General features: G+C 40.0%; 1 protein-coding gene and 1 non-coding gene across 2 annotated transcripts; one reads left to right on the top strand and one right to left on the bottom strand.

The window, feature by feature from the left end:
• Window positions 1–6,730: 6,730 nt before the first annotated feature.
• On the bottom strand, window positions 6,731–6,802 carry TRNAQ-CUG (transfer RNA glutamine (anticodon CUG)). Its single transcript has one exon. It is a non-coding gene; the product is annotated as a tRNA-Gln (tRNA).
• Window positions 6,803–34,785: 27,983 nt separating this feature from the next.
• On the top strand, window positions 34,786–107,783 carry MTPN (myotrophin). The gene is made up of 4 exons (XM_065939084.1): window positions 34,786–35,146; window positions 82,777–82,890; window positions 83,715–83,798; window positions 104,570–107,783. The coding sequence occupies exons 1-4, from the start codon at window positions 35,075–35,077 to the stop codon at window positions 104,654–104,656; spliced, it is 357 nt and encodes a 118-aa protein (XP_065795156.1). The 5' UTR covers window positions 34,786–35,074; the 3' UTR covers window positions 104,657–107,783.
• The last annotated feature ends 36,396 nt before the right edge of the window (window positions 107,784–144,179 follow it).

Below are 144,179 nucleotides of genomic sequence, written 5' to 3'. Positions count from 1 at the left end.
GCCAGTTAAATCAGACTCTGAACGTGGGGAACACCAGGAGTCTTCAATGGTCCTCAGGTGATTCCATTTGGCAGCCGAGTTTGAAAACCCCTGGTCTAGGTTCTTGGTGCTTAGTGAAAGCCTCTTCCTGTATGTTTTTATTAAAGACTTGTCCTAACTGGTTAAGGGACCTGGAGCTCTCCCAGTTGGCTGCCGCCTACTTCCAGTTACGTTCAGCCCTGACTGCGTGCTCCGTTCTGGGGTGAAAAGTGTCCCATTCCAGTTACTTTCTCCAAGGGCTTCTGTCTCCTCCTTCGAATCCGACCCTCTGAGCTGCCAGGGTCCAGTCACCATCTCACTGTGCTCTCCACCTATCTCACAATAGAAACTGCTGCCTGAATCCCTTCTACCCCATCCTAACTTCCTCCTAAAGTATGGTGACATCGCTTTGCTCTCTGGAAAGGTCCTTCCCACTTCCTTGGCCCCGTCTCTCTTTTAGGCCTCCAGCAGAGCAGCCTCTGAAACACCCAGAAGGTAGAAGCGAGGACATGGAAAGAAACACGGGAAAAACACAGTTGCCTAAGAACCTAAGCATTGAGAGGTTAGTTCCAGACAGGGTGTGTGTGTGTGTGCGTGTGTGTGTGTTTTAAACTGCATGTGTAAAAGGCACAAGTGATTATCATTTTGAAGAACTCCTGGGAAGAAAAACTGTAACATCTCATCTTGATTCCATAGAAAGTAATACCAAGTTATTTTCATGAATTATTACTTGTATAATCATTGTGTAGCATGAATATTATATATAATTCTGTGCTACATAAATATGTGTATGTATGTATCAGATAAACTTCATTTGACAATGACCCTTATAGCTCCTTGTTTTATGCATGCTACAGGTTTTGGTTTGTAACATCATATCAGAAATTTTGGTACATGAGATTCAGTTTTGAAGTCCATTGTTTGATCAACAACATACTCAATTAATGCCAAATGAGTCCTGCTCTATCCAGTGATTCTTCACAGAGCTTTTTACAATATTCTGTCTGATAAGATGCCACCTTTTCCTATGACCTGGTGTAGAAACAAGACTGATTAACTGAAATATTTTCAGTACACTGTGCATAGATACAGATAGTGCATAGAATATCCATTCTTCCAGCAGGGGGCTGTCTCACCATTAGAAGTGTAGATGGAAAAAATTATTTAAAATTATCCACTCCATTGTACATTCACTTACCCATTCACCAAAATATCATTGAGTACCTACTAACTGTCAAATTCTATTACTTTCCAGGAATACAGTAGGAAGGCCTTGGTCTCAGGGAACTTAGAATCTGATTTCTAAATTTTAGCTACCTCTAATAAAAGTAATCATTGTTTCTTAAGTAAAAACTTATTACTAGGACATTCATTTGGGGATTGGGTGATTCTGGTTGCTGAGAAAGTACTTTGAAAAGTTTTGGAGTAGTACACATTAAATTTGATTTTGTTCTCCTCTGTGCTCTGAGAGATATATATTTCCTGTGGCAACTAGAAAGAGAAACTGCCTCTGTTCCTTTGATATACTCTTCTGAGATCCAGTCAATGCTCGATTCCGAGAGGAAATGACTGACCTACAGGTAGAGGCTTCCTATGCCAACAATTTCAAATTGCTTGTTTTAGAATCGATTATTCTAAGAGCTGGTGGTTTCCCTGGCGGTTCAGTGGTAAAGAATCTGCCCGCACAGCAGGGGACACAGGTTCTATCCCTGGGAGGGGAGGATTCCCTGGAGAAGGAAATGGCAACCCACTCCAGTGTTCTTGCCTGGAAAGTTCCCTGGACAGAGGAGCCTGGTGGGTTATAGTCCGTGGGGTTTCAATAGTTGGACACAACTTAGAAACTAAACCACCAACCACCACCGTTCTAACAGCAATGAGAGAATGAGGAACAATATTCAAGCTGCAGAGACCATAAACATCATCTAGTACAATGCTTGTCAAGCAATTTTATATAGGGACTAGTCAAGAAAACTCAAGATTTTTCAGGTTACATTTCTGTCTTCCTTCCCAATGAAAATGACATCATTGCTTCTTATGGGAGAAAACCATTCCTACAACTTGGATTTTCCACTTTAATGAGTTTTTTAGATGCAAATGAGAAGATTGGTACTGTTTTAACAACCAGTAAAACATTAACATGAGAACATATTTGAGAGTTAAAACATAGTGGTGGCTTCTAGTCTTCCTTCTTAACATTTCAGGCAGGACGCAGCTTCAGGGCCACAGAATGTACCTTGATCCCATATCCAAACATCTCATCTTGCAGATTAAGGCTGTAGAGCCCAGTGACAACTCAGGATTTGTTCACGTTGCACAGTGAGTACTCAGCACATCATTTTTTATTTTTTTCCAGAATTAGTTCTTAGAGATTGTGAAACCAGAGATTCTGTGAGTTAAAAAGCATCTTAGGAAGTCAACCAATTCAACCAGCCCAAAGTGAAAGCCAGTTCAGTAACCCCTCTGAAAAGGCATCACTTAAGAAATGACAGATTGCTAACTGCCTTCACCCCCTCACAGGAGCCCACTCCATCCTGAGAACTCTCATCTTATAAAATCACACTTTGGGCTCAAAGACAACTTCTCATTGGTTCTAGTTTTGTTCTCTGCATCTATATAAAGGGTTGCACTATAATTATTTAAGAACAACCATCATAACTTCAGTTCTCTTTTCCACGCTAAACATCCTCAATTTTTCAGGCATTTTCCATTTCCAAAGTTTTTCTTCAAATCCCACCCAGATCCTAACATGTGATGTCTAATGTAAAGTTATTTCAGAAGAATCTGACAAGCAGTGAGTTCAAAGCAGTGAGTGGGATATTCAGAGAAACAAAATATGTCCATTTCCCAGAAAACGTTTTATCTACAGATGAGAGAAAAAAAGAATAATCACTCTGAACAACTAAAGGAAAAAATTCTTGCTTTTCATGCCATTTCAATCAATGGAAGGGCTTTTTCAGTTTAGTCAACCTAAAGAATGAGTTTATTTGGGGGGAAAAAAATCAAGACATTTCATCCATATGATAGCAATTTACAAATCAACCCAGAAACTCCAGACACCTCTCCTTCCACCTGAAAATCCCAGACGGGTCCAAATGGATCAGTGTGTACCTGGAGGTTCAATGCTCTTCCGGGGATATTACATTGTTCTGAAACATATATTCTCCACTGTCTGCCATATAAGAGGTCTTTGGATTAAAATGATAAGCATGCCAGAAAACCACCAAGGTGTCATCTTCTATTGATAAGTAATTCTGGATGTGTTTATGCAAATCAATGAGTAAAAGATACCCTTTGCAACAATTTCCAAATACAATTCCTAAAACTAGTTTTAGCTGATTAAATACAGTAAAAATGAATCCATTGTCCTTAGGCTCTTTATGATTGAGCGAATCCGTAGTTACTCAGAATAGTCCAGCTTAAGGCCAGCAAATCAGTATTGACAGGTGTTCAAATTTCACACTAGCCCCTAACACCTTACATGTTTTGTCCTTTGAAATTTTTTAGTCAGAAACCAGCCATGTGTTCACCTTGTTACCTGTGTGTCAAGGCAGAGTTTCTTTTCAGAGGCTTACAGTGATCATATTCACTGGGTCAAAACAAAACAATTGACTTATGAGACAAAGTATTGACAATTGACAATGAGACAAAGTATTTAAATTAGTATCCTGAGAAAATGTAGAAATCCCATGACTAACGCTCATTCCCATTTGGACTTGGACCATGTTCACTTTGCTGGGATCATGTCTTAATGGTTAAATTATCAAAATATCATATGCACTCAACTTACATTCTTTGAGAGCATTTTAGCCCCCAAATATGGGGCATTAAAGTAGTCATTAATAATATGCTTAATATGACTTGTTGGGTACCTTCCATAAACTATTTCATTTTGCCTTCATAAAAATATTTTCATATAGATATTTTATTCATTCACATCCTACAGGTGAGAATATGGAGTTTTAGAAGCGTGAATTCACTTAAGGTCACTTAGCTAGGAGGTGACAGAACTGCAAATTGGATCCCAGGTCTGCCTCCAGAATTTATACAAAGTACCACGCTTCACAGAATATGCTTCTCATTAAGGAAGAGAGCATCTGGCTATGACTCTGTGTCTTCCACCTACAAAGAGTAAAACAAACCTGGGCTGGGAAGGACTCATTTCCACTTGTGACAGTTTTCCTATAAAGCAAACCAAATATCTACACCCACTTACCGAGCACTTAATTTTGAAAATCCTAAAATCACCTTAAACTGATTGTTGAAGTCCAAATCTGATTGCTTTTCCACACAGAGGCAGCTTCGTGTAATGAAAATTGTACTGAATTGGAAGTCAGAAAACTGCATTCTAATTCCACCCTCCCCGACTACTCCTGTGGGTAAGTTATTCCTTGGAATCTGTTGCCTAACAGAAAGCCCTAACATAAAAATAATAATGTTATCAACTTCCTAGTTCAGTTCAGTTCAGTTCAGTTGCTCAGTCGTGTCTGACTGTTTGCAACCCCAAGAACTGCAGCACACCATGCCTCCCTGTCCATCACCAACTCCCAGAGTTTACCCAGACTCATGTCCATTGAGTCAGTGATGCCATCTAACCATCTCATCTTCTGTCATCCCCTTCTCCTCCTGCCTTCAATCTTTCCCAGCCTCAGGGTCTTTTCAAATGAGTCAGCTCTTCGCATCAGGTGGCCAAAGTATTGGAGTTTCAGCTCCAGCATCAGTCCTTCCAAAGAACACCCAGGACTGATCTCCTTAAGATGGACTAGTTGGCTCTCCTTGCAGTCCAAGGGACTCTCAAGCATCTTCTCCAACACCACAGTTCAAAAGCATCAATTCTTCAGTGCTCAGCTTTCTTTATAGTCCAACTCTCACATCCATACATGACTACTGGAAAAACCATAGCCTTGACTAGACAGATCTTTGTTGGCAAAGTAGTGTCTCTGCTCTTTAATATGCTCTCTAGGTTGGTTATAACTTACCTTCCAAGGAGTAAGCGTCTTTTAACTTCATGGCTGCAGTCACCACCTGCAGTGACTTTGGAGCCCAAAAATAATAGTCAACCACTGTTTCCACTGTTTCCCCATCTATTTGTCATGAAGTGATGGGACCGGATGCCATGATCTTAGTTTTCTGAATGTTGAGCTTTAAGCCAACTTTTTCACTCTCCTCTTTCACTTTCATCAAGAGGCTCTTTAGTTCTTCTTCGCTTTCTGCCATAAGGGTAGTGTCATCTGCATATCTGAGGTTATTGATATTTCTCCCGGCAATCTTGATTCCAGCTTGTGCTTCCTCCAGCCCAGCGTTTCTCATGATGTACTCTGCACATAAATTAAAAGAGCAGGGTGACAATAAACAGCCTTGACGTACTCCTTTTATGATTTGGAAACTGTCTGTTTTTCTATGTCAAGTTCTAACTGTTGCTTCCTGACTTGCATACGGATTTCTCAAGAGGCAGGTCAGGTGATCTGGCATTCCCATCTCTTTCAGAATTTTCCACAGTTTATTGTGATCCACACAGTCAAAGGCTTAGGCAAAGTCAGTAAAGCAGGAACCAACTTCCTAGAGTTGTTATAAATATTAAGTAAGAATAATATATGTGAAAAATATTTCTCAAAATCCTATATGAGACATTGTTATTATTATGCTTTGTATTTACATGGTTTTCTCCTTTATTTATAAGATATAACCACCTGGAATATTTTCACATTTCCATCTTTATTATGGCTAAACAATAATAAAATGTCAACTCAGTGAAGTACTTTTCAGTGTTAATTTTCATAGTTTGCCAAATATACAATAACAGTGCTCTACCTTTAATGTTCCTACCATTTCATTTTGCTTTTTCTAACAAGTACAGAGAATGATGAATTTAACTAAGAATGATTTCAGATTAACTTCTCTAACATAAAGCACTCAACTTTTATAATATATGTAGAACAAGTATAATAAGCACAGAAATACGTAATTGCTTTTTAGGAAATATTTGTTTCAAATTTAGGTTTCAGAGTAATGTGGAAGACTAAATTATATCATTTTTAATGGCTGTCAGGTAAAACTCTCAGGATTAAGAAATAGAAGCACAATTGTAGAAAAAAGAAAAATAAACTTTAAAAGCACTGGACCTTAGGCTCTACCATTATCCCATAAACCACAAGAAGACCACACCATTATTGCTGAAGTAATATTATCAGTCATGCCTTATAATATGCCTGTATACAGCTGGTTGTACCCTGTTATAACGTTTGTGAGTATAGATTTTAATCCCACGTTTTTGTTTTTATAATCAACAAATAAATCCATATATGTTCATCTTAATGATAATTTCTAATTTCTTTGATCCTGTATTTTATATTCATTTTTTAAAAGTCATATTTAGGAAACGTTGTTCAGTGTACACCTGTAGGGTCTTTCTGGCACTCAGGTTTCGGTGTCCCATCCCCATTTTCTCTGACTGAACTAAATTCTCAGAATTTCCTTACTCAGTGCATGTTAGTCGCTCAGTCATGTCCAGTTCTTTACAACCCCATGGGCTGTAGCCTACCAGGCTCCTCCATCCATGGAATTCTCCAGGCAAGAATACTGGAGTGGGTTGCTATTTCCTTCTCCAGGGTATCTTCCCATCCCAGACTGAACCTGGGTCTCCCACAATGCAGGCAGATTCTTTACCATCTGAACCACCAGGGAAGCCCCAAATAATTAGAAAGTAAAAGCAACTAGGTTCCACCAAGACTTGAACTCAGATCACTGGATTCAGAGTGCAGCGTGCTAACCATTACACCATGGAACCCCACCGCTACTCAATATCTGCTGTTATTTGTAGCATGCCCCTCCGGCCACTTCCTATCCTGTTCCAGCTACATCCAGCTGTTTGGTGTGTGCATCTAGTTATCTGCAAGCCAGCTGCTCCCTTCATGGATCCAATGAAAGACCAGGTAGACAGGATGTCTTCATCCTCAAAAGAAAAATCTGAAAATAGCCTTAGCATGCTCCTTGTCTAAAAGTAGAGATGCCATGGGGTCCTTAATTGTTTCTGCATGAGTTCATTCATTCAGAGATGCTGTAACAAAGTATTGGAGCACCACCTCTAGAACAGCTTCTATTCCTAACTCTGCTACTTATTAGCTATGGTCTTGGGAGGCTTACTTAAACTCTCTGTGCCTTAATTTCCTCAACAACATGTGGGAAATAATTGTACTTACTCATAGAGTTCTTGCAAGAAGTAATTGAGTTAATATGTGTGAAATACTTAGTTCCTGATACTTAACATGTGTCCTGTTAGTATGACTATCATTTCTTTTTATTATTTACTAATTAAATATTTACTGGTCCCTACTAGTGTTGTTACTTGAGGCATTATCATATAACCCTGAGGAAAGGAAACAAAGAACCCTTGTGGAACCTAGACAAACGCAACTCAAATAATCTCACAAATACACAATAAAAAACATGCTATAAATACATAAGGGAAGACTGCCCCCCTGAAAATCATGAGTCTTATTTACCAGCTTTCTTTCTTTTTTTTAAGTTTATTTGGCTGCGTCGGGTTTAAGTTACGGCCTGCGGGACCTTCTTTGCATCATGTGGGATCTTTCGTTGCAGTATGAGGGCTCAGTTGGCACACAGGCTTAGTTGCCCTGCAGCACATGGGATCTTAGTTCCTCGACTAGGGATCGAACTCACGTCCCCTGCATTGCAAGCAGATTCTTAACCACAGGACCACCAGGGAGGTCCCTACTGAATTTAATACCTGTAGTTCTTCCATTTTTTTTCCCAGGGGACAGGAAGAAGTCTGCTCGGTTACAGACTAGTAAACTAGTAATAACTTATCCTTTGTGCCCTATTTCCAAGAAAATGCCTGGTTCCCAATCCTCTCCATCTTGTTTTAGAATACCTCTGTTTGATAGTAGAACCCATATCTCATGATTCCTCCAACACAGCCTGCCCTTTTGAAGCTCAGCCCAGGCCCTGATTCCATTTAAACCAGCAGCCCTCCTGGGCTCTGCCACTCAGATAGCTGTGGACTCTCATTGTTTGGAATGTTGCCCAGATTCCCACAACCTTCTACTGCACACACTTTAGGATACCCATATCTGGCTTCAAGGGCTTCCCAGGTGTGCTAGTGGCATAGAACCTGCCTGCCAAGGCAAGAGACGTAAGAGACGCGGGTTTGATCCCTGGGTCAGAAAGATCCTGTGGAGGATGACATAGCGACCTACTCCAGTATTCTTTCCTGGAGAATCCCATGGACACAGGAGCATGGCGGGCTACAGTCCATGGTCACACAGAGTCAGACGTGACTGAAGTGACTTAACACACAGGCACACATCTGGGCTATGGCAATCATCTCTTACATGACCTACCTATTTCCCCCACTAAGCAATTGTTTTTTGAATAATCAGTTGTTGGTTATTATTTCCAACAATCAATTCTTCACATACCAAAGTGGCCTGTTGAGAGCACGAACACAAATCCCATCATGTTACTCCTCTACTTAAGACTTCTGGGGCTTCCTGATGCACTTAAAATATAATCCAAGCTCCTGACCCTGGACATGAGCCTATACCACTTGGCCCCTTAGCCCCCCTCTCCTGCCTTACCTACCACTCCTACTCCTGCTCTCCTCCTATAACACTAAGCTCCCACCACACTGTCTTCAAACACACCACAATGGCTTCCACCCAAAGAACTGCATGCGTCTTACTTTCTCTGCCTCACATCCTGAACCTGGTCTTGGCAAGACTGACTTTCTCTTCTTCCTTCCAGTCATACTGAAATATTTCTGTCTCAGAGATGTCTTCTCTAGCTTCTCATTTAGGAAAAACAAGTCCCTCAGACTTCCCCAGTCATTCTTGGCAAAGCACTGTCTAACAGGACTTCCTGTGATGGGAATGTTGGAAATGTTCTATAATCAGTCCTAATCAATACGGGAGCCAAGAGTCAAGCCCCATGTGGCTATAGAGCACTTGAAATGTGGCTCCTGCAGCTAAGGAACCAAGTTTTTTATTTTATTTCATTTTGATTTATATTAATATGAACAGTCCCATGTACAGATCTATAGCATCACTGTATTTTCTTTTTCTCAGTGCACCAGTAACTACTTAAAGTCATGCTCATTTCTTTCATACTGTTGGGAGGAGAGTCGTGTCCCAGGACCTGAGTGCATCCTTGGGACTGGCCACCAAGTGTGGTCCTTGGTTTCATGCAGGAAAGAATTAACAGTGAGCCATAGTAAAGTGAAAGCATGTTTATTTAGAAAGCTACCTACTCCAAAAGCAGAACACAGTTTATCTCAGAAAGTGAGAGGACCCTTGGGAGGAACACACTCCACAGAGTGTGGACCATCTGAGAAGGCAAGAGGCCCCAGGGTACCTGGTTGCCAGTTTCTATGTGCTCAGATACTCAATCGTGTCTGACTCTTGCACACCATGGACGGTAGCCCACCATGCTCTTCTGTCCATGAGCTTCTCCCAGCAAGAATACTGGAGTGGGGTGCCATTTCCTCCTCCAGGGGATCTTCCTGACCCAGAGATCAACCCCACATCTCCTACATTGGCAGGTGAATTCTTTGCCACTAGCACCATCTGGGAAGCCCATCAGTTTTTATAGGGGTGGGTAATTTCATAGGCTGAGTGGGAGGATTATTCAAACTATTTTGGGAAAGGAGCAGGGATTTCCATGAATTAGGCCATCACCCACTTTTTGGCCTTTCGTGGCAGACCTTGGAATAGTCATGGTGCCTGTAGATATGTCATTTAGCCTGCTCATGTGTTACACTGAGCCTGTTCTGAGGCTCAAGGTCTAGTGTAAATTGACTCATCCACCATCTTGGACTTAGTTGGCTCTAACCAGTTTATGTCGTGTCCTCAAGGGCTGTCATTCTTTTAAACATTGTGCCTTACTTCCTTCCTGTCTCAGTAAGCTCCCTAAGGGCAGGGATCTGGTCTACCTAGAAAAAGTGCTGGGCACACTTTCTTTTACACTATCAGTTATCTATTTCTGCATAACAAATGACCACAAATTCAGCAGCTTAAAACAGCACTTATTTATATCACGGTTTCTGTGATTCAGGAATTCTGACATGACTTAACCAGGATGCTCTGCTCCAGTGTCTCTTACAGGTCTGCAATCAAAGTACTGGCCAGGGCTGCGGTCTCACCTGAAAGCTTGACTGGGGAAGGATCTGCTTCTAAGCTCATGGCTGTCGGCTGAGTTCACTTTTTTAAGGGCTCTTAGAAGAAAAGTCTGTTCCTAGCTGGCTTTTGCGTGGAAGCTGCCTTCAGTCCCTGGGTGTGTAGGCAGCTCTTCCATTCCAGTTTACTTTATCAAACATGCAAGCCAAGAAGGAAATGGAGAGATTGTGCTAGCAAGAGAGAAACTGCAATCTTAGGTAAACCGATCATGGAAGTGACATCACGTAATCTTTACTGCATTCTGTTGGTTAGAAGTAAGTCACTAGGCCAGCCTATACTCAAAGAGAGAGGATTATGCAAGTGCATGAATACCAGGATGCAGAGATCATTAGGGGCCATTTTAGGGGGTCTGCCTGCTGCAGGACGTTCTTAAACGTCCTCTGGATGAGTGAGTGAATGAATGAAGACTCTATTCTGGCTGATGGGTTGTTCCAGGTGTAGTACTTTTACTCCTCACTGTGGAGTATAAAGTCTCTGGAAATGATCAAAGAGAAGATAAGGAATCCTTCCCTGAAGAAATATGAAAATTAAAAGAGCAACGGAAAAGGAAACTTTTCACAAATTAGGTATATATCTACATAATAACTATTAAGAGGACAGGCCCTGACATCAAATAGCTCAGATTCAAAGCCCAGTACTGCATTTTTCCCAGTCATGTCCACAAGTTCTTTGCGCCTCAGCTTGCTCATAGAAAACAGTTGTCAGGAATCAGTGAGTTAATGGATGTGGTGAATTTAGAACAGTACTTGGCAGAGAATAAGCACTCCAGTTATTATTGTTATTATTACTGCTACTGCTGCTACTACTAAGTTTTGAGTTGAAAACAAATTTTCTGCTTTTACAGTTGTTAATGAGATTCTTATAAGTTAATAATTGTATCATTCAGGGTTTTTAGTTGCAGGCAACAAAACCCAACTCCAGCTGACTTAAACATGAAATGGAGTTCATTAAAGACATAAGGAGTGACTCCCACAATCACTGGACAAATTAAAGAACTGACATAGGGCTATGTAATCAATAACAACACCCCAAATCACGAGGCACAACCTGTCTGGTGTGATCCCCTCTTCCCTCTTTCCCCACTATGCCATTGTCATCTCTGAATCCCAGATTTATGGCTTGCACTGCTGGCAGCCCCAGTTCCAGATGCTGTCCTGAGGAACTCAATCTTCCTTCAGCTGTCACCACCATAGAACTCAACTCACAGCCACCATATCACTGGCTGTGGGCTCCAACTGGCATCATCTAACTGATGGAGGCTAGGTCTCAGAGAGATGTCACAAGAGCAAGGATATAGCATCTTCTTCTTCTATGGGTTGTGGCTAAGCCTATCTCCTTCCAAGATTCAGTAGAAGGGGGATTTCTGAAACCTAAGATGAGCATCTTAATGGTCAATGGCCAAAACCATTTTTAAAGGTGAAAGTCCACTAAAGTGGTCATTAATGATTTCTCCATGATGTTTGGTCACCAAGTCATGTCCGACTTTTTGCAGCCTCATGGGCTGCAGCGTGCCAGGCTTCTCTGTCCTCCACTATCTCCTGGAGTTTGCTCAGACTCATGTCCATTGAGTCGGTGATGCCATCCAACCATCTCATCCTCTGTCAACCCCTTCTCCTCCTGCCCTCAATCTTTTCCAGCATCAGAATCTTTTCCAATGAGTTGGTTCTTTGAGTAAGGTGGTCAAAGTGAATGATTTTTTAATAAACATGTAAATAATCTTCCTGCAATGCAGGAGACATAGGAAATGAAGGTCTGATCCCTGGGTCAGGATGGTCCACTGGAGGAGGAAATGGCAACCCACTCCAATATTCTTGCCTGGAGAATCCCATGGACAGAGGAGCCTGGTGGGCTACAGTCCTAAGGGTCACAAAGAGTCAAACACGACTGAGTAGTTAAACACATATTAAAATTTCAGGAAATTCCTGCAGGGAAGTTCTCTTAAGGATTTACATCCTTCTTTAGATTCTTTTCAAAGTTATAATGGTATTCTTGGAGCTGAAATGAAAGGTTGGCTCAAAATACTAATTAATATATTTGCTTTACTATTTTTTCACCAATGGATTTTCCTTCATCAGGAAATTATTAATTGCATATTATACTTCTCCAGCAATCCTTGTGTTATTTCAGCACTCAGAAGCTGTGATATTACAAGCCTCTTGCCCTTTAAAAATTAAGTGGTCTTTATTCATGACTTCCTTGAAAGAAGTTCAAAATCTTATTGCTTATGGTATTTTAATTTTATTTTTCTAGGAGATAGTCATGAGAGCATCTCTCATTAGAAACTTTGGAAGAGATGGCTCTGGGCCCTTGTGATTCAGCACTAGTGAGCTTGATATGAAGTAGAGGCTCTCCACATGTTAAAGAAGGAGTTGCTGACACCAACATGAGGACCATTTTACATGCCTACCAACAGCTTACATTTAATGTAAAAGAGGAAGATAAAATATTTCTGCTCCAGGTAATATTCTACTGCCATTATCTCAAGAATCTGGAATTTTTCTCTCATCTTTTACCTCAAGACCATAATTTCCTCTTTTATTTTTACCTGATTTTCTGTTGCTATTTAGTGGCTTAGTATCTAAACATGACTTAGTCAATAAGTCAGTCCATTTCTTTGCCATCCCATGGATTGTAGCCCACCAGGCTCCTGGGTTCGTGGGATTTCCCAGGCAAGAATCCTGGAGTGGGTTGCCATTTCCTTTTTCAGGGGATCTTTCTGACTATAGAGGTTTGCCCAAAAAGTACTTGATAAGTTGATTGCATTGCTTTAAAAAATACTTTACAATAGTTTGAAGCAATAAAAAAGAAAAAATACTAAAATACAATTCATGTGCAGGCTGGTAAACACAAAGTTTAAATCTTCATTATTTAATTCAGCTTGACTCATCTTAAATAGTGGCTCAACCAAGGCAACTTTGTCCCTTGAGGGACATTTGGTAATATATGGAGATATTTTGTCACAACTAGGAATGGGGAAGGGCAATGCTACTGACATTGGTAGAGGCCAGGGATGTTGAAAAACACCCTACAATGTTCAAGACAGCTCCCTACAACAGAAAAAAAAATCATCCCACCCAAATGCCCAGGTCAAGAAACCCTAATGAACACAGTGACTTTCCCCGGCGTTTCCAGTTTTCCTTCCTTACATCATAGTCCTTTCCTCTCCTGGTCTAGAGCTATCTTGTGGCTCTCAGGTCTTTAAAGAAGCAAGATTCTCTCCAAATGGTCGCCCCAGATCCCAGCGTCAAACTTGAATTGTAGTAGATGAAGCCTGCTCTTCGAACCTGAAAATTCTTTGGGCAAATTTGCCTCGGTAAATACACCTTCAGTTCAGTTCAGTTCAGTCACTCAGTTGTGTCAGAGCCTTGTGACCCCGTGGACTGCAGCACGCCAGGCTTCCCTGTCCATCACCAATTCCGGGAGCTTGCTCAAACGCATGTCTATCAAGTTGGTGATGCTATTCAACCATCTCACCCTCTGTTGTCCCTTCTCCTGCCTTCAATCTTTCCCAGCATCAGGGTCTTTTCCAATGAGTCAGTTCTTTGTATCAGGTGGCCAAAGTATTGAAGCTTCAGCTTCAGCATCAGTCCTTCCAGTGAATATTCAGGACTGATTTCCTTTAGGATAGACTCCTTTAGGGTTTAGGGGCAGGAAATACCACTTGGTTTTGAGCCTTGTCTGAAACACTCAGTTATGTATATTTGAACCTGAGATTTAACACACGTAACTGCTGTTCTCACCAAAGATGCACATTTGTACACCCACCCCCACCATTTCTCTGAACAGTATCATCCTAAAGCCCTGTGGGCTTCCAGCTTCTCCACCTAGCGCTCACGTGGCCTTGGAAAGTCAGACAAGCTCCCCCTGCTTCATTTCCACATCTGCAAGATAATACAATGGAACTATTAATAACTATTAACAACAGGGTAGTTTTATGGTCAGATGAAATAATACAAAAGCATTTCCTAATCAGTGAAACAGTAGAATGCTTTTGCCATTATCGTTCTTCTTGCCAGTTCTTCTTCATACCTTACTCCCCTCTGGTTAATCTGTGTAGCCACCCTGATGAGGATGTCACACAGCATGCCAGTCAAACATCTGCCTTTAGCAACAAAACCAGCATATCTGTAACATGAGCTTTTGTTACTCTTGCTTCTACCCATAGAGGCAAAGAATCTATTGATACATAATTACAGGTTTCAAAGCATAGAAAAGGGATGAGAAGGGACTTACTTCCCTGGCGGTCCAGTGGTTAAGACTCGCCTTCCAAGGCAGGGAGTATAGGTTCAATCCCTGGTTGGGAGCTAAGATCCCACATGCCTCCTGGCCAAGAAAACAAAATATAAAACAGAAGTAATATTGCAAAAGGACAGTATTGAAATTGACCCCTCCACAAACATAAAAATTATAGAAAAAAAAATTATAGAGATGGTTCAGGATTTTTACTGAAAACACCCAGGGATAGAAAATAAAATGAATCATCACAAAATACCATATTTTCTCTTAGACACAATCTTATGACCTGTGGTTAGGGAAAAAAAGAAAAGCCACCATCAAATAAATCTAAGAAAGGACAGAAAATAAACAAAATTCTATAATCTCTGAAACAGAATTTTACTCCAGCCCATAGAAAATAAACATAAATGTGTCAGACAGATCAATACATAATATTTGTGTTAGGCTTAACATTTATAAAACTTTTTTATTGATGACTCAGTTAGTTTATGTTATAAAAACACAGCTCATGGAAGTTTGCATTAGCATCTTCATTGTCCCTTAGGATGTTTCTCAAAACTTAGTATAAATAATCCATTTACCTTGGAAGGCCTTGCAATGTTGAGATAGAGTCACTGCTGTATCTAAGCATTTGAAGCTTCCCCAGAGAACTTGAGTTCCCCATTGCTCTGTCCTCCAGTATTGAATGGGAAAACAAGCCACATAAGGAAAACTATTAGAAAATGAGCAACACAAAGGACAATCCCAGTTCACTGGCTGTGAACATTGGAAGGTATTAATGAGTTGGCTGTTGATGAAAAGGTCAGGGTTCATTCCAATCCCAAAGAAAGGCAATGCCAAAGAATGCTCAACTACCACATAACTGCACTCATCTCACATGAGTGAGATGGAGAAGGAGAAGGCAGTGGCACCCACTCCAGTCCTCTTGCCTGGAAAATCCTGTGGACGGAGGAGCCTGGTAGGCTGCAGTCCATGGGGTCGCGAAGAGTCAGACACGACGGAGTGACTTCAACTTTCACTTTTCACTTTCACGCATTGAAGAAGGAAATGGCAGCCCACTCCAGTGCTCTTGCCTGGAGAATCCCAGGAACGGGGGAGCCTGGTGGGCTGCCGTCTATGGGGTCACAGGGGTCACAGGACACGACTGAAGGGACTCAGCAGCAGCAGCAGCACACGCTATAGCAAAGTAATGCTCAAAATTCCCCAGGCCAGGCTTCAGCAGTACATGAACCGAGAACTTCCAGATGTTCAAGCTGGATTTAGAAAAGGCAGAGGAACCAGAGATCAAATTGCCAACTTCCGCTGGATCATCGAAAAAGCAAGAGAGTTCCAGAAAAACATCCACTTCTGCTTCATTGACTATGCCAAAAGCTTTGACTGTGTGGATCACAACAAAATGTGGAAAATTCTTCAAGGGATGGGAATACCAGACCACCTGACCTGCCTCCTGAGAAACCTGTATGCAGGTCAGGAAGCAACAGTTAGAACTGGACATGGAACAACAGACTGGTTCCAAATCGGAAAAGGAGTACGTCAAGGCTGTATATTGTCACCCTGCTTATTTAACTTATATGCAGAGTACATCATGAGAAACACTGGGCTGGATGAAGCACAAGCTGGAATCAAGATTGCCAGGAGAAATATCAATAACCTCAGATATGCAGAAAGCGAAGAACCTCATACCAGAAAGCGAAGAACTAGAGAGCCTCTTGATGAAAGTGAAAGAGGAGAGTGAAAAAGCTAGCTGAAAACTCAACATTCAGAAAACTAAGGTCATGGCATCTGGCCCCATCCCTTCAGGGCAAATAGATGGGAAAACAGTGGAAACAATGACAGACTTCATTCTTGGGAGCTCCAAAATCTTAACAGATGGTGACTGCAGCCATGAAATTAAAAGACACTTGCTCTTGGAAGAAAAGTTATAGTCAACCTAGACAGCATATTAAAAAGCAGAGACATTACTTTGCCAACAAAGGTCCATCTAGTCAAAGCTATGGTTTTTCCAGTAGTCGTGTATGGATGTGAGAGTTGGACTATAAAGAAAGCTGAGCACAGAAGAATTGATGCTTTTGAACTGTGGTGTTGGTGAAGACTCTTGAGAGTGCCTTGAACAGCAAGGAGATCCAAGCAGTCCATCCTAAAGGCGATCAGTCCTGAATATTCACTGGAAGGACTGATGCTGAAGCTGAAACTCCAATACTTTGGCCACCTGATGCAAAGAACTGACTCATTGGAAAAGACCCTGATGCTGGGAAAGATTGAAGGTGGGAGAAGGGGATGACAGAGGATGAGATGGTTGGATGGCATCACTGACTCAATGAACATGAGTTTGAGTAAACTCCAGGAGTTGGTGATGGACAGGGAGGCCTGGTGTGCTGCAGTCCATAGGGTCACAAAGAGTTAGACATGACTGACCGACTGAACTGTTGATGACAGAGCCTTTTGAGCAGTGGGTCTTGAAGACCCATCCTCTGCTTATCATGTAGCTCCCCTGAGTTACCTCTCAGACTTTACAGCTGCATGAAACACTACCTCAGAGACTGCAGAGTGACTGAGTCTATTCACAGCAAGGTGAACCCTGGGTGTAACTATCCAGCTACCCACATTTGATATCTAGTTGTATTTCCTAGTAAACCACCTTTCAATTTTTATAAAATGTGATTCCTTCACACCATATGTATTGTATGTATAAAGAAGACATTCCAGGATTATTTAGTCAAGAATGTCATATATATGCCATATGACCCAACAATACCACTTCTGGGCATACACACTGAGGAATCCAGATCTGAAAGAGATACATGCACCCCGATGTTCATCGCAGCACTGTTTATAATAGCCAGGACATGGAAGCAACCTAGATGCCCATCAGCAGATGAATGGATAAGGAAGCTGTGGTACATATACACCATGGAATATTACTCAGCCATTAAAAAGAATTCATTTGAATCAGTTCTAATGAGATGGATGAAACTGGAGCCCATTATACAGAGTGAAGTAAGCCAGAAAGATAAAGAACATTACAGCATACTAACACATATATATGGAATTTAGAGAGATGGTAACGATAACCCTATATGCAAAACAGAAAAAGAGACACAAAAGTACAGAACAGACTTTTGAACTCTGTGGGAGAAGGTGAGGGTGGGATGTTTCGAAAGAACAGCATGTATATTATCTATGGTGAAACAGATCACCAGCCCAGGTGGGATGCATGAGTCAACTGCTCGGGCCTGGTGGGCTGGGAAGACCCAGAGGAATCGGGTGGAGAGGGAGGTGGGAGGGGGGATCGGGATGGGGAATACATGTAACTCTATGGCTGATTCATAACAATGTATGACAAAACCCACTGAAAAATTTAAAAAAAAGAATGTCTTATATACACATACTTTGATGTGTGTATCCAAAATGGAAAATCCACTCCCCTACAGCTACAAGCATGTTTTTTGAAATTATTCTTGATGTATATGAAGTGAAGTGTTAGACACTCAGTCATGTTCAATTCTTTGTGACCCCATGGACTGTAACCCACCAGGCTCCTCTGTCCATGGGATTCTCCAGGCAAGAATACTGGAGTGGGTTGCCATTTCCTTCTCCAGGGGATCTACCCCAACCCAGGGATCGAACCTGAGTCTCCCACATTGCAGGCAGATTTTCTTTACTGTCTGATCTACCAGGAAAGTCAAATACTGTTTCTCAGTATTGTTACTGGAATCAGCACTGACAATTTACTGATGCCTGCTCTTGAACACATATTGTTGTTTAATAGTCCAGTGAGATTTCAGCTCTTCAAGAGGTCATTAGTTGTATCATGGACTCAGCCAAATATATCAGACTTTGCAAGCTAAATCTCTGCTTCTTAATCCATCCTGTCGGGTCTAGTTCCCTAAGGGTCCATTTCAGCTTTTGCTATCACTTGTGGCAGCATGAACTTTGCCTTTTCTATCTTAGGTTCAGGATTGCATAATTGACACCTCAGAGACTCATCTCAAAGATTCATCTCAAGACTCAGAGATTCATCTCAAAACCAGGAATGTGCCTGAAAATTCAAGTGCTGCCAAAGCTGAGTAATGGTCCCTGGTACTAGGATCCACATGCTGCTGCTAAGTCACTTCAGTTGTGTCCGACTCTGTGCAACCCCATCAGATGGCAGCCCACCAGGCTCCCCCATCCCTGGGATTCTCCAGGCAAGAATACTGGAGTGGGTTGCCATTTCCTTCTCCAATGCATGAAAGTGAAAAGTGAAAGTGAAGTCACTCAGTTGTGTCTGACTCTTCGCGACCCCATGGACTGCAGCCCACTAGGCCCCTCCATCCCTGGGATTTTCCAGGCAAGAGTACTGGAGTGGGGTACCATTGTCTTCTCCAGGATCCACATAGGTATGAATTAATAAAAGGAAAATCAGCATATTTTCCAACTGGTTGTATTTTGCTTATAACAATATATTTGTTTCTATAAACCAAGGTAGTAACAATAAATTATCCACTAATAATTAAATATAAAGTGAAACATACTTCAGAAGAAGGAAGAAATTCACACATCTCAATAAATTCTCACAAATATCTGCAGTAAGTCAGAATCTTCCCATGTCTCTAAATATCTCTGTTTGGTCAAGTTATCTTACCATCTTCCTAAAATGGCCAAGGCTGTCTAAGCTCAAATGACTCCCATTCTAAAAGTGAATCTAGATCCTATGAAGTAGTGGTACCTAGACTTTAGCACTGTATTTGACAACTCAAGTTGTGTGCACAGCCCAGACACTGTGACCATTCAGATTCACAGCCATCCTTATTCACCCATCCACAAGTATACACAGTATGGTCTGTATGCTGCCCGCAGGCCCAGCTTTGACCTTGGACATCATCAACACTTGCTGCCTGGAGCTCAGTGCTGATACCCAAGCATTAATCTACAAGTGCTTAATCGGGACATGAAGAACAGGGTTCTTTGAAGCCTCATCTCTCTCTTTTTAAAGGTATTTAAACCAAAAGCAAATATATCCATTCATATTTTTTTAATAAAGTTTTTACTGAGTTTGTTACAAGATTGCTTTTGCTGTTTATGTTCTGGGTTTTTGGCCATGAGGCATGTGGGATCTTAGTTCCTTCACCAGGGATCGAACCCGTGCACCCCATGCATTGGAAAGCAAAGTCCCAACCACAGGACCATCAAGAAGTCCACCTTGAAACCTCATTTTGGAACTATTTACATATAAGATTCTTAATTCTTCATGACGTGGAATCTAACTGAGGCATGGACACATGCTCAGTCATTCACTTGTGTCCGACTATTTTGCGACCCCATGAACTGTAGCCTATGAGGTTCCTCTATCCTTGGGATTCTCCAAGCAAGAATACTGGAGTGGGTTGCCATGCCTTCCTCCAGGGGATCTTCCCAACTCAGGGATCTAATCTGTGCCTCCTACATTGGCAGGCGAATTCTTTGCCACTGAGCCACCAATATCATCTAAATAAAAACTTGACTGTAGCAAGAGAAATAGGAAACACAATTTCATACTCACTAGACTTTCTGTGTGATATTAGTGCCATCTTAGCACTGCATTGTTTTTACCACATTGTCAATAATATTCCATAGGTCATTCTTTCGTCTCCCTCAAGAAAACCCCCACAGCATATTTAGCAATCCACAATATTGTCAGGACTTGCCCTGGCTGTTCATGTACACCTCCCTACTAGCTGAGCCCGCCCAACTCCTGATTCTGCTAAGTCTATACCCACCTTGGCCTTTGCAATTGCTGTTCCTTCTTCCTGGAATGCTCTCCCTACAGAGGCTTCTGTGGCTCACTCTTTCTCATCCAAGTTTCAACTCAAATATTCTGCTTCAAAGAGGCTGCCTTTCATCACCCTACTCAGCAAACTTTGCCCCCATCCAACAACATTCACTATTATAACACCCTTCTCTTGTTTCTTCATAGCACTAAATACTACCTAAATTAACTTACTAATTTACTTGTTTATTATCCCCCACTAGACTATTTATCTACCTGAGAACAGAAATCTTGTCTGTTTAGTTACCACTTCCTTCTCAATTTCCCAAACAGTGTCAGGCACTGAATAAATATTTATTGAATTAACTACTTGTTGTAAATTCATATGTTTGAATATCTGATAGAACTATGTCTACCTCATCACTCTTTCTTGTCACCTGCTTTTATCATATTTTTTTATTGCAATGACTGCAACTCATTTAAGTGAATTGGACATAAGCTCTACTCTAGATATTGAACATATCTAGATATGCTCTATATATTAGATATCTGCTCTAGATATTAGATATTGTCACCCTGCTTATTTAATTTATATGCAGAGTACATCATGTGAAATACCAGGCTGAATGAAGTTCAACATGTAATCAAGATTGCTGGGAGAAATATCAATAACCTCAGATATGCAGAAGACACCATCCTTATGGCAGAAAGCAAAGAGGTATTTAAAGAGCCCCTTGATGAAGGTGAAAGAGGAGAGTGAAAAAGCTAGCATAAGACTCAGCATTCAAAAAAAGAAGATCATGGCATCTGGTCCCATCACTTCATGGCAAATAGATGGGGAAACAATGGAAACAGTTAGAGACTATTTTCTTGGGCTCCAAAATCACTGTGGGTGGTGACTGCTGCCCTGAAATTAAAAAACACTTCTCCTTGGAAGAAAAGTAATAACAAACCTAGACAGCACATTAAAAAGCAGAGATATTACTTTGCTGACAGAGGTCCAGATAATCAAAGCTTGGTTTTTCCAGTAGTCATGTACAGGTATGAGAGCTGGACAATAAAAAAGGCTGAGCACTGAAGAATTGATGTCTTCAAACTATAGTTCCAGAGAAGACTCTTGAGACTCCCTTGGACTGCAAGGAGATCAAACCAGTCAATCCTAAAGCAAATCAGTCCTGAATATTCATTGGAAGGACTGATGCTGAAGCTGAAACTCCAATACTTTGGCCACCTGATGTGAAGAGCCCACTCTTTGGAAAAGACCCTGATGCTGGGAAAGACTGAAGGCAGGGCACGGCAGAGATGGCTGGATGGCATCACCGACTCAATGGACATGAGTCTGAGCAAACTCCAGGAGATGGGGAAAGACAGAGAGGCCTGACATACTGCAGTCCATGGGTTCACAAAGACTTGGACACAACTGAACAACAACAGCAACAACTATTCAGATATATGACTTAATAAAGCTAATTTTATTTTTCTGATTCTTAAGTTAATATTTGTTGATAAAAAACTTAGAAAATATGGGAAAATATATGGAAGAAAGCAAGATATCAACCATACTCCCATAACTCAGAGAATGATATGATTAGTATTTGATTCCTTCTAGTTTTTTATATGCATACACACACACAGTTAACAGTTCTGCACCCAATTCTATTGTACATGGAGAAGAGACTGGGGGAGAGTGAGAGGGGTTTCTCCACATCAACAAGAAACTTTCAGATACCAGCTGGATGTCCTACAGTTCAACCCAATTATGACTATCTAAAATGGCAACCCACTCCAGTATTCTCGCCTGGAGACTCCCATGGACAGAGGAGCCTGGAAGGCTACAATCCATGGGATTGAGAGAGTCAGAAACAATTTAACCACTAAACCACCAAGCCACCAACCACCACTGGGGAATAGCATCAGATTCCAGAGGCTAAGGGGTCAGTCCTACAATCCTGCCCCTCCCCCCTCAGTTTCAGATGCTAGTCACAAGCCCAGGTTGTTACCTATGCCTCTGAAATTTCCATCCCTCTAATCACATGGTCGGTTCTATTGGCAACCAGCCCCCATCCTTAGATGGGATCCCAAAGTTATTTTATTAAAATAACCTGTAAAATTCACCTTTATAGCTCTCACCGCTTAGGAGATTCCAAAGGTTTTAGGAGCTTTGTTTCAGAGACAAAGAGCTAACATATATTTCTAATGATAAGTCACGATGGCACCATGATACTCTTTTTAACAATCTATTTATTTATTTATTTTTGGCTGTGCTGGGTCTTCACTGCTTCATGGGCTCTTCTCTAGTTGCAGCGAGCTGGGGCTTGTTTCTGGTTGTGGCGCTTGGGCTTCTCACTGCGGTGGCATCTCTTGTTGCAGAGCACGGGCTCTAGGGTGTGCAGGCTTCAGTAGTTGTGGCACATGGGCTCAGCAGTTGTGGCTTCCTGGTTCTAGAGCACAGGTTCAATAGTTGCGGCACATGGGCTTAGTTGCTCTGAGGCATGGACTGAACCTTTATCTCCTGCATTAGCAGGTGGATTCTTTACCACTGAGCTATGAAGGGAGCCCCCAAAATACTCTTATAAATCCATTTTGGTATGTTTTTATTATCTCAAATTTAACATGCATACCATAGTTCCCCAGTATTGCTGAACACTGTCAGTGCTTACCTATGGGAAAGTAAGTGGCATGGTTTAAGAGAGAGATCAGAGGCTGTAAGAAAGACTATTTTCACTTTTTTATTCTATGTGCAGTGATGTTTCCTTAAAAATTTAAAAACAGGCATACATTCACATAGTACTTTTGTAAATTGAAATTGAAGAACATGGCGCTACTAAGATCATGCTCTGGTAGCTCGGATGGTAAAGAGTCTGCCTGTAATTCAGGAGACCCCAGGCTCGATCCCTGGGTCAGTAAGATCCCCTGGAGAAGGGAATGCCAACCCACTTCAGTATTCTTGCCTGGGAAATCCCATGGACAGAGGAGCCTGCAAGGCTACGGTCTGTGGGGTTGCAAAGAGTTAAACATGACTGAGTGACTTTCACTTTACTTAAGATTATTCTTTTTATGTGTTATTTTGAAGCAACCTCAAAATTCCTTCTGAAAACTCTTTAGGCCTGTTTCCTGGCATTATCTTGGCTCATCACCATGCAAAATTGAGGTGACTATTCAGACACAAATCTTGGTTATCTAAGGTCTTTAATTATGCTAAAAGAATTCACCCACATATTAATTCATGAAATATTTGTTGAGCACCTACTATGAGCCTGTGAAATGAAAATATTTCCTGCCATATCACTAGACAAGAAATTTCACAACCATCAGTGATTTCTGGCTTCCAAATGTGAATGCGTGTGCTCTGTGCTAAGTCACTTCAGTCCTTCCAACTCTTCACGTTTCCTGCATTGGCAGGCGGGCTCTTTACCACTAGCACCACCTGCGAAGCCAGGCAAAATGTTAATGAGGCCTCCCCAAACTGTGATCCAGCAGATGCTGCAACCCTCTACGTTGATTGCTAAGGAGCTGGGGCAATGCAGAAGCAAAGTGAACAAAGAAACAGGATTGGCCTCAGATAGCTGAGGTATACATGAAAGGAATGAATTCAGTGAGCCCAGAGACTTGCATCTTCCCATACATAGAATGCTAAATTCCTTAACTTCATCCTTTGTCGTTCGGACTGCCTGCTCCCTCTGTTGCAAACTCATATATAGCCTGACTTCCCCTCCTGCCTCCTTGGAGCAGTTTTCTCAGAGCTACTGAGATGCTGTCTCCTGGGCTCAGAGTCCTAAACATTCCCACTAAATAAAATAGCTCTCTACTTTCATGTTGTGACTATATTTTTTAGTCAACAAGCCAGTTTAGTGATAAATATCTGGTATATACCTTACAACAAGATAGACAAGATTCTTATCCTCATTAGGCCTACTTTCTAATGCAAAAAGCAGACAATAAATAGGTATCATTCAGGATAGGCTAGATTATTCTGCAGTAATATACAACTCATTGATATTGCTTATCTACCACACACTGGCAGGGGAATCTGCTTCTCATAGATATTCAATAACTCAGGCTGAGGGTTTCTACCCTACTGGAAAAAGAACATCAGAGGAGCCCCCAATGGCAATTAAATGTTTGTGGGAATTCTCTGGCTGTCCAATGGTTAGAACTCTGTACTTTCACTGCTGAGGGCCTAGAACTGAGAGATCGCTTATGCCATGCTGCCTGACTAAAAAAAAAAAAAAAAGAAAAAAAAAAAACAACTCCTAAGGCCCAGAAGTGGCATATCACTTGTATTCCTGGCTCATTTGCCAGAACAGTCACATAGCCCTACCCAATCACTAGGGGGCCAGAAAGTGTTCCAAAAGCAGAAGACTGAGCAGGAAGACCAATGACTGCCAAAGTCACCCCCGTTCGTCAGATATTAGGTTTACTTTTCTTCCCATGTGCAAAATATACACATATTCTCTTCCAGAGAAATAACAAAAAAGTTCATCCTATCACAACATCAAGGTCAAAGTCCAGGATCTGACAGTAGTCAAGCCTAGATCTGTATCTCCTCTGGATCTGAACACACATGAAGAAAAGTCTGCGCCACACCCCTCACCTAATAGGTAATGACAGAGAAGAAACTGGATAACTGCCATAAACACTCCCACTTGAAATGGAGAAAAATGGGATAGAGATAGTAATCAGTGTCCGGCAACTGTGGAATCCTACCAGGCAGACACTGCAAGGGTGTTGCCTCCTAGTCTTTCCACTAGGGTGGGGGATGTGCTGATCCATGGTACACTCCCCTCCCCCACTGCATTGTTCTTCTCAGATCCTTAGCTTCGTCTTCTACCTTCTGGAGAAGTTCTTTTCCTTCATTACCCTGTGCCCTATAGACGTTGTTCAGTCGATCAGTTGTGCCCAACTCTTTGCGACCCCATGGACTGCAGATTGCCAGGCTTCCCTGTCCATCACCATCTCCTGGAGCTTGCTAAAACTCATGTCCATTGAGTCCAAGATGCCATTCAGCCATTTCATCCTCTGTCATCCCCTCCTCCTCCTGCCTTCAATCTTTCCCAGCATCAAGGTCTTTCCTAAGGAGTCAGCTGCTTGCATCAGGTGGCCAAAGTAATGGAGCTTCAGTTTTAGCATCAGTCCTTTCAATGAATAATCAGGACTGATTTCCTTTAGGATGGACTGGTTTGATCTCCTTGCAATCCAAGGGACTCTCAAGAGTCTTCTCCAACACCACAATTCAAAAAGCATCAATTCTTTAGCACTCAACCTTCTTTACGGTCCAACTCTCATATCTATACATAACACCAGAAAAACATAGCTTTGACTATACAGACCTTTGTTGGCAAAGTAATGTCTCTGCTTTTTAATATGCTGTCCAGGTTTGTCATAGCTTTTTCTCCAAGGAGCATGTGTCTTTTCATTTCACTGCTATCACCATCTGCCTTGATTTTGGAGCCTAAGAAAGTAAAGTCTGTCACTTGTTTCATTTCCCCATCTATTTGCCATGAAGTAATGGGACCAGATGCCATGATCTTAGTTTTCTGAATGTTGAGTTGTAAGACAACTTTTTCACTCTCCTCTTTCATCAAGAGGCTCTTTAGTTCTTCTTCACTTTCTGCCATAACGGTGGTGTCATCTGCATATCTGAGGTTATTGATATTTCTCTTGGCAATCTTAATTCCAGCTTGTGCTTCATCCAGCCCAGTGTTTCTCATGATGTACTCTGCATATAAGTTAAATAAGCAGGGTGACAATATACAGCCTTGACGTTCTCCTTTCCCAATCTGGAATCAGTCTGTTGTTCCCTGTCCATTTCTAACTGTTGCTTCTTGACCTGCATACAAGTTTCTCAGGAGGCAGGTCAGGTGGTCTGGTATTCCCATCTCTTTCAGAATTTTCCACAGTTTATTGTGATCCCACCACACAGTCGAAGGCTTTGGCGTAGTCAATAAAGCAGAAATAGATGTTTTTCTGGAACTCTCTTGCTTTTTCGATGATCCAGCAGATATTGGCAATTTGATCTCTCATTCCTCTGCCTTTTCTAAAACCAGCTTGAACATCTGGAAGTTCATGGTTCACATATTGCTGAAACCTGGCTTGGAGAATTTTGAGCATTACTTTACTAGTGTGTGAGATGAGTGCAATTGTGCGGTAGTTTGAGCATTCTTTGGCATTGCCTTTCTTAGGGATTGGAATGAAAACTGACCTTTCCCAGTCCTGTGGCCACTGCTGAGTTTTCCAAATTTGCTGGCATATTTTGTGTAGCACTTTCACACCATCATCTTTCAGGATGTGAAATAGCTCAACTGGAATTCCATCACATCCACTAGCTTTGTTTGTAGTGATGCTTTCTAAGGCCTACCTGACTTCACATTCCAGGATGTCTGTCTCTAGGTGCGTGATCACACCATTGTGATTATCTGGGTCGTGAAGATCTTTTTTGTACAGTTCTTCTGTGTGTTCTTGCCACTTCTTCTTAATATCTTCTGCTTCTGTTCGGTCCATACCATTTCTGTCATTTATCGAACCCATCTTTGCGTGAAATGTTCCCTTGATATCTCTAATTTTCTTGAAGAGATCTCTAGTCTTTCCCATTCTGTTGTTTTCCTCTATTTCTTTGCAATGATCACTGAGGAAGGCTTTCTTATCTCTCCTGGCTATTCTTTGGGACTCTGCATTCAAGTCTTTCCTTTTCTCTTTTGCTTTTCGCTTCTCTTCTTTTCACAGCTATTTGTAAGGCCTTCTCAGACAACCATTTTGCCTTTTGGCATTTCTTTTCCATGGGGATGGTCTTGATCCCTGTCTCCTGTACAATGTTACAAACCTCCGTCCATAGTTCATCAGGCTCTCTGTCTATCAGATCTAGTCCCTTAAATCTATTTCTCACTTCCACTGTATAATCATAAGGGATTTGATTTAGGTCATACCTGAATGGTATAGTGGTTTTCCCTACTTTCTTCACTTTAAGTCTGAATTTGGCAATAAGTTCATGATCTGAGCCACAGTCAGCTCCCGGTCTTGTTTCTGCTGACTGTATAGAGCTTCTCCATCTTTGGCTGCAAAGAATATAATCAATCTGATTTCAGTGTTGACCATCTGGTGATGTCCATGTGTAGAGTCTTCTCTTGTGTTGTTGGAAGAGGGTGTTTACTATGACCAGCACGTGCTCTTGGCAAAACTCTATTAGCCTTTGACCTGCTTCATTCTGTACTCCAAGGCCAAATTTGCCTGTTACTCCAGGTGTTTTTTGACTTCCTACTTTTGCATTCCAGTCTCCTATAATGAAAAGGACATCTTTTTTGGGTGTTAGTTCTAAAAAGTCTTATAGGTCTTCAAAGAATGGTTCAACTTTGGCTTCTTCAGCATTACTGGTTGGGGCATAGGCTTGGATTACCATGATATTGAATGGTTTGCCTTGGAAACAAACAGAGATCAGTCTGTCGTTTTTGAAATTGCATCCAAGTACTGCATTTTGGACTCTTTTGTTGACCATCATGGCTACTCCATTTCTTTGAAGGGATTCCTGCCCACAGTAGTAGATATAATGGTCATCTGAGTTAAATTCACCCATTCCAGTCCATTTTAGTTCACTGATTCCTAGAATGTCGACATTCACTCTTGCCATCTCCTGTTTGACCACTTCCAATTTGCCTTGATTCATGGACCTAACATTCCAGGTTCCTATGCAATATTGCTCTTTATAGCATCGGACCTCGCTTCTATCACCAGTCACATCCACAACTGGGTATTGTTTTTGCTTTGGCTCCAACCCTTCATTCTTTCTGGAGTTATTTCTCCACTGATCTCCAGTAGCATATTGGGCACCTGCCGACCTGGGGAGTTCCTCTTTCAGTATCCTATCAATTTGCCTTTTCCAACTGTTCATGGGGTTCTCAAGGCAAGAATACTGAAGTTGTTTGCCATTCCCTTCTCCAGTGGACCACATTCTGTCAGACCTCTCCACCATGACCCGACCGTCTTGGGTGGCCCCACACGGCATGGCTTAGTTTCATTGAGTTAGACACGACTGTGGCCTGTGTGATCAGATTGGCTAGTTTTCCGTGATTATGGTTTCAGTGTGTCTGCCCTCTGATGCCCTCTCGCAACACCTACCATCTTACTTGGGTTTCTCTCACCTTGGATGTGGGGTATCTCTTCACGGCTGCTCCAGTAAAGTGCAGCCGCTGCTCCTTACCTTGGACGAGGGGTATCTTCTCACAGCCGCCCCTCCTGACTTTGAATGTGGAGTAGCTCCTCTCGGCCCTCCTGCTCCACAACTTATGGGATATAGCAAAGCAGTTATAGTGGGATTGTTTATAGATATAAATTCATACATCATGTAAAAAGAGAGATCTCAAACAACCTAATCTTGGAGGGCATTGAAAAGTGAAAGTGAAGTCACTCAGTTGTGTCCAACTCTTTGCAACCCCATGGACTGGAGCCTACCAGGCTCCTCCTTCCATGGGATTTTCCAGGTAAGAGTACTGGAGTGGGTTGCCATTCCCTTTTCCAGGAGATTTCCCGATCCAGGGTTCGAACTCTGGTCTCCAGCATTGTAGGCGGACACTTTACCATCTGAGCCACCAGGGAAGTCAGTTAATTTTTGCCATACGTCAACTTGAATCAGCCATCGTTATACATGTGTTCCCCCCAAAATATGTGGAAAGTAAACAACACAATTCTGAACAACCAGTGGACCAAAGAAGAAATAAAAAGGGAAATTTAAAAATATCTTGAAACCAATGAAAATGGAAACACAACATACCACAACTTATGGGATATAGCAAAGCAGTTATATGGAGGGCATTATGCAAGGTGAAATAAGTCAGATGGAGAAAGACAAATACTGTATGGTCTGATTTAAATGTGGAATCTGAAAAATCCAAACTCACAGAAACAGTAGATGGGTGGTTACCAGAGACTGTGAGGTGGGGGAAATGGGTGAAAGCGGTCAAAGAGTACCAAACTCTAGTTACAATATGAATAAGTTCTGGAAAATCTAATGTACAGCCTGGTGACTATACTTAAAAATACTGTATTGTATACTTGAAAAATGCTGAGAGAGTATATCTTCCAAAGTCCCACCACAAGAAAAAAAGTGACGGTTGTGTTAACTATCCTTGTTGAGGTAATAATTTTGCAATATATACATATGAAATCATCATGCTGTATATCGTACACCTATTTGATGTCATGTGAATTATATCACAGTAAAGCTGGAAAGAAAATAAATAAAAACATGTCCTTCACCGCCCCAACACCCCCACCCTCACCAGGCAACACATAAAAATAGTTACCAACACATGCCACCAGCTTTCCATTTCCCATTCTCTTCCACCAGAGCCACAAGTTTCCAGCATACATTATCTGCCTTCCATGCCTCACCATTCTATCACAGAAGGTTGTTTTGCCAAATGTTTCTTTTTTGCGAATATGAATCACCATCCATATGGCTTCCAATATCATTTCCTTTGTTGTTTACCACCTAGCCCCTAAACAAATGTCACCTATTGAAGATTTTTGTTCTAGTAATAGCCCACCGCTGTCAGTCAAGATTGGCTCAGTGTTGTTGCAGTCATAAACACCACAATCTCAGTGGCTTGAAACAACCAAAGTTTAATTACTATTTTATTCATTCTGGGGTGGCAGGGGAGTTCTGCTCATTGCAGTCGCTCAGGAACACGGCTGACTGCAGTCACTGTTTCAAATGCTGCTGGTTGCTGCAGGAGAGAGAGTAGGGCCCTCTGAAGGGTCTTGCATTGGCAAGCCTGGAGGTGAGTCATGTTACTTCTGCTCATAACTAATAGGCCCAAATTAGTTACATGACATTATTCAACCACAAGGAAGCCAGGAAGAGCAATTCTCTCTTGTGCCTGGGATGCCAGATGAAAAGAAAAATTGCTGAATGCCTACCAAAACAGGTAGACAAAAAGCAATAAAAATATTTGTGATAAGTGAGCTAAATTTAAAAAAAAAAAAAAAGGTAGGTTATAGGTAGACACATAGTCTGGGAGGCCTCTCTGAAGAAGTAACATTTGCATTGAGACCTCCAAGTGAGCATAAATTAAGACAACATTCCAGACAGGAAGCAACAAGCTTAACAGTCATAGGGTGGAGTAGGCTTGATTTTTCCTGACACTGCCAGAAGATGAGATCTATGAGAAACAAAAAAAGTAAAGGGATGCAAGGGGAGTGTTATGGATGGGAGAAACCCTCAGGGTCAAATCACAGAGAACCCTGAATGCCATAGCAAATAAATAGAATTTTATCCTAAAATGCAATAGGAAGTCATCGAAAGGTCTTAAGATAAGAAATGCATGTTTGATTTATGTTTAAAAAAGTAACTGGCTCTGTGGTAAATTACTCGGAAAAGGGTGAGAGTGAAAATGGGGATGCCAGCTGGGACGTGATTGTAGCAGTGCAAGAGATGACAGGGTTAGGAAGGGCCATAGCGGGGTAGTCAGCAGGGAAGATGCCAAGAAGTGAACCACTTAAGATATATTTTGCAGAGCTTACTGATGGATGAAATAAAAGAAAGGTTGGGAGTGGCAAGAGTTACCTATGACTCGCATTGTCAAGGATGAACAAAGCAGGACATTAGTTAATGTGATAAGAACAGATTTTTATTAGTAATAACTACTGCTGTAAGGAAAAAAGAGCCCAACATGAACCAAACAAAACTTCAATCTGTACAGAGATGAATAGGTGTTTTAAAGGGAGAATCAGGAAAAGGCAGGGGAGTCAAGTCAGGGAAGTAAAAAATTACAAAAGATTAGTTAGTGTCAAGGTGTCTGAGTCTTTCAATCCCATGCACTGTAGCCCGCCAGGCTGCTCTGTCCGTGGAATTTCCCAGGCAAGAATACTGGAGTGGGTAGCCATTTGACAACCCACTCCAGTATTCATGCCTGGAGAATCCCAAGGACAGAGGAGCCTGGCGGGCTACAGTCCACGGGGTAACGAAGAGTCAGACTCAACTGAAGTGACTTAGCACACATGTATGCAGTCAGTGTCAATGCAATTAGACCAGCTGTGTCTGCTAGTGGTGATGACTGGACTTAGGATTCTACCCTCTTGCAGAAGCTGGGAGAGAGAGGTCCCAGTCTTGGGTGTTGACTGGAATAAACAGGGGCTTTGGCACCCTTGAATTTTCTCATGCAGGCAGTTTAAGAGGACTGGGATTATTTTAGGATGTGGCCTCGAGAGGACCTATGTTCCTATTTGTTCAAGTCTTTATAGACAGAGGTTAAAGCCTCTGTCTATAGGCTTCAAGTCAAGAGGGCTCATAGGAGTCTGACTATAGTTTAGTCGAGGAGAGAAAATTTGTTGCTATGTTTTTGGTTTTAGTGACAGGGTGCTTGGTGATGTCATTCACAGAGAAGGGATGGTCTAGGGGACAACTAAATTTAGAATATAGAAGAGACCAAATCCTATTTTGAACATATTAAGTCTGAAACATTCAAATGAGTAAGAAGTTAAATAGCAGAATGGATCACAAAAGAGAAGTCTGGGCTAGAGAAATAAATCAAGCGCTTTCAGCAGGATGTAACTCAGAGGTCACACAGAGATCACTCAGAGAGTTAGAAAAGACATATAGGAACTTCCGGAGTTACCCAACAAACTCATTCCTGAGATTTGTTTCCAGAAATGTATCATTGTTAGGTATGTGAACTTGTCTTTCTAATTGTCAGAAAGGAAAATTAACAGAATAACAATCAAGGTAGCTATTAAATATTTGGAGATTTTTTCTATTTTTCTTTTGGTTTGAGTCCTATCTCTATTTGCTATTGCTAAATCATAGGGCTTCCTGGGTGGTGTGAGTGGCAAAGAACCCACCTGCCAACTCAGGAGAGGTGGATTCCATCCCTTGTTTGGGAAGATCCCTTGGAGGAGGGCACAGCAACCCACTCCAGTATTCATGCCTGGAGAATCCCATGGACAGAGGAGTCTGGCAGGTCACAGGCCATGGGGTTGCAGAGTTGGACACAACTGAAGTGATTTAGCCACACACACACAAATCATAGGTGATATATATGCATGTATTGAACACTGTTCTCATACCCACTTAACATACATGGAAGACTGTACAGAGAAGGGTTAAAAAACTTGCCTGAGGTGACACAAAATTAATATAGTTTGAGTCCTTTATTAAAACTAAGCATTCTGGTTCCAGTATGTTTTCTGATCCCCTATACTATACAGCAAGCCTAGAAAAGTAGCTTGGTTTATCATTTATCCGTTTCAGTTCAGTTCACTTCAGTCGCTCAGTTATGTCTGATTCTGTGACACCATGAACCGCAGTACGCCAGGTCTCCCTCTCCATCACCAACTCCCAGAGTTTACCCAAACCCATGTCCATTGAGTAGGTGATGCCATCCAACCATCTCATCCTCTGTCAGCTCCTTCTCCTCTTGGCTTCTATCTTTCCAGGCATCAGGGTCTTTTCCAGTGAGTCAGCTCTTTGCATCAGGTGGCCAAAGTATTGGAGTTTCGGTTTCAACATCAGTCCTACTAATGAACACCCAGGACTGATCTCCTTTAGGATGGACCGGTTGGATCTCCTTGCAGTCAAGGACTCTCAAGGGTCTTCTCCAACACTGCAGTTCAAAAGCATCAATTCTTCAGTGCTCAGTTTTCTTTATAGTCCAAGCTCACATCCATACATGACCACTGGAAAAACCATAGCCTTGACTAGATGAACTTTTGTTGACAAAGTAATGTCTCTGCTTTTCAATATGCTGTCTAGGTTGGTCATAACTTTCCTTCCAAAGAGTAAGCGTCTTTTAATTTCATGGCTGCAATCACCATCTGCAGTGATTTTGGAGCCCAGGAAAATCAAGTCAGCCACTGTTTCCACTGTTTCCCCATCCATTTGCCATGAAGTGATGGGACCGGATGCCATGATCTTAGTTTTCTGAATGTTGAGTTTTAAGACAACTTTTTCACTCTCCTCTTTCACTTTCATCAAGAGGCTCTTTAGTTCTTCTTCACTTTCTGCCATAAGGGTGGTGTCATCTACATATCTGAGGTTATTGACATTTCTCCTGGCAATCTTGATTCCAGCTTGTGCTTCCTCCAGCCCAGCATTTCTCATGATGTACTCTGCATATAAGTTAAATAAGCAGGGTGACAATGGGTCATAAATAATAGACTATATATATATACACACACATATATACATATATATACATATAATTGTACCAATAAGAGTTTTTATTGGCTCTGTGTTGATATGTGCGCACCTGGTTCATTAGGGTTAAAGCACAATTCACCTAGTGGCTCTGCCCCAGGTTATTACCGTCAGTCTCTAGGAAAAGTGGAACCGGTTTTGCTAGAATGGTCCTGAAGCCTCAAAGCAAAAGAACAAAAATTTTTAAAACAAAACAAAAGAACAATTTTTTTTACAAATACAAATTGCATCGGTCAGTTAAGTCCGCCCTGTCATATGGCATCAAACTGAAGTCTTAAGTCTCTGGACATCATTTGCCGGTTGGGGAGATGAGTCAAGTTTTTTCCTCCATAGAACATTACGTGTAGTATTGACACACAGCATTCACAGTCTTAAGTATGGAAGAGTTCCTTGAGGGCAGTAATTGTTTTATGCCACCTTTTTTCTTTTTTTTTTAGTCTCCTTGGAAGAAAAGTTATGACCAACCTAGACAGCATATTAAAAAGCAGAGACATTACTTTGCCAACAAAAGTCCACCTAGTCAAAGCTACGGTTTTTCCAGTGGTCATGTATGGATGTGAGAGTTGGACTATAAAGAAAACTGCGCACCAAAGAACTGATGCTTTTGAACTGTGGGTTGGAGAAGACTCTTGAGAGTCCCTTGGACTGCAAGGAGATCCAACCAGTCAATCCTAAAGGAAATCAGTCCTCAATATTCATTCAGGAAGGACTGATGCTGAAACTGAAACTCCAATACTTTGGCCACCTGATGCAAAGACCTGATTCATTGAAAAAGACCCTGATGCTGGGAAAAATTGAAGACAGGAGGAGAAGGGGACGACAGACGGTGAAATGGTTGTATGGCATCGCCGTCTCAATGGACATGAGTTTGAATAAGCTCCGGGAGTTGGTGGTGGACAGGGAGGCCTGGCGTGCTCCACTCCATGGAGTCGCAGAGTCCGACGCGACTGAGCAACTGAACTGAACGTTCAGTTGCTTTTTTTAACGCGTATTCTCTGTGCCTAGGAGAGTCTGACATGTAGTAGGAGCCCAAGGATGCTCGATAGTGGAGGAAGGAAAGGAAAGATCAAGGAAGGGAAGGAAGGGAAGGAAGGAGAAAAGGAGGGAAGGAGGGAAAAGAAAAGGGCAGGAAATCAAATCAGACATCTCTCCTGAACACTTAGAAGGTGAGCAGGGTGCGCTCCGACATTGCGAATTGTTTTTTTAAGTTTTTCCCATTCACGCCGCACAGTTCCTCCACTAGCGCTCTGGCCCTTCTCAGCCTCCAACCCAGTTTTCTGGCCTCGCAGACACGCCCACTGCTCCCCGACCAGCGTTCCCCGGGCGGCTCAGTCACTGCGTCTGCGCACGCGGAGCGCTCCGCCGCGGGCTTTCGGGGCGGGGTCCCGAGCAGGGCGTTTCGCCGCGGGGAAGAGGAAGAGGAAGTTGGGGGACGGTCCTAGCCGGGAGTGAACCGGAAGTGCAAGCGCTCCTGCTTCTCCTCGGCCAGGCGGAACCTGCTCTGCTGGGCCCGGTGGCCGCAAGAAAAAAAAACAACTTTTCTTTCTCCCGCCCTAACGGTCGCCGCGGCCAACTGCCTCGCCCGCCTGGCCGCCTACCCTGCCTTCTCTTCTGTGCGGCTCCCGCGCGGCCCTGTGTCCCTCTCGCCCGGCGGTATCCGCTTGCCGCTGCCACCGCCTCCTCGTCTTGCTGTCCGGCCAGCCGGCCCGCCCCGCTGCAGTGATGTGCGACAAGGAGTTCATGTGGGCCCTGAAAAACGGAGACCTGGATGAGGTGAAAGACTATGTGGCCAAGGTAAGTGGGGGATGAGTGGAGTCGGCGAGAGCACGGAGGTGGGATGGAGAGGAGGCTGAGGAAGCGGGGGCGACCTCCTGGATGGAGGTGGCGCGGAGAGAGTGGGAGGCCGGGAGCGTCTAAAGCCGAAAACTGGGTCCACAGAAAACGGTCGCGTTCTGGGTCAAATAACTGCCGTGGTGACACAGAGCCTTGCCTTCCTGGTTTCTCGGGGGTTGGGGAGAGTGGGTGACCAGCTCTTCTAGAGTCGCTTATGAGCACTGAGGACTTGAGTTCGGCCCTCTTCGACGCCAACATTACTTCCAGTCTTCCTTTGGATGAGGTAATTCTCCATCTTGGACCTGCCCACTACTGAGTGAAGTAACTTAAGTGATTAGAATCAGAGTAACATTTTCTATGTAACTTTGGGCCTGTTATGAATTTAAAGTGTTCCTTGACCGTGAAAGGGGAAAAAAAAAAAAAAGAGTACCGAAAATAGCAATAGTTAAAATGCTGAAACTTGGTGTCACTTCACTGTGAACTCTTTAACTTTGGGTGTGGCCTCTTTCCTCTCCCCCGCTGCAATGAATAACTTAATTTGCTTCCAGTGGTCAGGTTGTCAGTTAGCATCTGGGAGTGTTTAAGATACTTGAGCAGTTTTCAAACCAGCGGGTTAACTTCAGTGATTCCATCTTTCTCCTAGATTCCATCAGAAGTGCTTACATGTGTAATAAAAAAGTAATGTAGTTTAGTCATAGTACATTTAGAGGGAAAATCATGATGAAGAAAGCTAATCTCAAACCTAAACCCAGATGTGAATCCACGTTGTGATGGAGTGGTAAACTTAAAATTCCAATGGCCTGCCTTTGGACCCTGAAATTATGCCTTGTGTAATTATGAGAGAATTTACGTGTGATTCTAGTATGGTGATGAGCTAAAATGAAATCTTCCAAAATAAATAAGACCATATTACATAAATATGGAGCACATTTTGTTTCTAAAATGTATAACTTTGTGACATGATCATGGAGGGCATCTTGCTCAACTTCTAAAAGCTTGAGAATCTGATCCAGCTTCTAGTTCTTCAAAGGCTGTGACCACTGGTATATGATACTGTGTTTCTGCTTCACAGTGGAGTGTTAGAAGCAAGTAAGCAAAAGCAGAGTGTCTTAAAACTTAGGGGATTGTGCAGGGTCAGCTACTGTTAGTTTTTACTCTGTTTAATACCATTACAATCTAGACTTTCCACATGCAGATTATCTTCTTAGTCCTTTGAGATGGATTTTTAGGATACTGTTAACTGCCTTCAGCTAGTGGGAGTCTGAGACCAGTCTTTTCGGATGTCTCAATGTAAGGTTAAAGGAAAGAAATTACTTGAAACTCTTCATGGTATGATTCCAGTGGTGAGACACTGCATGCAGTACTCTTTAAGTGAGTGGGCTCTTGTTTTTCTGTTAATGGTGGCACCTAGTTTATTTGATATTCTTGAGATTTGAAAAGTTAAGGACTGAGTTTGCAGCTACAAAAATAACAGTGTCTTTACATAGTGTCTTCCTGTTACATTATCCTTGTGAGTCTTGTGAAGTAAATCCTTTTATTAGTCCCATTTTACAGATAAGATTACTGAGATACAGGGTGCATAAGGAAAAAAAAAAAAATCTAGTTACAGAGATAACAAATGAAGGCGGAACTAAACTGATGACTCCCAGACTTAGACTCTTTCACTGCTCCTTGCAGTCTCACAATCTAAACTGTAATAGTGAAAATTTATGATACCAAAATCTCTAGCAGGACATTTCCAAGGTCCACATCCAGACAGATTATGTACAGTTTTCAATCACACAAAAACATTTGTGTAAAAATAAGTGCCAGTAACAATGGATTAATTTGTTTTCAGTTTTTTAAGTTAGGTCGTTCTGTTCCGTTTAATTTTGATTTTTCCCTAATACGACCATACTGCCTACACTCATTAACAAAAAAGATGTGCATAAGAGGGAAGGATAGACATCAAAAGAAAGTATTAAGAACTGATTTATCTGAAAAAGTAATTCTTTGAACAGATGATGGCGCTTTTTCTTTTCTTAGTTTTTATCGAGTAAAAAACTTAAGACACTGTTGAGTCTCTTAAAATATCTTTTGTTAATGAAAAATGATAAAAAACAAAACAGCCAAAAACTAGCCCTCCATTTTTAACTGACTGAGCTCTCCTCTTGTGCCTTTTTATATTTCAAGTCCTCCTAACATGGTTTCTTCCACCCAGCCTCCATCTTCCCTGCTTATTCATTGATTCACCTTTTTCATCTGGTGGGCAGTCATTATTATTTTCTAAGTTTGTGATCTACATTTATCTGAGTTGTGTACAAAGAAAGTACATAAAGAAACACGTCTTGTTGTCTAGTTTTCCTTCTAAGGGATGAGAATCTTTAAAATACTCTCCTGAGTACACCTATGAAGATCTCTCACATTGTTAACATATAAGAATGGACCTGTAGATGGAGCGGTTTACTATTTTTCCGTAAAATAAAAGCAATAATTGTACTTTTTTACTGACTTCTGTACAGAAGTCTGGAGTATGGATAGGCATAAATTGTTGGCTTGGGGTGAATTCTTGAATTCTGAAAAATAAATTCAAAGTTCCAAAACCATTGAAAATTACATGTTCCTAAATGAAAAAAGCAACATATAAAGAAAAACAGATTATTCCACGTTACATGCTTATCTGAATCATCATTAAAACAGTATCTGAAGCAGTTTGGTTTCTTGACTGACCTAAACACTATATTTACTTACTTCTTCCATTTTTATTGGGCACCGTTCAGGCCCCCAACACTTTGCTAATCTTGGCATGATAGTGATGCTCAGAAAACTTAAACATTAATGTTCACCTGACCTCTGGAAATAAGCATTCATACTTATAAGGTAGCATGTAGATTAAAAGTAACATCTCACATATAACAGTTTGTTCAATTGGAAAACAACTGAAAAACACAAAGTAGGATGTTCATCGGCAATTGTAGTAGCATTCACCGTTTTCAATCTGTGTGATTCATATGAATGTCTTATTTTTGCCTTCCATTTTTGCCTTTATGTTAATTTCTCCCATTGGAGTTAATTCGACCTTCATTTGAGCTCCAGACTTAGTAAATAACTGCGTTCAGATAAATCCTGAATGTTTCTATTTTTCTTTTCCACCTTCCGACTAATGACTTCATGACCCAACCATTTGCCCAAACTAGAAATTGGGGAATTTCCCCAACTTTTTGAGTTTAAGGAAATCAAGACTACCTTATTTCTTAGTTCCTTTCTCTTAACATCACTACTTTAAATTAATTGCTACTTAACCGCCTGGGCTATATTTTCCTTCACTGTCATTTGTGTCTCTTCCCTAGTCATCTGGAACATCTCAGCTGGAGGAACCTCTGTGTAATAGGAATCTGAGCGTCTTTTTCAGCTCACCTCCTTCATTACCCTTATACTTTCGTGATTCCCCATTATTTATTTTTAAAAGGGCCAACTCCTCCTTGGTTTGGCATCCCAGTTCATGAAGATCTGGCCTATGCTGGCCTTTTTAAACTCTCCTCTCTACACGTGCTCTGTTCCAGACCTCACCAAGGTGTTTCTTACTTGTGTGTTTTCTTCACCTGTGATCTTTCATCCTTCTTGACCCAGTCAGCTCACCTCAGTCCTTAAGTCCTACCTCCTGGTGAGCTGTTTATCCTCTTAGCTTAACTATCACCTCCTCCAGAAAGGCAATTTGACTTCAAATAGAGTGCTGCTGCTTCTACTGTTTCACTTACCAAATTGCTATGATTTTGTTTGTGTGTCTGTCTTTAATTAAAGGCTGTGAGCCTCTGGAGGATAGATACATATATCCTTTTTCATCTTTGTATCTCCAGTATGGTGCCAAGGAATTTCACACATTAAAAGCATATGTTCCAAATAAGAAATCCTTTATATTCATAACTTCACTGTAGTTTTAACATCCTACATTAGTTATGTAATAATAATTATCATCGACAGGATGACTTATTTTGGCAGGTACTGAAAAATACTCTGTAAGATTTTTACCTCAATTTTCATTTGCCTTTTACCACAGCATTTCAGTATAGGTAAAAATTGCATTCCCATTTTAAAGATGAGGAAATTGAAGCTAAAGAGAAGTAACTTAACAAGATCACAAAATAAGTAGCATACCTGGGATTTAAACACAGAGCTGTCTCTACAGCCCATATTTTTTTCACCAGATCGATTTGGCATGAAATGGTTATTTGGCTTCTTAGCTCACAGTAACTTAGCGTGAGCACATTAAGATGAGAAAGGGGCTTGCAAGAGGCAAGCACAAGTTATTTGATTGTGAATAAGGATATAGTAAAATGGCTATAGTTTTTAAAAATGTTAACTGTTTACTTTTAAAATTGTTACATTTGGAAATAATTGGCATGGAGACTTCTCTATAAATTTTAAGTCTTGTCAGGTGCTATCTTAAAGTGTTCCTAAGGAAACTGATTGATAGCTTGTGGAAACGTGTGTGCATGCACGTGCGCATGTTCAGTTGTGTCCGACTCTGCAACCCCGCGGACTGTAGCCTGCCGGGCTTCTCTGTTCATGGAATTTTCCAGGCAAGAATACTGGAGTAGGTTGCCATTTCCTACTCCAGGGGATTTTCCTGATTGGGGATCTAACCTGCGTCTTTTGCATTTCCCGCATTGGCAGGCAGATTCTTTACTGCTGTGCCACCTGTGAAGCCCTCATAGTCATACATAATCTTATCATTTATATTAATAATTATCCTGTAGAAAAAGTTAAGTTGTGTCTGTTTGCTTTAAGAAGAAACAAAAATTAACTGAGGCATTGAGATTTCTATTCAGAATGGTTTAAACAAATGGCACTTTTTTCAAAAAGTGTGTTCTTAAAACTTTATTTGAATACTGTGAAGGCATGTAGAAGTGTAACTGCTTTTATTTATCACACCAACCCATGAACATAGTTAATTTGTTAACCCAATGTTAGAGATTTTAGAGATGAAGAAACAAAGCCAAAGGTTAAACAACTTGCCCAAGGTCGTAGAGCTCTTGAGTCAGTCTCTCTGACGTCAAAGCTCTTATTACGTAAGCATAACATTGACTTTCATTTTTCAATAATGCTGGATAACTCAGGAATGCTATATTATTGAGTATAATTAAGTATTAAAAATAATCACAGCAAGATGGTAATTATCCATTGAGACTACTTAGAGGTGAGCTTTGGGTTTGGTTTTGAGACTCCAGCTCTCAGGTGAAGGTTTGTGAGTTGTATGGATAAGTAGTTACCTTAGAATCTCCAGCAGGTCTGATATATGTACTCTTGTTTACAGGTGCTTCTGTTTCACTTGCCGTGAAACACTAGACATCAGGTCTCTCTAACTTCTCTTTCTCTGTGGTTTTCTTTCCCCTTCCAGCCCCTTTCTACTTACACCTGCCTTTGACATTCTGATAGGTTGAAAAGCAACAATTGTTCATCTTGTGAGAGAAAAGGATCTCTTGAACCTGAGGAAAAGTATCAGCTCTGATCTTTAGAAATTGCATGACTTATTGGGATCACTTTTCACTTTCCTAATAGGCAGTTGAAAAGAGGTCCTGATTCAGACTATCTTGCATATATCAGTTTTACATAGTTTCCTCTTTTTTGTTTCTTTTTTAAATTACCAGTTTCTTTCTTGTAAAAATTTGTCACTGTGTTTAGGCCCTTTCTGCAGCAGGGCTTGTGACCCAATCAGAAAGCCAGTAGGTCAGCTTGTGTAAAAAGGTGCCCTCAGTAGATACAGAATAGTTTAGATACTTTTCTGTGTGTCTCTTACTTTGAATTGAAAATGAGAATATCTTTTTTACATTGCAAGAGGAGTGTTTACTCATATGTACATCAGCTATTTGTCATGTTTTGCTTTGAGATTCTAAACATCAAAAACTAGGGCAAACAAGTAAAAGTGTAATAAAACTGAGTTAAATTTTAAAATAACATACTTATTATTTAAGAGATGAAGCAGTATTGATATAATCATCAGTTCAGTTGCTCAGTCATGTCTGACTCTGTGACCCCCTGGACTGCAGCAAGCCAGGCCTTCCTATTAATAAAATGCAACAAAGTACCCCTTGCCCATTATCCCTATTGGAGTGCTTTTTTATTTAAAATACAGATTTTATTAGGTTTTTTTAAGACAGAGAAGTATAAAAAAAAAAAAGACGAAATTTGGTCTGTAATTCTACTCACTGTTAACTTTAAAAAGTGAAATTAACTCTGGTACAGATTAGAAAATACAACATCTGTGGCTCTCTGTGCCAGTACCTGTGAACAAAGTTAGCCGTTCTTAACAGGTTCACATAAGTAATTCCAGAAAAACATTGGAAAACCCACTTACTCCTCTTATTTTCCCACTTAAAAAATTTTCTATGCACACTTCTGCACTTTGCTTTTTTTAAATTCCTTAATAATTTATCTTAGGTTCCACACTACATTTATTCATCCCTGCTTTTTAAGTGGTGCATATTATTCCACTTTATGGATATACCATAATTTAACTGATGCCCCATAATAAACATCTTTTTCTGGCTCACGTTACTGTGATTACCTTTATATATATATAGATATATGTATGTATGTGTATGTATGTGTGTATGTATGTATGTATGTGTGTGTGTGTGTATGTGTGTGTGTGTGTGTGTATGTATGTATGTATGTATGTGTGTATGTGTATGTACACCTTGACAGTTTCTGAGGCTGTAGCTCTATGACCCTCCTGATGAGTTTTATCACCTTAGACACAAGTCAGTAGCACATGAGACTGACCATTCCCTAATGACATGGAATTTTTGCTATTGGAATAGGTGATTTGCATTTCTTTAATGAGGAAATGAAACATCAGAACTTTTAGCATTTATATTCATTTCCTCAGATTTCTTGTTTATACCTTTCTTTGATTTTTCTAGTAGGTAATTGGCCTGATTTTTTAAATTGATTTATATGAGCCCTTTATAAATTAAGTTAGTTTTTTATCATAAGTTTTACAAGTATTTTTCCCAGTTTGTCTCTTGCCTTTATCTTTTTTTGTTGTTTTACAGCAGTCTTTACTTTTTATGTGATTGAATTTGTTGCTTTTTCCCCTTTTTGTGACTTGGATTTTGTGTACTATTTGAAGAGACTGTTTCTGCTCTATCAGATTATGAGTAAAGTTGGTCTTTTTTTCAGAACTTCTGTTTTTCTTTTTTTTTCTGTTTTAGACATTTGATCATTTCTGTTAATTATCTTACAGGAAGGTATGAAATGGGAATATAGTTGGTGTATTTTTTTAAGACAATTTTCACATTTATTGTAATTCCTCTTTGCCTGCTAATCTGAACTATTATCTTTGTCATAAAGAGAATTCCAATGTTTCTTGCTCTTTTTCTATCCATAGTAAGTGATTTTAATGGTAGGTCATAATATGTTTTAGTATGGGATAGAGCCATCTTCTCTCTTATATTCCCTTTAAAATTACTGCAATAGAGTTTCTTTAAGAATTCTTCCTTTTTTTCTGTCATTTTAAGGAAACTGAGCATTTTTGGAACCGACCTTACCTTTAACCTATATGACTTCATAAACATTGCATTTTCTTTTTCCTCGAATGCTTGCAGCTTGTGATCTGAAGACATGCTGCTTTAGATTTTAATTCTTAATGAAGTATCTCAAAGTAGGAAGGTATGGTACAGCATGGCAGTATTCTGTATCAAAGTATTTAGAACAGCAAAGTTCTGCTTAGGTAATCAAATCATAGCTGAATTGATCATTGAAGTGAAGTTGCTCAGTCGCGTCCGACTCTTTGCGACCCCATGGACTGGAGCCTACCAGGATCCTCAGTCCATGGGATTTTTAATTTGATAAATAAGAATTACTTTATATTACTACATCCAGGCTACCTTGTAGTAAGAAATGTGACTGAAAGTAATTTTTATGCAGCTTGACTTATTTTTTTAGTCCACAAGACACTAATATGGGTGTAGAGGACCTGTGGTCAATGAAATCAACGAGAGAAGAAACAAAAATTTAAGCTGATCTGAGAGAATGAAGAGACAGAGTCACATTACCTTCAAGTTCCCCAGACCTGTACAATAACTACTGTATGTAAATATAACCTTGAGCTTCAGGAGAAGTTAAGATTTGATCTAACTTGATTTGAATGAGTTAGTTAACTGCTTAGAGCTTGAAATTCCTGAATTGGAGAAATGGAGATAATGATACCTACTTAATATACGGAAACTGTAAACTATTTTCCCTGGAATACAGTGAGTGCCAATGAATGTTAACCATTGTTATTAATAACAATAACCTAACATTTGTTTAGAAGCAAAACTACTTAAAGGTCACCTAGGCTACCTTCCTCATTTTGTAAATGAGGAAAAATTAGATATGAAAGGACTTGACTCAGATTATACTGCTAGTTAGGATTAGGACTTCAGTTCTCTTTTCTGACCTGAACAGGTGCCTGTTGCACTGCATTGCACTGTTTTCTAATGAAGTGCTTTATATAGCTCTTACCACTGTTCTATTATTTTTTTGTTCCACTCTATTTGCTTGGTAAATTTCTGCTTGTTTTTGAAGTTTTTGTTTTGCATAACATTTCCTGTGTTATTCTCTCGTTTATGCCAGCGTAGTATGCTAATAATATAGAGCTTTCTTGTTGTATTATGTTTTAGTGTAGAGTTGCTTAAGCTTAAGACGTATGGGCTTTGGGCTTGACTAACAAGTCATTGGATTTGAGTTTGAAAAACTGTAAGTGGCTTAAGAAACTCTTGCTCTATGGAATATATCTCTTAAGTTTTGAATGTTCCAAGAGTTTTGTCTTAATGAATGGTTAAAAAAGCAAAAGTGCCAGGTATAGGAGTGTACCACTTGTTATTGTTTAAATATTTGACTAATGCCTTTCAAACTGAGAACACAGAGACTCCCTCTCAAAATACTTCTGCAAGTCTCGATTTAATTTACAGTGTTTGTAGAGAGGCATTTGTTTTCTTGGGGGTGGACCTTGCAGCCTTTGAGCCCCTTCCTGCTTTTGAAGAGTTCCCTGCTATTTATATGGCTTCCCTGGTGGCTCAGAGGGTGAAGCAGTCTGCCTGCAGTGTGGGAGACCTGGATTCAATCCCTGAGTCGGGAAAATCTCCTGGAGAAGGAAATGGCAACCCACTCCAGTGTTCTTGCCTGAAGAATCCCATGGACAGAGGAGCCTGATGTAGATTATTATAGTCCATGGGGTCACAGAGTCAGACACGACTGAACAACTTCACTTTCTTTTCTGATATTTATATATAGTATGAATCTTGGTGAAATGCAAGGCCCAACTCCCACTGCACAAACAGAAAAGGACAAATAAATTGCTTTCTCTTGCCCAAAGTTTAGGAAATGGGCCCATAACCCAAACATGGCTAATTGGATGCTTTTATCTGGAGCCAATACTCAGACATAGGAAGAGATAGTGTCTGCAGTAAAGCATCCAGTTTCCAAAAGGAGAAGTAGGCCTGTTGTGGCATCTTTTCTCCACCCAGGTGGTTCGTGTCACAGATTTTGATTTTGATTTCTTCCCTTTAAGCCTCCTCACTTGGTTCCTACCCATTTATTGAGTGTGGTTCTTCAAATGTCTCAGCAATTCTCAGAGCTGCTTTTAATATCTGTATGTTTTTGTTGATCACTGTAAATTGGTTTCTGTTGCTTGCAGTTAAGAACCCTTTATTAATGTTTACCTGCCTGTCTGCCCTGTTGTGCTGTATAGTTTTTGAAGTTAGAATTTATCTTTGTATTTCCAGTATTTATCACATCTCTTACCCACCTGTAGTTTACTTAGAGTTGAAGTATCTCCAGAAATTGACCCTTCCTTCGTTTTTTCCCAAAGCTTTTTTTTTTTTACATATTCCTCTTTAAGACATATGTTCTTAGTATAAATAATATTTCATTTCCTCACTTAAACAAAGCTCAGTTTCAAACTACTCTGTTCACCTTTTCCATATTACTATAATAGTTATGAAAAACAATAATAATGATAGCAGTTATATAGGTATAAAACTAACTTCCACTTATAACCTCTCATGGCAATCATTTTAGAATTTCAGTTAAGTATTTTCAAATTCTTAATTTCATTACAGCATTATTTACAATAGCCAAGATATGGAAGCAGCCTAAGCATCCATTAGTAGATGAATAAAGAAGTGTGTGCCATGTGTATATACGATGGAATATTACTCAGCCATAAAAAGAGAATGAAATAATATAATTTGGATATAATATAATGGATTGACCTAGAGATTATCATATTAAGTGAAGTAAGTCAGAGAAAGACAAATACTGTATAGTTTCACTTATATGTGGAATCTGAAAAGCAAAATAAGTGAACGAAACCTAACAAGATGCATAGATAACAGAACAAATAGGTGGTTGCCAGAGGGAAGGAGAGTGGGAGAGATGAGTGAAATAGGAGATGAAGAGTTATAATCTACCAGTTACAAAATAAATGTGTCACAGGAATGAAATGTACAGTGTAGTGAATATAGTTAATATGGTAATAACTTTATGTGGTGACAGATGGTAACTATACTTACCATAGGTATTATTTTGAAATCTTTAGAAGTATGGTATCACTATGTTGTGCACCTGGAACTAACATAGTGTTATATGTAGGTCATTTATATTTCAGTTAAAAAAGAAGATTACATATATGAAAAGAGTTTTTAGTAACAGCATTTGAAAATATCATTACTGAGAAAAACACTCAAATCTGTAAATAAGTCTTAAATGTGTTTCCGTTTTCAGTTCATTTCAGTCGCTCAGTTGTGTTCAACTCTTTGCAACCCCTTGGACTGCAGCCCACCAGCCTTCCTGTCCATCGCCAACTCCTGTAGTTTACTCAAACTCATGTTCATTGTCTTGGTGATGCCATCCAACTATCTCATCCTCTGTTGTCTCCTTTTCTTCCCACCTTCAGTCTTTCCCAGCATCAGGGTCTTTTCAAATGAGTCAGTTCTTTGCATCAGGTGGCCAAAGTATTGGAGTTTCAGCTTCAGCATCAGTCCTTCCAGTGACTATTCAGGACTGATTTCCTTTAGGATGCACTGGTTGAATCTTCTTGCAGTCCAGGGGACTTCCAAGAGTCTTCTCCAACACCACAGTTCAAAAGCATCAATTCTTCGGTGCTCAGCTTTCTTTATAGTCCAACTCTCACATCCATACATGACCACTGGAAAAACCATAGCCTTGACTACACCAACCTTTGATGGCAAAGTAATATCTCTGCTTTTCAATATGCTGTCTAAGTTGGTCATAACTGTTCTTTCAAGGAACAAGCGTCTTTTAATTTCATGGCTGCAATCACCATCTGCAGTGATTTTTGGAGCCCCCCAAAATAAAGTCTTCACTGCCTCCATTGTTTCCCCATCTATTTGCCATGAAGGGATGGGACCAAACGCCATGATCTTAGTTTTCTAAATGTTGAGTTTTAGGCCAGCTTTTTCACTCTCCTCTTTCACTTTCATCAAGAGGCTCTTTAGTTCTTCTTCACTTTCTCCCATAAGGGTGGTGTCATCTGCATATCTGAGGTTATTGATACTTCTCCCGGCAATCTTGATTCCAACTTGTGCTTCGTCCAACCCAGCACAGTACAGCATATGTACTCTGCATGTAAGTTAGATAATCAGGGTGACAATATACAGCCTTGACATACTCCATTCTCTATTTGGAACCAGTCTGTTGTTCCATGTCCAGTTCTAACTGTTGTGTCCTGACCTGCATACAGGTTTCTCAAGAGGCAGGTCAGGTGGTCTGGTATTCCCATCTCTTTCAGAATTTTCCACAGTTTATTGTGATCCCACACAGTCGAAGGCTTTGGCATAGTCAATAAGGCAGAAATAGATGTTTTTCTGGAACTCTGTTTTTCAGTGATCCAACAGATGTTGGCAATTTGATTTCTGGTTTCTCTGCCTTTTCTAAATCCAGCTTGAACATCTGCAAGTTCACGGTTCATGTATTGCTGAAGCCTGGCTTGGAGAATTTGAGCATTACTTTACTAGCATGTGAGATGAGTGTAATTGTGTGGTAGTTTGAGCATTCTTTGGTTTTGCCTTTCTTAGGGATTGGAATGAAAAGTGACCTTTTCCCGTCCTGTGGACACTGCTGCGTTTTCCAAATTTGCTGGCATATTGATTGCAGCACTTTCACAGCATGATCTTGTAGAATTTGAAATAGATCCACTGGAATTCCATCACCTCCACTAGCTTTGTTCATAGTGATGCTTCCTAAGGCCCACTTGACTTCACATTCCAGGATGTCTGGCTCTAGGTGAGTGAGCACACCATTGTGATTATCTGGGTCAGGAAGATCTTTTGTATAGTTCTGTGTATTCTTGCCAGCTGTTCTTAATATCTTGTTTCTGTTAGGTCCATGTCATTTCTGTCCTTTATTGAGCCCATCTTTACATGAAATGTTTCCTTGGTATCTGATTTTCTTGAAGAGATCTCTAGTCTTTCCTATTCTATTGTTTTCCTCTATTTCTCTGCACTGATCACTGAGGAAGGCTTTCTTATCTCTCCTTGCTATTCTTTGGAACTCTGCATTCAAATGGGTATATCTTTCCTTTTCTCCTTTGCTTTTCGCTTCTCTTCTTTTCACAGCTATATGTAAGGCCTCCTCAGACAGCCATTTTAGTTTTTTGCGTTTCTTTTTCTTGGGGATGGTCTTGATCCCTGTCTCCTGTACAGTGTCACAAACCTCCATCTGTAGTTCATTAGGCACTCTATCAGATCTAGGCCCTTCAGTCTTTTTCCTCACGTCCACTGTATAATTGTAAGGAATTTGGTTTAGGTTATACCGGAATGGTCTAGTAGTTTTCCCTACTTCAATTTAAGTCTGAATTTGGCAATAAGGAGTTCATGATCTGAGCCACAGTCAGCTCCTGGTCTTGTTTTTGCTGACTGTATAGAGATTGGCTGGAAAGAATATAATCAGTCTGATTTCAGTTTTGACCATCTGGTGATGTCCATGTGTAGAGTCTTCTCTTGTGTTGTTGGAAGAGGGTGTTTGCTGTGACCAGTGTGTTCTCTTGGCAAAACTCTATTAGCCTTTGCCCTGCATCATTCTGTACTGCAAGGGCAAATTTGCCTGTTACCCAAGGTGTTTCTTGACTTCCTACTTTTGCATTCCAGTCGCTTATGATGAAAAGGACATCTTTTTTGGGTGTTAGTTCTAGAAGGTCTTGTAGGTCTTCTTAGAACCATTCAAGTTCAGCTTCTTCAGCATTACTGGTTGGGGCACAGACTTTGGATTACCATGATATTGAATGGTTTGCCTTGGAAACAAACAGAGATCATTCTATCGTTTTTGAGATTGCATCAAGTACTGCATTTCGAACTCTTGTTTACTATGATGGCTACTCCATTTCTTCAAAGGGATTCCTGCCCACAGTAGTAGATATAATGGTCATCTGAGTTAAATTCACCCATTCCAGTCCATTTTAGTTCACTGAGTCCTAAAATGTTGACTTTGACTCTTACCATTTACCTTGATTCATGAACCTAATATTCCAGGTTCCTATGCAACATTGCACTTTACAGTATTGGCCTTGCTTCCATCACCAGTCATATCTACAACTGAGTGGTGTTTTTGCTTTGGGTCCGTCTCTTCATTCTTTCTGGAGTTATTTCTCCACTGATATCCAATAGCATATTGGGCACCTACCAGCCTGGGGAGTTCATCTTTCAGTGTCCTGTCTTTGTCTTTTCATACTGTTCATGAGGTTATCAAGGTAAGAATACAAAGTGGTTTGCCATTCCTTTCTCCAGTGGACCACATTTTATCAGAACTTTCCACCATGACCTGTCCAACTTGGGTGGCCCTACACAACATGGCTCATAGTTTCATTGAGTTAGACAAGACAGTGGTCCATGTGATTAGATTGGTTCATTTTCTGTGATTGTGGTTTTCAGTCTGTCTGCCCTCTGTTGAAGAAGGATGAAGAGGCTTATGGAAGCTTCCTGGTGAGAAAGACTGACTGGGGGGGAAACTGGGTCTTGTTCTGATGGGCATGGCCATGCTCAGTAAATCTTTAATCCAGTTTTTTGTTCGTGGGTGGAGCTGTGTTCCCTCCTTGCTATTTACCTGGGGCCAAACTGTGGTGGAGGTAATGAAGATAATGGCGACCTCCTCCAAGAGATCCCAGGCACACACTGCTACACTCCGTGCCCCCAGCCCTGCCGCAGGCCACCACGACCCACGCCTCTGCCGGAGACTCCTGGACACTCACGGGCAAGTCTGGTCAGTCTCCTGCGGGGTCCCTGCTCCTTTCTCCTGGGTCCTGGTGCACAAGGTCCTGTTTGTGCCTCCAAGAGTCTACTTCCCGGTCCTGTGCAAGTTCTGGCAGCTCTGTGGTGGGGTTAATGGCGACCTCCTCCAAGAGGGCTTATGCCATGCCCAGGTCTGCTGCACCCAGAGCCGCTGCGCCGTGGCAGTCCACTGCTGACCCGCACCTCCACAGGAGACGCTCGAACAGAGTTCTTTCTCTGTCTCTGTGGGGTCCCTGGGTCCTGGTGTACACGAGGTTTGTTTGAGCCCTCCGAGCGTCTCTGGCTGGAAAGGGGTTTGATTCTAAACGTGAATCCGCCCCTCCTACCATCTTGCTGGGGCTTCTCCTTTGCCCTTGGGCACGGGGTACCTCCTCACAGCCGGTCCAGCACCTACCGTCTGACGTGGGATATCGCCTCACAGTGCCACACAGCCACCGCTCCTGACCTTGGACATGGGGTATCTCCATTTTATTTACTATGTATCTATTAATAATTGCTTTAAATTGTCATTTAATCCAAGTATAATTTGTTTTTAAAAATAAATTTAAAAAAATTTTAAAAACCATACAGTCTCAGTAAAAGTAAAGATAGTTTTTGTGCTCATTTCTTTGTGAAAAATAAAAATCATTTTTCTTTCATTGGTATTAGTGGACAAATATTAACATCTATACTTATTTCCGTACTTACATACTAAGCAGTACTTAGGTACTACCACTAATATAGGTAGTAGTAGTTACATAGTCCTTCCAGTATAAAAGCATGTGGGCCATCAAACCAATAAAATTGAAAGCTTTCTAATCACAAACTAAGTCCTTGGAAAACACCTTTAGTGTTATTTTTAAAACCCTCTGAAGAAGAGTAATTATACTTCTCCTCTTGTTTCCAGTAGACCTAGGTTTGACTCCCAATCCACCTGTTAACTTTGACCAGACTATTTAGTTTCATCAAACCTCAGCTTTCCCATCTGAAAATAGGAATTATAATAGTACCCAATTCATATGTTTTAACCATAAATTTTATCCAAAAATTTTACCCAGTTTTTAAAGGAGATAGTTAAGGTAAAATTTAGCAAAGCAATGCCTCACATACTGTAACTATATAGTAAATGTGTGCTGTTTTTGTTTTTTTACATAGACCCTTTTCTGAGTGTCTCTTTTGGCTTAGGTTTTGTAAACCTTACAGTCTCTATCACAGCTTTTCATCTCTACTGTTGTTCAAAAGCAGCTGTAGATGATACCTAAACATATGAGCATGTCCAGTAATATCTTATTTACAAAAATAGGCAGCAGACTAGATTTTGCACATGGGACATAGTTTCTTCACTGCTGTGTAACATTCAAGTTCCAAAAATTAGGTTGTCCAATAAACTAAATTTCATTTTTCCCCCTGGAGTTTTTGAGAACTAAAATAATTAAAATATATGATCAAATATAAAACTTACTTTGGGGATCAGCCTTTCCAAAAAAATTATCTTTATGGTTTAAAGATACTGAACTATAAGGAAAAGCAAGTCATGGAAAGCCATGTGTAGATTGGGGTAAGAGAAGAGAGGCTGAATGAAATTCTCAAAAAGTACTGAGCTTTTATTGTAAATTTGAACCTTAGGCAAGAGACCTAAAATTACTCTGAAAATTAGGAATCATTATTTATAAACGTGCAAACAGAAGCTAATTTAAATCTTAAAACTGAAAGGGAATTTTGCAAAGTCTTTTTGGCTATCAAAGGTCATCCATCCTCAAAAATGTGCCAGAATTCTTCTCTTTCCAGCACTAGTGCCAGTCACATGACCTGGCTTGATTTCCAACTCTAGAAGTGAAAAAAAAGGCTAGTTAGCAGAGTTCTTACTGGTTCATTCGCAGTTGATTCAGCCAGTATCATCTGAGACCTGCAGTGTTGGCCAGTGTATTCAGTACCTCTTTTGAGGATGAGTTTTCTTGGGTAGGTTCTGATAAGAGGGTGTGTGAAAGGGAAAGTTGCTCGGTCGTGTCCGACTCTTTACGACTCAGTGGACTCATCCATGGAATTATCCAGGTCAGAATACCGGGGTGGGTAGCTCTTCCCTTCTCCAGAGGATCTGACCCAGGAATCGAACTGGGCTCTCCTGCATTGCAGGTTGATTCTTTACCAGCTGAGCTACCAGGAAAGAACAAACAGGGTGTTTAGGACCAACAATAAATAAGGTAGATAGTTATGTAGGGTCTCAAAGAATTATTTCCCTGTTTAATATATGATATATGAATAAAATTTAAAAACACTTTAAGAAAACATACAATTGTATAAAAAGAATAAACAGCTGTAAGAGCCAAGAAGTTATGTTTGGTTGCAGTATACAGGAGAATGAACGCTGTAGAACATCAGAGTGAGAATGGAAGGTAGTGAAATATACGCCTTGTCCTTGAGTCCTTAGGCCAGCTATGGTCCCACATAATTAATGAACATACAGACATGTATGAAATTTAATCGTTACCTCTACCAATAGGTCTTGTCTCCATTTTATAGTTAGGGAAATGGAAAGTAAGTAAATTGCCTGCAGTTGTACAACTGATAAGTGGAAGGGTTGGATTTGGTCTGACTCATTCTAACAGAGTAGTCTTTCTTCATCATTTGCATTGAAATGTTTCAGAACCACATTTGAAATACATAGATGGAAAAAATTGAAGATTGAGTGTTACAGTAAATAAAGCATTGTAACCAGCTTTTACTGGTTAGGGAAGAACAATGTAAGTTTGAACTGATTAATAGAGATCCAAGTTTTCAGAGAAAAGACCCCAGATTGGAAATAAGAGGGTCCCTGTATTTCTGTTTAAAATTAATAAGCCCAAATGAGGAACAAGATAGATGCTGCTGGCTAAAATGATTAACTGAACTTTGTTTTTTGGTTTTTTTGTTTGTTTGTTTGTTTTTAGTCTAAGTTTCTGGGCAAAATAACATTAATTGCTAAGAGGTTTAAAAAAATTTTCCTTTTACCATTATATTATTACCTGTGATGTTACTAGAAAACAGTGAAATAAGCAATTCTGTCAGGAATAAAAGATAGGAAGAAATATATTTAAGTTGTCATTCACATATGATGGTGACAAAAAGAAAACAATCTTAAGAAAGTATACATCCCCCCGCTTCTCACTCAACAAATTTCTGCAGAGACTATGCCTGAAATTTTAGAATTTTTCTTTGTCTTCTCTTGCCCCCCTCCTTTCTCTCTTTTCCCCATCTCTCTTCCTATCATGGGATTATTACAGATACTGTCTTTCAGAGTGTAGACCTTTGGAACAGAACACAGGGTATTTCCCTGGCTACGTAAGTTTTTGGGAGTTTATTCCAGTTACAGAGCTATGAATTAGTTTATTAGTTTATTGAAAATGAAGCTACTTTTTATCATACTAATCTTTTTTCCACATTCAGTTACTGCTATAATGTTTTGAAAGGACTTTCTTAATTTTGGTAGTTTTTATTAATATAGAAATACGTATTTTGTTAAATTAAAAATTTTATACCTTCAGTTCAGTTAAGTCGCTTAGTTGTGTCCGACTCTTTTCGACCCAATGAACCGCAGCATACCCGGCCTCCCTGTCCATCACCAGCTGCCGGAGTCTACCCAAACCCATGCCCATTGAGTCAGTGATGCCATCCAGCCATCTCATCCCCTGTCGTCCCCTTCTCCTGCCCTCAATCTTTCCCAGCATCAGGGTCTTTTCCAGTGAGTCAGCTCTTCACATCAGGTGGCCAAAGTATTGGAGTTTCAGCTTCAGCATCAGTCATTCCAGTGAACACCCAGGACCAATCTCCTTTCAGATGGACTGGTTGGATCACCTTGCAGTCCAAGGGACTGCAAGAGTCTTCTCCAACACCACAGTTCAAAAGCATTAATTCTTCGACGCTCAGCTTTCTTTAGAGTCCAACTCTCACATCCATACATGACTACTGGAAAAACCATAGCCACCAGTAAAAAAATTCTAATACTTCACATTTTCAATTATTAGGTTGGTACAAAAGTAATTGCAGTTTTGCATTGTTGAACTTTGCTGTTTGATATTAGAATACATTTCCAAATAATGTGGTTATGTTATACATCATTTTAATGCACATTTCTCACTTTATATTTTTGCTAATGTTTTATCACTCGCTGTGTTGTTGTTCAGTCACTAAGTCGTGTGTCCAGCTCTTTGGAACCCCATGGACTGTAGCATGCCAGGCTTCCCTGTCCTTCACTGTCTCCCAGAGTTTGCTGAAACTCATGTTCATTGAATTGGTGATGCCGTCCAACCATCTCATCTTCTGTCTCCCCCTTCTCCTCCTGCCCTCAATCTTTCCCAGCATCAGGGTCTTTTCCAGTGAGTAGGCTCTTTGCATCAGGTGGCCAAAGTATTGGGGCTTGAGCATCAGTCCTTCCAGTGAATATTCAGGGTTGATTTCCTTTAGGATTGACTGGTTTGATCTCCCTGCAGTCCAAGGGACTCACAAGAGTCTTCTCCAGCACCACAATTTGAAAGCGTATTTTCTATTTATTTTAGACTAGGGAAATAATGTTAGACAGAAAGCAAATTCGAGTGATTTTCTTATTCGAGTTCAAAATGAGCTGTAAAGCAGCAGAGATAACACCCAACATCAACAACGCATTTGGCTTAGGTACTGCTAATGAATGTATAGTACAGTGGTGGTTCAAGAAGTTTTGCAAAGGAGACAAGAGCCTTGAAGATGAGGAAATGCAGTGATGGGCCATCAGAAGTTGACAACAACCAGTTGAGAGGATCATTGAAGCTGATCTTCTTACGGCTACAGGAGAAGTTGCAGAAGAACTCAACATTGACCACTGTACAATCATTCAGCATTTGAAGCAAATTAGAAAGGTAAAAAACTCAATAAGTGGGTGCCTCCTGAGCTGACCGCAAAAAAAAAAAAAAAATCGTCATTTTGAAGCGTCATCTTTTCTTATTCTGTGCAAGAATAACGAAACATTTATTGATCAGATTGTGACCTGCAACCAAAAGTAGATTTTATACAACACCTGGCAACAACCAACTCAGTGGTTGGAGTGCGAAGAAGCTCCAAAGCACTTCCCAAAGCCAAATTTGCACCAAAATAGGTCATCGTCACTGTTTGGTGGTCTGCTGCCCATCTGATCCACTACAGCTTTCTGAATCCCGGTGAAACCATTACGTTTGAGAAGTCTGCTCAGCAAATTGATGAGATGCATTGAAAACTGCAACACCTGCAGCCGGCATTGGTCAACAGAAAGGGCCCAGTTCTCCATGACAGCACCTGATGACTGCATGTTGCACGACCAACACTTCAAAAGAACTGGACTACAAGGTTTTGCCTCATCCATCATATTCACCTGACCTCTCACCAACTGACTATTACGTCTTCAAGTATCTCTACAACCTTTTTGCAGGGAAAACGCTTCCACAAATAGCAGGAGGCAGAAAATGCTTTATAAGTGTTTGTTGAATTCCAAAGCATGGATTTTTATGCTCCAGGAATAAACAGACTTATTTCTCATTGGCAAAAATATGTTGATTGTAATGGTTCTTATTTTGACTAATAAAGATGTGTTTGAGCCTCGTTATAGTGAAAGTGAAAGTCGCTCAGTCATGTCCGACTCTTTGCGACCCCATGGACTGTATAGTCCCTGGAATTCTCCAGGCTGGAATACTGAAGCGGGTAGCCGTTCCCTCCTTCAGGATATCTTCCCAACCCGGGGATGGAACCCAGGCCTCCTGCATTGCAGGCAGATTCTTCACCAGCTGAGCCACAAGGGAAGTCCAAAACTGAATTACTTTCTCACCAGCCTAATAGAAGATACCCAACCCTAACCTGTCGCTTTTAAACCTGTTCTTCTTTCAGAGAAGAAAAGTGTGCTTTTAATAAGTAAATCAGCTATATAAAACTAATTTAAATGCCTGAAGTAGTCATTTTGGAAAGAAAAGAAAATTTGAAGATTTTGTGTAGGTATATAGATGGTATGTATGGGAACATACGGTAAGATTTGAGGCCTTAAATTATTGCAGGATTCCACTTTAAAGCTTTTTTTTGTTGTTGGAAAGATAGATGCTTAACACTTTAACTGATTAAAAATACTTAAAAAGACTCACACATTTGCACTTAACATGTTTTCTGACACACATTTTACTGATATCTCTTTGCCTTGTTTTAGTTCCGTGTGATGCTAATAAGTAAATTAATGAACATAAAGCCTGTAATTTGAATATATACTTTCAGAACCTTGAATAGGTTAAGGATCCCAGAGATGGAGATATGTAATTATTTGTTAAACTGTGTTAAAAACATAGGACTTATTTTGTAGTTCTCTAATTCTTAAACAAGGTATATATATGTTTTGTTTTTTACCATGAACAGTTTTGTTTTTTTATTTTTGGCCAGATTCTCAGCCATTGCAGTAAGTCCACTACAAGTGAACTACAAGTGGTAGTACCTCTACAAGTGTTAGTAATTTTGTCAGTGAAAATAACCCTCAATTGGGAACATGTCTGAGGTTACTGATCCATTGGATTTTAGAAGGTGATCACTTTCATCAGGATCAGCCTAGTATGAATTTGTAGCTAGTAACAAAAAACTATTGTTTAAAACACATTCAAAATGTTTTATGAAACTATGTCTTCTTATATTACATTTATTAAACAGGTGTTCACTAAAATGATTATTTGTTATGGGTATCATTGTTCATTATTTTGAAATGAATTCATGTTTATATTGAGAGTTCAGTGCATTTGATGTGAGAGAACTTTACTGTTAACTTTGTAGAAGCTATGTAGAGTAAGTGCATGTTGATTTTATTTTATACTTCTCAGACTTTCTACCTTTTTGTTGTGCCATCTATTTTACTTGTATCATAAAGTTCCATATAAAGTATTTAAAGTACTGATATTATATATTTGAATCCATAGCTATGTTGTAATATATAACTCTGGTACTGTTTTACCCACTAATGTCACCAGTGCAGTAATACATGATTTTTCTTGGCAAAGTAATACCCTTAAGTAGGGACTTTTAACCTTGAGTGGCAGGGGAGAGAGGAGGACAGGAGGATCATAGGAAAGGAGAATTGATTGCATCCATCCAGTTCTCAAAAGGATCTGTCATCATGACAATACTAAATATCCAGCCTATAGACTTCTGAATTCTAAGTGGGGAAATGTAGGGTTAGCTGTAATTTGAATTATTGGGGGACATTGACTCAACTATATAGGATTTAAATTTAATAGTTTTACTGCATTCTACAATCAGTCAGGTATCTAGTATTAATTTACATGCTGTGCTCCAAAATGGTCACACCTGTGCTAATTTAACCTACTCTGTTAAGGAGCTTTTCAGGATACTGATTTCTTATGACAGTACAGTGTGTACTTATGCTTTAGAACTCAGCAACATGTACATGTTTTAGAGATCAAAGGAAAATAAATTGTTTCATTTTACCTGAAGAAAGACCTAAAAAAGAAATTATTCAAGTGAACTGCATGCTGTGTAGTAGAAGCCTGTAAGAAGTACTGGATCTATGGTAAATATCTCCACCAAACTACAGTTTTGAGATACATTTTAAAAAATTTACCATTAAGGATAGGAAATCTGAAACTATTAACAATACATTTTTATTCCATATTAAAGCCATTTAGAAGAGTGAGGAAGGCAAAGATGGAGACAGACTGAAGGAAATTTAGTGAAAGGAAGAGTGAGCTCTAAAAAAAAACAAATAATAGGTAAACTAGAATCTGCTTGATTTACTCTGTATTTGGATTGTGGGTGTTAGAACAATTCTGATCATAAAGCTCCTTGAACTTGCCTTTTCTTCACCAGTGTACCTAAACTGTTTGCCTGACTCATAGCTGCATTTACAATGAAATAATAACAGCAGTTCAACAGGAGAAATTTTTCTCTCTGGACCGTATGTGATTAGAATAGTAATATCCCTAGAACACAGATAAACCAAACCAGAGGCCTAATTTTTTAATTGAACTATAGTTGACTTAAAATGTGTTATTTTCAGGTATACAGCTGAGTGATTCAGTCTTATATATATTTGTTGTTGTTCAGTCACTCAGTTGTGTCTGACTCTTTGCAACCCCATGGACTACAGCACGCCAGGCTTCACGACATCTCTCGGAGCTTGCTCAAACACACGTCCATTGAGTTGATGCCATTCAACCATCTTGTCCTCTTTCTTTTCTGTTATAGGTTATTAGGAGATATTGAATATAGTTCCCTATGCTATACAGTAAATCCTGTTGTTTTATATGTGGTAGAAAAAGTCAGTGTTAGTTGCTCAGTTGTGTCTCTTTGTGACCTCATGGACTGTAGCCCGCCAGGCTTCTCCATCCATGGAGTTCTCTAGGTAGGAATACTGGAGTGGGTAGCCATTCCCTTCTCCAGGTATCTTCCCAGCCCAGGGATCGAACCCAGGTCTCTCACATTGCAGGCAGATTCTTTACTGTCTGAACCACCAGGGAAGTCCATACATGGTAGTACGTACCTGTATTGTGATTATTGTTATTTCATAGCACAGGGCAAAACTTAGGTCTCTAGTCATAGAAAACAAACCAAGAAGAGAAGAGAAGGGGGTGAGGGATAAATGAAGAATATGGGATTAGCAGGCACCTGGACTGGAGGTTGTGGTCCCTGTTTAATGTGAGGTTGTTTACTTAATGCTTGGTCTACATTTTTGTGTCAGAAAATTTTGTTTCAAAAAAACCATTAAAGATTGTTTTTGCAGATGAGATAAATGAGACTTGGAGAAATTCAAGTAACTTGCCTAGGATAACCAAGCTAATAAACGGCAGAGCCAGAATTTGTTTTTGTAGCCATTAGATTCCGGAAACCACTCTAATTCCATTATAGGAACATAAACATTATTCTTTTATTTAAGATTAAGAGGGGAGAGGAGGAATGGAGTTTGAACTTTTGTTTGACTTAGCACAGACCTATTGTCAAAAGAGAAACTTTCAGAACTGCAGTGACCATAATCCAGCTCATGCTGAGTAGGTTACAGCCATGACTTGACCTGATGAACTTTGCCATTTTTGTTCATGTCTGTATTGCTGTCACTGAGGATAATGTATAAAGCTCATAATGGGAGCTCATAAATATTTGTTGAATGACTGACTGACTGACTAAATAAATGACTAGTGACTAATAATAAGCTCTTTAAAGCTACAAGGTCTTAGGGAAGATCTAGAATGGTGTATACCAGGGTAAGAGGAGTGTGTGTAGAAAGAGCTTGCAGCTCTTCTTTATCCAGAAGTCAGAATCGAGATCAGATTAAGGAACATCAGATTGAGGTGAAAGTCATTGGCAAAATTTGGAGCCTAAATAACAGGGAAAGAGCATCCACAGTCTGAATAGGAAAAAGAGCATTAGCAGAGTTCAGATTTAGCAAACTGGTAGATAGGGTGTTGGGGAGGGGAGGGGAGAGGAGTGGCGATTTGATTCTTGTCAGCCAGTTGATGGGGGGGGGGGGGGGGGCTGCGGTTCTGAGTTCTTTGATACTTTTAACTATTTTTACTCTCCTAAGGTGAAAGTAAACAAAGGACAGGAGATCAAATAAAGATGCCCAACTGCTTTGACCTAATCATGTAAAAAAAAGTGGTTCAACATTTCAAGCTTCATAATTAAATAATAATTTAACTTTTAAGTCATTGTAAAACATCTTTACTTTTGGCACAGAATGTTGCTCATAATTTTTTTTCCCCTAATTTGTATTTCAAGAGAAAACAGTCAAATTGCTACACAATACCACCAAAGCCAGATATTAGTTTGCCAGTTTTATTTAAAGTGAAAGATTAATTCAGCAGCTAAACTTTGGCCCAAAATATTAATACTTGTATTTTTAATTAGCTTGGAGATATTCTTCAGTTAGTGCTGTAATTGCTATATCTTGTTCTTAATTCATTTCTTGTTTCTGTTTAGAATACTTATTTTTATAAGGATATATTTTAAACAGTGTCAGGTTTGGGAATAATTATTTTAAAGGAAATATTGATGAAATGTACTTTTATGTATGTGTAGATACACTTACAAATATATATAAATCCTGGGTTTTTTTCTCAAGTATTAAGAGCTTTATTTAATGAATTCTTATTAACACTGATTTTCACAAAACTGGAAGGCTAGATCTTTGAAGTCAGATTTTTTTTTCTTTTTTTTTTTTCATTTATTTTTATTAGTTGGAGGCTAATTACTTTACAATATTGTAGTGGGTTTTGTCATACATTGACATGAATCAGTCATGGATTTACATGTATGATGTTTTTGAGGTTAATTTTCAATTTTCTTAGGAAGGAAGATGGATCAAATGATGTTTCTAATCAGACTTTGTTACAGAGTTTTGAATCTGTAAAGATTGTCATTACCTTTCAGTTAATATGAAAAGTTACCACAGTATACTTAAAATTTTTATCAGATTTCCCTAGTGATCAGTGGTTAAGACTCCATGCTTCTGCTGCAGAGGTCACGTGTTAGATCTCTCATTAGGGAGGTTCCAAATAGTGTTAGATCTCTCATTAGGGAGGTTCCAAATACTGCACAATGCAGACCCCTCCCCCCAAAAAATTTTTAAAATGTTTTTGTTGTTTCCAAATTTAAGCAGAATTAGCAATGTTTCCGAAATCTAATGTGAAATAAAAGAACTGTGGCAGACTTCAAATTCATACTTTTGATTTAATCAACCATTTCACAAAAGCTCACTTGGTTTTTTCACAGTCAGTTTTGGTTCTGACTATAAGTAATTTTCTGTAATATAATTAATATTTTTCCCTTTATTGTGAAAAGAGTCTGTAATTCTAGTATTGAGTTCCTTTTTACTGCTTCAGTAATTTAGGATGTGAAGTACTGTATGTGTGTTTGTGCTTTGTTTTTTGTGTTATTTTTGCTCTTTGTTCTCTTGGTTTTTTGTTCTGCTTTGTATTTGTGCTAAAACTCTTGGTATTAATTTTTAGTTTTATTGCATTGCGATTAGGGAATAGGTTCTGTAAGCTTCTGAACTTGGGAATGTATTGAGGTTTTCTTTGGTCTGTGATTTTGTTTAATTTTGTTTAATTCTCTGTGGAAATAGAAGACGTAGTTTCCATAGAGTTCATAGTTTAATATATAGTCATTCAGTCTCATTAATTATTAATCAGGCCCTGCTATATTCTTACCTACCAGAGACTCAGATTATTAAAGTATAGTTGCTGTCGAATGTTATATGTTACAGATATACAATGTAGTGAATCACATTTTAAAGGTTATACTCTATAGCGACTATAAAATATTTGCTATATTCCCTAGTTGTGCAGTGTATTCTTGTAGCTTATTTTATACCTAATAGTTTGTATCTCTTACTTTACCCTTCCTATGCCACTCCTCTCCTGTTTCCTCTCCCCACTGGTAACCATAAGCATGTTCTCTATGTCTGAGTCTGCTTCTTTTTTGTTATATTTGCTAATTTGTTGCATTATTAGATTCTCCATATAAGTGGTATCATGTAGTATTTGTCTTTTTCTGTCCGACTTATTTCACTTTAGCATAATGCCCTCTAAGTCTGTCCATGTTGCTGCAAATGGCAAAATTTCAGTATTTTTAATGGCTGAGTAATATTCTATTACACACACACACACACACACACACACACACACACACACACACACACACGAAAGTTGCTCAGTCGTGCCTGACTCTTTGCAACACACACACACACACACACACACACACACACACACACACACACACACACACACACACACACACACACGAAAGTTGCTCAGTCGTGCCTGACTCTTTGCAACTCCATGGACTCTAAGCCTGCCAGGCTCCTCTGTCCATGGAATTCTCCAGGCAAGGATACTGGAATGGATAGCTGTTCCCTTCTCCAGGCAGCTTCCTGAATCTTACTTCCTTATCCTAGAAGATCTCCAGGGGATCTTCCCAGCCCAGGGATCAAACCCAGGTCTCCCACATTGCTGGCAGTCTGAGCCACCAGGGGAGATACACACGTAATCTCTTTGTGATCTTTTTTCCCGTTCATCTGTCAGTGGCCATTCAGGCAGTTTCTGTGTCCCGGCCATTGTGAATAGTGTTGCTGTATACATGTGTCTTTTCAAGTCAGTGTATCTGGTTTTTTGGATACATACCCAGAAGTGGAATTTCTGGGTCATATGGTGGTTTTATTTTTAGTGAGAAACTTCCATACGACTTTCCATAGTGATTGCACCAATTTACAGTCCCAACAACGATGTCCGAGGGTTCTCTTTACTCCACATCCTCGTCAGCATTGGTTATTTGTGTTCTTTTTGATGGTAGCCTTTCTGACAAGTGTGAGGTGCTATCTCCTTGTGGTTTTTTATTTGCATTTCCCTGGTGATTAGTGATGTTGAGCATCTTCTCATGTTTCTGTTGGCATCCATATTTCCTCTTTGGAAAAATGTCTGTTCATTTCTGCCCATTTTTTAATTGATTTTTTTTTTATGTTGAGTTGTGTGCCGTGCTATTTTTGTTAGTTGTTTTATTGATATTCTTCAGATAAAAATTCATGACCACCTTTCTACATTTTTTAAAATGTAAAATAAACACCTTTTTCCCATTTACTTTTCTTTGTCTTTAATTCTGCTTTGTCATATATTAATATCAGTTGTCTTAGTTTTTTAGATATATGTTCCTGATGTGTTTTTGCCCATTCTTTTCTATTCTTTCTCATATTACTTTGCTTTTAGTTGTGTTTCTCAGTATCAGCTTCTAGTTGGGTTTTTTGTTTGCTTTTCTTTCTCTTGTCATTTAACAAAATCCAAGATTCAGTCTTTTTATCTTCAGTAGATAAATCTATTCACATTAAAATTTTCTGCTTTTTAGACTTTGTTTTCACTTTGTTTAAATTTGCTTTCACTTTTTAGGTGTAGGAATTTACTTCTTTTTCTTCCTTGACTTGAATGTCTACTTAAGTCTACTAAAACTTTAGTTTCATCAGAAAAAAAATGTTTAGGTCTACATTTTGCTAAGCAGCAGCCTTTAATTTTAGTTTTTCAAAAGAAAAATGTCTATCTTGCTTTGACCAAAAGTAATATGTGCTCATTTTTTAAAATATAATATTACTGAAATACAGAAGTATGAATATTTTCATAATCCTCTTACTAAAGATAACTACTAATAAACTTGTTGTATGTAGTCTCTGAAATTTTATGATTATATATAAGCATCATCTTCTAAGTTTTGAAATAAAGGGGATCATGCACCTCCTTTACTGACCAAATAGCATAGTCTTCTCTCTCACATTTCAGCAATATAGAACTTGAATGAGTTACCTTCTCTGGGCCTCCGCTTCCTCGTACAAGAAGAGGAGTACTAACTTCCTGAAGCTTTTGTGCTAATGAAGTGAATTAGGAATTAACACCCAGAAAGTACTTAAGACAGTACCTGGCCTGTTGTAAGCATTCAGGGAGTATGAACCTTTCTCATTTTCAATTTGAGTGATTCCACTCAGTATTTCAGGGAGAATATGGAGTCATTCATCTAAAAACCTCCCGTGTACAGCATTTAGCTCGCTGTATCACTCAGTAAGACCTTGTGTCTCACAAAATCTAATAGGCTTTTTATTTTCTACCCATTTCTACTTGATATATTTGTGTGATTATATTTGTTACATGGTATATCTTCTCTCAAGATTTATTTTTTAATCATAATTGCCTAAGTAAAGGTTCACTTACCTTTACTTTTCATTATTCTTTTATGCCAAACTCCCCATTTTTGTGTTCTAATTTTGAATTCCTCTCTTGTTTCACTGGATCAGCAGTTTTCAAAGTATTACAGGTCTCCTGGGGCCCCGGAGACCTTTTCAAGAGATTCATGAGGTCAAAACTTTTCATAATAGTGTTAAGACCTTTATTTTCTCTTTTGATTGATACTTTTACTGATGGTGCAAAAGCAAAGGTAAGTATACCTGCGGTGTGAATCAAGGCAGTGGCATCAAAATGTGTAACTGCCAGTTGTTGGGAACCACACACATGTGTAGTTGAAAAATAGGCCCTTGTTGAAGTACTACTAATAATTTATTTCTCTTAAATGTGTGTTAAAATTTTATTTATTAATTTTTTGGCTGAGCTGGGTCTTTGTTGTGTGTATGAGCTTTCTTTTGTTGCAGCGGGTGGGGGCTACTCTCTAGTTGCCGTGTTGAGGCTTCACATTGCGTGGCCTCTCTGTTGTGGAGCATGGGCTCTAGGGTGTGCTGGCTTAGCAGTCGCACCCTGTGGGCTCAGCAGTTGTGGCATGTTGGCTTAGTTGCCCTTCAGCATGTAGAATCTTCCTCGACCAGGGCTCAAACCCGTGTCTCCTGCATTGGTAGGCAGATTCCCAACCCCTGGACCACCAGGGAAGTCATGCTTTTATTAAATCTTGATTGTGGAGTGCACATCTTTACTACTTTGTGTGAAGATGTCCCACATTTGTTGGACTTGCAGCTTAAACTAGCTGCTTTTATATGAAACTTAAGTATATATATATATATATATATATAATTTTATTGAAGTAGTGGCTCAGACAGGAAAGAATCTGCCTGTGATGCAGGAGATTGAACCCACGGTTCAATCCTTGGGTCAGGAAGATGCCCTGGAGAAGGGAATGGCAACCCACTACAGTATTTGTGCGTGGAAAATTCCATGGACACAGGAGCCTGCAAGCTACAGTCTGTGGGGTCACAGAGAGTTGGACACGACTGAGTGACTAATACACACACACACACACACACACACACACACACACAGTTGACTTGCAGTGTTTCAAGTACACAGCAAGATGATTCAGTTATGCATATGCACATTATTTTTGGAATTATTTTTCATTGTAGGTTATTGCAAAGTATTGACTATAGTTCCTTGTGCTATACAGTAAGCTTTTCCTGCTTGTTGCCTATCTATTTTTTTTTTTTAATTAGAAATCTAGCGTTCTGTTCATACTTAGTCAAACAAGTGGAATCAAAATGTCATACATTTTTTAGTTAGGCAAAAATTCAACTTTTCTAAAATATGTATTATATATGCTATTTATACATGTATATAAAAGCTTTTTCCACTATGCTTGATAATGGCTTGAGAAAGAACATCAAAAAAAAAAAGATGGAAAAATAAATGAAATGGGAGCACTGAATATGAAATAGAAAAAGTGAAACAAACTAGATAAAAGATCATCATATAGTCCAGTTGTTTTTAAACATGGCTTACTCACTAGAAACATCTGGAACTTTGGAGGAAAAAAAAAGATACTTGGGCATTGGTATTTTTCAAAAACTTCCAAGATAATTCTGATAGGCATCTGGATTTTAAAAAGTGATTAAAGGTTTTCCTACTAAATGGTAGTTTTGGTGATATAGAACTCTGTTATTTTTCCGTTGATCAATCATGATACAATGGTATTAAGTGAGTAATAGTTACACATAATCACAGTAGTAGAAAATGTTCGTCGGTTTTCACAGTCAATAGCCAGACAAAAAATAAAAGATAATTACAATTGCAGGCCATAATGGGAACATGATTAACCTAACAGTATAAAATAAATACATACATGTTGGGGGGTCAAGCAGAGTGATGTGGTAAGTGGAAATGCATAAATGCACGTTTTCATGCACCGAGCCTGTCTTTGTCTTTTGGTTGGTGCATTTAACCCATTTACATTTAAGGTAATTTATGATCTATATATAGCTTCCCTGGTGGCTCAAATAGTAAAGAATCTACCTGCAATTCAGGAGACCTGGGTTTGATCCTTTGGTTGGGAAGAGCCTCTGGAGGAGGGCATGGCAGCCCACTCCAGTATTCTTGCCTGGAGAATCCCGTGGACAGAGGAGCCTGGCAGGCTACAGTCCATGGGGTTGCAAAGAGTCGGCCACGACTGAGTGACTAAGCACAGCACAGCACATGATCCTGTTACCGTTTCCTTAATTGTTTGGGGTTTATTTTCTCTAGGTCTTTTTCTTCTCTTATGTTTCGTGCCTAGAGAAGTTCCTTTAGCATTTGTTGTAAAGCTGGTTTCATGGTGCTGAATTCTCATTTGCTTCCCTGGAAAGCTTTTGATTTCTCCTTCAAATCTGAGTGAGAGTCTTGTTGGGTAGAGTATTCTTATTTGTGGTTTCTTCGCTTTTATCCCTTTAAATATATCATGCCATTCCCTTCTGGCTTGTAGCTTTTCTGTTGAGAAATCAGCTGCTAACCTGATGGGAGTTTCCTTGTTTTTTTTCCCTTGTCACTAATATTTTATCTTTGTCTTTAATTTTTGTCAGTTTGATTACTGTGTCTTGGTGTGTTCCTCCTTGGGTTTATCCTGCCTGAGACTCTGTGCTTCCTGGACTTGGTTGACTATTTCCTTTCACATGTTAGGGAAGTTTTCAGCTATTACCTCTTCAGATATTTTCTCAGGTCCTTTCTCTCTCTCCTCTTTCTGGGACCCCTATAATGCAAATGTTGGTGAGTTTAATGTTGTCCCAGTGGTCTCTTGGGCTGCCCTTGTGGCTCAGCTGGTAAGGAATCCACCTGCAATGTGGGAAACCTGGGTTCTATCCCTGGGTTGGGAGAAGGGAAAGGCTACCCTCTCCAGTATTCTGGCCTAGAGAATTCCATGGACTTGTGTCCATGGGGTCACAAAGAGTCAGACATGACTGAGTGACTTTCACTAAAAAGGTCTCTTAGGCAGTCCTTTTTTTTTTTGTTCTTTTTTCTCTATTCTGTTCTGAAGCAGTGCTTTCCACCATTCTGTTCTCTGGATCATTTATCCATTCTTCCACCTCAGTTATTCTCCTGTTGATTCCTTCTGGTGTATTATTCATCTCTGCTTGTTCTTTAGTTCCTGTAGGTCTTTGGTAAACATTTCTTGTATCTTCTCGATTGTTTTCCCGAGATCCTGGATCGTCTTCACTGTCATTATTCTAAATTCTTTTTCTGCAGGGTTCCCTGTCTCCACTTCATTTCGTTGTTTTTCTGGGGTTTTATCTTGTCCCTTCATCTGGGATGTAACTTTCTGCTTTTTCATCCTGATTAACTTTTTGTAATGTGGTTTTCATTCTAGCCACTGTGAGACTGATTCTTCCTTCTGTCTGCTCTGATAGAGGAGGCCAAGAGGCTTGTGTAAGCTTCCTGATGGGAGGGACTGGTCCTGGGAAAAACTGGGTCTTGTTTTGGTGGGCAGGGCCTTGCTCAGTTAAGCTTTAATCCAATTTTCTGCTGATTGCCCTCCCCCTTTGTTGTTTGGCCGGAGGGGACCCAGCCCTGGTAGCTCTATGATAGGATTAAGGGCAGCCTCCAGGAAGGCTTATGCTGAGGGGGACCTTCCAGGACTGCTGCTGCCAGTGCCCTGGTCTCTGTGGTGAGCCCCTGCTGACCCACACTTCCGCGGGAGACCCTCCAACACCAGCAGGTAGTTTTGGTTCAGTCTCATGTGCGGTCACTGCCCCTTTCCTCTGGGTCTTGGTGAATGCAAGATTTTTTTTGTACCCTCCAAGACTGGAGTCTCTTTTTTACCCCAGTCCTGTGGAAGTCCTATAATCAAATCCCACTGGCCTTCAATGTCAGCTTCCTTGGGGGTTCCCAGCTCCTTTGTTGCTTCCCCAGGCTGGGAAACCTCACTCAGAACCTTCACAACAGTGGAAGAGTTTCTTTGGTATTACTGTTTTCTAGTTTGTGGGTCACCCACCCAGCGGGTATGGGATTTGATTTTATTGTGTTTGCACCCCTCCTACCGTCTCACTGCGGCTTCTTTGTCTTCAGACATGGGGTATTTTTTTTTGGTGGGTTCTAGTGTCTTCCTGTTGATTGGTTGTTCAACAGCTAGTTGTGATTTTGGTGCTCTCACAGGAGGAGATGAGCACCTGTCCTTCTAGTCTGCCATCTTGAACTGGAAGCCCACATGGGTTTTTTTCTGTTTGGTTGTTTTTTTAACCAGCTGATTAAATTATGAATTCAGTTATTCAGACTTGGATATTTGGCAGATATTGTCTTGAAGATGAATTTAGTGAGACTCAATTCAAGAGAAACATGGTAATTTTTTTGCCAATGGCAAAATTCAGATTTTCAGAGAAAACTAAAATTTTGGAACATTTGTATCTGCCGTTTTGAGCTTGACAACTTCCCAGTACTTAAAGACTTTTTCAGTGAGATATGCTGCTACATCGCTTCAGTCGTGTCCCACCTGTGCGACCCCTCAGACGGCGGCCTACCAGGCTCCCCTGTCCCTGGGATTCTCCAGGCAAGAACACTGGAGTGGGCTGCCGTTTCCTTCTCCAACGCACGCATGCATGCTAAGTCGCTTCAGTCATGTCCGACTCTGTGCGACCCTATGGACAGCAGCCCACCAGGCTCCTCTGTCCACAGGATTCTCTAGGCAAGAATACTGGAGTGGGTTGCCATTATATGAGATGATATCAATGAATGTGATGTTTTGCAATTGTATAAAGAAAGTTGTAAACATTGGGAAGATTTGCATAACTCTATAAACCAATGTATTCTAATATATTGGAAAACCAATATTGGTAAACCAATATATTCTAAATGACCAGTGCATGAGATTACAGAATCATGCTGCATGGATAAAAGAGCTGTTCAAAGTATAAATAGACTAACTGATGGATTTTAATGTAACAGTATGAAGTTCACTGATACAGTTTTAAATTCCACATTGTAAGTAACTTTTAACAAACTACCACTTGTTTAGTTTTTATTATAATGTCAAAGAAAAATATCCGTAATTGACTAAAAAGACTTAAAATTTTTTTTACTTGTTAAACTAGGTATCTTCAGGAGGCCAAATTTTCTTCACACATTTCAGCCAAAACAGTATGTCAAAATAAACTGAATGTGGAAGCAGATAGGAGAATTCAGCTGTCTTCTATTGAAGCAAACTTTTTAAACATTTACCAAAAAAATATACAGTACCATCCTTCTCAATTTTGGGGTGGGGAAATATGGTTATTTTTATTAAAATTGCATTTACATTAGCATGTAATGTCTTGTTATTTCTATATAAATAAACATTTAAAAGGCTTTCTAATTTCAAATTCAATAAATACCTATAGATATAATCCCCTTTAAAAAAGAAAAGTTCTTTGGAATCTTAAAACTAAAATGTTGGTGAATACTGCCCTAGAAGTCTTAAGGTTTTCCTCACCTTTTTCTCCCATTCTCAAGGGAGCATCAGTTCAGTTCAGTCTCTCAGTCATGTCCGACTCTTTGTGACCCAATGAACCACAGCACGGCAGGCCTCCCTGTCCATCACGGACTCCCGGAGTCCACCCAGCTCAGGTCCATTGAGCCAGTGATGTCATTCAACCATCTCATCCCCTGTCGTCCCCTTCTCCTCCTGCCTTCAGTCTTTCCCAGCATCAGGGTCTTTTCAAATGAGTCACCTCTTCGAATCAGGTGGTCAAAGTATTGGAGTTTCAGCTTCAACATCAGTCCTTCCAATGAACACCCAAGACTGATCTCCTTTAGGATGGACTGGTTGGATCTCCTTGCAGTCCAAGGGACTCTCAAGAGTCTTTTCCAACACCACAGTTCAAAAGCATCAATTCTTCGGTGCTTAGTTTTCTTTATAGTCCAACTCTCACATCCATACATGACCACTGGAAAAACCATAGCCTTGACTAGACAGACCTTTGTTGACAAAGTAATGTTTATGCTTTTTAATATGCTGTCTAGGTTGGTCATAACTTTCCTTCCAAGGAGTAAGCGTCTTTTAATTTCATGGCTGCAATCACCATCTGCAGTGATTTTAGAGCCCAGAAAAATAAAGTCAACCACTGTTTCCACTGTTTCCCCATCTATTTGCCATGAGGTGATGGGACCAGATGCCATGATCTTAGTTTTCTGAATGTTGAGCTTTAAGCCACCTTTTTCACTTTCCTCTTTCACTTTCATCAAGAGGCTCTATAGTTCTTCTTCACTTTCTGCCATAAGGGTGGTGTCATCTGCATATCTGAGATTATTGATATTTCTCCTGGCAATCTAGTTCTTTTTAAAAAATTAATTTTATTTCCTTATCCCCTATATATTCTGGAAGATAAGCTTGTTCTCAATTCTTTATTTAATTTTTCTTAATTTGAGTAGTGCTGCCCAATTCTACTGACTTTGGTGCAGATTTTAATTTTGCTATTACAGTTTTTATTTTCTTGCTACATTTTACTTTCTTAGCCAACTTGCTTTTCCTATCGGTTGGCATCTCAGTTTGTTCACTGTGTATGTTTGCCTGTTTTCTTCTTAAAATACCTGTTTCAAAGAAACCATGTCTTTTGGATTCCATTTTGGTCACGCTATAAGTGCTTGCTAAATAAAGTTAGGTTTCTTGAGATTTCAGTGTGATATTCTTTTTCTTTTGCTCTGTGATTAATTCTTAGGCATTCCCATATTGTTTTTCCTGTGTTACTTACCTTTTAAAGTGGGAAAGCTGTCCAGTTTCAGGGTATGTGAATAGATAGGATGTGATGATTGCTTCTGCCTCATGTGCTAGAAGAATTCTAGTTTGAGGTGACTTTGTTGGCCTGATGTGAGATCGTTTATACTTTATATTGATATTGCCTGCTTCTAATAAACTTCAGAAAAAATTCTTCAGACAGGAATGTGCCTTAGGTCTCTGACTGTGTCTCTGCATAAGACGATCCTTTATGAGTAGAGAATTAGTAGATCACTTTTTTTTTCTCTCGTGGGAGCAGGCTCTGCAGCCAAGAATGAATATGCAAGTAGTTTCTGAGCTTTTTTTTTTGAATTGTCTCTTCCTGCTTCTTTTCCAAGAAGTTAGGACAGGCATATCAGAGAATGTTTCCCTCAGAATATGTTACTCATACTGGAGTTCAGTTTGCTTTCCTTTTAAGTCTGGACATAATTCAGATAATATGTCCAGACTTATTATATTATATTTTATATATAATATATTATATATATTTTATATAAATTATATATATATTATATATATATTATAATTGTAAACATTATATTAGCATTGGGGTATAATGTGTCCTTTTGGGGTTTAACTTTAATCTCTTCATTATATCAAAATCATATAAAATTACTTTTAAGGTATGAAATATTCTGTTCCCTTTTTTGCAGTTCTCGACTGTTAGATAAAGGAAATCTCAAGCATTTCATTGAAACTATGGATGTTAGAATGTTATGCTTGGGGCCATATGGGAAAGGATGGTTAGAAGAGAGTGTGACGAACTAGATCTAAGATAGTTTGAAGGGTGGTACGCAAATACAATACCTGTCTCTCTATGCAGCAAATTGAAGGAAGTTTTCTGACACTGGTGGGGCTCTTTCCCTAGTCTTTTTCTTATTTAATTTTTTAATAAATGTCTTTAGGTGACCATAATGAGGATAGGTGAGATGCAACTGGAGGGAGGGGCAGATGAGGACTAACAAAACTCTTTTAATAAAAATCTAGAAAGAACTTGGGAGCCTGGAAAAAGAAGATGACCATTTTAAGATGCAGTTTAATAGTAGTTTATGTAATGGCCCTCCATGTGTACTCAGAAAGTCAGTAACTGAATTTCAAGATGACAGCAAATCTTATAGAAAAGATTTCATTTTAGTACCATGGCTACTAAACAGTAATCTAATGAAAGGGGGAACTCCTTGTTCCATGTGTCCCCAAAGAACAGGATCAAAACCAGTAAGCAGTGAATTTTCCAGCATTTAAAGCAGGGATAGACTGACTTGTAAGGTCTTGAATTGGCTCTCATTAGAGAGATTCAGTTGCATGTTGGGCATACACAAGGAGGAATTCAAATACAATATAGACGGTTGAATTAGATGACAGAGTCCTTTCCAACAGTGAGATTATGTGACTTTCAGACACTCAGTTAACTGTTTTTTAAATACCTCTTTATATTTGTTTTGTATATGTTTTGGTAAGCAAAAGGTTACATAGTGTGACAAACATGGTATAAATGAATACACTAATTCTTTAAATTGGACTCTTAAGTACAAGCCATTCATAGACATGGTATGTAGGCAGGATATACATAAGGCATTGTCCTTTCTTTAATGGAGTTATCATCAAAATGACATACACCTAATTAAATAAAGATAAATGTAGTAAAAGACATATAAATAAGAACTATAAGAATTAAACAGAGGAAATTGTTTATCAAGAGTATCAAGGGTGGGAGGCGGGAAGAGTATCAGGTAAAAGTTTCATAGAGAAAATAGATCTTCAAGGGCAAGTGGAATTTCAGTAGACCAAGAAGAGCAACAAAGTGAAGTTTCCCAGATATGTTGGGAGCAGTGAGTCTAAGAATAAAAAAGTCCAGAATGTTACGTTGGTATTGAAGATGACTTGGGTATTGTGACGAAGATTTTCTGTTTAACAAAAGGGAGCAGTTGAAATTTTTTTGCGTGAGGAAGAGGTGTGATCAGTGTTCCTCTGTTACTCTTCAGGAACATTGATTTACTTGATTTATATTTTTTAAATTGTTGAAAGTGGGAAAATTGATTGTAAAACTATTCAAATGAGAACTATTGAGACCTCTGATAATATTATCAGTTAACATTTCTTGAGTGCTTCCTGTGCCAAATACATTACCTTATTTCAGTGAAGCCTCACGGCAACAGGGGCTTCTGGTAAATTTGCTTTTGGGGAAGCTAGCATGGTAGCTAGCTCAGCTGGTAAAGAATCTGTCCGCAGTGCAGGAGACCCCAGTTCGATTCCTGGGTCAGGAAGATCCGCTGGAGAAGGGATAGGCTACCCACTCCAGTATTCTTGGGCTTCCCTGGTGGCTCAGATGGTAAAGAATTTGCCTGCAATGCAGGAGACCTGGGTTCGATCCCCGGGTTAGGAAGATCCCCTGGAGAAGGGAAAGGCTATCCACTGCAGTATTCATGCCTGGAGAATTCCATGGACTATAGTCCATGGGGTGGTAAAGAATCGGACACAACTGAGTGACTTTCAGTTCAGTTCATAGCAACAGTGTATCTGTGGGTGCTTTCCAAATGAGCACCTGGATTTCCTGTTGGCCTATGAAAATTCCATACAGCATAATATATTATTTAATTTCTCCAGGTACCAATCTCTACATACACTTATGCATACATCCACACTCTCCAAATCAGTAGACACCTTGTTGAATATTTTAGCATTTTAGAATATGCTGTTATAATTAGCAATCAAAACAAATGTTTATTAAAGGTTTAAAAGAACCATGTTTAGAATTATGGTGCAAATGAAAAAATATTAAGATGTGGTGTCTGACCCCTAAGGACATTGAATTAACAATACAAGATATAAATACATGAAAAGTTAAATGGCAGTAAAAGATGAATTGCCAACAAACAAACTAAGTTGTTGAACATTCATTTCATTAAGGTTCCTCTGTATTTTGTGGTACTTAACTAAATGGCATTCATTTATTTGCATGCTAGCTTCCCAAAAAGCAAATTCTTTTAATCAGGGCTCGGCCTTCCTATTTTATCCCAAGCAAGTAGCACAGTGCCTAACTTACAGTAGGCTCAGTAAATGTTTGTTGAATTAAATTGATTGCAAGTAGTGTGTCTTTTTCAAATACCATATTGCATTTTTTAAAAAAACCATTGCCTACTTTTGTTAGCAAAATAACTCTAAGAATTAGGTTTGAAAAAAATTTTTTTTACTTTGAAATGTAGATGTATTTTTTACATCATTCATGTTGTTGTATTAAACCTTCATGCCGGATCCAGTTTGTGTGGAAAGTTAAATGTACCTATGTAGCAGCCTTTTTCCGCTTCCAGTCTCTTAAGCTACTACTTTGTTTTCATGGCCAGAAGTATAGAAACACCTGTTCTCCCTGGTCTCCAATATAAGGGGGAACAGTTGTAGACTTAAGAGGTCATCTGCTCCAGCGGCAGAGTTTTCAGTGAGGAGACTAAGGTCTTCCAAGCTTCTTACTTCCTCACTGCGGGCAGTAGCAGAGGTAACAGCACTAAGGGTTTCTGTCTGGTGGTCTTCCCACTGTGTAACACTGCTTCCCGTCATAAAGTAGGAAAGTTCAAGGAAGGGCTTCCTGACTTCTCAGGGATCATGGTGTACCCTTTGAGAATCTGATGAAAAGTGACCTGGGCTCTTTACCTAGAAAATGTATACACATAGAAGAATTTGTAAGCTTTTTGAAAGTCTCTTCACTGATTGTCAAGTAGAATATATTATATTTAAAAACAAATTAAAATAGCTTCAAAACAGATTTCTTGGTACAAGAAAAATATAGTAAAAAGTATAATTTTAATGTAACCAAAATCTGTTGTATATTTAACAACCAACAGGCTTCACATTGCAATGACAGAAAGGAGAGTAAAATGATACTGGATAAATTATTCTTGCTAAAAAGGGAAAAGTGAAGCTAGACAGGCCTGGATGTGTTGAGAAGTTAGATTTGCCAACCTGCTTTACCTGAACTGTGTGTGGTAAATAGAAGCTGTGTGCAGTTATTTGTCACCTGCCTGGTTGTTTACACATACATCATGGTGAGAATTTGTTGCTGTCCAGTTCTGTGACACATGATATGATACTATTGCATGATGTTACTGCATGATGTCTTTAAAAACATAAAAACTTTATCACTGAAGAAGTAATCAAGGTGTATACTATTACTGGACTATAAAGCTAACCAGTTTTTATCAATTGAATTATATATGATCTGAATTCATAACCAAGATCTCAAAAATTAGTTTTAAACATCTCCTAGAAGTGGACAAATCAGAAGAGGAAACAACAAAGAAGTAGTCAGAGAGCAGAAGGAAAGCTACGATAATGTGGTGTCCCTAAAGTCAGGGGAAGACAGGGTGCTTTAAAAGGGGAGAAGTGATCCGCTTTGTCATGTTGGGACATCAGTTAAGGTGAGGGCTAAGAGATAACCTTTGCATTTCACAACGTGGAGGTCTTTGACGTCAGCAAAAATGGCTATAGTATAATAATGAGGGTGGAAGCCAGATTAGAACAGGAAGTGAGAAACTGGAGATAGCAGATATTCACAATTGTTTTGGCGAGTTTAGCTATGAAAGGGAGGAGAAAGAATAGTAACTAAAAAGTGGATGTCAGGCCTAAGGATAGACTTTAATGTTGCTGTTGCTTTTTTAATGAAGAGTTGTGAGTGGCATATTCTGATGAAAGGGAGCCAGTAGAGCAGGAGAGGTTGAAAACACAGGCAAGAAAAGGGATAACAAAGAAACGAGTTTTTTTAAGACAACAAAAAAGGATGATACCCAAAACTTACGTGAGGGATTGTCTTTAGATAGGAAAGGATTTGTCAGTTGCAGGAAAGTGTAGAGAGAAGTTCAGGAGGAAATTCATGTCTGAAGACCATTTTCTGTTTAGAGAAAAATACAGGGTTATCTGCAGAGGATAAAAAGGAAGGAGGAGGGTTACAAAAAGTGGAAGAGATTTAAAATAGTCTCTGTGCAACGTGGAAAAGGAAGATAAACAGGAACATGGTAAGATTGCCATGTAATGCTAAGGGACCTGTTGAAATTGTGCATCTCTCACTTCTGTCCCCAGAATCTGGGAGACAAAATTAGGGTTAGATTTTTCTCTAGCTGGTAATGCTTCATGAAGTTAGAATGAAGGTGAAGAATAGGTATCTGACGTCCTCTCTTCTGATCACCGATGCCAACCAAGAGTGAGGAAAAAGGAACTAGATAGAGCACTGCCTTCCTTCTCTATTTCACCACCACTACTGAAGTTAACACCTCTCCAACTGCTGGGGAGCTGGTGAAATTGTCATTCCGATCCCTCCATCAGTAAACATAGCACTGGTCTCAAGTTACTGCTACTATTACTGGATAACTAATGCATTATCAGTGGTTGCTTGAAGTAGAAGATGGTGTGTATGACTTACTTCCAAGTCTGTCACTTGAGCAATTTCACATTTGTTCAGTATAAAAACTTCTATTACGTAAAATTTACTATGTATCAGAAACTATATAGGCATTGGAGCTGCAAAAGTAACTAATAGTGACATGATGTGTGACCTGCATTCATAGAGGATACAGATAGAGGCAGACTGAGTTGAATGTGACACAGGGAAATAAATATACAAGCTGCTTTGGGTACCCCTGTGAAGGTCATATTACTCAAAGATGACTTTTCTGAGGAAGTGTGAGTAAAGCTTCATTCTAAAGGATTAGTAGGGATGAACTGAGCAAAAGACAGTGGGAAGGAATGGGGTCGGCACAATGGGGCTGGAAGTTGAGGTACCAAGTAAGGTTTTTTTTTTTCCCCCTAGCAGTGCAGACAATTGTTTTGATATCTGAAGCCCAGCTAGTAGAGGGCATATTGATTCACACTTATTCCGCCTTAGAACTTTTCTTCCATCTAGTTTGTTGAGTTATAGAATACAGAGATCGGGAGCTTTTCATTTAGCGTTAACAATGAAATAACTTGATCCCAGGTAGCTTTTGCTTTTTAAGTCTCCCATGAAGGTACTATTAGTCATTACTGCCCCTCTTCTACATTGAATTTTAGTTAGCATCAAGAATAGAGCCACAGAGACTTGATTTAGGAAAATCTATGTTATTGAGGTATAATTTAAATGCAAGAAATTTCAGATATTTAAAGAGTGCAACTGGATAAGTTTTGACATGTATACAATCATGAAACCATCACCACAATCAAGATAATGAATGTGGTGGATTCCATCACCCTCAAGTGCCCCTTTGTAGTCCCTCCCTTCCACAATACCCCAGTAAGTAACTACTATTCTGCTTTTTATTAGTATATATTAGTTTCTATATTTTATATCTTTATGCCAGTACCATGCTTTCTTGATTTGCAGTTTTTAATAATTTTTGAAATTAGATACTGTTAGCTCTCCAGTTTGTTCTTTCTTTTCAAAGTTGTTTTGGCTGTTCTAGATTGTTTGTTTTTCCACATGAAATTTAGGGTCAGTTTGTCAATTTCTTTTTTTAAGAGCCTGCTAGAATTTTAATTGGTATTGCGTTGAATCTGTATATCAATCTGTGGAAACTTGACATCTTTGCAATAGTCTCCCCACCCATGAATGTGCTTATCTCTCCGTTTATTTATTTAGATCCTCTCTTAATTCCTCTCAACAGTGTTTGATGATTTTAAATATATAGGTATTGTCTTTTTTGTTAGACTTATTACCAGATGTTTTATAAATTTGTATGCTATTGTAGATAATACTGGTTTTAGTTTTGGCTTGCAATTATTAATTGCTGGTGCTATATAAAGCAGTTGAGTCTGTATATTGATCTTTTGTTCTTTATTTAACATTGCTAAAATTACTTTTTCTAGTACCTTTTTGGTAGATTCCATTGGACTTTGCTCTACATAGCTATCATATCATCTGCAAACAAAGACAGTTATACTTCTTCCTTTTCAAAATGGATGAGGTTTTTTTGTTCCCTGGTTGCACTGTTCAGAACCTCTAGTACAAGTGTAGAATAGAGGTGGTGGAAAAAAGATGTCTTGTTCCTGGTTTTAGAAGAAAAGCTTTCATTCAGTCTGTCACCAGTTAAGTATGATGTTAATTGTACTTTCTCTGTAGAGGCCCTTCATTAGTCCAGAGAGATGTCCTTCTTTTCCTAGTTTACTGAGCTTTTATCAGTAAAGGATGTTGCATTTTGTCAGATGCTTTTTGAAATGATTATACGATTTTTCTTTTTTTCAGTTTGTTAAAATGGTGAGTTATGTGGACTGTCTTCAAATATTCAACCAACCTTGTATTCCTGGGATAAATACTACTTAGTCATGGCCTCTTGTACTTTTTATACATTATTTGATTGAATTTGCTAAAATTGTTTAGAGTTTGTGTTCGTGAGGGACATTATCCTGTGGTGTTCCTGACTTGTAACGTCTTTGTCTCAGAATCAGAGTATGTTGATCTCAAAGAACACATTTCGGCCCTTCCTATTATTTTGGAAGAGTGTGCAGAATTATTATTATTATCCATGTTTTCTTAAGTGTTTGGTAAAACTTAGCAGTGTAGCCATCTGTGACCTGGGAGTTTCTTTGTGGGAACATGATAGTCTATAAAATCTGATATTAGCACTCTCTGTCCTTTTTTTCCCCCTAATCATTCTAGCTAGAGATCTATCAATTGTATTGATCTCAAAGAAATAGCTTTTGATTTCTGTTATTTTTCTGTTTTCCATTTCATTGATTTCTTCTTACTTTGAATTTAATTTTTTTTAATAGACTTTATCTCTTAGAACATGTTCAGGTTTGCAGCAGGGTACAGAGATTTCCATATGTCTTTTTCCCATGTATTTTCTTATGGTAGAAGGACAAAGATGGTTAATTTGAGACCTTTCTACTTTCCCAGTATAGTTACTTAGTCCTATAAATTCCAGAAGGCCCTGCAGAAGAAGATGTTTTCTTTCCTGTCAGTCACACTAAGCCTTTCCAGTATTGTCATTTTTGTCTGCTAAAATAAGAGTTGTAAAGGCAGTGTCTGCAGGGATAAAGGGGAGTTTAAACTCAACAACTGTTCCTTTTCATATGCCTTTTCCACATTTATACCAAGTGAGAAGGATGGTATCACATATTTTACTTCAGGAAAACAACTTTTTGACAAAGCTGTCTTACTGACTACTTACTGAAGTTATTTCTTTACTTTGTTCCATTGAAAAGGCCTATCTAGTTAATACTCTCCAGTTAATATTAACATGAATAATGGAAAGGAAGTGAAAGGAAAACTAGTTTTATCTAAATCATTTTAAGCAATACTTCTTTTCCTCAAAGCCTCACATTTCTGCAGTTGTGAATAAAGATTAAGCTGGTACTCCCGATTGGCCTTACTTTTAAATTTGTTTCTCAATATAAAGTATCATAAGTCATATCTTTATATTTCAGCCATTATTCTGAACCTGCATTAACCTAATTTTGGATACTCTTTTAGAACTAGTGTGAGTCAATCCACAGCAATAATACTTAACCTTTATTAAACATACTACCTTGTCTGGTACTGTGTTAGATACTTTGCATGGATTATTTCATTTAATGATATACTAAAGTCCAGTGATGTGTATTTTTAGTCCCATTTTACAGATGGGAGTAAAATGGGAAGAAAACAAAGATTTAGAAAGTACTCTAAGGTCCTACAACTCAGTGGTAGAATTGGAGCTCTCAGCCAGCCTCCAGTGACACTAAGTATGTTACACACCTTCTCTCTACTAATGTGTCAATTTACTGTATAAGGGGCCCTGTTGTTGTCCAGTCGCTCACTTGTGTCAGACTTTGTGACCCCCTGGACTGCAACACGCCAGGCTTCCCTGTCCTTCACCATCTCCCAGAGTTTGTTCAAACTCATGTCCCTTGAGTCGGTGATGCTATCCCACCATCTCATCCTCTGTCATCCCCTTCTCCTACCTTCAATCTTTTCTAGCATCAGGGTCTTTTCCAGTGAGTCGGCTCTTTGCATGAGGTGGCCAAAGTATTGTAGCTTCACCTTCAGCATCACAGTCCTTCCGGTGAATATTCAGGGTTGATTTCTTTTAAGATTGACTGGATGGATCTCCTTGCAGTCCAGGGGACTCTCAAGAGTCTTTTCCAACACCACAGTTTGAAGGTATCAGTTCTTCAGCGCTCAGCCTTTATTATTATCCAGCTCTCACATCCCTACATGACTACTGGAAAAACTATACAGAACTTTGTAGCAAAGTAATGTCTCTGCTTTTTAATACACTGTCTACGTTTATCATTTTATTCCAAGGAGCAAGTGTCTTTTAATTTTGTGGTTGCAGTCACTGATGACAGCGATTTTGGAGCCCAAGAAAATAAAGTCTGTCACTGCCATGGTTTCCCCACCTTAATCTTTAGTTACTCTTTGCTTTCTGCCATAAGGGTGGTATCATCTGCATATCTAAGATTATTGATATTTCTCCCGGCAATCTTTATTCCAGCTTGTGCTTCACCCAGCTCAGCATTTTGCATGATGTACTCTGCATGTAAGTTAAACAAACAAGGTGACAGTATACAGCCTTGATGTACTCCTTTCCCAATTTGGAACCAGTTTGTTTATTGTTCCATGTCTGGTTCTAACTGTTGCTCCTTGGCCTGTGTACAGGTTTCACAGGAGGCAGGTAAGGTGGTCTGGTATTTCCATCTCTTGAAGAATTTTCCACAGTTTGTTGTGATCTACACAGTCAAAGGCTTTAGTGTAGTCAGTGAAGCAGTTCAGTTCAGTTCAGTCGCTCAGTTGTATCCGATTCTTTGCGACCCCATGGCCTGCAGCACTCCAGGCTTCCTTGTCCATGAGTTTACTCAAGCTCATGTCCATCATGTTGGTGATGCCATCCAACCATCTCATCCTCTGTCGTCCCCTTCTCCTCCTGCATTAATCTTTCCCAGCATCAGAGTCTTTTCAATGAGTCAGTTCTTTGCATCAGGTGGCCATAGTATTGGAGTTTCAGCTTCAACAGCAGTCCTTCCAGTGAATATCCAGGACTGATTTCCTTTAGGATGGACTGGTTGGATGTCCTTGCAGTCCAAGGGACTCTCAAGAGTCTTCTCCAACACCACAGTTCAAAAACATCAATTCTTCAGTGCTCAGCTTTCTTTATAGTCCAACTCTCACATCCATACATGACTGCTGGAATAACCATAGCTTTGACTAGACGGACCTTTGTTGGCAAAGTAATGTCTCTGCTTTTTAATATGCTGTCTAGGTTGGTCTGGAGAAGGAAATGGCAACCCAGTCCAGTATTCTTGCCTGGAGAATTCCAGGGACAGCGGAGCCTGATGGGCTGCCGTCTATGGGGTCGCACAAGTTGGACACGACTGAAGCGACTTAGCAGCAGCAGCTAGGTTGGTCATAACTTTTCATCCAAGGAATAAGCATCTTTTAATTTCATGGCTGCAGTCACCATCTGCAGTGATTTTGGAGCCCAAAAAAATAAAGTCTGTAACTATTTCCCCATCTATTTGCCATGAAGGGATGGGACCAGATGCCATGATCTTAGTTTTCTGAATGTTAAGTTTTAAGCCAACTTTTTCACTTTCATCAGGAGGCTCTTTAGTTCTTCTTCGCTTTCTGCCACAAGGGTGGTGTCGTCTGCATATCTGAAGTTATTGATGCTTCTGGCAGTCTTGATTCCAGCTTGTGCTTCCACCAGCCCAGCATTTCTCATGATGTACTCTCAAATTAAATAAGCAGGATGACAGTATACAGCCTTGACGTACTCCTTTCCCGATTTGGAACCAGTCTATTGTTCCATGTCCAGTTCTAACTGTTGCTTCTTGACCTGCATACAGATTTCTCAAGAGGCACGTCAGGTGGTCTGGTATTCCCATCTCTTTGAGAATTTCCCACAGTTTATTGTGATCCACACAGTCAGAGGCTTTGGCATAGTCAGTAAAGCAGAAATAGACGTTCTTCTGGAACTCTTGCTTTTTCAATGATCCCGCGGATGTTGGCAATTTGATCTCTGGTTCCTCTGGCTTTTGTAAATCCAGCTTGAACATCTGGAAGTTCATGATTCACGTACTGTTGAAGCCCGACTTGGAGAATTTTGAGCATTACTTTACTAGCATGTGAGATGAGTGCAATTGTGCGGTAGTTTGAGCATTCTTTGGCATTGCCTTTCTTAGGGATTGGAATGAAAACTGACCTTTTCCAGTCCTGTGGCCACTGCTGAGTTTTCCAGATTTGCTGGTGTATTGAGTGCAGCACTTTCACAGCATCTTCTTTTAGGATTTGAAATAGCTCAACTGGAATTCTGTCACCTCCACTAGTTTCGTTCATAGTGATACTTCCTAAGGCCCACTTGACTTCGCCTTCCAGGATGTCTGGCTATAACTAAGTGATCATACCCTTGTGATTATCTGGGTTGTGAAGATCTTTTTTGTACAGTTCTTCTGTGTATTCTTACCACCTCTTAATATCTTCTGCTTCTGTGAGGTCCATGTCATTTCTGTCCTTTACTGTGCCCATCTTTGCATGAAATATTCTCTTGCTATCTCTGATTTTCTTGAAGAGATGTCTAGGCTTTCCCATTCTGTTGTTTTCTTCTGTTTCTTCGCGTTGTTCACTTAAGTCTTGCTTATCTCTCCTTACTATTCTTTGGCACTCTGCATTCAGATGGGTGTATCTTTCCCTTTCTCCTTTGCCTTTCGCTTCTTTTCTCAACTATTTGTAAGGTCTCCTCAGACAACCATTTTGCCTGCTTTATTGTAAATATCATTTACTGACTTGAATAAACAATCCATTAGAAGTTACTGCTGTGTTGCTCATGTCCTCTTAACAGAAAAAGGTGGTTTTATCATCAAGGAATTAAAAAGGAGGAAAATTATTTTTGATGAAATTCTTGACATAGAGACAGTATATTTAAAACATACATCGCCAGGAACTCAGAAACACTGTGTGTAATTTAGTTTCCTGACTTAATGCTCTGAGGCCTCCACTGATCGTTGTGATAGGCAGGTAGTTTTACCTCTTGGAATGCTTTTTTTTTTTTTTAAATATCAGCCCTTGAAAAATAAGATGATAACTCACTCTAATACTTTCTGGAGGATGTAAAACCCTGGAGGTAAACTTTTTCCTTAAGGGAAAAAAAAATACCTCTATATATTTAATGATTTCAAATTGTTTGAATTTAATGATTTTATTGTTTGTAAAATAGATGCTTTGTCTATATAATGACCCTTAACCTTAAAATGAAAAAACTGAGTAATGAATTCGAGTCAGTATTTAAGTAAATACTTACTTACATAGGTAGCTTATAATAATAGCTAATCATATATCTGTTAATTTTAGCTATACCGCCTTTTTTTCAGTGCTTTGCATAGATCAGTTACTTTAATTCTCACCACTCCATTAAATGTATGTTTAATCATGTGATTATTAGATTACTATCTGCCTCCCACACTGGATGGTAAGCTCTGTAGAATCAGAAACCATTTCTGATTCTGTTTACCATTGTTCACTCCGGGCACAGAGCTGACCATACAGTAGGGCTTAAATGTTGAGTGAATGAATGAATGAAATGAATTCTTAATAGCTAATACTGATTACCTTGTGATAGTGATGCTTTCTCTGAAGTATTAAAATACATGTCATATGATTTAAACTCAACATTTTTTCTTTGCTGGTCACATCTTGACATGATGGTGATTAAAATTCCTTAGAAATAGAGCACAGCATTTAGCATTTTTTGTTTGTTTGTTTGTTTTCAGCTTGACTAATGGTTTGAATTGCGATCATACTGTGTGCTAACCATTGTGCAGAATTTAATTTCAAGTTCTTGGTTGCTTGTTTCACTTTGCAGGAAATGTAATTCTTTGATGAAACCCTTGTATATTTAAGAAAGTAAAGATAGCAGATGCCTTATTTCCCTTCTTCATTCAGTCTACCATCCTTACGAATACTGTTTTCGTTTGGCTTCTAAGGGAGAAGATGTCAATCGGACACTAGAAGGTGGAAGAAAGCCTCTTCATTATGCAGCAGATTGTGGGCAGCTTGAAATCCTGGAATTTCTGCTGCTGAAAGGAGCAGATATTAATGTATGTAAAGAACATTATCATTCTAGAAAAAAATTCCTGTTGTATGCTTTTGGGTAGTTGTTTTCAGTAGATTTGTAAAATAGTTACTGGTGGAAATCTCATGTGAAGTAAGAATATAGTCTGAAATTTTGCCAAATTTCTGTAGCTTAGAAATATATGATTGTGATTTTTTTTTTAAATAAGCAAAACAAGTTTATTTTTTTAAACTGATAAAACTGGTGGGTGAGAGGCATGGATAGATGGTTCATGCTTCCTTTTCATGTTCTAAAGCAGTTTGAGAGTTATCACTATCTGTAGGTGGCAAATGGCTATCACCCAATGGAGGGTAGGCCCTGTAGTCATACGAAAAATCTAAAAGTGGATTTTTGGACAACGGTTAGGCAGCAGTTATCTCTTGATTCTTGCCTTTTGTAGCTTCTGCATTTCAGAGTTTCAGAAAAATGTTTAACCATAACAGCAAGTGAGATGAACTTTTCACATCGCAGGGACTGCCATGTCACCTGACCCAATTGTGGGCATCTGTTACCTCTTCACACTGGCATGCCTACAGTAGTGGGGAGTTGAGGCTCAGAGAGATTAAGTAACTAGTCCCACAGTTAAGTGCCAGAGTCCAGATCTGAGCTGGGGTCAAAATCCTGCTCCCTGTTTCACTGTCCTGGCTTCTAAGGAGAAACTGCTTGTGGGCCTACACCTCTGTCAGCTCTATAAGAGGCTAAAAATGGGAGAACATTGATTTTCAATTATTTACAAGCATTCCCTAATGATCTAGAGAGAAGGAAAAAATGAAAAATGGATAAAGCGATCTATATCTCATTCTTTCATAGGCTCCAGATAAACATCATATCACACCTCTTCTGTCTGCCGTCTATGAAGGTCATGTTTCCTGCGTGAAATTGCTTCTGTCAAAGGTGAGGTCAATTGCTGATTTTTATTGCTTTTTCTATTGTTTTTTAACTGTTCAAGCTAAGTAATTGGTTATTAATTTACTTAAATTTTGTGTGGTATCAGGGACAAAAAAATTAGAGATAACAGCCAAAATTGAAGTCTCGAGAAGTGTTGCTCGAAAGAGCTGATTAAGTTCTTGGTGGGTAAAGAGGCGGGGCTAGGAAATAAGTCAACACAGTCTCCTTCATCAAGAGTATCTTACAGTTTTTTAAAAAAGTTAGCTGAACTAGACTTTGTACTTAAAAAATGTTGTCCTGTGCTAGTAATAGTTTGCAGACTGGTGCCAGAGTCACATACCACATTTTGAATAACTTTGCCTTTGAAATTTGTAAACTTCTTTGTCTGTAGTGATCTTTCTGAGCAAGATTGTTGAGGCAGATTGCTGTAAGGGCTCTACCAGTCATTTGGTTTCTTGGTGTGATTGAGATCATGGTACATTTGGAGTTTTCCGGTGTTTTGTCTTTGATTACAAGCTCTCAAATGAAGGTCAGAGTCTAGCCTTAGAAATTAACCAGTCAGTTGCAACCATTCTAGCTGTATTAGATGGAAGCTGCAAATGTTGGAAGACAAGAAATCGTCATAAAATAAGGCACTCACATTACTCCCAAGATTATCTTTTCATGGCCATATTCTGGAAGATGTCCATAATGTTTAATTTGGAATTTTCAAATAAGTCCTGCTAAAAGAAGCAAGAAAGAATTAGAAATAAAATGAGTAAATATATTTGAAGCATTTTGCACAGTAGCTGACATATAATAATAGTCAATAAATAGTAGCTTTTATTATGTTTAAGACTAAAGAGGGTTTTATGCTTCATAGATTCAGTTTCAGTAGAATTTGGAGAACACTGGGAAAGAAAGTAGTACTTTTGTTCCGACACTTTATTGACAACTTTTCAAGGGTACTATCTGAAAGCAGTTAACTCAGGTCCTTTAAAATTAGGGGGTTTTACCCATACCTTCAGCACAAATACTAGATGTCTTGAAATGTGTGGTGGTGGTGGTGGTTTTTGGGAAGTTAGGGGTAATTTTTAGATATTATATACCATACTGATATAAAAACCCAAAATGAAGGAACACTTTATTCTTTGCCACTGTAATGGATCCAGCATCTGTGGTAGGATGTGGTCATGAAGATTTCCAGCCACTGTATCTTTCTCCTGTCTTCCCATCCCCCACACCCATGTAAAGATTAAAAAGAACCTTTGAGAACTATGGATAATTTCAGCCTTGGGGGAATATTTTTGTATTGTGTTAAAAATTGGTTGTCGCAGGCTACAAATATTAATTTACAATTCATGGAAGATTTATTTAATTGTAATATTTTATTGGTTAGGACTCTTTATTGCAAGTAACTAAAGCAAGCTTAGACAGGCTCAAGCAGTAAAAGAGATCATGTTGACTCACATAGTTCTAGGTCAAGGCACAGCTTGTCCGTGGGTTTAAGCCACGTGACCAGCATCTCATTTCTCTGTGTGCCTCTCTCAGCTCTCTTCCTCAGGGTTGGCTTAATTCCCCCACCTCAATATATCTTCTGAGTGTAGACCAAAAGAAATAGCAATACTGTATTATATTTGAGAGTTGCTTAGAGCTTAAAAATTCTCAGAGGAAAAAAAATTTTAAACTATGTGAGGTGATTTTTATTTAAACTTATTGGGGTAATCATTTCACAATACATACACATGTCATTTTGTTGTATACCCTAAATTATCATTAGTATTATACTATCAGTTATATCCCAATTACAAATTAATAAGTCAGAATACAAACAAGAAATGAATGACTCCTTTCTCCCTCTTTCCATGACCTTTTCTACCTAGCCAAGGGTTTTTGTTCTCTGAAAATAAAAACCTCCATGGGATCCTTTTTTAGCTTAGGGCTCTGGTCATTTACCAAATAAGGTACCCCTAAGCCAGCTCTTTATTTGTAGCCAAATCTCAAACGGTAGGTCAGAACTGTATTTCTTTCTGATAAGCCTTTCTTTCCACCTAGGACAAACAAAACAAGAAGTAATTATTCTTAAGATAGCTGGAGCACAGACCATCATTCCATATTTCTTATTCCCCAAACACTATGCTTTAGGTCATTAAGACCTTAAATCTTCTACTTAAATAAGTTCCTGAAAAGCTGGCTTGATTTGAATGTATGATAAGCCATTATATGTTATCCCAGAAGGGTCTTTATATATATATATATATATATATATATATATATATATATATACTATATTGTTGAATTATTGGTTATAAGTTGAGTTTCCTGACTTTAAAGTTTAAAGTAGTTTTTAAATTTTATTTGTGCCTGTAATATTGTCCTTTCATTATATCCAAGCCTTAATTCTTGTAGCTAAATAAGTGACATTCAGCGGTGGCTTTATTGATGGCAGACCAATTGTAACCATGTAGAGCTGTTATTTTAGATGAAAGAAAGATTTTCTTTCTATCTTTTTGAAAGCAACATATTACCTTTCTAAAGCAATGTAATACAATGTAGTGTTGTTTTTCCAAAATTAATTATGTTGATTTTATTTTTGCATAAGCTTTTTAATGGATACCCAGTAGTTCTGTTAACAAAATTTTTAAAGGAGGAAATTGTGCTCTTTCAAAAATCCTTAATTAACTAAAATAAGGCTATTCCAGTGCATTTGTTTAAAGTCCAGAGTTTATATTATGTAATCTGGTTTGTCCTGCTTTTTATCAAAATTAGAATCCTTATCAATTACTATGAATTTATTTGAAAGTACATAGTTTAGAAGTTTCCAGATTTGTTGACAGCTCTAATATACAACTGATTCTTGAACAACAAAGGTTTGTATTGAACCAGCACACTTACATGCAGATTTTTTTCAGTAGTAAATGCTGAATATACTGCACGATGCCTGGTTGGTTGAATCCACAATAATGCGGAGTAACCACAAAAACGAAGAGTCAACTATATTATTCTACTGGTATATCATTAGCATAAGGGAAAAGTCAAAATAATATTTTAAAACTCAGTGTGATCACAAATAATGGTAAAAACAAAATCAAGCTATGCCATTTACTGGACAATTTTTATTTTAATGCAGTGGAAGATGAAATTATGACACAAGTAGGAATTTAAGATGTTTAATTCTTTATTATTCATATTCATATATTATCCATATAGCAAAAAAGGAAGCTAACATCTATGGAAAATATAATCTTTGTTTATGTTTATCTCCAAATACATAAGGTGACCATAAAGGAAGTTAAGCAACTTCTAACAGAAAGTGACGGAATCAAGAATTTTTTCCAAGATATGACTCCACACATGTTCTTTCTCCTTCTTGAGAGTTCCTTTTCAGACTTATCATCATGGACAGTTAGGAGAAATGATTATATTTCTGCAGGTAAAAGCTATTTGGCCTGATTTTTTATTGTTACACTCATGATTGAAAAAAAAACTGTAGAGATCAACACTTGTAAGCCTTTCACTTCAAGACTGAGGTCTGAGCATATGCCAAGGTATCCCCCTTTAATTCTTGGATGATAGAAAAGAGGTTTTTTAAAATAAATGAATCGACATCTGCTTTAGACCATAAGATGGGATTCATGAGACAGTAACTTATCCTTGAGAGACAGAAAGCAGGTGAGATAAAGTTGAAGAAGAAAGCGTTCCCAAACATAAGCAAGACCAGACTGTTAGAAGTAGGAGTCGATCCAAGGCAGCTCAAAGCCCAGAAGTGGTCAGCACCCTTGAGCAACAAACAAGTGAACAAATTAAACCCAAAGGAGAAGACTGAGATGTAAAAAGGAATAAGCAAGAAATTACTGTGTGAATAAAAACAAATATTGAAATATAAAATGACATGAATGTTTAAAAATATAAGCTAAAACTATAGAACTACTAAATAATAATAAGTTTCAAGGGAAATGAACAAAACTCCTGGTACTCACCAAATCCAGAGTACATGAGAAGCAGTGGTAAAACTGGGGAAAGGAGACAGATGAAACAGATTAAAAGTTCAGGCTCCAGAAGCATCCTGGTGAACAGAGTAGTCTCAGGGAGTAAGAAGCCACGTGAGGGTATAAAGCAGAAGCGCAGCTGCCCCACAGTCACTGAAAAGACCAAACCTGACAGACTCCGACCTCATGTTATGGAAGCAAAAACAGACCATGTGAGCACCTGTCATTCTAAATTGTGATTATCTCACAGTTGAATAAGATTCCTTTTTTTTTTTTTTTTTTTTTGCCTGAAAAAAAATCTTTAGAGGAAACTTTTGGAATAAAAGATACTTAAAAGATGTATAAAAATCTGACTAAAATCTCAAATGCCTGAGTAATAGTAATGTTGCAGGCACACATTATGTAGAAGAGAGTTAATCACAAAATGGTGCTCTTGAACTGTTATAGCTGATGAATTCGTAAGTCTAAAATTCTTTTTCACAGTTACATATAATTTGGCAGCATCTAATTTCTGTGTGGTTAAAGAAACAGTTCTCTGTGAGAAGTAATTGTTTGCCTGTAACATTAATACACTATCAGGCTACACATTTCCTCTAATCTAGTATAGTATTTAATATATATCAGATTTCTATATTTATACTTACTAAAATTCTTTATAATTTATGTAATTCTTTTGATAATAAAAGATTTTAAGACATCTCCTTGTTAATTCTAAGGAAAACTGTTTCTAAATAATCCACTCTAGGGTATTGTGGGGAAAAGGGAAATACTTAACATCAAAGTAAACATTTAAGTTTCCTATCATTTAGAATTCAGACAGATAAGCATTCATTACTCTAGTGTGTATTTATACTCTGTCCCTTAGATGCTATATACTGCTATTAAAAATGACCACTCAACCTCCTATTAAATAAGAATTCTTTTAAACAAATAAAGAGAAAAGGCACCCTAGCATGAGAGAATCACAAATCTTATAAAATTAAATGAGTTTTTAAAATATAATTACTATTTTATTCTTATAGAATCAAACTGACAATATACTTGTTATTATAAATTCATTTGTTGGTAGAGACATTTAGCATACTAAGCTATATCTGAGAGAGAAAAGTCCAAAATAAACTTGGCTTTTTTGTTTTCCATTATTTCTCTGCTTTACACTGTGTCAGAAAATTTACCTCCTTAGGGTACCTCCTGTAACCTTTCAAGAGAAATATGTAACCACTGATGTTTGTGCAACTCTGATGCACAGCTGATTCAGACCACTCCATGTTCATTGTGTGGATAAATGAGTGAAAAACAGATTTATTTTACTCAATGGCCTTCCTTTTATCCCTGGGTCGGGAAGATCCCCTGGAGAAGGAAATGGCAGCCCACTCCAGTATTCTTGCCTGGAGAATCCCGTGGACGGGGGAGCCTGGTGGGCTATAGTCCACAGGGTCGCAAAGAGTCAGACAGGGCTGAGCAACTTCACTTTCACTTTTCACTTTCGCTTCCTTTTATAAAAAGGAAGTTAAAATGATTAACATCTTATGTACAACTGCTGTAGAGAATAAAAAGTACTAAAACTCAGAGAATAAAAGTACTAAAACTGCTCTTATTAGAAAACCATCTTACCTGATAACGTTGAAGATTTTGCCCAATGTGTTTTCTATGCTGTACTTGAAAAAACTTAAGCAGCCAGCTGATAATAAAATTTGAATGTCCCTCTCAAATACCAGCATTGTCAAAAGAGGTGTCTGTGGTACAGATTTTGCTGCTTGAATTCAGAAACAAGGTACAAGGGCTTAGGAGTCAACCCCTTTTCAGCTTAAACAAGTAGATGTGTGGTAGATACAAACATTGTTTTACTCAAATTACTCACTATTCCACTCCTGGTAAAATCTAAACAGTTTCGCATATTCTCAAAGCACACATATTATGATTATTGCTTTAACCCCCAAAGTTCTTTTCCATGTAACATGGGCAAGTTTAGTTTCAAAAAAATTTTAGGACTAGTGACCTACAAAGAACTGAGCAATACCTTTTCTGAATTGCCTTATTTTAAGAAACTGCATGAGGAAAGAACTAGCAGGCTTGATATAGCTAGAAAAGTACCCCCCAGATACTGTAGAAACCAGTTGTTATACCGGTTTTGATACACCTTACAGATCTCATCCACAAGTATGTCCTTTGTAAGCTTTTTGTTTTTTTACCTGTTTAGCTCTTCCAGACTGAAGTGCATCATTATTTTAGATAGTTTGTCAGTGACATAAAGTGTGTGCTGTGATGTGACACACCTCCAAGTTTGGCTCTTAGTTCTTTTTAATAACTTTGTGGCTTTAAATAGATTCCTCATCCTCTCAGCCTGAGTGTTCTCTTCTGAGACATGGGGCTAGTACTTACCACATAGAGTTGATGGGAAGGTAAATGAATTAACTCCTAGTTAAAATAGTACTTATACCTAAGAAATGTCATTTAAGTGCTTTACGTATATTGATTCATTTAATCTTCACAGTAATCCCATGATGTGGGTACGATTTTTAATCCCCCATTTTACGAGTGGGGAAACTGAGGCACCAAGTTTGGGAAGCTTTCCCAGGATCGCACAGCTCGTTAGGAGGAGAATGAGGATGCAAGCCCAACCACTTTAGCACCAGAGCTGTTACATAAGAACAAATCCAAGACCATTATATATGCACCTGAAAATGAACTGTAGTCACTGTCTCCAAATGAGAAGTACAGTGAAACGTAGAATGACTCATTGCTCCTGGGGTGGAGAGGGGCTTCATTTGTTAGGTTTTGTTATGTAAATAGGTTGGGGTGGCTACTTTTCTCTTTAAGAGTTAATCGAGGTTATAAGAATCAGTTTTTTATTTTTTTCAAACTAAAAGGTTAAAATAGCAACACAGCCCACCACATAAATTAGAAGTCCTCGCAAGTATTGTCGTTCATACATGCCATTTCCTGTTGCTTGTTTAGCACACTGTTTAGAGAGGCAGACGGGGTGCACGGCCCTGAAGTTAGCAAAGCAAGATTTAACACCTGGTCCTATGACTTCCCCGGGTTCAATTCCTGGGTTGAGAAGATCCCCTGGATAAGGAAATGGCAACCCACTCCAGCATTCTTGCCTGGAGGATCCAATGGACAGGGGAGCCTGAGAGGCTACAGTCCACGCGATTGTCTGAGTCAAACATGACTTAGCGACTAAACCACCACCTGTGACTTCACAGCCAATAAAGCACAGTTAGCAAATAATTAAAGACTGCGACAAATCCTCTAAGAGAAGTGGAGTTCAACTGTAACAAAACTCCTGCTACAGAGATTTAAACAAGAAAGTGGCTTCCCCTTTTTATGACTGAATAATAGTCCACTGTTTAATTCTTATTTTTAAGAGAGAATAACAGAATTTTTTGATGTAGGACTTTCTGCAGAGATCATGTAAGCCTTACCATTTTATTTACAGATTGTTTTGGGGGGTGGGCAAGAATACCACTCCCTTCTCCAGGGACCGAACCCAGGTCTCCTGCACTGTAGGTAGAACGCTTTACAGCCTGAGCTACCAGGGAAGCCTTATTTACAGATTGTAAAGCAGATAAAACCTCTGCAGAGAGGTTAAGGAACTTGCCAAAGTTACACAGCTACTTTGGGGTAGAACTGGGATTCAGTCAGGTTCAGTATGTCCCTGGTCCACACTATCTGCTTGGTTTTTTTGGGGTTTTTTTTGAAGTGTAGCTGCACGGTGTTGTGTAAGTTACAGGTGTATAGTATATTTCTTTAAATTGACGTATAGTTGATTCACAATACTGGGTTTCATGTGTACAGGAAAGTGATGTGGTTATACATGTATGTATATCTGTTCTTTTTAAAATCTTTTCCTTTATAGGTTATTAACTGAGTATAGTTCCCTGTGCTGTACAGTAAACCCTTGTTCATATATGGCAGTGTACATCTGTTACAGTGTATCCCTGTAACCCTTTGGTAACCACAGATTTTTTTCTGTGTCTGTGAGTCGTTTTGTTTTATATGTAAGTTCATTTGTACTGATTTTCAGATTCCACATGTAAGTGATACCATATAATGTTTGTCTTTGACTTGCTTTATTTAGGATAATCTCTAGGTCCATCCAGTGATTCACAATTTTTTAAAGGTTATATTCCATTTATAATTATTATAAAATATTGGCTATATTCCCTGTATTGTACATTATATCCTTTCCATTTGTGACAACATGGACCTTGAAGGCATTATGCTGAATGACATAAGTCAGACAGAGAAAAATACCATATGATCTTACTACGTGTGGAATCTAAAAATTCACAAATACAGAGAACAGATTATGTTGATGGTTGCCAGAGGTGGGAGGGTTCAAAAGGCACAAGCTTACAATTATCAGATAAATAAGTCCTGGGGATGTAACATACAACATGGGAACTATAGTTAACAATACTGTATTTCACATCTGAAAGTTGTTAAGAGTAAATCTTACAAGTTCTCATCCTAAGAAAAAAAGATTTTGTAACTCTGTGTAGTGATAGATGTTGACTAGTCTTATTGTGGTAATCATTTTGCAGCATATCCATATATCAAATCATCATATTGTACACCTAGTGTCATGTTCTGTGTCACTTGTATCTCAAAGAAAAAGTGACCTGAAGGTGTGACAGTCCAAGACTGAGTGACTGGCTGCCCTTGTCCTCAGCACTCACTCTCTCTTCTCCCCTGTCTTCCCTAGTCCTTACTGTCTCAAGGCGACTAAGGATTCTCTCGTCCCTGGGGCTTTATGGAGAAAGAAAGCTGTCCACAGCAGAGGCCAGCTCTGTGCCAGACGGCCACTTACAGCTTTAAGGGAGTCTGGGGATTCAGTTTCTTCTCAGCGTCTGTAGGGGAGGAAAGCACAGGAAAAAGGGGGGTTGTACTAGACTTTAGATAAGCCAAGCTACAGTGTCTGCCTTGAAGTGTGGTCAGCAACATGCCCTTGCATACAGGAGGAGAGAAGCCAAGCCACTCACTGTCTGGAAAATTCCAGAAGGGCTTCACACAGAATAACAGTTGAATAAGAGTTAGTCGAGTGGTTTAAAGGGAGAGGACAAAGAATTGCTTTGTTCCTTTACATTTTAAGAGTCCTGTGGGACATTTAATACCAGATACATTCATTCAGGCATTCATTTTGTATTTGATTCTGACCCACTTTCTTTCCAAAAGTGAGTTGAATATATCAAACCATGGTTGCTAAGTTTTTATTTAGTGGTTATATAGTGGTTATTCTATAATCAGTGGTTATATTCTAAGGTTGTAAAACAGTGTCTAGCAACATACAAAGAAACATCCACCGAAGTGTTGTGTGTGTATCTGTATCTAAATGCTAATTTTTTAATTAATTGATAAATTTTTCATAGAATACTAAGCAGCTGTGTTTCAAACAGTTGATCAGCATAGTTATAATTATCTTCACCACAAAAGCCTTTTGTCAATATAATGTCAGATAACCTCAGTACAAGTTTAAGAACGTCATTCTTAAAATGTTACTAATCCAGTTTTTTTTGACCTGTTTGTCCAGATTAAGAACTGATGGTATAAAACAGAATTAGGCTCTCTGAAGTAAGTAGTAGATAAAGATACCTCTTGTTGATTCATGCCAGCATACCTTATCTTTTGGCTACATTGTAAGCTATTCTGTTCAAGGGCAGAGATAGTATGACTTTAATTTTTTTAAAACATTTCCCATAGTCAATGACTTACTGTCAAATAATACCATTTGCAGCAACATGGACGTACCTAGAGAATGTCATACTGAGTGAACTTTTAAGTCAGGCAGAGGAGGTGAAATAGCATATGATATCCACTATATGTGGAATCTAAAACGAAATGATACAAATGAACTTACGTACAAAGCAGACTCACAGACTTTGAGGACGATCTTATGGTGGACAGGGCGGTGGGGAGAGGGTCGGTTTGGGATGGACATGTACACATCGCTACAATAAAATGGATAACCGCCAAGGACCGACCTCACAGCACAGGGAACCCTGCTGTGTTACCCGGCCTGGGCGCCAGGCGAGCTCTGTGAGAATGGATGCGTGTGCGTGTGTGACTGAGTCTCCCTGCTCACCTGAACTGACACAACATTGTTTGTTATCGGCTGCACCCGAATACAAAATACAAGGTTTAAAAAATAATGTGTGATTATCTAAAGCTGTAACTTCTGAAAATCAAGGAATTTCTTATGAGGCCTTAAACGTTTTTTACTCCCTAAATGACAAATGATCTCTCTTTCTGCTGAGGCCACTTAACTTGGCCATAGCAGCCTTCTCATCCTCCAGGAAACTTGACCACAACCTGAATCATGCTGTAAATGTAAGCAGAGGAACCTAGTTCTGATCTAGTCTGTCATTATATATAGTAATAGTCTATATCAATTAATTTTAAAAGCATTTATATAGTATCATTTTATTGCCTGTTAGACACTGTGCAAGGCTTTGTGAATTTAGAGACTGTTAAGCTTAGTACTGCTGTCAACCTATTTGGTAAAATGTAAAACAAGGGCATTAACATATTGTGATTGTTGTGGCAGGAGTTTATATGTAACAGCAGGGATCTAAAGGAAGGAGAGGTCACATGTGCTGGGAGTCAAAGGCTAGTGTGATATAAATAAGAATGTCATTACAACTTCAGGGAACACAAATGTAGCTTCAAAAAGCAGTTGACGCTTGAGTCCTCAAAACTTAGTGTCCAGGAATCTAATAGAGAACTGGATTACCTTTCAAAGCAGAAGCATTAGTGTGAGAAAAGTCACAGAGGCAAGAGAGACCTGATGTGTTAATGCGCTAGGGTAAGGGAAGTTGTTCAGCACAGCTGCAACATGGGATTTAGCAAGAAACATGACTAAAGAGGTGGGTAGTAAGCGGATTATACCTTATGTATCATGTGATTTATCTTGCTTTCTTCTGCGAGGATACCATTAAAGGCGTTTATGTAGGTGAGTATTACGATCAGACTGGAATTTTACAAAGATCACCCAACAGATGTATGGAGTCTGAATTGGAGTAGCATGAAAATTGAAAAAAGAAACTATTGTATTAGAATTTACATATGAAAATACTGAATGGAGATAGTAGCAAGGATAGGTGAGAAATTTTAAGAACATTATTATCTAAAGACTTAGTGACTGATTACATGTGAAGTAAGCAAAAAAAAAAAAAAAACAAAACAAAAACTGCATAGGATCTCCACATTTAACATGATAGAGAATACTCCAGATGAAGAAATAAGTTTGTTAGGAAACATTATGGATTCACTTTAGGAAAGGCTCCATTTATAGTATTTCTGGGACCAAAGTAGGTAAGTCTCAGTGTGTGTGAGTGGGGGGGAAGGCCTTAAAGATCAGGATAGATGTTCAAAATGAATATATAAGTCAGAAGTTTAATCATGATGTGGATGAGATCAGGCAAAAGCATACTGAGCAAGTGGTGAAGATGCCTGCCAAAAACCAGAACCATGGAGAATCCAGCATTTAAATAAAGTTGAGAGAAAGTAAAGGGGAGGAGGGTGGGGTGGAAGGAGTAAGGAGGAGAGGCAGGCTAGACAGAATTTGGAGATAATATTCCAGAGTATTTTCAGGACAGCATAGGTTAGGGTGCAAATTGCCTTTCATGTCCAGTCCTTACTCTTCCTTTTAAAAAGAGAACCTTCATGTTTTAACTTGGTGCATACGTGGCAGCCCAGCTAGTCCTTTTATCTCAGTTTGCCTTGCAGTGGCTGGGGCTTTGTGTCTAAGTTTGGTCCGATGGGGTGTGCACAGATGATGTGTGCCATTTCTAGATCATCACCTAAAGTATGAGGCCACTTGCCATGGACTTTCATGCCCACATCCAGCAGGCTGGAAGCAGATGTGGAGGTGAGCACACTAAGCATTATTGTTCTGTGAGAGAGAAATAAGTTAACTTAGTTTAATCCATTGTGTTTTAGTCTCTCTTACAGCAGTTTAGGCAAACTGGAACAAATAGGATCAAGAGTTGTTATTTGTAAATGAACGAATAGGACTGAGGAAAAACTCAGCTGTGGATATCCCGATTCTGTCATTGAAGAGGGGTGCACAGGGTTTTGATACTGGAACAGTAGAAGCAAAACTAATCTTAGTAGTCTGCCAGGTGCCACAGTGAGCAGTGTTTACCCAGAAGTAATTTTTTTTAATTACATTTATTTTAATTGGAGGCTAATTACTGTACAGTATTGTGGTGGTTTTTTGCCATACATGTGTCCCCCATCTCGAACCTCCCTCCCTCCCCATCCCATCCCTCTGGGTTGTCCCAGTGCACCAGCTTTGAGTGCCTGCCCTGTTTCATGCATCAAACTTAGACTGATCATCTATTTCACATATGGTAATATACATGTTTCAATGCTGTTCTCTCAAATCACCCCACCCTCACCTTCTCCCACAGATTCCAAAAGTCTGTTCTTTATATCTGTGTCTGTTTTGCTGTCTTACATATAGGGTTGTCGCTACCATCTTTCTAAATTCCATATATGTGTTAATATACTGTATTGGTGTTTTTCTTTCTGATTTCAGTCTGTATACTAGGCCCCAGTTTCATCCACCTCATTAGAATGGATTCAAATGCATTCTTTTTAATAGCTGAGTAATATTCCATTGTGTGTATGTACCACAACTTTCTGTACCACAACTTTCTTATTCATTTGTCTGCCAATGGACATCTAGGTTGCTTCCATGTCCTATCTATTGTAAACAGTGCTGCAGTGAACACTGGGGTACATGTGTCTCTTTCAATTCTGGTTTCCTTGGTGTGTATGCCCAGGAGTGGGATCGCTGGGCCATATGGCAGTTCTATTTCCAGTTTTTTAAGGAATCTCCACACTGTTCTCCATAGTGTCTGTACAAGTTTGCATTCCCACCAACAGTGTAAGAGGGTTCTCTTTTCTCCACACCCTTTCCAGCATTTATTGTTTGTAGACTTTTTGATGGCAGCCATTCTGACCGGCATGAGATGGTACCTCATTGTGGTTTTGATTTGCATTTCTCTGATAATGAGTGATGTTGAGCATCTTTTCATGTGTTTTTGAGCCATCTGTATGTCTTCTTTGGAGAAATGTCTGTTTAGTTCTTTGGCCCATTTTTTGATTGGGTCATTTATTTTTCTGGTATTGAGCTGCTTGTATATTTTTGAGATAATTCTTTGGTTTCAGTTTTTCACCATTGAGGTAATGTTTGTTGTGGGTTTATCATATATGGCTTTTATTATGTTGAGGTATTTTCCTTCTGTGCCTGCTTTCTGAGGAATTTTTAATCATAAATCAGTGTTGAATTTTGTCAAAGGCTTTCTCTGCATCTGTTGAAATAATCATGTGGTTTTTATCTTTCAGTTTGTTAATGTGGTGTATCACATTGATTGATTTGCAAATATTGAAGAATCCTTGTATTCCTGGGATAAAGCCCACTTGGTCATGATGTATGATCTTTTTAATATGTTGTTGGATTCTGTTTACTAGAATTTTGTTGAGGATTTTTGCATCTATGTTCATCAGTGATATTGGCCTGTAGTTTTCTTTTTTTGTGTGGCATCTTTGTCTACCCAGAAGTAATTTAAGCATTGTTTTTATATTTTAACTGTAAAATCTATTAGTATTCAGAACCAGATAGCTTTACTAGTGAGTTCTACCAAACATTTAAAGAAGCATTAATATCAGTCCTTCTCAAACTCTTCCCAAAAACATCAGTACAGATGGGACCACTTCCAATCTCATTTTACAAGGCCAGCATTTCCCCATCTAAAACCAGACAAGGATGCCACAAGAAAATTGCAGGCCAGTATCACTGATGAACATAGATACAGAAATCTTCAACGAAATGTCAGCAAACCAAACTCACCAGTATATTAAAAGGTTCATGTTCCATGATCAGATTATTCCAGGGACACAAGGATGATTCAGAATCTGCAAATCTATCATTGTGATATAATGCAATAACAATGAAGGATAAAAATCATACGATTATTTCAGTAGATACAGAAAAAGCATTGACATAATTTAACATTAATTCATAATGAAAACACTCAGTAAACCAGATGGAGAGGGAATATACCACAGCATAATAAAGGCTGTATTATGATCACAACCTGTATATCATACTCAACTGTGAAAAACAAAGCTTTTCCTCTAAGGTAATGAACAAGATGAGGATGCCCACTCACACCACGTATTTAACATAGTACTGGAAGTCCCTAGCCAGAGTGGTTAGAGAAGAAAAGAAATAAAAGGTATCCAAATTGGAAGGGAAGAAGTAAAATGTTCTCTATTTGCTGATGACACAACATATATTATAGAAAACCCTAAAGACTCCACTAAAATAACTGTTAGAACTATTCACCTAATTCAAGTTAAGTATCAGGATATAAAACCAATATCCAAAAATCAGTTGTGTTTCTATATACTAATAACAAATTATAAGAGAATTTAAGTTCCACTTAAAATAATTGCATCAAAAAGAATAAAATACCTAGGAGTAAATTTAACCAAGAAGGCAAAAGACTTGTTCATATGCTGAAAATTACATTGATGAAATATATTGCAGAAGATGCAAATAAATGGAAAGATACTCTGTGCTCATGCATTGGCAGAATTAATATTGTTAAAATGTCCATACTGCCCAAAGAAGCTTTAATGCCATTTCTATCAGAATTCCAATGGCAATTTTTCTAGATTAAACAGTGCTAAAATTTGTACGGAACCACAGCAAATGCTGAATACTCAAAGCAATCTTGAGAAAAAAAGAACAAAGCTAGCGGTGTCACACTTCCTGATTTCAAACTATATTACAAATATGTAGGAAGCAAAATTGCTTCCCAGGTGGTCCAGTGGTAAAGAATCTCCCTGCTGATGCAGGAGACACAGGAGATGTGAGTTCATTCCCTGAGTCATGAAGAGTAGGAAATGCCAACCCACTCCAGTATTCTTGCCTGGGAAATTCTATGGACAGAGGAGCCTGGTGGGCTATGTCTTTGGGGTCACAAAGAGTCGGACGTGACTGAGCATACATGCACGAGACTCAGTACAGTATTGACATAAAACCAGGTATAGATCGATGGAACAGAAAATAGAGAACCCAAAAATAAACCTGTGTATATATATGAAATTAAAAGATACTCCTTGGAAGAAAAGTTATGACCAACCTAGACAGCATATTAAAAAGCAGAGACATTACTTTGCCAACAAAGGTCCATCTAGTCAAAGCTCTGTTTTTTCCAGTAGTCATGTGTGGATGTGAGAGTTGGACCTTGAAGAAAGCTGAGCACCAAAGAATTGATGCTTTTGAATGTGGTGTTGGAGAAGACTTCTGAGAGTCCCTTGGACTGCAAGAAGATCCAACCAGTCCATCCTAAAGGAAATCAGTCCTGAATATTCATTGGAAGGACTGAAGCTGAAGCTGCAATACTTTGGCCACCTGATGCGAAGAACCAACTCATTGGAAAAGATTGAAGGCGGGAGGAGAAGGGGATGACAGAGGATGAGATGGCTGGATGGTATCACCCACTCAATGGACATGAGTTTGAGTAAACTCTGGGAGTTGGTGATGGACAGGGAGGCCTGGCGGGCTGTAGTCCATGGGGTCACAAAGAGTCAGACACGACTGAGAGACTGAACTGAACTGATACACACACAGTCAACTAATTTTCCATAAAGCAGCTAAGAATATACAATAGGGAAAGGACAGTGTGGTCAATTAATGATATTGAAAAATGGACAGGTATATGCAAAAGAATGAAACTGGACCACTATCTTACACCACACACAAAAATTGACTCAAAATGGATTAAAGACTTTAAGAACTGAAACCATGGAACTTCGAGGGAAAAAAACATGGATGATAAGCTCCTTGCCATTCATTTTGGTGATAAGTGTTTGAATTTGGCACCAAAAACGAAAGAAACCATCAACAAGATGAAAGGGCAACCTATAGAATGGGACAGAATTATTTGCAAATCATATTAATGATAAGGGTTTAATACTCAAAACATAAAATATTCACATAACTCAACAGGAAAAAAACTCAGTTAAAAAAATCTGATTTTAAAATGGATAGAGGATCTGAATAGACATTTTTACAAAAGATATACAGATGGCCAGCAGGTACATTAAAAGGTTCCTCAACATTAGCTTCCCTGGTGGCTCAGATGGTAAAGCGTCTGCCTGCAATGCGGGAGACCCAGGTTCAATCCCTGGGTCGAGAAGATCCCATGGAGAAGGAAATAGCAAACCATTCCAGTATTCTTGCCTGGAAAATTCCATAAACGGAGGAGCCAGGTAGGCTTACAGTCCATGGGGTTGCAAAGAGTCGGACACGACTGAGCGACTTCACTTTTCTTTCTTTCAACATTAGTAATCACCAGGGAAATAGAAATCAAAACCACAATGAATTGTCACCTCATACCTATTAGAATGGCTGTTATCACAGATATAAGAAACAGTAAGTGTTGGCAGGGATATGGAAAAAAGGGAACTCTTGTGCACTATGGGCAGGGTGTAAGTTGGTGCAGCCTCTGTGGAAAACAGTATGGACGGGCCTCAGAAAATTAAAAATAGGACTACCATATGGTCCAGCAGTTTTACTGGGTGTTTATCTGAAGGAAACAAAAATCCTAACTCAAAAAGATATCTGTGCCTTGTATTCACTGTAGCATTATTTACTGTGACCAAGACTTAAAGATAACCTAAGTGACTATCAATAAATGTGTGAATAAAGAAAATATATGTGTGTGTACATAAACACTGCAATGGAATATTATTCAGCTATTAAAATCCTGCCACTTGAAACAATATAGAGAGGCCTTGAGGGCATTGTGTTAAGTGAGATATATTAGAGAAAGACAAATACTGTATTATCTCATTCATATGAATCTCAAAACTCATTTGGGGGCAAGAAATGAGTGGAGGTTGTCAAAAGGTACAAACTTCCAGTTATAAGTCAGTCCTGGGGATATAATTTACAGTATGGCAACTGTGGCGGAAAAATCAACCAATAAGCACAATTTTTGACAGAATATAAAGGTTAATCTTGACAAAATAGAAAAGCTGTCAATTTAGGAAATGGAGGGATGGGAAAGTAGAGAAAGCATCTTACAAAGCCAGAGATACTGTCAGAATTGATGGTACAAGAAACATAGGTTTAAATAAGTACATTACAAATTTGCAAAGAAACAAAACTGTGATTTTTAAGTATACGAAATTGGGAAGATCTGGGGTAGAACCTGGTAGTGCGCTAGAGCCGCATCTGTATAGCGGGGAATCAGAAGGTAATATCTAAAGTTAATAACTCTAGTGGCATGAGTGTATTAGTTAGAGACATGAAACAATCCTTAGAACTAATAACAATTGATTGAAAATGATTTCCTCGAGGAAGGGATGAGGCCAGATATTCTTAAGTTCTCCAGTCAGCTACCAAAAAATCATTTTAATATCTTTTTCCACATTGACAGAACTGCTTTATCACTTTTAGAAGAACTGGTTTGAGTTTATTAAATTTATTCCTAACATTTATTTTTGATGTTATCATAAATGGAATTGTTTTCTTGGTTTTCTTTTTAAATTTTGGATATTAAGCCTTTTAATGATATGAAATGTCCCTCTTTGTCTCTGGTAATACTTCTTTATCTTAAAGTTTCTTTTGTGTGGTGTAAGAATCACTCTGTTTCTCTTAATGGTTACTCATTTTAAAAGAGGTACATGCACATGCATATTTAGGACATAAGAGTAGATAGAAACACTAAAATGTTAACGTTAGTTGTATCTAGCTTATAGAATAATGAGTATTATGGGGGCTTTTTTGGTGTGTGTTCTTGAGTTCTGTGATAAGTTTGTGTTATAATTAGGAAAAAGAGATGGCTTATATAAAATTTTAAATACTTTTATCAGCCAGATTTTTTGGGTTGCAAATAGCAGAATTTGACTCTAACAAGTAGAAGATAATTGGACTAATCATAGAATCAGTTGGAAAGTTGGAGTACTAGGCTCAGAAGAGGCCAGAACTATGCCAGCTGTAAGACTCAAGATAGGAGAGACTTCTCTACTGCCTCTTCTGGGTGATGCCACAGAAATAAACAGGCTCTGACTTCTTATTGCCTTTCTTTTGCTCTCTTCAGTCAAGATGCAAAATCCAGAAGTGAGTGTCCTGCTCTGATGGTTGGCAAGAAAAGTACCTGGCACCTTAAGTTATAGTTTGAGGAGTCCGTCCACACAATGGGGACAAGTGGCTCCCTAGAATGAAATTTAGGATTCTGTTATCAAAAGAAGAGAAGTGAACTCTGTCAGCTAAAAAGCAACAGATATTCACTGTGATATTTGACTTTTTGTTAATGCAGAATTACAGTTTACAGTTGCTAGTCATAAAAACAGTTACCAATATGAATAAGAAATAATTGTTTTGTTAAAAATAGAACCACCATATGATCCAGCAGTCCCACTTCTGGCCTTATAGCCAGACAAAACTATAATTCTCAAAAAGATACATGCACCCCTCTGTTCACAGCAGCACTGTTTACAGTAGCCAAGACATGGAAACAACCGAAATGTCCATCAACAGATGAATGAAGATGTGGTACATATATATACAATGGAATACTACTCAGCCATAAAAGGAGTGAAATTATGCCATTTGCAGCAACATGGATGGCCCTAAATATTATCATACTAAGTAAATCAAAAAGAGAAAGAAATACCATATGATATCACTTGTATGTGGAATCTAAAATATGACACAGATGAACCTATCTGTGAAACAGAAACAGGGACACAGAGAATAGACTGGTGGTTCAAAGGGATAGTGATATGGAAGAGGGATGGATTGGGAGTTTGGGATTAGCAGATGCAAACTGGTATATATAGAATGGTGAACAATATGGTCCTACGTAAACCATAATGGAAAAGAATATGAAAAAAATGTATATACATATAACTGAGTCACTTTACAGCAGTCATTGACACAGCAGTGTCTTTCAACTATACTTCAGTAAAAAAAAAAAAAAAATTTACAGAATTTGTTTTGAATACAACTGACCCAATTGTTGTCACTTAACCTGTGCTGGCATGCTCGCCACTGAAGTTCTCACTTGCAGATTTCTCTGTCACTTGACTGTAAGTTCCGTGTGTCTCATAATGCAGTTAAAATCACTTAGAAAATGAGAAAGCAAACATTTATATTTGTAATGAGGAGGACTTTGTGATAATTTTAACACTTGCTAGAATTTCTGTCATCTCCTTCCTGGCTCACCTAATCAGCTTGTACTTTTACTCATCAAGACCCAGCTCAAGCATTACCTCATCCAGAAAGACTCTTGCACCCTCCTACCTCATCCCATTCTGGTTTATGGGCCAGTCATCACTGTGCAAAGTGCTCTTTTTGTTCTCATCCCAGTGTATCATATTTGTTCATTTGTTTGTCTCTCACACGAGCCAGACTGGCAGAGTGTATGATTGTCCAGCCCCTTAACGCCTGGGAAATCCCATTGAGAGAGGAGTCTGATTGGCTACTGTCCATGGGGTCACAAGAGTCGGACACGACTTAGCGACTAAATCACCACACAGTGTCTATACCTCAGACATTCAGTAAATACTTGTTGAATGATCGAATGGGTTTCCCATAGAAAGGGGGCAAGGCATTCCATATGGAACCCAGCAATGTAAAAAGATATGGAATGGTTCAGGAATGGTGAGACATTCTAGAGGGTTAGCACATTGAAGGATGAATGGGAGGAGAGACTGGTGAATTTGACTGACACTGGTCTCTACAGGACCATGTACTCCAAGTTAAGACAGTTCTATCGGCCTCAGAAACAGAATGAGTGAGACTTGGCGATGGGAGGAAGACAGGACACTAGAGGTTGTTTGGGGAATACATACCGGTTGGGCTGGAGCTATCAGAGAAGGCTCAATAGGGTGGAGTGTTGCTCTCACCAGGAGTTAGAGTTCAGACATGGTTTGGGAGCAAGTTCACCTTCCATGCACCAGGCAGCTGTTTAAATACTAGGGACAGAGTAGTGGACACTAGGAGTAAGATTTCTACTTCCATTGAGTTTTTATTCTAACAAGGCAAGATGGATAAGAACAAGACACCAAAGCATATGTACACATTGTCAAAACTGAAGTGCTGTGTTGCAAGTAAAGTGTTCAGAACAGCACTCTCCTCGTGAAGCACAAGGGAGCAAGCTGCAAAGAATCTCTCTCGAGTCGAGCAGGAACCCTGCTCCTTTCCCGGCTCACATTCCAGTCACTTACTGCTCAGTTTTTAGGAAGTATAATGACCAGTATCATACATGTTCTTTAGGAATTTGCCTAAGAGAGTTGTAAGTTCTAGATTATAAAATCTGTGCGTAATATTTATGCACTCTCCAAAAAGTGTTGCAAAGAAGAAAATGTTGTCACAGTAATGCTTTTTTTTTTTTTAAGCAAAAGTGTTCGCTCCCCACCCTCCTCATTATATACTACACACAGGGATCTTCCTATTTAAAACTTAATTAGTTGAGTATTATAAATATTAGTTGGGTATTACAAATAAAAAGTGTATGATATTATAGGCAACGACTGGTTTTTATTTATGTTACTGGCAAGTTGTGTTTGTAGTTTGTATATTTCTAGTGCCTGAAAAATAATCTGATATTTTTACAGCTTAATCTGTATCCTTGACAACTATTTGGGGCTTTTCCTTCAGTGGAGCAGATTCCAGGAGCAAAGAAGTTTTGCATGTGCCAAGTAATCTAGCCTTTCATTCTCTTCTCTTGGTTGTAGGCTCGTTTAATGATAAAGGCTCTTTCCTGTGTTTTCCAGGGTGCCGATAAGTCTGTGAAAGGTCCCGATGGACTGACTGCCTTTGAAGCCACTGACAACCAGGCAATCAAAGCCCTTCTTCAGTGATGGACGGTTGGGCTAACAGCTCTGGAAGAATGACTCTCCTGTGGCCTCACACTGCTGCCTGTCTGTCTGTCACTCTCTATCTGCCAGCTTCTTCAGCTAAAATACTTTTAGAGGGGTGAGGGGAGAGAGAAATTCATAACAAATCAAACTACCAGGAAAAAAAAAAAAAAAAACAATGTTTGGGAGGAGAGGAAAAAACAAGATCAGGCTTTTACTAGGATTCCTGATCAGGTCAGCCTCTTTTCCATTTCCAGTTAAAAAAAACAACGGATACCCATGGGAGAGCAAAGACAAAACATACCGTTAATATTTGACCTTTTCAGCTCCCTAGCTAACTTATTAATTAGATTGTGTGGAGGGTCTGATTATACCAAGGCCAACTCTACATTTGGTAGCCCTGTCTGTGTGAGCAGTAGTGGCTGCTGCGACGACACTTAGGGTGCTGAGACAAGCAACTCGCTCTAGCCTTCTGCCTTAAGATGCACTCTAGTGGGGATCTCCCGGCGTAGTTAGGAGCGCTGCCTGTGGTTGGTGACCAAATCTCCCCTGGTGACTTCCAGCTTTACGTGAGAGCTCGGTTAAGGCGAGGGGGCGCACACTCCTCCGCTGCTGGACGGCTGGACTTTGGGTTTCCTCTCCCCCTTCACATGGATTTCATGTATCTTTAGGTAAAACTGACTAGTTTTATTTATAAAATCTCAAATTTTGGAAGTCTAAAGGAGAAATCATTCCAGTCTGCATTTTTCTTTTTTTCCTCCTCTAGATTCAGACATATAGCATTGAAACACTTTCCAACTCCTGCTGGTAGTAAAAGGGGATTTAAAAATAGAATCATAGCCATAAGCCTGTTAGATAAAGAGAGAACAGTTGTCGTAGTACCTATGGATCTTCTTCGTTTGCTGTCTGAGTAGGTTGGCCTCAGTTCTGTCTGGAGAATCAGGCGCATTCTTTGGAAAGCCTCTCGCAGACCCACCTTGGATGCTGATTACTTACTGCACCAAAGCTTTCACGGGGTGAGACCCACTGTCTGGACCAGTTTAACCCCGTCTCTTAAAAATACGCATGTCACCAGGTTTCCCAGAGTTGTTGGTAGGCTTCTGCTGAATGTATGCCAGCCCACCTGCCTAATATATTTTTGTTTCTTTTCTCTTTCATGCATTGCATAAAATGGGACACCTTCAAATTATTCTGTATTTTTAAAAATACAGTGCCCTAAAATGGTGTTCTGACCTGCAGAAAATAGACACATTTTCTAATGTTTATTTCTTGAGCAGTACAGCTGATTAAAACATATACCCTTAAATTTGCTGTCCTGCATATAAAATAAGATTCATTCGACTTGCCATCCATATATGCTTACTAAAAATACTAGCGTTTTTCCTTAGCCATGTCATGCAATAATTGAATGTACCTCAAATTTTTAAAAGTGGGGGGAGGGTGGGTTAGGGACTTGTATTCAGATTGTGGTTAGTAAAGAATTAATGACAATTTTTTAAGGCCATGTAGCATCCTACAGCAGGGTTAAACTAGTATCAAGAACAGTCAGCCTGGCCAGTAACAAATTTTACTGACCAGTTGCTGATTGGTTGATGTGTGGGTTTGTTTGTGTGTATTTTCCCCCAGTGAACCCTTTTTTTATCCTGTGGCTTTTTCACTTAAAACTAGCTTAACCCTGGAATTTTCCTGTGTCCAAGTAAACAATCACAGAATACTAGTTTAAATACTTTGATACCTGTGGCTAATTCTGCTGTCTTGATGCAGGCTATTTGAGTTGGATTAGAATTAAGTAATTAGTGCTTTATGACATCACTGAACTGAAACACAGTGATCCTCGCTGAAGATGGAGGGCACTCTATCAGTATGTACTATCAGCGTACAAGGTGTTCTGGTATCTTTGTTTTCGCTTCTTGGCATACTGCTGTTTAAAAGACTCGACTTTTACTCTCTACACAGTTTTCACCTTTATTTTCCAAGTGTTTTCTGTAGTGGGCTACTGTAGAGAGTGTGCTGTTCTATCATTCCTAAACCTGGTCTGCTTCCTTCAGTCACCTGGTCCAGAGACCACGTGATTCTTTGTACAGTTTATCCTGGTGTTCCTTGTAATGCAGTAGAGGCTACTTTGCCTTCCCTCTTCTTTCTCAGCCATTTTGTAAACCCCGTAATTATGAAGCGGTTGCTTGAGAAAATAACAGATAAACATAGAATAGACTGACCAAGATGGTTTAGAGGTTTTTTTTTTTTTTAACTAGGTTATTTATAATGTATTTCTGAACCACTTGGCAGAGAAATTTACAACACTTAATGTTTGTATTTTGAGTAAAGAAAGCTAAAACCTTGTTTGCTTTTTTGGTACTACATGCATTAGTAAAAGGTTAAGTAAGTTTTGTTTGCCACTGCAGTAATATTTAACATCTCAGAAAAAAATTTTGCATGTTCTGTAGTTTTGTATTAAGTCAGTCTTTTCAGACGCACTATTTCAAGTGAAAACAGGCGGTTTACCTGTCTACATTAGTATCCTAACAGATTCCCCCTTGCAGCTTCCGACTGGTGTCTTGAGACTTAGAGTTCAGCTCCGGCACTGGAATCGACCCAGTAGTTCTCTGCACAGCTCACCTTCTAAACCCAGTGGGGCACGAAGGAGAAGTAGGTGGATGCCATGGGTGGAAGCTGTCAGCAAGCAGGCCCTTCATTCATTGATTTCCTTCCCCCAAATAATGGATTTCAAATCTATATGTACTTATTTGATTTTTTTCCCCTAAAACTTCAACTAAGCTGCTGTTTTCTTCCATGCAATATTGTGTACTCGATTGTGTATAGAAGAAGCTGGTGAGAGTGCCCTCCTACATAAGCAATTGCAGTGTTTGCATGCAAAATTTTAAAAAATTTAAATTGTCCTGATTCTATTTTGTAAATGGAGAAACAATCATATCTTTCTAAGCAGTAATGGAGGAAGACTAGTGCTTTGTGCATTTTGATATATTTGAGTTCATTTTTTCCACAATGTAATACATTTGACACAGTTGGGTTTCTCATATTATCCTAGTTCATGTACATCAGAATGCTAAATAATACTGTGTTTAAGTTTTGTGTTGCAAGAACAAATGGAATAAACTTGAATTGTGCTACAGCCAACGTGTCAGGGTTTTTCGTTTTTCTCTTCCCTCGGTTACTTTGGGTTGTCATCACCTTCCTCCTCTGGTCTTCTTTACAAGTGTATCAGTACTTTGCCTTAAACTTTAATCTGAATTTCCCCCCTTTATTCCACTTCTAGAAAGAAAATAAGACTAGGAAAGATTTAATTGAAATAAACTCTACTACTCATCTCATTGAGAGGTTCTGCTCATCTGTCAGTTTCCCAGTACACACTGTTTGTCTCTAATCAGTGTTGAGTTTCTATGAGCAGGCAGTAACTGGGAAACATCAGAGTGTCAGGAGCTTAATAGGTATTAGAATAGTATCAAGCTAAACCTCTTTAATACTTTCATACGCTTATTTAAGCTATCACAGAACTATCACAATATATCAGACTTATCACAATATATTAGATTTTGTCCTCTTTCTGTAAGACCAATTATTCTCACAATGTGGTCCCTAGACTAGCAACCATAACCTGGGAACTTGATAGAAATGTCCAGCCCAGGCCCAGCAATCTGTTACAATAAGCCTTCCAGGTGAATCTAATGCACACGAGTTTGTACAAGACAATAAAGAGAAAAACAATCAAAAAGCCTCTAAATAGGATGTCATCAAGGGTGGCTTCCTAGAGAGGAAGTAAACGGAAGCTGCTAACACATGCAACAGCAAAACTGGACACCTGAGAGAATTTTAAGATAAGCTTAGAAGTAATATTCTGGGTAAAAAGTCTGATTAAGATAGAATAGCAGTTCCAAAGATGTAACACTGGTAAGAATGATGTGTGTATTCACTTAGTTGTGTCCGACTCTGCAACTCTATGGACTGTAGCCTGCCAGGGTGCTCTGTCCATGGGGATTCTCCAGACAATACTGGAGTGGGTTGCCATGCCCACCTCTGGGGGATCTTTCCAACCCAGGGATCGAACCCAGGTGTCCTGCATTGCAGGCGGATTCTTTACCAGCTGAGTCACAAGGGAAGCCCAAGAATACTGGAGTGGGAAGCCTATCCCTTCTCCAGGGGATCTTCCCAACCTAGGAATTGAACCGGGGTCTCCTGCACTGCAGGCTGATTCTTTACCAGCTGAACTATGACCCTTCATCATTAGGATTTTTCCCTGAAGGATGTCCCACCAGTCGCTGTGGACAGTATTTCCATGGTCTCAAGCAGCAACCCATGGTTACAGTCCTCATAGCTGAATTGCTGAGGCTTGAGCCTTGTCCAAGCCCTTTCTTTGAATTCCTGAGTGAGGGGAACATGCAAGGAATTTGGGGAGATAATGTCATAAATCTCATGCTTATGTCGCAGGTCATGGGGATGGCTCTAGTCCAGCTGTGTCCCTGCTGGCTTCTGCCTGGCAGTCTCCTACTTCCAGCAGGAGAGCCCGCTGGGAGACAAGGTGCCTTCTCAGCTCTGCTGTCCTATGGAGGCATCAGTGCTTTGGATGTGGATTCTCCACTGCAGTGGGTGTACCACCGACTCGGAAACAGCCACCCTTGTGCCAACGAACCATCTCCTGTTTTAGATCCACCGTCTTCCCCAGACACTAACCAGATCATCACACATCAGCCATAGGATATATTTCTAGAGTCGGACACGACTGAAGCGACTTGGCACACACAGTAGAATTTATCAGCACCTTTGGGAACACCTGATACATAGCAGACATCTACTGTATTTGCCCTGAACCACTAATGTCAAATCATACAGTCAAATGTGAGATAAACTTTGTTTTAGTAAATCCTAGCTAAAGGATTACTGGCTATTGGGACCGTGGGGCTACACCTAAGTGTCATTGTACTCAAATATTGGCCAAGCAGCCTCAAAAGTACCACTGAACTTGCAGACCCAAATCAATGACGTAGAGACAAATAACACAGTCACAATTATACACTGAGGAAACGCTGACCATGGGGTCAAATGTAGGTCACTGAGCTATTTGTAGTGTATACTAAAACACAGCTGTAAATAGAGAAGCAACACAAAGGATGGTCTGGCCACCCTAGCAACTTCTACGCATTCTGCAGCTGCAGCAGAGCAGCCTTTTTCACCTCATTTGGACAGAACGATGGGTCACAGGTCTGGCAGTGTTGACAGGCCACAGCATCTTATCACACAAAGGAAAATAATGCATAGACAATTTCTAGCTACTGGATGCTGATTTTGAAGACACTACTAGATAACTTTCTTTTTGAAAAGCTGTGTTTTTCTAAGGTTTTTTTAACAACAAATCTAAGGCTGTATCCGATATCTGTGTATCTTCCTGATGTCTAATAATGTCCTATATGCACACCCACCAAGTCTAGCCATGTGCCACTGTTGGTGAATTGTGCGTCCAATTTCAGCAGGCTTGAAAGTACTCGACCTAAGTTAATTTAATTTTACTAGTAAAATTTAAAAAATATTTATTGTCTTACAGCTAGGAGTTGTGCTGAGAACTTTCTACATTGGTGGTGGTTTAGTTGCTCCGTCATGTCCAACTGTTTGCACCCCCATGGACTGTTAAACACCCTGCAGGCTCCTCTGTCCATGGGATTTCCCAGGCAACAATACTAGAGTGAGTTGCCATTTTCTTCTCCAGGGGAACTTCCCAACAACCCAGGGATTGAACCTGGGTCTCCTGCATTGCAAGCGGACTCTTTACTGACTGAGCCAGCAAGGAAACCCCCCTTTTATATTATCTTATTCAATTTTCATAATAATCATATGCTAAAAAAATCATATGTTAAGGAAAAGAGAATATAAGGTTAAATAACTTGCTCACAGCGAGTAGTTCTGTTTATTGATTTTAGAGCCCACACTCCTTCAAATTAAATGAAGAGGAGAAGCTGTTCTCTTCCAAAACCAGAGCTTATACCTGCTCCCTTGCAGAAAGTTCAAGGAAGCCCAACAGCCCTGGTACCTCTTTTTCTTAATAATAGATCTCCAGAACTTATTTTGCATATCAGAAAACTTACAGGGGAGGGAAGGGCTGGGAGTTCAGGATTAGCAGGTGCAAGCTATTATATATATGATGGATAAACAACAAGGTCTTACTGTATAGCATTGGGAGATATGTTCAATATCCTGTGATAAACCATAATTGAATGTTTAGACATAATTGAATGTTTAGACATAATTGAATGTCTATTCAGACATTTTTAATCAAATTTTCAAATCAAATTATTTGGGAATTTGCCTATTTTTAAAATCAAATTATTTGTGTTTTTGTGTTTTTGGTGTTTTTTTTTTTTTTTTTTTTTTTGCTATTGAGTTATAGAAAGAAAGTGAAGTCAGTCATGTCCTATTCTTTGCAACCCCATGGACTGTAGCCTGCCAGGGTCCTCCGTCCATGGGGTTTTCCAGGCAAGAGTACTGGAGTGGGTTTCCATTTCCTTCTCCAGGGAATCTTCCCAACCCAGGGGTTGAACCCGGGTCTACCCACATTAAAGTCAGACGCTTTACTGTCTGAGCCACCAGAGAGGATCCCTTTGAGTTATATAGTTCCTTATATATTTGAATATTAACCCCTTATCAGCTATATGATCTGCAAATATTTTCTCCTATTGCGTAGGTTGACCTTTCATTTTGTTGATGGTTTCTTTTGCGGGCAGAAGCTTTTTAGTTTGATGTAGTCCCACTTATCTTGTTTTGCTTTTGTTGCCTGTGCTTTTGATACTATATCAAAGAAACCATTTCAGAAACCAATGTTAGAAGCTCTTTCCCTATATTTTCTAGGAGTCTTATTGTGTTGGGGCTTTAAGTCTTTAGTCCATTTTGAGTTGAGTTTTGTATATAGTGTGAGATGAGAATCCAATTTTATTCTTTTACACATGGATATCTAGTTTTCCCAACACTATTTATTAAAGACAATCTTTTCCACAATGAGTCTTCTTGGCTTCTCTGTCAAATATTAGTTGGGCATATGTATATGCCAGAGTTTATTTCTGTTTTCTTTTATTCTGTTCCATAGTCTGTGTATATGTCTGTTTTTATGCCAGTACTATACTGGTTTGATTATGGTAACTTTATAACATGTTTTAAAAATCAGGGAGCTTTGTTCTTCTTGCCAAAACTGCTTTGGCTATTCAGGGTCTTTTATGGTTCCAAATTAATTTTAAGATTGTTTTTCTATTCCTGTAAAAATGTCATTGGGATTTTAATAAGAATTACATTGAATCCACAGATCACTTTGGTAAATATGGACATTTCAACAATATTAATTTTTCCAGTCTGTGACTGTGGGACATCTTTCCATCTGTATCTCTCTTATCAGTATTTATAGTTTTTAGTGTACAAGCTTTCACCACTTTGGTTAACTATTCCTAAATATCCTATTCTTTTTTGCACTACTGCAAATGGAACTATTTCCTTAATTTCCTCTTCATTTGTTTTTGGCCACACTGCACAGCTTGTGGAATCGTAGTTCTCTGGCCCAGGATTGAACCTGGGCCTTCAGTGTAAGAGCACAGATTCCTAACCACTGAACCACATTAGAATTCCCTTTATTTTCCGTTTTGGATAGTTGTTGGTATACAGAAATGCAACTCATTTTTGTAGATTGATTTCTGTATCCTCTGACTTTACTGAACTTGCCTATTATTTCTAATAAAGTTAAAATTACGTTTTTGAAACTAAACACTATGAACATGGAAACCCTATCATGCACCCAGGCTTATCAAAAATTACTATTTAAGGGAGTTAGAATTTTAAGACATTTTGATGGTTCACATTTTAACTGAGCATCTATTATGGTCTGGGCATTATGCTAAATATTTCCTAGGAACTAACTCATTTATAGTTGATAAAACTATAAGGTAGGACTATTTCAAATGAGAAAACCAAAACTCAGAGAAGTCAGGTAACTTGCAAATACTCAACTGCCATATACTAGTGGTAGGCTGTGCTTCCTACATAAATTTCCTCTCCAACTCTCAGTGAACCAACTTATGACATTTTATTCAGTAAATACACATTTTCCAAGTTCTTAAACATTTTATGATTCTATAAGAAAACATTTAATGAGTTTATGATGTTAAGCAATTAGATGAAAAGTATGATGTAACATCCCTTGATCAATCACTTCTCATGACAAATTCTGCAGAGATGATATTTAATTTTTAGTTTGAAAAATAGCACTACTTGAATGTACTGTTTTTCTGGCATCTAGAATTAATATATAGATCAAGAATCAGCACACTATGTCCTACAGACCTAACCTGCCCCACCACCTGTTTTTTTTTTAATAAATACAGTTTTTTATTGGAACACCGTTTTACATCCATTCACTTAACACGGTTTATGGCCTCTTGCACACTTCAAAAGGAGAGGTGAGTAGTTGTAACACAAACTTGATAGCTCACAAAGAAAGCCTAAAATATTTACTCTCTGGCCCGTCACAAAAAAAGCCTGCCAACTCCCGATATACTTGTTTAGTTCAGATAGGTTAAAGAAAACTCTGTAGGATTGACCAGAACCTAATTAGAGAGTGATCAGCAAGTCATTGGAGAATGTAATGTGTTAAATGAAACAAATTATTAATAAAAGCCAAGCCTATAAATGGGCTTCCCTGATAGCTCAGTTGGTAAAGAACCTGCCTGCAATGCAGGAGGCCCTAGTTCAACTCCTGGGTCAGGAAGATCCCCACTCCAGTATTCTTGGGCTTCCCTTGTGACTCAGCTGGTGAAGAATCCTCCTGCAATGTGGGAGACCTGGGTTCAATCCCTGGGTTGGGAAGATCCCCTAGAGAAGGGAAAGGCTACCCACTCCAGTATTCTTGCCTGGAGAATTCCATGGACTGTATTGTATAGTCCATGGGGTCACAAAGAGTCGGACATGACTGAGCGACTTTCACTTTACTTCAATCCTATAAATAGGGCACCTCTCTTCATACCTAGGATAGATTATTACAGTAATGGTCCCCAGTGATCATGTCTGGGTATGTAGGCTTTGGGCCATGAATGACCTCAGGTGAGATCAAATTGCAGAATTATAAACAAATATATATGGTTATTTTAAGCCACTAGGGTTTTTGGTTTTTTTGTTTTTTTATGCAACAAAAGATAATGACACCCCACCCTAGATGGAGGAAATCTGCTGATGAACCATCAGGAGCATCATCTGGGGACAAGAAGATATGTCTCATTAAAAGGAAAGCATCATCCTTTTAATCATGACCAGATCATGACCTTCTTATTGCAAAATTCAGGTTTAAATTGAAGGAAGTAGGAAAAACCACTAGGTCATTCAGGTATGACCTAAGTCAAATCGCTTATGATTACACAGTGGGGGATAAATAGATTCAAGGGACTAGATCAGATAGACAGAGTGCCTAAAGAACTATGGATGGAGGTTTTAATATTGTACCAGAGGCAATGACCAAAACCATCCACAAGAAAAAGAAATGCAAGATGGCAAAAAGCTTGTCTGAGGAGGCCTTACAAATAGCTGAGAAAAGAAGAGAAGCAAAGGCAAAGGAGAAAGGGAAAGATACACCCATCTGAATGCAGAGTTCCAAAGAATAGCAAGGAGAGAGAAGATTTTCAATGAACAATGCAAAGAAATAGAGGAAAATAATAGAATGGGAAAGACTAGAGATCTTGTTAAGAAAATTAGAGATACCAAGGAAATATTTCATGCAAGGATGGGCACAATAAAGGACAGAAATGGTATGAACCTAACAGAAGCAGGAAAGGTTAAGAAGAGGTGGCAAGAATACACAGAAGAACCGTACAAAAAAGTTCTTAATGATCTGGGTAACCACGATGGTGTGGTCACTCACCTAGAACCAGATATCCTGGAAAGTGAAGTCAAGTGGACTTTAGGAAGCATTACTATAAACAAAGCTAGTGGAGGTGATGGAATTCCAGTTAAGCTGTTTCAAATCCTAAAAGATGATGCTGTGAAAGTGCTGTACTCAATATGCCAGCAAATTTGGAAAACTCAGCAGTGTCCACAGGACTAGAAAAGGTCGATTTTCATTCCAATCCCGAAGAAGGGAAATGCCTAAAAATGCTCAAACTATTACACAATTGCACTCATTTCACGTGCTAGCAAGGTAATTCTCAAAATCCTTCAAGGTAGGCTTCAACAGTACATGAACCAAGAACTTAGAGATATACAAGCTGGATTTAGAAAAAGCAGAAGAATCAGAGATCAAACTGGCAATATCTGTTGGATCATAGGGTTTCCAATGTGGCACTAGTGATAAAGAACCTGCCTGCCAGTGCAGGAGACATCAGAGACGAGTGTTCAATCGGGAAGACCCTCTGGAGGGCGGCATGGCACCCACTGCAGTAGTCCTGCCTGGAGCATCCTGAGGACAGAGGAGCCTGGTGGGCTACAGTCCATGGGTCACAAAGAGTCAACACAACTGAAGTGACTTAGCACGCACAGTACACACACTGGATCGTAGACAAAGCAAGAGAGTTCCAGAAAAACATCTACTTCTGCTTCACTGACTACACCTTTGACTATGTGGATCACAACAAACTGTGGAAAATTCTTAAAGAGATGGGAATACTAAACCAACTTACCTGCCTCCTGAGAAATCTGTAGGTAGGTCAAAATGCAACAGTTAGAACCAGACATGGAACAATGGACTGGTTCAAAATTGGGAAAGGAGTACATCAAGGCTGAATACTGTCACCCTGCTTATTTAAATTACATGCAGAGTGCATCATGCAAAATGCTGGGCTGGATGAAGTCCAAGCTGGAATCAAGACTGCTAGGAGAAATATCAATAGCCTCAGATACGCAAATGACACCACCCTAATGGCAGAAAGCAAAGAGGAACTAAAGAGCCTCTTGATGAAGGTGAAAGAGGAGTGAAAAAGCTGACTTAAAACTCAACATTCAAAAACAAAGATCATGGCATCCAATCCCATCACTTCGTTGCAAATAGATGGAGAAACAATGGAGACAGTGACAGACTTTATTTTCTTGGGCTCTAAATTACTGCAGATGGTGACTGCAGCCATGAAATAAAAAAGACGCTTGCTCCTTAGAAAAGAAACTATGACCAACCTAGACAGCATATTAAAAAGCAGAGACATCACTTTGCTGACAAATGTACATCTAGTCAAAACTATGGTTTTTCCAGTAGTCATGTACAGATGTGAGAGTTGGACTATAAAAAAGGCTGAGCCCTGGAGAACTGATGCCTTCCAACTGTGGTGCTCGAGGGGACACTTGACAGTCCCTAGGAAAGCAAAAAGATCAAACCAGTCAGTCCTAAAGGCAATTAACCCCAAATATTTATTGGAAGGACTGACGCTGAAGCTCTAGTACTTTGACCACCTGATGTGAAGAGCTGACTCATTGGAAAAAACCCTGATGCTGGGAAAGATTGAGGGCAGGAGGAGAAGTGGGCAACAGAGGATGAGATGGTTGGATGGCATCACAGACTCAATGGACATGAGTTTGAGCAAACTCCGGGGGATAGTGAAGGACAGAGAAGCCTGGTGTGCTGCAGTCCATGGGGTCGCAGAGTCAGACAGGACTGAGTGAGTGAACAACAACCATTAAGGACCCAGCATTTCCTTTTCTTTCAACTCTTGAAGAAAAGAAAAAAATAGGTTAAAAGCAAAATACTTTGGCTTTCTGTCTAAGAAAGGTTAGGTGCTATAAATAATAAACTCTTGTCTTTCTGCAGAATCCTCTTTATCCCTTTCTATCTGCCCAGACAGAACGTGTCTCTCACATCCTTGTAGGTTTTTCTTTTTTGCCTCTTGGAGGAGTTAAAAAGCTAGCGGGGATTTGCTGGTACGAGTCAAAACATCCATGCCAAACTAGTGGCTTTATGGTAAAATGCTATAATAGCTTGAGTAGTATGGGGAGAGGGTGGAAAAAGGGGGCAGCATGGAACAAAGAGGAGCCAGCAGGGCTAAGCTTCTCTCCTGCCATTCCCACGCTAACTACCAAGTGAGCCTACGCTGACCATCCCGCTGTGTCGGGCGGCACTGACACAGGCTGAGACGTGGGAGGAAGGTGGTGGGTGGCAGCAGCATTGAGACCAGACGAGACGTTGAGCAGACCCTGCGGAGGGTCGCCTGGCACCCGGCTGATGACCCTGCCCCCAGGTCAGGCCCAGCAGTGATGTCCCAAGGCCATCTCCCTGCACTGTGCGTGCTCGCTGGTCAAGGAGCAGCAGTCGCAGGGCCCCACCTGGCCTCTCTAACCAGACTGTCCCAATGGGACCATGCAGGAGCCCGCAGCTCAGAGCTCTCTGTTAGTTCAGTTCAGCCGCTCAGTCGTGTCTGACTCTTCTCGACCCCATGGACTGCAGCACGCCAGGCCTCCCTGTCCGTCAGGGAAGAGCTCTCTGTAGGGAGCCACTAATGCTTCCGGGTCCAGGGAGAGGTGGACCAGTGCTTCGCTTGCTTTACCAAACAGGAGTGAGGTCCCCAGGCTTCATCACCCCAAGGAGGATGTGCCTTCTAAATATCTACTCCTCACACTCAGCACAAAACACCAGAGAGTGGCTTGCCATCTTTTTCTTACTCCTCCTTTCCTTTTTGCATGCACCATTACATCAATCCTGTGTTCATCTCATTTCAGTAGCTGTGAGTTTAAATCTTGGTTTCACGTCTTTATTAGCAATTCTTTTCATGATGATGAGAATCAATACAAACCCCAATTAAAACCTGGACATCTGCCACCCAGTTGCCACAGGCAACCGAGCTCTTCACTCAAGAGGTTTGGCCAAAGTTTGATGATGTGGAAGAAAGAAGGGAATTCTCCCTGAGGATAGCGGAGGTGGAAACATATATTTTGATTGTGCGACCCAGTGGATTCTATTTTAAAAGTTTAAACTGCCTCATTTAAGAAGAGAGATGTGTGTTTTAAAAAGAGGTCTTATACAGAACAGACTTGTGGTGGCCAAGCAGGAAGGGTGAAGGGGAGGGATGGAATGGGAAGGTGGGGTTAGCAGATGTAAGCTATTATCTATGGAATGGATAAATGACAAGGCCTACTGCAGTAGCCCCCAACTTTTTGGCACAAGGGACCAGTTCCATGGAAGACAGTTTTTTCCCGGACCTGGGGGGCTGCGGGGGTGGGGTGGGAACAGGGATGGTTTGGGGATGATTCAAGCATAGTAGAACATTGTGCGCTTTATTTCTATTATTATTACATCAGCTCCACCTCAGATCTCAGGCGTTAGATCCTGGTGGTTGGGGACCCCTGTCCTACTGTATAGCACAGAGAACGATATTCAGTATCCTATGATAAACCATAATGGAAAAGAATATTTTTAAAAAGGAATGTACATATAGATATAACTGAATCTCTTTGCTGTACAGAAATTGATATTGTAAATCAACTATGCCAAATAAATAAATGGATATCTTATTGACTAAATATTAGGGAGTTAAAAAAAATATATACCACCTCTGGCCCAGAATGTTTTCATTTAATTCAATTTCCTTTTTTCTGAGATAGTCACTATCTTATTATAAGATAGAGTCAAGCACACCACTTAATGTGCCTTCCAAACTGTGGAGCGTTGAACAGAAAGAAAATATCTTTATTACAATTTTTCTCCTGCCACAGTTATTTGAGTTATTCTGCCTTGTGCTTCCCGACATATTTTAGGAAAGAGTTATGTTCAGTGCCTTGCCATGCCCGTGTGCGTGCTAAGCTGCTCCAGTCGTGTCCGACTCTCTGCCACCCCATGGACGGTAGCCTGCCAGGCTCCCATGTTCATGGGATTCTTCAGGCAAGAATACTGGAGAGGGTTCCCATACCCTCCTCCAGGGGATTTTTCCAACCCAGGGATCGGACCCTCGTCTCTTGTGTTTCCTGCATGGGCAAGTGGGTTCTTTACCACCATGTCTTGAATTAACTTAACAATCGTTTTTGCCAAAAATCACATCCACACTTTTAGCCCTACCCTTTCTCTTTGAGGTGTAGTCTCCTTGTTAAGAAGGAAAAAAATAGGGGTTTCCCTGGTGGCTCAGTGGTAAAGAATCTGCCTGTCAGTGTTGGAGACAGGGGTTTTGTTCTCTGGTCCACAAAAATTCCACATGCCTCAGAGCAACTACTGGGCCTGAGCTTTAAAGCCCGGGAGCTGCAACTACTGAAGCCTGCGCACCCTAGGGCCTGTGCTCCGCAACAAGAGAAGCCTGCACAGTGAGAAGCTGGTGGTAGTTAACAGTGGGGTGTCGGATTCGTGATCTCCAAAGATTTAGCTTCAGGGCCGCCCCCCTCCCCCTAGTCTTAGCAAAGCCTTATATACTTTTATCAGACTCACTTCCAAAACAGACTCAAGATAACAGGATTAGTAAAATGGCTTTTGTTAAGGAGAAACATATCCTCAAGCAAGATACATTGTTATATTGGCTAAGACAAAGCGATGTAGAAAAAAAAAGTTCATCCTTTTCTCAAGAGCCTTGGACCCCTTTCTTCTTCTGAAGGGCCCTGGACCCCTTTCTCCTTCCTGAGGGCTCTGAACTTCCCAACCTTCCTAGGAACTGACTCTTACCGGTACACTGCAACTAGAAAGCCCCCACTGACCGCAATTAGAGAAAAGTCCGCGCAGCATGGAAGACCCAACACGAGCAAAAATAAATTAATTTTTTCAAAAAGAAGAAGGAAAAAATACATGCTTCCATAAGTTTATGGGCTAACGTGTCAAAGGGGATGATGTGGAAGCCGATTCCAGGTGGAGGAACATGGGGCTGCCTGAGGCTGATCTCAAGCAGAAGTCTGCAGACGAGCACTTCCTTTGTTCATGTTGTGTTCTGTCCTTTCCTGCACACAATGACACTTAACATGCAGATGAACTTGCATCCTAACTGGCTGAACTGATTCCCAGGAGGTCAGACACAGTCCTGACACCAAGGACAAACCAGGTTCCTCAAATCCACAAGTAAATCCATCCAACCAAATTTGAACTAAGAGGTCCTCCTCGCCCAATCCTACTTCCTCCCGCAAAGATGCTTAATGGGTCTAATAAAGTCTCATAAGGACCACCCAGGCCTCCAGGGACTAAGGTAAACAGCTGACAGCAGTACCAGTCAGCCAGGTTTAAACTGGATGACTAATGGAGGCAAACACATGGGTAATCAGGCAAGAAGAAAGTGCTGAGAGCCCTGCTGATTCTGCCGCACAAGATGGTCACGAAATGACTCAAGGTGTTTAAAGACAGTGTATTTTGAGAAAACAGTTGTGCCAGGTTTCAGGAAATCTGAAGACACCCTGTTTCCAGTCACAACAGGGAGGGTTCCAGGAGTGTGGGGGCATGAACAAGAACATCCTAGAGATAAGTTTCAGGCCAACTTGCTAGAGTCCTTCTGCATCTCAACTCCTAAAGCACTTTTAATCTCATCTCATTCTCGAGGAGACACCTCCACAAAAAGCTTATCACACCATCAACTCAGGAAACCAGTGTTCATTTGTTATGACAGAAGCCCCCACCCTGCTGGAGAGAGAAGTTGTATAGGACTAGAAGAGTTCCTTACACAGATGTTTAATATCAAAACAAGAAACAGCAACCCCAAAGCCAGTTCAGGGATACAGACAATAATTTAAGGGCTCCAGGAGCCACCCCCCTCCATCAGAATGACTCCCAGATTTATATCTTTCTTGAAATCTCACCCAAGCTCTGGGCCCGGACTTCCAACTACCTTCAACATCCACAACTAAACCTACTATCCTCACTGCCACCCACTTACAAAAAGAAAACATTTCAGTCCTGCTAGGAACATTTATGAAAATCCATTAATTGAATATATACCACAATATCATTTTTTAAATCATAACGATACAAAACTTCATCAAAATTGCTTGATTATACACCCTCAGTTTCAGCTTCTCTCCTAGTCAGTTCTTCCTTAAAAACCCTCCATGGTGAGGCTCTTCCCTAGTGGACCAGTGGCTAAGACTCTGAGCTCCCAATGCAGGGGACCTAGGACTGATCCCTGGTCAGGGAACTAGATCCCACTTGCCATAACTAAAGATCCTGTGTGCCGCAGCTAACACCTGGCACAGACAAAGAAATAAATGAGTAAAAATAAATATTAAAAAAAAAATTTGGCCAAGCTTAACTCTCCATTCACACTCATGCAGCCTGGTTACTGTCACAACCCCCAGCAGAAATGCCTTCTCACTCCAGTCAATCAACACACTCCATTTAGACTAACCTTATCATTAGCGCACTTTTCACCAATTCACCCCCATTATGGGTTGAATTGTGTTTCCCCAAAAGGTAAATGTTGATGTCCTGACCTCCATAATCCTAATGTGAATTTCTCTGGCAATAGGGTTACAGGTGTAATTAAGATGTGGTCATACTGGAATAGGGTGGTCCCTAAATCCAGTGTAACTGGTGTTCCTACGAGATGTTTAGCTATGAGAGGAGGATACCACGTGAAGATGGAGGCAGAGACTGGACTGAGACAGCTGCAAGCCTCAGAGGGATGGCCACCACCCTGAAGTCAGGAAGGGACCAAGAAGGATTCTACCAGACCCAGAGTCTCCGAGGGAGTACGGCCCTGCTGACAGCCTTGATTTCTAGCCAGAACCATGAGACAAATTTCTGTTGTGTTAAGTGATCCAGTTTGTTCTACTTTGTGATGGCCACCCTAGGAAATGAATACAAGCCCCGTTCCCTTCTAAAACCTTCATTGATTCCTATTCCTTCATTACATCAAGTTCTAGTCAATGGCCTGGCTCCTGAGACCCTTTCCCACGTCACCATCTCTGTACAAATGTATCTCCCACTTTTTCTTCAGCACTTTTTCTAAACTCCAATCTATACTGACTTCTCCCTTCTTCAAAGTCTTGCTGCCCATGGTCCTACTAAAATATCCTTTCACTCTACCAAGTATATTTATTTCTGCCTTTCCTATCAATTCATAGGCACCTTGAGAAATGGGCTATGGTTTTTTTTTAACCTCCCCGAGTACTGTTGCTGTTTAGTCACTAAGTTGTGACTGACTCTTTTAGACCCCACAGACTGTAGCCCACCAGGCTCTTCTCTCCACTGGATTTCCCAGGCAAGAACACTGGAGTGGATGGCCATTTCCTTCTCCAGGGTATCTTCCTGACCCAGGAATTGAGCCTGCATCTCCTGCATCGGCAGGCAGATTCTTGCACCACTAGGGAAGCCCCTCCGAACATCCGATACTCTATAAGTACTCACAGATTAACTAAACTAGTAGCCTTTACACGTGCTTTGCCCTTGACCTGAAATACCCAAGTAGGCTATGAGCTACATGCCAGGGACCATTGTTTTAATCTTTGTGTCCCCAAATCTTACACCATATTTGGCATTTCATAAACTTTCAATGAGTATTTTTACTTAATTCATTTAAAAAACCCCGTCTCCAGGTGTATCTGTTTTGAGAGTAGTATCTGCCTCCTTTTAAAGAAATGACTAATGAGACGCCTTAAAGTTCTTCAGACAAAAGTGGCTGAATTCCGCTTCTCCTGTGGCCTCACTATGAAGTCATTAGTTGGGCCCCTGCCTGGAGCTTCAGGGTTATTAGTCCCCTGCAACCCATCCAAAAGGGGAGCCTTTCTCCCTGTTATCAGGCTTCCTGTTTAACAATACATGACAGGGTTTGTTCTTCTACCCCATTGTTACCTGTGTTTCCAAGAGCCCTTTCAAAGCATAAATAAATGATTGTCGACTGATCTCCTTTCCCCGGGATTTTGCCAATGCTGAGAATCCTGAAAGCTTTCCAAGACATGACTTGTCACTGCAAATGCCAAGTGGGGGAGTTGCTGCCCTCTCTACTCATAGGGGTGCTTGATAATTCAAAGTGCCCGTTCCTTCCCACAGAGTTGGGCAGACTAATGTGCTGCCACAAATTCTCCAGGGATAGAGCTGTGCAGGGGGCTTTCCAAACAGCGTGAGCCTCTGCAAAGTCAGGGAGACCTCTGCTGGGCGAGGAAGTCATCCAGACTTCCGAGATGCTACATCCAGAAAGCCTGCAGGGCCCACCCTGTGACTCTGAGGGTCAGAGTCAGGAAAGGAGCCCAGAGGAAGAATACAGCTGTTCCAACACTGTCAGCCTATCAATGCCTCTCCCCCAGCACATTTCTACCCACTTTCTCTAAAGCATATGAATTAACCTCCCTAACAGACAACATATTAAAAAGCAGAGACATTACTTTGCCGACAAAGGTCCGGCTAGTGAAGGCTATGGTTTTTACAGTAGTCAGGTATGGATGTGAGAGTTGGACTATAAAGAAAGCTGAGCACTGAAGAATTGATGTTTTTGAACTGTGGTGTTGGAGAAGACTCTTGAGAGTCCCTTGGACTGCAAGGAGATCCAACCAGTCCATCCTAAAGGAAATCAGTCCTGAATATTCATTGGAAGGACTGATGCTGAAGCTGAAACTCCAATATTTTGGCCACCTGAGGCAAAGAACTGACTCATTGGAAAAGACCCTGATGCTGGGAAAGATTGAGGGCAGGAGGAGAAGGGGACTACAGAGGATGAGAAGGTTGGATGGCGTCACCAGCTCAATGGATGTGAGTTTGGGTAAACTCTGGGAGTTGGTGATGGACAGGAAGACCTGGCGTGCTGCAGTCCATGGGGTCACAAAGAGTTGGACTTGACCGAGTGACTGAACTGAACAGACAGCTAAATATTTTCTTGGTCATGACTCTCAGGATACAGAACTTCTGATCATCCACTGGATATTTACAAGGTTGCATCAGGGGAGGAGAGGTGCAGTGTGGGGAAATACAACTATGGAAGGTTGAAGAAGCCAAAGAAGAAGAAAGAGGGGAACTTCCAGTTTCCAGGTCCATATGGAAGGAGCTTAAAGTCATCACTCCACCTTGAGAAATGGAATGTGTGTGCTTGCTCAGTCACTCAGTCCTTGCATTCCTATGGGCTGTAGCCCGCCAGGCTCCTCTGTCCAAGGGGATTCTTCAGGCAAGAATACTGGAGTGGGTAGCCATGCCCTCCTCTAGACAAATGGAATATGCCTGCCATATCAGTAAACAGAGGACATCACCGTCATCAGCGATTACTGCCCTCCAACATGAGCCAGTGAGCCCCGAGGAAATTCAGGATGTGAAAACAGGATACTGGCTCCATTTACTGAGGTAGGCCTATCAAAGGAATGATTTCAGTGAGCCCAGACTCTTGCCTCTTCCCATACATAGAAAAGCACTAAATTCCTTAACTTGGGAGATCTGGTTTTCTTTAATGAACAACAATCTTTCGAAGTTCAGACTACCTGTCCTTTGTTGCAAAACTCCTATATAACCTGGCTCGTCCCCTTGCCTCCTCAGAGCGGTTCTCTCAGGGTTACTTGAGATGCTGTCTCCCAGGCTTGAGGTCCTAAAAATTCCTGGTCGAATAAAACCTACCTCCCAACTTATAAGGTTGTGAATATTTTTTGAAAAGACAATCCCAACAACAAGTAGAAAGTTGAACAGACGGAAAAATCAACAATACTTCTAAAATCTTGTTGGGGAGCAGAGAACACGGCAAACCACTGCCCTTAAGGTTAGAGAGACAGATAGGAGAATACAGGAGTCACAGCTTACTTGAGCAGGGACAGTAGCAGCCAGGGCTCAGCTAGGAAACGTGTATTGTTGGAGGCTCAGCGTGGACAACTCTGACGGTTAAAAAACTACAGAGGGACCAAGTCATGGCCGACCAGGAACACGCTGTGAGATTTCCCTCCTGGAGGGGTGCGGCAGAGGAAACATTTTTAAATTGACCGCAGCCGCTGATCATCTCGGTGAGGCCTGCTCTCAGGTGAAACCAGTTAACCAGAGCCTGACCCACTGGTGTATTATTATCAGAATCTAACTGACCTGGGCAAGGGGGATACCCAGCTCCAACTGGCTCTCCGTGGGAGAAAAGATATACCCAGCCCCAGCCAACTCTAGCCTTCATATCCCACCTCAGAAGGGAGCAGAAAACTGAGAAAAACTCGTGAAGTTCACAGTTCAGAGGCACAGGCTCCCTAAAACATGGAGACCTACTTATGGGACAGAGAACGCCTCCTCCCCACTACCCCTCACCACCACATTGCTGTCATTGTTTAGTCGTTAAGTCGCGTCCAAGTGTTTTGAGACTCCATGGACTGTAGCCTGCCAGGTTCCTCTCTCTATGAGATTTCCCAAGCAAGAATACTGGAGGGGGTTGCTATTTCCTTCTCCAGGGAATCTTCCCAACTCAGGGATCAAACCCAGGTCTCCTGCATTGCAGGTGGATTCTTTACCACTGAGCCACCAGGAAAGATAGGAAGCCTATTACCAGGAATTCCTTTCACCTGGTGTGTCATGTCCAGCTAGCCAGAAAACATTACAAGGCATACCAAAAGGTAAAAACACAATTTGAAGAGACAGAGCAAGCCACAGAACCAGATATAGCAGGGGTGTGGGAATTATCAGGCCAGGAATTTAAAACAACTCTAATTATTACACTAAAGGGCCTTCATAGATCAAGCAGACAGCATACAAGAACAGATGGGCAATGTAAGCAGAGAGATGGAAATCCCAAGGAAGAACCAAGAGATAGGAGAGATTAAAAAAACCTCTGTGACAGAAATGCAGAATGCCTTTGATGGGCTCATTAACAGATTAGACACAGCTGAGAAGAGAATCTGCGCTCCCGCCTGCTATCAACAGAATTCTCAAACCAGAGAGCAAGAGAACAAAGACTGAAAAAAAAAAAAACAAAAACCAGAATATCCAAGGATATGGGACATTTACAAGGGTATAATATACACATAATGGGAATATCAGAAGGAGAAAGGAACAGAAGACATATTTGAAATAATAATGACTGAGAATTTCCCCAAATTAATATTAAACACCAATAGTAGTATCAAAATTAATGTCAGACTTCAAACCACTGATCCAGGAAGCTCAGAGAACAAACACCAAGCAGGATAAATGCAAATAGTAATAACAACAACAACCACTACACCTGTGTGTGTGCGTGCATTGTGTGTGCGCTTAGTCGGTCAGTGGTGTCTGACTCTTTGAGACTCCATGGACTGTAGCCCGCCAGGCTTCTCTGTCCATGGGATTCTCCAGGCAAGGATACTGGAGTGGGTTGCCATCCCCATCAAATTGCAGAAAATCAAAAATAAAGAAAATTTTCTGAAAGAAGCCTTTTTTTTTCTTTGCTTTGCTCAGTGACTTCAGTCCTGTCCACTTTTTGCAACCCTATGGACTGTAGCCCACCAGGTTTCTCTGTCCATGGAATTTTCTAAGCAAGAATACTGGAGTGGGTTGCCATGCCCTCCTCCAGGGGATCTCCCCTAGGATTGAAACCATGTCTCCTGTATTGCAGGAGGATTCTTTACCCACTGAGCTACCTGTGAAACCCAAAAGAAGCCAGAGTGTGGGGAGTGGGGTGGAAAATACCTTATCTATAGAGGAACAAGATCCCCTGGAGAAGGGAATGGCATGGCAACCCACTCCAGTATTCTTGCCTGCAGAATCCCATGGATGGAGGAGCCTGGTGGGCTATACATTTCATGGGGTCGCAAAAGAGTCTGACATGACTTAGCAACTAAAACAACAACATAGAGGAAAGAGATAAGTTTGAAGGGCTATCAAAGGGTTCCCTAGATATTTCTGCCAGTTCTCAGTAACTTTCTGACCTCAAATACTCAAAATACTTTTCACATTCCCAAAATGGAGAGTGAAGATGATCTACTGTTTGTTTTAGGAATGTGAAAAAGTGGGATAAAGCATGGATTTGGCTTTCCAGAAATGCATGAGTAAGCTGCAATGGCTGAAGGGGGCCACCCACTTCCTCTTCAATATCCATCTTATGCCCCTGGTGTCCTTGGCGGCGGGCACTCCTGGGCCTCCTTCACAAGAAACCTGCTTTCACCTAGAGTACATTATCACATCGTCCTGTAACCCAGGAATGTTTGCATTTTAACCAGGGACTGAAGAACTTTCCAGATGCAATAGTTCATCCCTAAGGTAGCCAGAATATGGCAGGATGACTTATTTTCAATCACATATGTTTCCAGAAGACTCAGAATTCTAGGCACTATGGCAGATGGGAACAAAGACAAACATTTTTAGAAGGAAAAAAAAATGTCTCTTTATCATTGGCACCCCAGTAGCAGAAGTACACCCAGCACCCAGATCTTGGTTCCAAAATACAGTTCTCCAGTGAAAGAAACCAGAGCTCCTTGAAGAAGTAGCTGATTCTAGGTCTGGGCAAGAACAACACGAGATGATCTTGGAGCATCTTGTGGTACCAGAAAGAAAGAATGTGCTCAGAAAGGATGAAAGACCACAGAGACCAACATGAACGTGTTCCCAATGGCCAAGGCTAGAATACTCTGAACAATAAAATAATGATATTTAATTGTAATCCATAGACTAAAGTAAACATACATGAGTTTATCATCATGTTTTAAAATAATTGAACAAATAAGTAAATTGACAATGAGGTATAGCTCTTTCTTACAGACAATTCCAATCAAGAAAAGGAGAAGGAAAGAAAGAAATATAAAACCACCATTTGTAATAATTATTGCAGGCCAAAAAAATCACCAATGCATGCTAAAATTAGTGCCAAAAACTTTAAAAAGTTTGCATTTATTAATTTCAAAAGGAAACATAGTAACTTTAGAGTGGAAACACTCTTCAGACACACCTTAACCCTGTGATCGAGGTAAAAGCACTACTAACAAAATATATTAAGATCATGTCACCCTGGCATCAAGTTAAGGACCCACCCCTCTGACCTCATTTATAACCTTAATTACTTCCTAAAGGCCCTATCTCCTAACAGTTACAGTGAGTATGGCTTCAACATGAATTTCAAGGGGAAATAATTCCCATCAAAGCATTTCCCAAAAATATATAACAATCTATCCATGAAAAAGCATCAGACAAACCCAAGCTGTCTGTGAAACAACTGATCAGTACTCTTGAAACACATCAAGGTCAGGAAAGACAAAGACTGAAGACCTGCCACAATGTTGAAGGATTCGAGGCCCTTTCAATGCAACATGGCATAGGATTGAATCCTGTAACAGAACAAAGACAATAACGGGGGAATAGGTTCAATCTGAATAAAGCTGATAGCTATCTTATTTGTTTTGTAATTATGTAATTAACGTTTATGTCTTGGTTTTGATCATGGTCCTATGGCTGGATAAGATGTAAACATTAGGGCAGCTGCGTAAAGCCTGTCTGAAATGTTTTGGGCTGTCTTTGCAACTGTTCTCTAAGTCTAATATTATTTCAAAATAAAAATCTTCTCTGGGACTTTCCCAGGAGTTCCATGGTTAAGATTCTGTGCTTCCAATGCAGGGGGTGTGGGTTCAATCCCTGGTCGGGGAGCTACAATCTCCCCTGCAGCTTGGTGCAGCCACAAAAAAATTTTTATTTTAAATCCTGAAAAAAAATTTTTTTCTCTAAATGTCCCTTTATGTCCCATTCTTTGCAATAGGGGTGAGAATAGAGAACTAAATCATCAACCATGTTTTCTCTGGGGGCGGGAGAGGGGGGCCACGGTGAAAAAGGGAGTGACTGCGCAGTTCCTCCACCCCACAGGAGGAGAGGGAGCCAGGGGCTGGAAAGTTTCAAAGCGGAAGACAGATTTTAAAAGCTAATTTCATGGAGACGGATGTGGAACACAGAATCTGCAATGAGGGAGATGAGCATTGGCCTATTTCCAGGTGCCTGGCACAGAGGCAGGCCAGGCGCCTTCATTTGAAGACCGTCAGCTGTTTGTGTCCACAGAAGAGACTCGGCTTCCACGTGAGCAGCCCAGGGCCGCCCTCCCCTCCAGCTAGTCGATTCTGCGGCTCTGAGGGCTTCGAGCCTGATTATTGTGGGGATTAGCACCTGACAGTCTGGGCGGCCTAGATAATTCTGCTTATTTAGGACAATCCACCATAAAGTGGAAGGCCAACACCCTCCCCCTCCACCCAGCCAGCTTTCAACTCTGTGGTTTTAAGTGTTTCTGTTGATGTTGCTGTTCATTTTACAAAAGCTCCCTTTTGAGTACCTCCCCTGATGAAGGCAAAAATAAGTCCCAGGAGACAGAAAATACCTCTTGAACAAGAATGAAGCAGTAACACACAGTAGGCTCTCAATACAGAATTTGCTGAATTGATTAGAGAGCCCTCAATGGGTAACACCCAGAAAGATGAGCTATTGAAATTGCGGGGTTTCTGGCCATTAACCTCTGATGCACAGTTATGAGCCAGACTATAATGTAAATTGTGGGGCTGAGGAGTAGCTGCAAACATTTCTAAAGATGCAATCCTTAACGGAGTGACTCCTTTGTACAAGATGCACCACGAACTCTAGATAAAAAGTAAAAACAGTAATAACAGCTTATATTGAATGTTTACTGAGTGCCATGTACATAAACCTCCCAAGAACCCTATGAAGCAAGAACTATTATAGTTCCTGGTTGGCAGATGGCTAGTAACTGGTACAGCCTAGAGGCAACCCAGGTACTTGGGATGGAATTCGTGCTTCCAACTCTTATGCTGCCATTTTTCACATTCCTCAGTTCTGGTCCAACTTGAATGAGGAACTCTGGGCAAGTACTTAAAATTCTGTGGGGCCCTGATGGTCTGCTTATAAGAAAGTGGGTAATAATTCCATCTTGCCTCCATCAAAGGATCTACTACACAAGCGAATATTTACAAAAGCTGACCATATAGTAAGTCACAAAGAAGTTTCCTAAAATTTCAGGGACTCTATAGAGCAACCATATCTTCAGCCATAAAACCATCATTTATGGCTTTGGCCATCTTTGGCAATTAAACCCAATTAAACCCAAAATCAGACCCCCAAAAGATAGGTGAAACTTATTTTAAACCTATGTGTGTGTTAAGTCGCTTCAGTTGTGTAAGACTTTTTGTGGCCCTATGGTCTGCAGCCCACCAGGCTCATTTGTCCATGCAATTTTTCAGGCAAGAATACTAGAGTGGGTTGACATGCCTTCTTCTAGGGGATCTTCCTGACCCAGGGATTGAGGGTGTGTCTCTTATGTCTCCTGCACTGGCAAGTGGGTTCTTACCACTAACACCACCTGGGAAGGCCAATTTTAAACATGCATGCACTCATAAATAAGTCATGGATTTTAAAAAGCTGTCTCATTAAAACAACAAGCTAATTATATATTTATCCACAAATTCTAATTCCTAAGCTGCAGTGGAGAAAAATTGAGAAGCAGCCTATTTTACACTTTAGGACTCCCAAAAGATCTAAACATTACAGGAACCAGGAAGCTCTGAAAGTGAGAATGGGGGAAGGTCTGAAAACACAAGGATTGACTGGAAGTCAGTTTAGGAAGCACGTGGCCCTCAGGGTGGCTCCCCCTCTGCACAGCCAATGACCGTCTCTCCTATCTCCTCCTGCCCAGACAGTACAGGGGGAACAGCAATGTGCATTTTCTGGAGACAGTAAGTTACGGGTCTCTGGCCCAGGGAACACCAGGCATGGTTGACGGCTTTGATACTGAAATACAGTGCAGTGGCATTAGATTTTGACATTCAGTCAAGACTTACACTGAATACTGACACCCTCTCATCTCAGCCTCAGCTGTTTTCCCTCGTTCTCGCCCAGAATGCCAGCAGCCAGGTTTGTAGGCTTTAGGCAAGACCTTTAAAGAGGCTTCACTGGGGAATCTCAATCTAAGGTTCTGAAATACAGGTTCCCCCAGGAACTGGCCTGGCCAGAACTCCTGACAGTCAATAAGCTCCAGTGAGCTCAGGGCTGCCAATCATCTTTTATTTTTCTCATCATGGTAAATCACAGTTTATATAAAATGTGCCATTGTACCATTTGTAAGTTTACAGTGCAGTGGTATTAAGTACATTTGCAGTGTTGTGCAATCACCTCCACTATCTAGTTCCACAATTTTCATCACCCCAAACAGAAGTTCCATGCTCATTAAGCAATAATTCCCACTCGATCCTCCCCTTCAGCCCCTAGTAACCTCTACTCTACTTTCTGTCTTGATGAATTTGCCTATTCTCAATATTTCATGTAAGTGGAATCATACGGTATTGTATGTCCTTTTGTTTCTGGCTCATTTCCCTCAGTATAATATTTTCAAGTTACATTCATGTTGTAGCATGTATCAGAATTTCATTCCTTTTATGGCCGAATAATGTTCCATTGTATGTACATACCCCACTGTGTTATTCCATTAATCTGTGAATGGACACTTAGGCTGTTCCCACTTTTTGGCTATTATGAATAGTAATATTACAATGAACCCTGGCATACAAGCATCTGAGACCATCTCTTCTATTCTTTGGGGTATTCTAATCATTTTGGGGGGGGGGGGGCTGTGTAGCATATGGAATCTTAGTTCCCAGACCAGAGATTGAACCTGTGCCCCCTGCATTGGAAACCCAGAGTCTTAACCACTGGACCAGCAGAGAAGTCCCTTCAGTAAGTTTTCAATGCCTCATGACGTGACTACCAAGGGTCACCAGACATTTGAGGGAAGAATTTATAATGAAAAGCAAAACACAAACAGGAAAAAAAGAAACCTGGAGGAAACAAAGACTATCTAGAGAAAAGAAATCAAAGCAAAAACATATGAATATCCTAAGATAAAAAGAAAACATTGCAATTATAAAATAAGAATAGTATGCTCTAAAAATGGAAATTTCAGAGAGAACAAAACAGTAGATCTTAGGAAATAGATGTATAAGAACAGAAATACAAAACTCAATAAGTAAACACGTTAAAAGTTGGGGAAATTACCCAGAAAATAGAAAGACAAAGAGATGAAAACAGGGAGGAAAGAGAATAAAAATAGAAACTCTGAAGAAGAGAGGTAGAATCTGAGCAAACAGAAGCTCTCTAGTTGAGAGAGGAAGCAGAAAATAAAATAATAACAAAATATTAATAAAATAACATAAAAAGTAACATAACAGAAAATAAATTATTATAATAATAATCAAGAAAATTTCCCAGTACAACATTGTAAATCAGCTATACTTCAATAAAAACAGACAAGAAAATTTCCCAGAATCTTTGCATATGGTTGGTAAGATTATAAACTGGTTCAATAGCCATGAAGCACCATATGGAAGTGCCTCAAAAAACTAAAAATAAAACCTTCATATGATCCAGCAATCCCACTTCTGGGTATATATTCAAAGGACATGAAAACAGATTACCCAAGAGACACGTATGCGCTCCCATGTTATTGCAGCATAATTCACAACAGCCAAGATGTGGAAATAGCCTAAGTGCCCATCAGTGGATGAGCGGATAAAGATGACATGGTATATATACATAGATATGTAGATACACACACACATACACACAACGGAATGTTATCCAACCATAAGAAAGAAGAAAATCCTGCCATTTGCAACATTTATGGACCTAGAGGATATTATACTCTGTGAGGTAAATCAGAGAAAGACAAATACTCTATGATATTTTTAAGATGTGAAATCTAAAAAAATCTAAAATCATAAAAGCAGAAAGTAAAAGAGTGGTTATCAGGGGCTGGGGGCTAGGGGAGGGAGCAGGAAATGGGAGAGCTGCTGTTTAGGGTACATACTTGCAACTAGTAAGTTGTAACTGGTATCTCTAGGATTTATTTATCCAAGAGATTTTATGCAAATGGTCCCCAACTTATGATGATTTGACTCACAATTTTCTGACTTAATTATGGTGCAAAAGCAACATGCATTCTGTAGAAACTGTACTTCAAATTTCAATTTTGATCTTTTTGCAAGTCAGTGATATCGTATGATACTCTTTTGTGATGTTAGACCACGGCAGTGAGCCACACCTCCCACTGAGCCATGCGAATGCAGAAGTAGACAACCAAGACACTTATAACCATTCTGTACCCAGACAGCATTCTGTTTTTCACTTTTAGTCCAGTATTCAATAATTTACATGAGATTTTCAACACATTATTGTAAAATAGCCTGTGTATTAGATGATTTTGCCCAAATGTCAGCTCATGTAAGTGTTCTGAGCACATTTAAATTAGGCTAGACTAAGCGATAGGGAGAAGGCAATGGTGACCCACTCCAGTGCTCTTGCCTGGAAAATCCCAAAGATGGAGGGGTCTGGTAGGCTGCAGTCCATGGGGTCATGAAGAGTCAGACACAACTGAGCGACTTCACTTTCACTTTTCACTTTCATGCATTGGAGAAGGAAATGGCAACCCACTCCAGTGTTCTTACCTGGAGAATCCCAGGGATGGGGGAGCCTGGTGGGCTGCCATCTATGGGATTGCACAGAGTCGGACACGACTGAAGCAACTTCGCAGCAGCAGCAGACTAAGCTATGCTGTTTAGTATGTAAGTAAGTAACCATTAACTGCTCAGTTGTGTCTGACTCTCTGCAACCCCATGGACTGTAGCCCACCAGGCTCCTCTGTCCATAGAATTCTCCAGGCAAGAATATTGGAGTGGGTTGTCATTCCCTTCTCCACGGGATCTTCCTGACCCAGGGAATGAATCTGGATCTCCTGCATTGCAGGCAGATTCTTAACCATCTGAGCCACCAGGGAAGCCCATCTAATCTGTTTAGCAGGTTAGATGAATTAAATTATTAATAATTTTTGACATGATATTTTTCAATTTACCATGGGTTTATCAGAATAAAACCTTATCATAAGTCAAGGAATATCTGTACACAATACAGTGATTAGAGACAACAAAACTATACTAAAATCATTAATCTTGCTAACAGACTAGATCTTAATTGTTCCCAACAGTAGAAAAAATGATAATTATGTGATGCAACAATGGTATTGGCTAATGTTACAATGCAATCACACTGCAATCTAAATGTAGCAAATCAATATGTTATACACCTTCAACTTACATAATGTTGCAAACAAAATACATCTCAATTTTTAAAAAGTAAAGAAAATACCCCAGCGTTAACACAGATGAGATGGGCTCACACCAAGGAACATCATCATGGAACTTCAGAACACAGAAGACTAAGGGAAGATCCTACTATATCCAGAGAGATAAAACCAAAATCACACAGAAAGCATCTGGAATCAAGGTGACTCCTGACTTCTCCCCAGCAACTCTGGAACCCGGTGGACAATGGAATAACCTCTTCAAAATAGTTACAGACAGTAATCTCTGACCTAGAAATTTTTTCTGTTATTAAAGGCACTTGTACACCATACACCTAAATGTGAGATTTCACTGTGGCACTATTTCCCCCCTCACCAAATTCAGTCATTCACATACTACCTTCATGATTTTTGCCATAACCACAAACAGTTTGTATACTATTCTTTAATAATTTTCCTTAAATTCACTTTTTTTTACTTTTATTATTTGTGATAAGTAAAAGACAAATATGAAAATAAAATCTGCCTGAAATGCAGGAGACCTGGGTTTGGTCCCTGGGTCAGAAAGATCCCCTGGAGAAGGGAATGGCAACCCACTCCAGTAATCTTACCTGGAGAACCCCATGGAGAGAAGAGCCTGGCACAGGCTACAGTCTATGGGGCCGCAGAGAGTTGGACACAGCTGAGCAACTAACACTTTCACTTTTATATTGACACAGGCCCCCTTGTCATTTCTGAGACTTGCTAGTGAGTGGGACACATTCTCTGTGTCCGTTCAGTGCAGTATTTTTAAGAAAAAACTTATAGAATGGTTGGGGGCTGGGTTGGAGGGTGGTAGGTGGTACACTGAGGGGATGTTGTATAACTTTGACTCATAGAGACAATTAGTCCTTTCAAATCTCTTTCAATCTTCTTGATTACATCAAAAAAGTTATGGTGTGGGTCTTTCAGTTCAGTTGCTCAGTTGTGTCCGACTCTTTGCGACCCCATGAATCGCAGCATGCCAAGCCTCCCTTTCCATCACAAACTCCTGGAATTTACTCAAACTCATGCCCATCGAGTCGGTGATGCCATCCAGTCATCTCATCCTCTGTCGTCCCCTTCTCCTCCTGCCCCCAATCCCTCCCAGCATCAGGGTCTTTTCCAATGAGTCAACTCTTCGCATGAGGTGGCCAAAGTATTGGAGTTTCAGCTTCAGCATCAGTCCTTCCAATGAACACCCAGGACTTATCTCCTTTAGGATGGACTGGTTGGATCTCCTTGCAGTCCAAGGGACTCTCAAGAGTCTTCTCCAACATCACAGTTCAAAAGCATCAATTTTTTGGCGCTCAGCTTTCTTCACAGTCCAACTCTCACATCCATACATGACCACCTCTCTATCTTTGCTAATATTCCTTTTTCAGGAAGAGAAAAGCTCTAGGATTAGAGCCTTGGGAGGCCAAAAGGAGCCATTCAGAACTTGAAATCATTGCTTTTATTTTTTTAAATGTATTTTATTTTCATATTTGCCTTTTGTGTGCTGTGCTTAGTTGCTCAGTCATGTCTGACTCTTTGTGACCCCATGGACTGCAGCCCATCAGGCTCCTCTGTCCATGGAATTCTGCAGGCAAGATTACTGGAGTGAGTTGTCATGCCCTTCTCCAGGGGATCTTCCTGACCCAGGGATCAAACACAGATCTCCTGCATTTTAGGCAGATTGTGTTCCATCTGAGCCACAAACAAAAGCACTAAGGGCCCCACCAGGCTCAACAGCTAAAACCGGACAAGAACACTAAACCCTGTTTTGGTTTTTTTAAAAATCTGCTTGTTTCTGTTCTTTAAAGCTCTGAAACCAAAGGAGGCCCTCCTGCAAGAGGGCAAGTTTCCTCTTGGGGACCAAAGCAAGAGCTCACTGCAACCAATCCCCCACCCACATCTCCAAACTGACTTCAGCCATCTCATTTTGCCACTTCAGAGTGGCTTCTGCAGGCCTCTTGCTGCAAGGTTGGGCCACCTATAAATGGTGGCCTCATGGGGCCTCTAGCAACACTTGTGGTTTCCCTCTGTTAACAAAACCACTGAGGCTGGTCTCCAGAGGCTTGAAAACTCACTAGTTCCTGACTGAGGTGGGCGACTTCATAACTAATTCTGTTCAGAACACTCTCTGGCAAAGCTAAGCTGTGTCTCAGACCTCAAGATTCTGCATGGCCTGCACTGTCTGCCCTCCATGGCCCACTCCAGCGATGAGACAGGTCTGAGCAAGGTCTGCTAGTCAAGAGACCAAGCACAGTTTCTAGGACTTGTGGTTGTATTAAGTCCCCAAGAAAATTTTTTAAAAATTCAGTTCAGTTCAGTTGCTCAGTCATGTCTGACTCTTTGTGACTCCATGGACTGAAGCACACCAGGCCTCCCTGTCTATCACCAACTCCCAAAGTTTACTCAAACTCATGTTCATTGAGTCAGTGAAGTCATCCAACCATCTCATCCTCTGTCATCCCCTTCTCCTCCTGCCTTCAATCTTTCCCAGCATCAGGGTCTTTTCAAATGAGTCAGTTCTTGACATCAGGGGGCCAAAGAATTGGAGTTTCAGCTTCAACATCCGTCCTTGCAATGAATATTCAGGACCGATTTCCTTTAGGATGGACTGGTTGGATCTCCTTGCAGTCCAAGGGACTCTCAAGAATCTTCTCCAACACCACAGTTCAAAAGCATCACTGTTCAGCTTTCTTTATAGTCCAACTCTCACATCCATACAGGACTACTGGAAAAATCATAGCTTGGACTAGACGAACCTTTGTTAGCAAAGTAATGTCTCTGCTTTTTAATACGCTGTCTAGGTTGGTCATAACTTTTCTTCCAAGGAGTAATTGAACTTTTCTTTCAATTTCATGGCTGCAGTTACCATCTGCAGTGATTTTGGAGCCCAGAAAAATAAAAGTCTGTCACCGTTTCCACTGTTTCCCCATCTATTTGCCATGAAGTGATGGGACCAGATGCCATGATCTTAGTTTTCTGAATGTTGAGCTTTAAGCCAACTTTTTCACTCTCCTCTTTCACATTCATCAAGAGGCTCTTTAGTTCTTCACTTTCTCCCATAAGGATGGTGTCATCTGCGTATCTGAGGTTATTGATATTTCTCCCAGCAATCTTGATTCCAGCTTGTGCATCATCTAGCCTAGCATTTTTCATGATGTACTCTTCATTTAAGTTAATAAGCAGGATGACAATATATAGCCTCACGTACTCCTTTCCTGATTTGGAACCAGCCTGTTGTTCCATGTCCAGTTCTAACTGTTACTTCCTGACCTGCATACAGATTTCTCAAGAGGCAGGTCAGGTGGTCTAGTATTCCCATCTCTTTCAGAATTTTCCACAGTTTGTGGTGATCCACACAGTCAAAGGCTTTGGCATAGTCAATAAAGCAGAAATAGATGTTTTTCTGGAACTCTCTTGCTTTTTTGAAAATCCAACGAGTGTTGGCAATTTGATCTCTGGTTCCTCTGCCTTTTCTAAATCCAGCTTGAACATCTGGACATTCACAGTTCAAATACTGTTGAGGTCTGGCTTGGAGAATTTTGAGCATTACTTTACTAGCATGTGAGATGAGTGCAATTGTGCGGTAGTTTAAGCATTATTTGACATTGTCTTTCTTTGGGAATTTTAAAAATTACTAATTTAAAAAATTACTCTTTGCCTAATAACAATAACTGCTCACCTAAAGCATATAACTTGGAGAGCCCAAAGGAATATGGCCCCTAGAGGCCTCTTTTATATGGATTGTTTTCTATAAATGTTGGTGAACCCTGAAGTCCACCTTTAGACAATCTCTCGTCTTTTCCATTTACCCCCTGCCCCTTGTCAGATTATCCAGTCTCAAGGTTTAAATGGTTATAGAGCTTGTTCAAGGTCATATTACCTAGGAAATGGTCAAGTATTCAACAAAAGTCTATTTGTTGTCAAAGGCTGTGCTTTTAACCACTATTCCTGAAAGATGACTATTTTGGGGTCTCACATCAATTCAAAATGGTCACCTTCTTGGGCTCTCCTTGGCTATTCTGCTCCGATGGGCTCTTCTGTCCTTCCCAACCCAACAAACAGAAAATCCATTTGAGCTTCAGTTCCAGAGAGGCAGTCTCCCACTTTTTCCTACATGCCAGCCTCTGTACCCTGGCTCCTACATGCCAGTACTTATCCACCAGCAGGGGAGGGCTGGCAAGCTCTGGCCCTAAAAGGGCAGAAGTGCCATCTTGTCCCCAGGGTGTGCATGTGCTCAGGGCCAACACAGGGCCCTGGTGGACTCTGACCATGGGCCAGGAATAGATAGTTTCACAGGGGCTTTTGGGGAGGAGGCCCCACAGTTATTTTGAAACAACCTTTGGTAATATCTGTGGTTAAACCCAAGTATCATGGTGAAGGGTGCCAGTCACCCATAATATGTGCTACTTTTTAGAGCTGGTGAGCCTGTTGTTTGACACCTCCTGGTACTGAGAATGAGTCATGACTGAGCACAGGAAGCCGTGAAGGAGCACCGAGTGGGTGCCTCCGCCCTGTTGACACTTACAACATTCAAGGACCCGGGGTTTAATGAGCGCCTACTAATGACAGGCAGTTTATCCATGCATTTCATCTCTACAGCCCTGTGACGTAAGTGGTGATGTCCTTGTTTAAAAATGGTGAAGCTGAGACTTTGAGAACTTGCAAGCGGTGAGGCCTAGCTTCAAATCGAGTCTGCCTATACCCTAAGCTCATGCATGAACTTTGTCACACAAACGTGCCTTACGGGAAGACAAGCACCCTTTAACTAAGGAAACTTTCTATCTCAGGAACATAGCATGTTTCTAACCAGCTATGTCCATAGTACTAGCCAAGTTACCAAAACAACAAAACAACTTCCTATCTGGATGGACTTTATTTATACTGGGGAGTGTTGAACTCGGAGCAGATGAATGGCCTGAGCTGTGGCAGTGGGGTGGGGGGGGAATTGGCTTACAGAGGTGGCACCCCCACTGTGGTGGGAAAAAAACAAAAAACCTTTACCACCCTAGAAAGCTGCTCCTAATGTCTTCCCTGACTCCGAGAGGTATTCCTTTATGTTGTTTAAAATGTTTATGACTGCAAGCGTCTCTGCAAATTTCTCATGTTAAACTTACCTGGGCGGAGGGATTGACCAATCCGAGTTCCTCAAGGCTGTGATGCTGGGAAGACTTAGATCAGTAACAGGAATGGGGCATGCAGTTTGAGCAGCTCTAAAGCAATCATCAAAGTTGATCTTTCCCTAATTTATAAATTTGTCTGTTGATAGCTCTGCCATCAGTTCACTGAGTCACATCTGCATCTCAGCTAACACTACATGTCAGGACCTCCATCTGTGCAATGGGGATAATGTAAGACTCTCCAGATGGGAGAATCCTCCAGCAGCAATCTGGTTTAGCCCCTGCTCCAGGGACCGCACAAATTCTTCCCACAAAGTAAAGGAGGAATTCCACTCTTTTAAGGTATTTCTCAGCTGTCCTATAAGCACTTGCCAAGGTCTAACCATTCCACAGAGAAATTCTCCCTTATATCTGATTTCATATTCTCCAGGGAAATTTCAGCTCATTTTTTTTTCTCTGTGAAGACAGAAAATCCTTCTCACAAGAGATTTAAATACATTCAAATAACATTACAAAATAAGGAAAGACAAGTTTGTAAAATATTCAATCTTCCCAGCCCACCTTCCTTGTCATTTTTCTGCATCCTCTTCTAATGTTTATCCATATGTGTAAATATTTGAAATTATTATAATGCTAACACAGGCACCTGGTGGCTCAGACAGTAAAAAATCTGCCTACAATGCAGGAGGTGTGGGTTTGATTCCTGGGTTAGGAAGATGCCCTGGAGAAGGAAATGGCAACCCACTCCAGTATTCTTGCCTGGAGAATTTCATGGCCAGAGGAGCCTGGCAGGCTACAGTCCACGGGGCCGCAAAGAATTGGACACAACTGAGCGACAACACTTTCACTTTTCAACACAGGCACCGCTTTGTAGATTCCCTGTCTCACTGAAATACTTCTTTATACACAAGCTTATTTTCATCTCTTTCAGGTAAATCTTCAGCAACGTACTGTCCTTCCTGCACAGTTTATTCCGAGAGTCCTCATCCATAGTCTGGAAAAGACATAAAGAGATCTTGGTTTGAGGGGTATGTCTCTCCAGTAAGCAGATGGGACTCATTGAGCCAGTTTGTCCTATCTTGCTGTATCTTCCTTGCGCCCAAGAACATTCATGTATAAAATGGATGGTTGAGGTTACATCAAAGTTTTCTCATTTTCAGATTAGGGTTCCTGTCCCTCGCCTCCTAATCAACCTAGATACAGACACATAATTCACCTGCTTAGTTTTCAGGATACCTTGGCCATGAACGTTAATGGTTGCTTCATGCTGTCCTGGGAAGGGAACAAGGAACTACAGGGCTAAGCATTAAACCAGATGTCCTGCCCAGTCATCACAAAGACACTCACATCAGGCTTTGGTATCTGCAAACTGAGCTCTATCTTGACATTACAGGTCTGCTAAGCTCTGGTTTGCTGGGGAGAGAGTTCTATCTGACACTGGTGTCCCCATTAGTTATCAGAGTATGAATAGACACTCTTTCTACTTCAAGTTATTACAGTTAAACATCACACAGTCCATGGCCATTGAATAAGATTGTTCTCAGTATAACTCACTGGCTGCTGAATTGGAAAAAAGACCTTCATTATGCTTTCAGTTACAGTTAAATAAGAGGGAAATATGAGGCCCTCCCTGAGCATATCCTGGGAAATAATTTTTTTAACAAAGACAGTAATATTTGAGCACCGGCCCTTAGAAATAGCAACAAGAAAGGAATGCATATCTATGGGAAAATAAATGTCAATCCAGAATAAAAAGTTGATTTCGGTTACGAGCGTAAGACTAAAGATGAGAAACACCACAGAGCGTAATATCAAGCCCCACCTGACTCCCAAACTTTCTTCCACCTGACACTTGGGAAAAGACTGTGTCTCTCAACTTGGTATAGTTCTTATTGGCAATCCAATTTCTGAGTGTCACTGTGTGCCCTTCTACAAGCATCAAGACACGATGATGTCTGGCAGGAGGCCCCAGGAGAGTTGTCAGATATCCTGATAAATAGGAACAAACCCTATTTTCACTGTTTGACCACACATTTCGATGTCAATCTTCCACAATTTTCTGATGTCCACACCAACTTTCCCCCATAGCCTGGCATAGAGCCAACACAATGAGTGAGCCTCTGCCCCGTCTGTGGAAGTCCTGCTTCTCTCAGAATAATGGACAAGGAGTCTTCTTCACAATGGTGTGCAACTCCTAAGAGCTAACTATTAAATTTTCAAGAATTCTGCAAGCAGGTTGCTATCACCTTGATAGCTGGAAATCAGCCATGAGAAGATGAGTTACACCCTAGAAACTGGCAGGTATGACAAATCAGTACCAGTTTTTAAACACTCACCAGCACATCACAATTTATTATTGAATCCTCGGGATTTGACAAACATTCAGAAAGGGTTTGAGCTTGAGCTATTTCAGGTTTTAATTCTCTCCAGAAAAGACCAGCAAAGATAGAAACAGAGAGTCCTAAAGTGTCCAGATTAGAAGGGATGCTAGAGGTCACCCAGTGAAAATACTGTGGCCAAGAGAGGCGATAGGAATGTCTTACTGCCAGTTACAGACAAACAGGACAAGACTCAGACCTCCCATCTCCAGGCCACCATTCTCGGCAACATTCCACACAGATTCCAAAAAGACAAGCAAAAGACAGTCATGGCTTTTACCCCACTGTTAAGGAAGTAAATTTTCCCATCTTAAAAAGTGATGCATTTAATATTCACCATGACGTTCCTTAAGCTAAGAAGCAGGTGGGTTAGGAATTTCCCAAGCGGGACTTTCCTCATGGTCCAGTGGCTAAGAGTCCACATTCCCAATGCAGAGGGCCCAGGTTTGATACCTTGTCCCGGGAACTAGATTCCACATGTCACAACTAAAGATCCCACATGCCACAGGTATGACCCAGCACAGACAAATAAATAAATAAACATTGAAAATGAAAAGTTACAAAAAATAGAAAAGAATTTCCCAGGATTTTATGGAAAAAAGCCACTTCCTGCTTCACCTGAGATTTCCAGGAAGGGAGCGAGAGTTCTGAGCAGGAAGCCCCTGAGCAGCATCTGCCTCTAGACAATGGTCTTAGTCATTTGGGCTGTTGTGACACAATACCACAGCCTGGGTGTTGTGGGGGTTTTTTTGCTATGGTTCTGGAAGTTGGAAATCTGGCATCAGGGTGCCAGCATGGTCAGACTCTGCAGAGGACCCTCTTTTATATGGCAGACTGCTGATTTCCCATGGTGTCCTCACATGGTGGAAATAGGGCAGGAGATCTCACTAGGGTCCTTTCTAAAAGGGCACTAATCCCATTCAAGAGGACTCCACCCTCATGACCTTATCACCACCCCAAGGCCCCACCTCTAAATACATCACATTGGGGGTTAGGATTTCAATGTAAGAACTTTGGGGAGGCACAAACATTCAGTCCAGTGCAGGGCTAGCTAGGGTTGCAAGAGTCTTAAGAGTTAATATCAAAGAAATACATCTGAGTTCAAGCAATACTGAATTCCCCCAGCTCCTATAACACTGAGGAGATAAGGTCCCTGTCTATTCTACAAGTTGACCTAGCACAACTATCCCCAGGCCACCTGTGCTTGGGGCCTCGGAAGAATGTCAGAATTCCTGCCTGTGAGGGCCCTAAATTTCCATCACCCTGAGGACTTGGGGAGCTGGGTAGGGAATGAACAGTGACTCCCATTTTATGGTTTGTGGAAGAGGAAGTACAGCAACTATTCCAAGTCTATAAGAAAGACAAGGCAAAATTGGGAACTTCTGACCTTCTGGATTTACTTAGCCTGGAAAATAATTGAAAGCAGCTCAAAGAATAACAGTGAAGTGTTAACGAGCTAATTAGCACTTGTGCATTGTTTGGTTATGGTTCATATGGGACCAAAGTACCTGCCTCTGGTACTTAGAAGTTTGTTCTCAACACTTAATTAAATAGAATACTAACTACTCAAAGGGAAAAGTTAGGTGTTAAATTATATGGGTGACTTCACAAAAAATTACAGAATATTTTATAAGAAAAGTACATTTGAGTCTATCCAGTCTGAAATGGAATTGATACTTAGTTCCTCTGCTTGAAGTAAATGTAACCACAGGTCCTATGTTACTATAAACATACATCACCAGCCATAAGGTGAAAGACATTTTCAATATATCCCCAGCACCTAGTAGGGTTTAATCTACCTCATTGATGCTAACTGTGTGACTTGGATCTATTTCAGGGAAAGCAAAGCATAGTTGTTCTCTGAGCACTCCGATTGGATCACTGGTTCCATTAAGTTCAACGTTCAGTGAATGCCTCCTGTTTCCAAGAAATAGCCAGCTTCTCAAACTGTAAGGTACGTATGAGTCCCCTGGGATCTCCCTGTGAAAATACGGATTCAGATAGGCTTCCAGGTGATCCTGACGCTACAGGTCCAAGGACCAAACTTTAATTAGCAAAGAGCTGACAACAGAAATAAAATGATCAACGAAGTCTTTGCACCTTAGGATTATAGGCAAGCACACTGAATTTTCAATACAATGTTGGTGCTGCAATAGACACACCAAATGCCCAGACACTGGGTCATCGAGAAGAGACACCTAACAGCTAGGGAGGGAGGGATTCCAAGGAAGACTTCTGGAGAGGAAAAGGAGGAACAAACCAGGGATGGCTTTGTATCTCTGGCTACAGTGTTTAGAATTTGTTTGATAAATAGCAAGGAGACCCTGAGGGTTATTGCACTGTGGAAGACATATGGCTTCAGCTGTGTTTAGAAAATCACTCTGGAGCTGCTGATGGAGGTTGGAGGAGACATCCTTGATTCTTTCAAGTCCTGTTTATTCTGCATCCAAATTATATTTCAATTCCATCCACTTCTTTCCATCTCCTTTCCATTCCCTTAGGCCAGCCATCATTTCTTACCTGGAATAATGCAATCACTACTAACTACTTCTAATTAAGTACCTATAACCTATTTCCAAGCAGCAACTAGAGTAATCTGCTTTGAAAGTAAATCAGATCAGGTATCTCTACTGATGAAAATCCTCTAAAGGCCCCCACTAAGTCCCCAAACCCATTCCATGACCTATAAACACCGTCCTTACAGGTCCTACCTGTAGGACTATGATCCTGCCTCATCCCAGACTGTTCTTGCCTTCACTTGACATCCTCCAGCCACAGCAAACATGGATCTGCCTCAGAGCCCTTATACTCTGCTCTCCCAGTCCAGAACCCTCATTCTTTAGATATTCCAGGGACAGGCTCTTTCTCATTATTTGGTTCTCTGCTCAGATGTTACCCACTCAGACAAGACTACTCTGAATATCCACATTTAATTTACCATCAGTTAGCTTATATTCTCTTTTCTTGTCTTTGGAGCACTTACTATTTGAATTATTATATTTAATGTAGATATATTTAATGTGGGTTTAATTATAGAGTAACTTACATATCATACCGACACACGCTGTATTCTGTTTACCAGTAACTACCCAGCCACAACAGTGCATATGCTAGGTGTTCTATAAAGGCTTTG

The sequence above is a fragment of the Muntiacus reevesi genome, chromosome 6 (assembly GCF_963930625.1).
Source record: "Muntiacus reevesi chromosome 6, mMunRee1.1, whole genome shotgun sequence".
Taxonomy (NCBI): Eukaryota; Metazoa; Chordata; class Mammalia; order Artiodactyla; family Cervidae; genus Muntiacus; species Muntiacus reevesi.
The sequence above is the reverse complement of the archived record's forward strand: the minus strand, read 5'-3'. Positions and strand labels throughout refer to the sequence as shown.

Bases quoted from the DNA above. Each gene is read 5' to 3' on its own strand.
- MTPN (XM_065939084.1), top strand. From the start codon at position 35,075: ATGTGCGACAAGGAGTTCATGTGGGCCCTGAAAAACGGAGACCTGGAT. The intron at 82,891-83,714 runs GTATGTAAAGAA...ATTCTTTCATAG, and splicing joins TGAAAGGAGCAGATATTAAT to GCTCCAGATAAACATCATAT. The intron at 83,799-104,569 runs GTGAGGTCAATT...TGTGTTTTCCAG, and splicing joins TGAAATTGCTTCTGTCAAAG to GGTGCCGATAAGTCTGTGAA.